Below are 144,179 nucleotides of genomic sequence, written 5' to 3'. Positions count from 1 at the left end.
GTCAGAGATAGAGCTCTGGCCTAGGGTGTGGCTTAGGAACTCTATAGCGCCACCTAGCGTGTTGTCTTTTGTGGTTGACACATACATTCAGGAAAATTGACCAAATTTGGTGGGCATGTGTGTTGCTCATGCACATGCCCACCAACACGCACATGTTGCTTTGTTAGATTCCGAAATGTCACATGTCTCCGCACCGCAGGTGCTCGGGCCCGCCATCGCCGCTTGCGGCTATATTTAGGGCCCGAGCACCGAGGTGCGGCCACTGAAAGTGGCTGCACCGTAGGTGCAAGGCCCTATTGTTTTTGCTCAGATTATTAGGGCCCGAGCACCGAGGTGCGGCCACTGAAAGTGGCTGCACCGTAGGTGCAAGGCCCTATTGTTTTTGCTCAGATTATTATTATTCTTATTCTTATTATAGTATTTTCCTCTTACCGGACATGTTTTGCCCTTTTCACCAACTTGGCATGCTCTAAAACTCTTGAAATTTTGCAGCCACCTGTGGAATTGATGCCTCTACTGAGAGACAGACCTCTGGCCTAGGGTGTGGCTCAGGGACTCTATAGCGCCACCTAGCGCGCTGTCTGTTGTGGTTGACACATACATTCACGGAAATGAACCAAATTTGGTGGACATGTGTGTTGTATGAATCTGAACAAGTTTTACATTTGAACTATATAGTGAATCTTAAAAGAATTTGAGTTATGATTATGATTATGATTTTTGCACATCACGTACTTTGAAACACTTCTCCTAGACGGTTTATCGAAATTATGTCATATAAGCACTAAAATGATCTTGAGGGGTTGCCCGAGAGGAATTGCGACCAGATTTTTGAATTTCAAAAGTATATCGAAATGGCGAAGGTTTGAATTATGGCGTTTTATTAAGAAACAGGAAGTTGATGTTATAGGCAGAAAAAAGGTTATGAATTGGATGTAATTTGGCAGCTACATGTGGAATTGCTTCTGCTAGTCAGAGACAGAGCTCTGGCCTAAGGTGTGGCTTTGGGACTCTATAGCGCCACCTAGCAGCACGTTATCTTTTGTGGTTGACACGTACATTCACCAAAATGAACCAAATTTGGTGGACTTGTGTGTTATTGCTATGGCTAGTCAGAGACAGAGCTTTGGCAGAGGGTGTGGCGTAGGGACTCTATAGCGCCACCTAGTGCGTTGTCTGTTGTGGTTGACACAAACATTCACGAAAATTAACCAAATTTGCTGGGCTTGTGTGTTATTGCTATCGGTAGTCAAAGACAGAGCTCTGGCCTAGAGTGTGGCTTAAGGGCTCTACAGCGCCACCTAATGCATTGTCTGTTGTGGTTGACACGTACATTCACCAAAATGAACCAAATTTTGTGGGCATGTGTGTTATTGCTATAGTTATTCAGAGACAGAGCTCTGGCCTCGGGTGTGGCTTAAGGACTCTATAGCGCCACCTAGTGCATTGTCTGTTGTGGTTGACACATACATTCACAAAAATGAACCAAATTTGGTTGGCATATGTGTTATTGCTATAGCTATTCAGAGACAGCACTCTGGCCAAGGGTGTCTGCGGGACTGTATAACGCCACCTATCGCATTGTCTGTTGTGGTTGACACACACATTTACGAAAATTAACCAAATTTGGTGGGCTTGTGCGTTATTGCTATCGATAGTCAGAGATAGAGCTCTGCCCTAGGGTGTGGCTTAGGGACTCTATAGCGCCACCTAGCGCATTGTCTGTTTTGGTTGACCAAACATTCACCCAAATTAACCAAATTTGGTGGGCATGTGTGTTATTGCTATAGATATTCAGAGACAGAGCTCTGGCCTCGGGTGTGGCTTAGGGACTCTATAGCGCCACCTAGTGCATTGTCTGTTGTGGTTGACACATACATTCACAAAAATGAACCAAATTTGGTTAGCATATGTGTTATTGCTATAGCTATTCAGAGACAGCGCTCTTGTCAAGGGTGTCTTAGGGACTGTATAACGCCACCTAGTGCATTGTCTGTTGTGGTTGACACACACATTCACGAAAATGAACCAAATTTGGTGGGCTTGTGCGTTATTGCTATCGATAGTCAGAGATAGAGCTCTGGCCTGGGGTGTGGCTTAGGGACTCTATAGCGCCACCTAGCGTGTTGTCTGTTGTGGTTGACACATACATTCAGGAAAATTGACCAAATTTGGTGGGCATGTGTGTTGCTCATGCACATGCCCACCAACACGCACATGTTGCTTTGTTAGATTCCGAAATGTCACAGGTCTCCGCACCGCAGGTGCTCGGGCCCGCCATCGCCGCTTGCGGCTATATTTTTTATTAGGGTCCGAGCACCGAGGTGCGGCCACTGAAAGTGGCTGCACCGTAGGTGCAAGGCCCTATTGTTTTTGCTCAGATTATTCTTATTATTATTATTATAGTATAATTATCTTACCAGTAACATTTTTCACCAACTTGGCATGCTCTAAAACTCTTGCAATTTAGCTGGCATATGTAGAATTGCATTTGATACTCAGACACAGAGCTGTGGCCTAGGGTGTGGCTCAGGGACTCTACAGCGCCACCTAGCGCGCCGTCTACTGTGGTTGACACATACATTCACGGAAATGAACCAAATTTGGTGGACATGTGTGTTGTATTATTCTGAACAAGTTTTACATTCAAACTATATAGTGAATCTTAGAAGAATATGAATTATGTGAGATTTTCTGATTTTTGCACATCATGTATTTTGAAATACTTCTCCTAGACGGTTTATCGAAATTATGTCATTTAAGCACTAAAATGATCTTGAGGGGTTGCCCGAGAGGAATTGCGACCAGATTTTTGAATTTCAAAAGTATATTGAAATGGCGAAGGTTTGAATCTAGGTGTCTTATAAAAGAAACAAAAAGTTGGTGTTATAGGCAGAAAACAGTGACTAATTTGGATGAAATTTGATGGAGTATTAGTTAGTGTGTTTGTAGTGACAGTCATATACAAAGTTTTGAATTTGGTGTTGTTTGTGTTTTTTAAAAGCGCATTAATGATTGTGGTGGACACAGTTTTAGCTAAAATATTTTGAAGCGAGTTGATGAATAATTATAATCATATCAACCTATGCTGCAATTTTGATTTTAACCATGTTAACAGAAAGTGAGATATTTAGGTTTATTAGGTTTTTATAGGTCTGTGTGCCTAGCGGCGCACGGTCTGGCTCCCTCACTGTTTCCCTCCCCCCACAGTTCTTTCCACCCCTCCCCTCTCTCCCAGCTGGATGTCTCTCTAACCTCCCCCGCTTTCCACATAGAGACTCAGACACAGACACAGACACACACACACAGACACACACACACACACACACACACACACACACACACACACACACACACACACAGACACACACACACAGGTTTGAACCTAGGTGTCTTATAAAAGGAACAATAAGTTGGTGTTATAGGCAGAAAGCAGTGACTAATTTGGATGAAATTTAATGGAGTATTAGATAGTGTGGTTGTAGTGACAGTCACATTCAAGTTTTGATGTTGTTTGGTGTGGTTGTGATTTTGTCACTTATAATAGCATATTAATGATTGTTGACACATAGTTTTACCTAAAGTATTATGAGATGAGTTCACAAATACTAATAGTCATATTAACCTATGCTGCAATTTTGACTTTAAACACATTAACAGAAAGTGAGTTATTTAGGGTTATTTGTTTGATGCCCTAGGGAATGAAACTCAATTGTCTGTAAAAGTCTCTCACTCATTTGACATTCTGTGGTCGAGAGCACTGTCCCCGCCCACTACACCATGTGATTTGTTAGTCAGTGCAGATCCAGGCGACCCCATAGAAGTCTCAGTCAATGTAGCTCTATACTGAGTGTTTTCGTGGATTTATATCGTGGAAACAGTGCAATCATTTTGACTTTTTGTCTACGGAGTTATTCTTGAAAGTAAGGTAACCGTTTTGTTGAAACGCAACTTTGCAAGCTATTTGATGCGGTTCAATAAGTTGTCTAAAGCGCTCGTTTCCTCCATCTAGCTAACTCCAAGTGATGCATGTTAGTGATATGGTGTTTACTAGCTAGTTTATCTCAGCTTACAAATAGAGCCTTAATAGCCTAGGTGACAGCCTAACTAGGCCTACTGAAACATAATCCAAACTTTTGACAGTTGTAAAATGTAACGTGAAGTTCAAATGTGTCACTGTTTGGGAGTAGCCTGCCGTTTGGGAGCTAACGTTATAGCAAGGCAGGTTTTTGTCACGTTCGGTAATTAACAAGTCCCAGTGCGATAACGAACGTCAAATAGCCTACTGTAGTTGGTCTTGTTTGAAAAGGTCTAGCGGAAAACACAACAGGCACCTAGGCCTAGGGCCAGCCGTAGTAAATTCGACCTGGTTTTAAATCTTGGCCTAAGCTAGCTAGCTAAGCTAGCTCGCTAAGCTAGCTCGCTAACTCCAATTGATGCACGTTAGCGATATGGTGTTTACTAGTTTATTTTAGCTTACAAATAGAGCATTGATAGCCTAGGTGTCAGTTTAACTCCTGAAACATAATCCAAACTTTTGACAGATGTAAAACGTAATGAGAAGTTCAAATGTGTCACATTTTGGGAGTAGCCTACCGTTTGTGAGTGGAAGCTAGCTAATGCCTTTATTAGTGGAGGACGTAAGTTTGAAACCACAACGAACTTACTCTGCCTAACTGAAGGAGGACGTTTCTCCATGGACATCTAGAAAGCAGGAGAGAAGATGACAGAACTAGAACTGGCCGTCTGCTTAGCTTTCAATCAAGGTAAGAACATTTCCCTGCAGTGCAAGGCAGGTTAATGTTATTCAGTTGTGGTGATTAATTGCCTTTAAATTGAGTGAACCATCTATCTATTCAAAATAATCTAAACGTTTCCCCTATCTGGAAATACGTTAGTTTGGTGCCACCGATTCATATGAGCAGTCGTGCAATGTGTGTGTGATCCAAGTGAAACCATACGAGGCTAGAAACAACCATATTTTTCAAACGATTGATTCCTGCAACTAATACATGCAAACAGCATAGGCAGACTGCCTAATCTTAGTTTTTGAAACGATTGAAGATGGTATGAACATAGTTTATCCCTTTGCATGCGTTTGCAAACATGCTCTGGGTAGACTTCAAAACGTTTTTTTTATTATTTGATCTGCCATCACTAAGCCTAGTTAAATTAGGCTATAGGCCTATGCATTAATAACCTTGCCTATGATGGACTGAGAAATTTGCTGTCGACGTTAGGCATGAAACGGTAGGCTCAAATTATTTATTTAAAGACGTAATTTATGAAGTTGTTGTTGGCTTTGCCACGCGTTCGCATCCAGTTTGACGTGTCCGGATTTTCCGATAATGACAGCAATCTCGTGATGGCAATATTGACTTTTAATTTCTGCGCGTGTAAACTAGTCTAGGCTACAGTGCCTGAAGTTAGCTGTGACAGACTAGCCTACTGGTTTTCAGTTTTAGCCACAAAGCCTGTCTACCCTAGGTCAACTCAATTGTTTAGTTATCACCTTGGCATTTCGCGTTTTTCCAGCCTTATCTCCGTGCGCCCCATGTCATTCAAGACGTCATTCAAAACATATTTCGGGATAGCCATCTCACTATGAGAAAACGTATGACGACAGTGCTAAGAGATTAACACATTGGCATGCTTGGTAAACTTGTCTTGCACATAATATTGAGCTGATTTTTTTAGTGAAAATGGCCTGTAGCATTGTGCTGATAGATGAAAAAAGTCGCCTATTTAAAGGCACAGTTTGAATTTTAATCCTAGCTCTCCATTTAGTGTGTGCACTTGAACAAATGATGTAGCTTATAACAGTAGGGCCAGACATTTGTTTTTAGGAGGAAAGGTGATGGACATATTACTTTGGATAGGGAGTGGTGCAATTTGATTTTCTTTGGAACTTAAATATCATCAAGCAACCTCTTCAAACAGCATCAATATATCAATAGGCCTATTCACTATTATATTGTACAGGACTAGAGCTAGAGGACTAAGGGGGTAGGCTATATGTTATCAAGTAGGTCTATATTAAAACATGTAGTCAACATTATAACTTTATGTTGGTTTAAGTGAAAACAAAGCATGTCATGAACTAGGAAAATCCATGGTTCTACATCATTGTTGGCAAAATGATCATGATAGCTGCCCTACATATTTCAGCCATATCTGGTTTAGTCTTGAGTAGGCCTAGGCTACTTTGCTATAAATTAGTCGTAGACTTATTACAATATAGTCTATGTATATCTATATATATCGAGGGCTGAGAACCACAGGGGCGTAAGTGACATTTCACCAACTTTACAATAGAGCCAAAACAAATCTAACTGCTTATGTTCACAGTTAAAGACCTTTGGTTTTTGTTTTAGTCAATCATTTAATATTTATAAATATTTTACTTCTATAATTGTGTCAGCTAAAAAGAGCTCATCAAGAGCTTTCAGGTGATGTATATAACTCAATTTTGACCAAAATGTCACTTACGCAACTGCCCCTTTGGTTCTCAGCCCTCGATATATGTTATAATGTTTATATGTATCACAGTTTATAAACAGTTCTCATAAAAGTCATCTGATGTTATCATTTAAGGGGTCATTTTTGAAAACTTTCTCCTGAGGGTGCTGGGTATATTTTCCTCTTTTTTGTCCTTTGCCAATCACACCCCTGAAATATGGTGTGAATCAATCTCATCGAGTGCTGTCATTAAGAAAAAGAACAAGGAAACTTGATATGACAGGGCAGCAAACACTCATTTTCTATGCCCCATTCAGTTAACCTAATGATAGTTGCTGGTTCAGTATTCGGCTAAGGTTGTATCAAATTTCCTGGTTCTTTATCCTACAGTGACCTCAAACAACAGGGCTTTGAATTTGTTCACACACAATTTCAATACTGGAAAACTGGTCTTGAAAGTCCTTAAAAAGTGCTTGAATTTGGCCATGACAATGGTGTACAAAACCTGTGCATGTAAATTTAACGGTCTATCGTAGCAATAACAGCAACATTTTCTTTTATTTGGACTTCGAAAAGACTTTTTATGAGGAACATTTAAAACCCTTGAACTAATAAAGTAAATTAAGTGAGAGGAAGTGTGTGGACCTTTCACTCTTTTTTTGAACATTTAAAACCCTACAATTTATCTTCGTGGCAGAAGGCGTACTTTAGAAATTTCACAGACAAAATTGTTTTTGCTACCCCTAGTCAGAGACAAAGCTCTGGTCTAGGGTGTGGCTTAGGGACTCTATAGTGCCACCTAGCAGATTGTGTTGTGGTTGACGTGTACATTCACGAAAATGAAGCAAATTTGGTGGTTTTACGTGTTATTGGTGTCGCTACTGAAAGATAGAGCTCTGGCCTAGGGTGTGGCTTAAGGACTAAGCGCCACCTAGTTTGTTGTCTGTTGTGGTTGACGTGTACATTCATGAAAATGAACCAAATTTATTGGACTTCTTTCGTATTGCTATCGCTAGTCAGAAAAGGAGCTCAGGCCTAGGGTGTGGCTTAGGGACTCTATAGCGCCACCTAGCGTGTTGTCTGTTGTGGTTGACACATATATTCACGAAAATTAGTCACATTTGGTGGGCATGTGTGTTATTGCTACAGCTAGTCAAGGACAGAGCTCTGGCCTAGGGTTTGGCATAGGGACTCTATAGTGCCACCTAGCACGTTGTCTTTTATGGTTGACACATACATTGACACAATTAGGTAGGCTTGTGTGTTATTGCTACCGCTAGTCAGGGACAGAGCTCTGGCCTAGGGTGTCGCTTAGGTACTCTATAGTGCCACCTAGCATGTTGTCTTTTGTGGTTGACACATATATTCACAAAAATGAACCAAATTTAGTGGGCATGTATGTTGCTCATGCACAGGCACACCAACCCACACATGTTGCTTTGTTAGATTCCGAAATGTCACAGGTCTCCGCACCGCAGGTGCTCGGGCCCGCCATCGCCGCTTGCGGCTATATTTATTATTATTATAGTATAATTATCTTACCAGTAACATTTTTCACCAACTTGGCATGCTCTAAAACTCTTGCAATTTAGCTGGCATATGTAGAATTGCATTTGATACTCAGACACAGAGCTGTGGCCTAGGGTGTGGCTCAGGGACTCTATAGCGCCACCTAACGCGCCGTCTACTGTGGTTGACACATACATTCACGGAAATGAACCAAATTTGGTGGACATGTGTGTTGTATTATTCTGAACAAGTTTTACATTCAAACTATATAGTGAATCTTAGAAGAATTTGAATTATGTGAGATTTTCTGATTTTTGCACATCATGTATTTTGAAATACTTCTCCTAGACGGTTTATCGAAATTATGTCATTTAAGCACTAAAATGATCTTGAGGGGTTGCCTGAGAGGAATTGCGACCAGATTTTTGAATTTCAAAAGTATATTGAAATGGCGAAGGTTTGAATCTAGGTGTCTTATAAAAGAAACAAAAAGTTGGTGTTATAGGCAGAAAACAGTGACTAATTTCGATGAAATTTGATGGAGTATTAGTTAGTGTGTTTGTAGTGACAGTCATATACAAAGTTTTGAATTTGGTGTTGTTTGTGATTTTTAAAAGCGCATTAATGATTGTGGTGGACACAGTTTTAGCTAAAATATTCTGAAGCGAGTTGATGAATGATAATAATCATATCAACCTATGCTGCAATTTTGATTTTAACCATGTTAACAGAAAGTGAGTTATTTTAATTTTATATTTGCCCACAGCCCCTCCTTTCTCTCCTTCTCTGTCTCTCTCTCTGTTGCAACTAACAGACACACGCACGCACTCTGTCACCCCCCTTCTCGGGTCCCCCTTAACTAACACACACACATTGACACACGCGCGGCTTTCTAGAGACACAGAGACAGACACACACACACACACACACACACACACACACACACACACACACACACACACACACACACACACACTCTGTCACCCCCCTTCTCGGGTCCCCACTAACTAACACACACACATTGACACACGCGCGGCTTTCTAGAAACACAGACACAGAGAGACACACACACACACACACACACACGCACACACACACAGCTTTCTAGAGACACAAAGACACACACACACACACACACACACACACACACACACACACACACACACACACACACACTCTGTCACCCCCCTTCTCGGGTCCCCACTAACTAACACACACACATTGACACACGCGCGGCTTTCTAGAAACACAGACACAGAGAGACACACACACACACACACACACGCACACACACACAGCTTTCTAGAGACACAAAGACACACACACACGCACACACTCTGTCACCCCCCTTCTCGGGTCCCCCCTAACTAACACACACACATTGACACACGCACGGCTTTCTAGAGACACAGACACACACACACACACAGACACACACACACACACACACACACACACACACACACACACACACACACACACACACACACACACACACACACACACACACACACACACACACACACACACACACACACACACACACACACACACACACACACACACACACACACCCCTTGGGGCAGCCGTGGCCTACTGGTTAGGGCTTGGCGCTTGTAACTGGAGGATTGCCGGTTCGATCCCCGATCAGTCCATAGCTGAAGTGCCCTTGAGCAAGGCACCTAACCCCTCACTGATCCCTGAGCGCCGCTGGTTGGGCAGGCAGCTCACTGCTCTGAGTTAATGTGTGATTCACATGGAGTATTAGTAAGTATGTTTGTAGTGACATGCACATACATTTTTTTATGTTGTTTGATTTGATGTTGATTGTGTGTCTCAATAGCACATTAATGATAGTGGTTGACACATAGTTTTACCTAAAATATTATGAGATGAGTTTACAAATATTAATACTTATATGAAACTACGCTGAATTTTGACTTTAACCACATTAACAGAAAGTGAGTTATTTAGGTTTTCATATGAGGATGTCTCACTCTCTGATCCTTCTTGCCCACGCGTTCCTTTCGCCTGTTACACACAGATCTACATTCAAACACACACACATTACGCGCGAGCTTCCCAGAGAGACACGCACACACATCCTCACCCTTCCCCCTTTTGCCTCTGCCCTGCCTCTCTCTCTCTCCGTCTCCCTATCTTAGCCCCATGACCCCCCTCTTTCGCATGCCCCCCCACACACATACACACTTTCTCACTCCCTTCCCATCCCCCATGTCTCTGTATCCCAACCCCTTTCTCTCCCTTCCTGATATGAGTAAAAATCATGAAAATAAATGGCCAGAGTTGAAATGAGTCATGAATGACAGTGTGATGCAAAGTGAAAGGTAAAGAAAAGATCATGTTTATAATGATTTTATTTGGGTTATATATTGTATGCATGTTGTGCAGTGGAGGTAAGGAGACCAACAGAATAACTCAATTTGAGGATGAGTGAAGGCACCACAATCCTGCATCTTAATTGCAATGTGTGTGCATGACAACACCTTGGTTAATCGATCTGAAACTATCCTTAATATGAGATAATGATTAACGAAGGCTTAAGAATGCTCTGTCTTGTTGTCTGTTGTGGTTGACACATTCATTCACAAAAATTAACTACATTTGGTGGGCTTGTGTGTTATTGCTACTGTTAGTCAGAGACAGAGCTCTGGACTGGGGTGTGGCTTTGGGACTCTATAGCGCCACCTAGCACATTGTCTGTTGTGGTTGACATGTACATTCACAAAAATGACCAAAATTTGGTGGGCACGTATGTTATTGCATCTGCTAGTCAGGGATAAAGCTCTGGCCTAGGGTGTGGCTTAGGGACTCTATAGCGTCACCAAGCACATGGTCTGTTTTGGTTGACACACATTCACGAAAATGAACCACATTTGGTGGGCTTGTGCATCATTGTTATCGATAGTCAGAGACAAAGCTCTGGCCTAGGGTGTAGTTTGGGGACTCTATAGCGCCACCCAGCGTGTTGTCTTTTGTGTTTGACACATACATTCATGAAAATTAACCAAATTTGGTGGCCATGTGTGTTGCTCATGCACATGCCCACCAACACACATATGTTGCTTTGTTAGATTCCGCCAACACCCACATGTTGCTTTGTTAGATTACGAAATGTCACAGGTCTGAACATGTCACAGGTCCGCACCGCAGGTGCTCGGGCCCGCCATCGCCGCTTGCGGCTATATTTAGGGCCCGAGCACCGAGGTGCGGCCGCTGTAGCAGCGGCTGCACCGTAGGTGCAAGGCCCTATTGTTTTTGCTCAGATTATTATTATTATTATTATTATTATTATTATTATAGTTTTTTCCTCCTTACCTGTCCCACGGCCTTTTGGCCCTTTTTCACCGACTTGGCATGCTCTAAAACTCTTGAAATTTGGCAGATACGTGTGGAATTGGTAAAACTACTCAGAGACTGAGCTCTGGCCTAGGGTGTGGCTCAGGGACTCTATAGCGCCACCTATCGCGCTGTCTGTTGTGGTTGATACACGCATTCACGAAAATGGCCCAGATTTGGTGGGCATGTGTGTTCTATTAATCTGAACAACTTTTACATTTATACTCTATAGTAAATATTAGAAGGATTTGAGTTATGATTATGATTATGATTTTTGCACATCATGTATTTTGAAACACTCCTCCTAGACAGTATATCGAAATCATGTCATTTCAGCAGTAAAATGATCTTGAGGGGTTGCCCAAGAGAAATTGCGACCAGATTTTTGAATTTCAAAAGTATATTGAAATGGCGAAGGTTTGAATTATGGCGTCTTATTAAAGAAACAGGAAGTTGGTGTTATAGGCAGAAAACAGTGACTAATTTGGTTGTAATTTGGCAGCTACATGTGGAATTGCTACTGCTACTCTGAGACAGAGCGCTGGCCTAAGGTGTGGCTTAAGGACTCTATAGCGCCACCTAGCAGCGCGTTGTCTGTTGTGGTTGACACATACATTCACGAAAATGAACCAAATTTGGTGGACTTGTGTGTTATTGCCACTGCCAGTCAGACAGAGCTTTGGCCTAGGGTGTGGCTTAGGGACTCTATAGTGCCACCTAGCACATTGTTTGTTGTGGTTGACACATACAGTACATTGAAGAAAATGAACCAAATTTGGTGGGCTTGTGTGTTATTGCTATCACTAGTCAGAGACAGAGCTCTGGCCTAGGGTGTGGCTTAGGGATTCTATAGCGCCACCTAGTGTATAGTTTGTTGAGGTTGACACATATATTCACGAAAATGAACCAAATTTAGTGGACTTTTTTCGTATTGCTATCGCTAGTCAGAGACGGAGCTCAGGCCTAGGGTGTGGCTTAGGGACTCTATAGCGCCACCTAGCGTGTTGTCTGTTGTGGTTGACACATACATTCACGAAAATTAACCACATTTAGTGGGCATGTGTGTTGCTCATGCACATGCACACCAACCCACACATGTTGCTTTAATAGATTCCGAAATGTCACGGGTCCGCACCGCTGGTGCTCGGGCCCGCCATCGCCGCTTGCGGCTATATTTATTATTATTATTATACTTCTATTCCTCTTACTCTTAACTTTTTCGCCCTTTTTCACCAACTTGACATGCACTAAAACTCTTGTAATTTGGCATCTAGATGTGGAATTGTTAACTGTACTTAGAGACAAAGGTTTGGCCAAGGGTGTGGCTCAGGGACTGTATAGCGCCACCTAGCGCGCCGTCTACTGTGGTTGACGCATACATTCACGGAAATGAACCAAATTTGGTGGACATGTGTGTTGTATTATTCTGAACAAGTTTTACATTTAAACTATATAGTGAATATTAAAAGAATTTGAATTATGTGAGATTTTCTGATTTTTGCACATCATGTATTTTGAAATACTTCTCCTAGACGGTTTATCGAAACTATGTCATTTCAGCAGTAAAATGATCTTGAGGGGTTGCCCAAGAGAAATTGCGACCAGATTTTTGAATTTCAAAAGTATATTGAAATGGCGAAGGTTTGAATCCAGGCGTCTTGTAAAAGAAACAGGAAGTTGGCGTTATAGGCAGAAAACAGTGACTAATTTGGATCAAATTAAGTGGAGTATTAGTTAGTGTGTTTGTAGTCACAGTCATATACAAGTTTTGATGTGGCATTAATTCTGTCACTCAATAGTGTATTAATGATCGTGGTTGACACATAGTTTTACCTAAAATATTATGAAGTGAGTTTACAAATATTAATACTCATATGAACCTATGCTGAAATTTTGGCGTTAGCCACATTAACAGAAAGTGAGTTATTCAGGTTTTCATATGACTATGGTCTCTCCTATCCGCTCCTTTCTGCCCGCGCGTGTTACACACAGAACTACTGTCTTAGCCCCATGACCCCCCTCTCTCCCAGCTGGATGTCTCTCTAACCTCCCCCGCTTGCTACACAGAGACTCAGACACAGACACAGACACACACACACACACACACACACACACACACACACACACAGAGTCAAGAATGACAGTGTGATGCAAAGTAAAAGGTAAAGAAAAGATCATGTGTATGAAGATTTTACTCAGGTTAAGTCATTTTTGTGATTGAATTGGGGAGTGACTAAGTCAGACCCAAGTTCTAATCCTCGTAAAAATGCTTGGTTGGAATGGCATGTAATAACCAGAATACAGTAAAGTCATGTATTTTGAAACACTTAGACGGTTTATCGAATCAAACCAAGGGTTTATCGAATCATATCATATCAGCAGTAAAATGATCTTGAGGGGTTGCCCAAGAGGAATTGTGAAGTATATTGAAATGGTGAATGTTTGAATTGGGGTGTCTTTTAAGACACAAAAAGGCCGCAAGGGGCATTGATGGGCCCAAGCACCTGCGGTCCGTGACCCAAATGGGACTCCTGGTCACTCAATCACTCACTCACACACACACACACTCTCACTCACACACACACACTCTCCTCACTCACTCACTCACACACACACACACACACACAAACACACACACACACACACACACACACACACACACACACACACACACACACACAACCTCTCACTCCTCTCCCAGCACCGCTGGTCAGTGTGTGATTCACCTCACTGTGTGCTGTGTGTGTTCACTAATTCGGTTAAATTGGGTTACATGCAGAGAAATTAATTTCTCTCACGGGATCAAAAAAGTGTATATTCTATTGATCCATTTGTCTCTACCCCCTCTGTCTCTCTCTCTCTCTCTCTCTCTCTCTCTCTCTCTCTCTCTCTCTCTCTCTCTCTCAGCTGCATTGTTCCCCCTCCCCCGTTCTTTCCACACAGACACACACACACACACACACACATATACACACACACTCTCTCTCCCTTCCTTGATCCACATGAAAATGAATGGCCAGATTTGCCATGAGTCGGTCAAGAATGACAGTGTGATGTAAAGTAAAAGGTAAAGAAAAAGTCATGTGTATGATGATTTTATTCAGGTTAAGTCATTTTTAGTGATTGAATTGGGGACTGACCAAGCCAGACCCAAGTTCTTATCCTCACAAAAATGCTTGGTTGGAATAGCATGTAATAACCAGAATACAGAAAAGTCAAACAATCATGACTTAGTTATGTTTTGTTTACATCAAGACACACACACACATTAAATACAGCAACAGGTTTTATGAATTCAATGATCTGAAGCAAAGATATTGATGTAAGCCTTACAGATGCATGATTTACAGTACACCAATCAACACACTGGTTATCTGGTGTTAGTGCTACCACTAGTCAGAGACAGAGCTCTGGCTTAGAGTGTGGCTTAGGGACTCTAGAGCCCACCTAGCGCATTGTCTGTTGTGGTTGACACATACATTCACGAAAATGAACCAAATTTGGTGGGCATGTGTGTTATTGCTATAGCTATTCAGAGACAGCGATCTGGCCAAGGGTGTCTTAGGGACTGTATAACGCCACCTAGCGCATTGTCTGTTGTGTTTGACACACATTCACGAAAATGAACCAAATTTGGTGGGCTTGTGCGTAATTGCTATCGATAGTCAGAGATAGAGCTCTGGCCTGGGGTGTGGCTTAGGGACTCTATAGCGCCACCTAGCGTGTTGTCTGTTGTGGTTGACACATACATTCAGGAAAATTGACCAAATTTGGTGGGCATGTGTGTTGCTCATGCACATGCCCACCAACACGCACATGTTGCTTTGTTAGATTCCGAAATGTCACATGTCTCCGCACCGCAGGTGCTCGGGCCCGCCATCGCCGCTTGCGGCTATATTTAGGGCCCGAGCACCGAGGTGCGGCCACTGAAAGTGGCTGCACCGTAGGTGCAAGGCCCTATTGTTTTTGCTCAGATTATTATTATTATTATTATAGTTTTTTCCTCCTTACCTGTTTGGCCTTTTTTCACCAACTTGGCATGCTCTAAAACTCTTGTAATTTGGCAGTTACTTGTAGAATCGCAATCGAAACTCAGAGACAGAATTTTGGTCTAGGGTGTGGCTCAGGGACTCTATAGCGCCACCTAGCGCGGTTTCTGTTGTGTTTGACACATACATGCACGAAAATGAACCAAATATGGTGGGCATATGTGTTGTCTTAATCTGAACAACTTTTACATTTAAACAATATAGTAAATCTTAGAAGAATTTGAGTTATGATTATGATTATGATTTTTGTACATCACGTATTTTGAAACACTTCTCCTAGACGGTTTATCGAAATCATGTCATATAAGCACTAAAATGATCTTGAGGGGTTGCCCGAGAGGAATTGCGACCAGATTTTTGAATTTCAAAAGTATATCGAAATGGCGAAGGTTTGAATTATGGCGTTTTATTAAGAAACAGGAAGTTGGTGTTATGGGCAGAAAAAAGGTTGCGAATTGGATGTAATTTGGCAGCTACATGTGGAATTGCTTCTGCTAGTCAGAGACAGAGCTCTGGCCTAAGGTGTGGCTTTGGGACTCTATAGCGCCACCTAGCAGCACGTTATCTGTTGTGGTTGACACAAACATTCACTAAAATGAACCAAATTTGGTGGACTTGTGTGTTATTGCTATGGCTAGTCAGAGACAGAGCTTTGGCATAGGGTGTGGCGTAGGGACTCTATAGCGCCACCTAGTGCTTTGTCTGTTGTGGTTGACACAAACATTCACGAAAATGAACCAAATTTGGTGGGCATGTGTGTTATTGCTATTGCTAGTCAAAGACAGAGCTCTAGCCAAGGGTGTGGCTTAGGGACTCTATAGCGCCACCTAGCAGCACGTTATCTGTTGTGGTTGACACAAACATTCACGAAAATGAACCAAATTTGGTGGGCATGTGTGTTATTGGTATTGCTAGTCAGAGACAGAGCTCTAGCCAAGGGTGTGGCTTAGGGACTCTATAGTGTCACCTAGCAACCCATTATCTGTTGTGGTTGACACAAACATTCACGAAAATGAACCAAATTTGGTGGGCTTGTGTGTTATTGCTATTGCTAGTCAGAGACAGAGCTCTAGCCAAGGGTGTGGCTTAGGGACTCTATAGCGCCACCTAGCATATAGGCTGTTGTAGTTGTCACATACATTCACGAAAATTAATCAAATGTGGTGGGCTTGTGTGTTATTGCTACCGCTAGTCAGAGACAGAGCTCTGGCCTCAGGTGTGGCTCAGGGACTCTATAGCGCCACCTAACGCATTGTCTGTTGTGGTTGATACATTCACGAAAATGAACCACATTTGGTGGGCATGTGTGTTAATGCTACTGCTAGTCAGGGATAGACCTCTGGCCTAGGGTGTGGCTTAGGGACTCTATAGCGCCACCTAGCACATTGTCTATTATGGTTGACACATTCACGAAAATGAACCACATTTGGTGGGCATGTGTGTTATTGCTACCGCTAGTCAGGGATAGAGCTCTGGCTTAGGGTGTGGCTTAAGGACTCTATAGCGCCACCTAGGGTGTTGTCTGTTGTGGTTGACACATACATTCAGGAAAATTTACTAAATTAGGTAGGCATGTGTGTTGCTCATGCACATGCCCACCAACACGCACATGTTGCTTTGTTAGATTCCGAAATGTCACAGGTCTCCGCACCGCAGGTGCTCGGGCCCGCCATCGCCGCTTGCGGCTATATTTAGGGCCCGAGCACCGAGGTGCGGCCGCTGTAGCAGCGGCTGCACCGTAGGTGCAAGGCCCTATTGTTTTTGTACAGATTATTAGGGCCCGAGCACCGAGGTGCGGCCACTGAAAGTGGCTGCACCGGAGGTGCAAGGCCCTATTGTTTTTGCTCAGATTATTAGGGCCCGAGCACCGAGGTGCGGCCGCTGTAGCAGCGGCTGCACCGTAGGTGCAAGGCCCTATTGTTTTTGCTCAGATTATTCCTATTCTTATTATTCTCTTTTCCTCTTAGCCCGTGCGGCCCTTTTTCACCAACTTGGCATGCTCCAAAACTCTTGTAATTTGGCAGCTACATGTGAAATTACAGTCGCTACTCAGAGACAGAGCTCTGGCCTAGGGTGTGGCCCAGGGACTCTATAGCGCCACCTACTGCGCTGTCTGTTGTGGTTGACACATACATGCACGAAAATGAACCAAATTTGGTGGGCATGTGTGTTCTATTAATCTGCACAACTTTTACATTGAGACTACATAGTGAATCTTAAACTAATTTGAGTTATGATTATCATTATGAATTTTGCAGATCATGTATTTTGAAACACTTCTCCTAGACGGTTTATCGAAATCATGTCATATCAGCACTAAAATGATCTTGAGGGGTTGCCCGAGAGGAATTGCGAACAGATTTTTGAATTTTTGAAGTATATTGAAATGGCGAAGGTTTGAATTATGGCGTTTTATTAAGAAACAGGAAGTTGGTGTTATAGGTAGAAAAAAGGTTATGAATTGGATGTAATTTGGCAGCTACATGTGGAATTGCTTCTGCTAGTCAGAGACAGAGCTCTGGCCTAAGGTGTGGCTTCGGGACTCTATAGCGCCACCTAGCAGCATGTTATCTGTTGTGGTTGACACATACATTGATGAAAATGAACCAAATTTGGTGTGCTTGTGTGTTATTGTTATCACTAGTCAGAGACAGAGCTCTGGCCTAGGGTGAGGCTTCGGGACTCTATAGCGCCACCTAGCAGCATGTTGTCTGTTGTGGTTGACACAAACATTCACGAAAATTAACCAAATTTGGTAGACTTGTGTGTTATTGCTATGGCTAGTCAGAGACAGAGCTTGGCCTAGGGTGTGGCGTAGGGACTCTATAGCGCCACCTAGCGCATTGTCTGTTGTGGTTTACACATACATTCACGAAAAATGAACCAAATTTGGCGGGCTTGTGTGTTATTGCAATCGCAAGTCAGAGACAGAGCTCTGGCCTAGGGTGTGGCTTAAGGACTCTATAGCGCCACCTAGCCCATTGTCTGTCATGGTTGACACATACATTCACGAAAATTAACCAAATTTGGTGTGCTTGTGTGTTATTGCTATCGCTAGTCAGAGACAGAGCTCTGGCCTAGGGTGAGGCTTCGGGACTCTATAGCGCCACCTAGCAGCATGTTATCTGTTGTGGTTGACACAAACATTCACGTGTTGTGTGTTATTGCAATCGCAAGTCAGAGACAGAGCTCTGGCCTAGGGTGTGGCTTAAGGACTCTATAGCGCCACCTAGCCCATTGTTTGTCGTGGTTGACACAAACATTCACGAAAATTAACCAAATTTGGTGGACTTGTGTGATATTGCTATGGCTAGTCAGAGACAGAGCTCTGGCCTAGGGTGTGGCGTAGGGACTCTATAGCGCCACCTAGCGCATTGTCTGTCATGGTTGACACATACATTCACGAAAATTAACCAAATTTGGCGGGATTGTGTGTTATTGCTATCGCAAGTCAGAGACAGAGCTCTGGCCTCGGGTGTGGCTTAGGGACTCTATAGCGCCACCTAGTGCATTGTCTGTTGTGGTTGACACATACATTCACGAAAATGAACCAAATTTGATTAGCATATGTGTTATTGCTATAGCTATTCAGAGACACGATCTGGCCAAGGGTGTCTTATGGACTGTATAGCGCCACCTAGCGCATTGTCTGTTGTGGTTGACACACACATTCAAGAAAATGAACCAAATTTGGTGTGATGGTGCGTTATTGCTATAGATAGTCAGAGATAGAGCTCTAGCCTAGGGTGTGGCTTAGGGACTCTATAGCGCCACCTAGCGTGTTCACGTATACAGTATTCACGAAAATTGACCAAATTTGGTGGGCATGTGTGTTGCTCATGCACATGCCCACCAACACGCACATGTTGCTTTCTTAGATTCCGAAATGTCACAGGTCTCCGCACCGCAGGTGCTCGGGCCCGCCATCGCCGCTTGCGGCTATATTTCTTCTTATTATTATTATAGTATAATTATCTTACCAGTAGCATTTTTCACCAACTTGGCATGCTCTAAAACTCTTGCAATTTAGCTGGCATATGTAGAATTGCATTTGATACTCAGACACAGAGCTGTGGCCTAGGGTGTGGCTCAGGGACTCTATAGCGCCACCTAGCGCGCCGTCTACTGTGGTTGACACATACATTCACGGAAATGAACCAAATTTGGTGGACATGTGTGTTGTATTATTCTGAACAAGTTTTACATTTAAACTATATAGTGAATCTTAGAGGAATTTGAGTTATGATTATGATTATGATTTTTGCACATCATGTATTTTGAAATACTTCTCCTAGACGGTTTATCGAAATCATGTCATATCAGCACTAAAATGATCTTGAGGGGTTGCCCGAGAGGAATTGCGACCAGATTTTTGAATTTTTGAAGCATATTGAAATGGCGAAGGTTTGAATTATGGCGTTTTATTAAGAAACAGGAAGTTGGTGTTATAGGCAGAAAAAAGGTTAGGAATTGGATGTAATTTGGCAGCTACATGTGGAATTGCTTCTGCTAGTCAGAGACAGAGCTCTGGCCTAAGGTGTGGCTTTGGGACTCTATAGCGCCACCTAGCAGCATGTTATCTGTTGTGGTTGACACAAACATTCACGAAAATGAACCAAATTTGGTGGACTTGTGTGTTATTGCTACTACTAGTCAGAGACAGAGCTTTGGCCTAGGGTGTGGCTTAGGAACTCTATAGCGCCACCTAGCACATAGTCTGTTGTGGTTGACACATACATTGATGAAAATGAACCAAATTTGGTTTGCTTGTGTGTTATTGCTATCGCTAGTCAGAGACAGAGCTCTGGCCTAAGGTGTGGCTTCGGGACTCTATAGCGCCACCTAGCAGCATGTTATCTGTTGTGGTTGACACAAACATTCACGAAAATGAACCAAATTTGGTGGACTTGTGTCTTATTGCTATGGCTAGTCAGAGACAGAGCTTTGGCCTAGGGTGTGGCATAGGGACTATATAGCGCCACCTAGTGCGTTGTCTGTTGTGGTTGACACATACATTCATGAAAATGAACCAAATTTGGTGGACTTGTGTGTTATTGCTATCGGTAGTCAGAGACAGAGCTTTGGCCTAGGGTGTGGCTTAAGGACTCTATAGTGCCACCTAGCGCATTGTCTGTTGTGGTTGACACAAACATTCACGAAAATGAACCAAATTTGGTGGACTTGTGTCTTATTGCTATGGCTAGTCAGAGACAGAGCTTTGGCCTAGGGTGTGGCATAGGGACTATATAGCGCCACCTAGTGCGTTGTCTGTTGTTGTTGACACATACATTCACGAAAATGAACCAAATTTGGTGGACTTGTGTGTTATTGCTATCGGTAGTCAGAGACAGAGCTTTGGCCTAGGGTGTGGCTTAAGGACTCTATAGCGCCACCTAGCGCATTGTCTGTTGTGGTTGACACAAACATTCACGAAAATGAACCAAATTTGGTGGGCATGTGTTTTGTTATAGCTATTCAGAGACAGAGCTCTGGCCGAGGGTGTGGCTTAGGGACTCTATAGCGCCACCTAGTGTGTTACCTGTTGTGGTTGACATACATTCACGAAAATGAATCAAATTTGGTGAGCTTGTTTGTTATTACTGCCGCTAGTCAGAAACAGAGCTCTGGCCTAGGGTGTGGCTTAGGGACTATTCACCCCTTGCTGAAACGTCACAAAGTGACGTGACAGCGCCGGACGGCACCATGACGGACGGCAGAAAGATAGGAGATGTACGGCAAATGACATTATGAAGAAGTGAACACCTTCACTTTAACATCTTTTGTAGTTCAATGTATTACTTTGGTAAGCGTCTGGTAGTCAAATAAACATGCCAGATGTGTTGTAAGGTGAAATGGGTTGTGATCGCAAATTTACATAGTTATTAAACTAGTGATAACAGCACTAACATAGGGCTGCTAGATCGTAGTCTACTGCTAATATTAGCCTACTGTATATTAACACCCATATTAAGTATTTCTGGGCTAAAATATTTCAAACCGATTTGGCCACTTTATTTGTAATGCTCTTAACAGATGAAACATAGTCAAAACATAACATATCAGTATATGAAATAACGTTAGCGGTCATTGAACACTATTATTAGCTAACCTAGCTTACGTTTATCCTAGCACTGAACTCGTTAAACGTGCCGTCCCATTCAGAGTTTATGGTTGCTATAACAACCCTTGCTGAGCTAAGTAGACGGACCAGATGACAGTGCAATCGTGGTTGAAATACTCCCGAAACACTCAAGAAAACAAAGCAAAATATATCTGTTTCAAGTAATCGGATGTTGATTCATTACAGACAATATGCTAACAGTGGTGGAAGGACATTATGAAGGTACAATTTCAATATAATCTTTGAGCTAGCGCTATACGTCCCATCAGAACCCATTGATTCGACTCGTCTTCTTGCCGTCCAGTTAGCTATTTCGCTGTGGCGCGAACTTTTATGACATCATTGGCAAGGGGTGAATAGCGCCACCTAGCAGATTGTGTGTTGTTGTTGACGCATACATTCAGGAAAATGAACCAAATTTGGTGGGCATGTGTGTTATTGCTATAGCTATTCAGAGACAGCGCTTTGGCCAAGGGTGTCTTAGAGACATTCACGAAAATGAACCAAATTTGGTGGGCTTGTGCGTTATTGCTATCGATAGTCACAGATAGAGCTCTGGCCTAGGGTGTGGCTTAGGGACTCTATAGCGCCACCTAGCGTGTTGTCTGTTGTGGTTGACACATACATTCAGGAAAATTGACCAAATTTGGTGGGCATGTGCGTTGCTCATGCACATGCCCACCAACACGCACGTGTTGCTTTGTTAGATTCCGAAATTTCACAGGTCTCCGCACCGCAGGTGCTCGGGCCCGCCATCGCCGCTTGCGGCTATATTTAGGGCCCGAGCACCGAGGTGCGGCCACTGAAAGTGGCTGCACCGTAGGTGCAAGGCCCTATTGTTTCTGCTCAGATTATTATTATTATTCTTTTTCCGTCTTACCTGTTTTTTTTTTTTCACCAACTTGGCATGCTCTAAAACTCTTGTAATTTGGCAGCCATTTGTAGAATTGCAATCGAAACTCAGAGACAGAGCTTTGGCCTAGGGCGTGGCTCAGGGACTCTATAGCGCCACCTATCACGCTGTCTGTTGTGGTTGACACATGCATTCACGAAAATGGCCCAGATTTGGTGGGCATGTGTGTTGTATTAATCTAAACAATTTTTACATTTACACTCTATAGCAAATATTCGAAGAATTTGAGTTATGGTTATGATTATGAATTTTGCACATCATGTATTTTGAAACACTTCTCCTAGACGGTTTATCGAAATCATGTCATATAAGCACTAAAATGATCTTGAGGGGTTGCCCGAGAGGAATTGCGACCAGATTTTTGAATTTCAAAAGTATATCGAAATGGCGAAGGTTTGAATTATTGTGTTTTATTGAGAAACAGGAAGTTGGTGTTATAGGCAGAAAAAAGATTATGAATTGGATGTAATTTGGCAGCTACATGTGGAATTGCTTCAGCTAGTCAGAGACAGAGCTCTGGCCTAAGGTGTGGCTTTGGGACTCTATAGCGCCACCTAGCAGCACATTATATTTTGTGGTTGACACGTACATTCACCAAAATGAACCAAATTTGGTGGACTTGTGTGTTATTGCTATGGCTAGTCAGAGACAGAGCTTTGGCAGAGGGTGTGGCGTAGGGACTCTATAGCGCCACCTAGTGCGTTGTCTGTTGTGGTTGACACAAACATTCACCAAAATTAACCAAATTTGGTGGGCTTGTGTGTTATTGCTATCGGTAGTCAGAGACAGAGCTCTGGCCTAGAGTGTGGCTTAGGGACTCTAGAGCGCCACCTAATGCATTGTCTGTTGTGGTTGACACACACATTCACGAAAATGAACCAAATTTGGTGGGCTTGTGCGTTATTGCTATCGATAGTCAGAGATAGAGCTCTGCCCTAGGGTGTGGCTTAGGGACTCTATAGCGCCACCTAGCGTGTTGTCTTTTGTGGTTGACACATACATTCAGGAAAATTGACCAAATTTGGTGGGCATGTGTGTTGCTCATGCACATGCCCACTAACACGCACATGTTACTTTGTTAGATTCCGAAATGTCACATGTCTCCGCACCGCAGGTGCTCGGGCCCGCCATCGCCGCTTGCGGCTATATTTATTATTATTATTCTCTCTTCGTCTTAGCCCGTTTGGCCGTTTCACCAACTTGGCATGCTCCAAAACTCTTGTAATTTGGCAGGCATATGTAGAATTGCATTTGATACTGAGAGACAGAGCCCTGGCCTAGGGTGTGGCTCAGGGGGTCTATAGCGCCACCTATCGCGCTGTCTGTTGTGGTTGACATGTGCATGCACGAAAATGAACCAAATTTGGTAGGCAGATGTGTTGTATAAATCTGAACAACTTTTACATTTACACTACATAGTGAATCTTAAACAAATTTGAGTTATGATTATGATTATGATTTTTGCACATCATGTATTTTGAAACACTTCTCCTAGACGGTTTATCGAAATCATGTCATATGAGCAGTAAAAGGATCTTGAGGGGTTGCCCGAGAGGAATTGCCAACAGATTTTTGAATTTTCGAAGCATATCGAAATGGCGAAGGTTTGAATTATGGCGTCTTATTACGAAACAGGAAGTTGGTGTTATAAGCAGAAAAAAGGTTATAAATTGGATGTAATTTGGCAGCTACATGTGGAATTGCTTCTGCTAGTCAGGGACAGAGCTCTGGCCTAAGGTGTGGCTTCGGGACTCTATAGCGCCACCTAGTAGCACGTTATCTGTTGTGGTTGACACAAACATTCACGAAAATGAACCAAATTTGGTGGACTTATGTGTTATTGCTATCGCTAGTCAGAGACAGAGCTCTGGCCTAGGGTGTGGCTTAGGGACTCTATAGTGCCACCTAGTAGCACGTTATCTGTTGTGGTTGACACAAACATTCACGAAAATGAACCAAATTTGGTGGACTTGTGTGTTATTGCTATGGCTAGTCAGAGACAGAGCTTTGGCCTAGGGTGTGGCATAGGGACTCTATAGCGCCACCTAGTGCGTTGTCTGTTGTGGTTGACACATACATTCACGAAAATGAACCAAATTTGGTGGACTTGTGTGTTATTGCTATCGGTAGTCAGAGACAGAGCTTTGGCCTAGGGTGTGGCTTAAGGACTCTATAGCGCCACCTAGCGCATTGTCTGTTGTGGTTGACACAAACATTCACAAAAATTAACCAAATTTGGTGGGCTCGTGTGTTATTGTTTTTGCTAGTCAAAGACAGAGCTCTGGCCGAGGGTGTGGCTTAAGGACTTAATAACGCCATCTAGCGCATTGTTTGTTGTGGTTGGCACGTACAGTACATTCACAAAAATGAACCAAATTTGGTGGGCATGTGTTTTGTTATAGCTATTCAGAGACAGAGCTCTGGCCGAGAATGTGGCTTAGGGACTCTATAGCGCCACCTAGTGTGTTACCTGTTGTGGTTGACATACATTCACGAAAATGAATCAAATTTGGTGAGCTTGTTTGTTATTACTGCCGCTAGTCAGAAACAGAGCTCTGGCCTAGGGTGTGGCTTAAGGACTCTATAGCGCCACCTAGCAGATTGTGTGTTGTGGTTGACGTATACATTCAGGAAAATGAACCAAATTTGGTGGGCATGTGTGTTATTGCTATAGCTATTCAGAGACAGCGCTCTGGCCAAGGGTGTCTTAGGGACTGTATAGCGCCACCTAGCGCATTGTCTGTTGTGGTTGACACACACATTCACGAAAATGAACCAAATTTGGTGGGCTTGTGCGTTATTGCTATTGATAGTCAAAGATAGAGCTCCGGCCTAGGGTGTGGCTTAGGGACTCTATAGCGCCACCTAGCGTGTTGTCTGTTGTGGTTGACACATACATTCAGGAAAATTGACCAAACTTGGTGGGCATGTGTGTTGCTCATGCACATGCCCACCAACACGCACGTGTTACATTCCGAAATGTCACAGGTCTCCGCACCGCAGGTGCTCGGGCCCGCCATCGCCGCTTGCGGCTATATTTAGGGCCCGAGCACCGAGGTGCGGCCACTGAAAGTGGCTGCACCGTAGGTGCAAGGCCCTATTGTTTCTGCTCAGATTATTATTATTATTATTCTTTTTCCGTCTTACCTGTTTTTTTTTTTTCACCAACTTGGCATGCTCTAAAACTCTTGTAATTTGGCAGCCATTTGTAGAATTGCAATCGAAACTCAGAGACAGAGCTTTGGCCTAGGGCGTGGCTCAGGGACTCTATAGCGCCACCTATCACGCTGTCTGTTGTGGTTGACACATGCATTCACGAAAATGGCCCAGATTTGGTGGGCATGTGTGTTGTATTAATCTAAACTATTTTTACATTTACACTCTATAGCAAATATTCGAAGAATTTGAGTTATGGTTATGATTATGAATTTTGCACATCATGTATTTTGAAACACTTCTCCTAGACGGTTTATCGAAATCATGTCATATAAGCACTAAAATGATCTTGAGGGGTTGCCTGAGAGGAATTGCGACCAGATTTTTGAATTTCAAAAGTATATCGAAATGGCGAAGGTTTGAATTATGGTGTTTTATTGAGAAACAGGAAGTTGGTGTTATAGGCAGAAAAAAGATTAAGAATTGGATGTAATTTGGCAGCTACATGTGGAATTGCTTCAGCTAGTCAGAGACAGAGCTCTGGCCTAAGGTGTGGCTTTGGGACTCTATAGCACCACCTAGCAGCACATTATATTTTGTGGTTGACACGTACATTCACCAAAATGAACCAAATTTGGTGGACTTGTGTGTTATTGCTATAGCTAGTCAGAGACAGAGCTTTGGCAGAGGGTGTGGCGTAGGGACTCTATAGCGCCACCTAGTGCGTTGTCTGTTGTGGTTGACACAAACATTCACCAAAATTAACCAAATTTGGTGGGCTTGTGTGTTATTGCTATCGGTAGTCAGAGACAGAGCTCTGGCCTAGAGTGTGGCTTAGGGACTCTAGAGCGCCACCTAATGCATTGTCTGTTGTAGTTGACACGTACATTCACCAAAATGAACCAAATTTTATGGGCATGTGTGTTATTGCTATAGTTATTCAGAGACAGAGCTCTGGCCTCGGGTGTGGCTTAAGGACTCTATAGCGCCACCTAGTGCATTGTCTGTTGTGGTTGACACATACATTCACAAAAATGAACCAAATTTGGTTGGCATATGTGTTATTGCTATAGCTATTCAGAGACAGCACTCTGGCCAAGGGTGTCTTCGGGACTGTATAACGCCACCTAGCGCATTGTCTGTTGTGGTTGACACACACATTCACGAAAATGAACCAAATTTGGTTGGCTTTTGCGTTATTGCTATCGATAGTCAGAGATAGAGCTCTGCCCTAGGGTGTGGCTTAGGGACTCTATAGCGCCACCTAGCGCATTGTCTGTGTACGTTCACCCAAATTAACCAAATTTGGTGGGCATGTGTGTTATTGCTATAGTTATTCAGAGACAGAGCTCTGGCCTCGGGTGTGGCTTAGGGACTCTATAGCGCCACCTAGTGCATTGTCTGTTGTGGTTGACACATACATTCACAAAAATGAACCAAATTTGGTTGGCATGTGTTATTGCTATAGCTATTCAGAGACAGCACTCTGGCAAAGGGTGTCTTCGGGACTGTATAACACCACCTAGCGCATTGTCTGTTGTGGTTGACACACACATTCACGAAAATGAACCAAATTTGGTGGGCTTGTGCGTTATTGCTATCGATAGTCAGAGATAGAGCTCTGGCCTAGGGTGTGGCTTAGGAACTCTATAGCGCCACCTAGCGTGTTGTCTTTTGTGGTTGACACATACATTCAGGAAAATTGACCAAATTTGGTGGCATGTGTTATTGCTATAGCTATTCAGAGACAGCACTCTGGCAAAGGGTGTCTTCGGGACTGTATAACACCACCTAGCGCATTGTCTGTTGTGGTTGACACACACATTCACGAAAATGAACCAAATTTGGTGGGCTTGTGCGTTATTGCTATCGATAGTCAGAGATAGAGCTCTGGCCTAGGGTGTGGCTTAGGAACTCTATAGCGCCACCTAGCGTGTTGTCTTTTGTGGTTGACACATACATTCAGGAAAATTGACCAAATTTGGTGGGCATGTGTGTTGCTCATGCACATGCCCACCAACACGCACATGTTGCTTTGTTAGATTCCGAAATGTCACATGTCTCCGCACCGCAGGTGCTCGGGCCCGCCATCGCCGCTTGCGGCTATATTTAGGGCCCGAGCACCGAGGTGCGGCCACTGAAAGTGGCTGCACCGTAGGTGCAAGGCCCTATTGTTTTCGCTCAGATTATTATTATTCTTTTTTCCGTCTTACCTGTTTTTTTTTTTTCACCAACTTGGCATGCTCTAAAACTCTTGTAATTTGGCAGCCATTTGTAGAATTGCAATCGAAACTCAGAGACAGAGCTTTGGCCTAGGGTGTGGTTCAGGGACTCTATAGCGCCATCTAGCGCGCTGTCTGTTGTGGTTGACACATACATTCACGGAAATGAACCAAATTTGGTGGACATGTGTGTTGTATGAATCTGAACAAGTTTTACATTTGAACTACGTAGTGAATCTTACAAAAATTTGAGTTATGATTATGATTATGATTTTTGCACATCATGTATTTTGAAACACTTCTCCTAGACGGTTTATCGAAATCATGTCATATCAGCACTAACATGATCTTGAGGGGTTGTCCGAGAGGAATTGCGACCAGATTTTTGAATTTCCGAAGTATATTGAAATGGCGAAGGTTTGAATTATGGCGTCTTATTACAAAACAGGAAGTTGGTGTTATAGGCAGAAAAAATGTTATGAATTGGATGTAATTTGGTAGCTACATGTGGAATTGCTTCTGCTAGTCAGAGACAGAGCTCTGGCCTAAGGTGTGGCTTTGGGACTCTATAGCGCCACCTAGCAGCATGTTATCTGTTGTGGTTGACACAAACATTCACGAAAATGAACCAAATTTGGTGGACTTGTGTGTTATTGCTAAAGTTATTCAGAGACAGAGCTCTGGCCTCGGGTGTGGCTTAGGGACTCTATAGCGCCACCTAGTGCATTGTCTGTTGTGGTTGACACATACATTCACGAAAATGAACCAAATTTGGTGGACTTGTGTATTATTGCTATGGCTAGTCAGAGACAGAGCTTTGGCATAGGGTGTGGCGTATGGACTCTATAGCGCCACCTAGTGCGTTGTCTGTTGTGGTTGACACAAACATTCACAAAAATTAACCAAATTTGGTGGGCTTGTGTGTTATTGCTATCGGTAGTCAGAGACAGAGCTCTGGCCTAGAGTATGGTTTAAGGACTCTAGAGCGCCACCTAATGCATTGTCTGTTGTGGTTGACACGTACATTCACCAAAATGAACCAAATTTGGTGGGCATGTGTGTTATTGCTAAAGTTATTCAGAGACAGAGCTCTGGCCTCGGGTGTGGCTTAGGGACTCTATAGCGCCATCTAGTGCATTGTCTGTTGTGGTTGACACATACTTTCACGAAAATTAACGACATTTTCTTGGCATATGTGTTATTGCTATAGCTATTCAGAGACAGCGCTCTGGCCAAGGGTGTCTTATGGACTGTATAGCGCCACCTAGCGCATTGTCTGTTGTGGTTGACACACACATTCACGAAAATGAACCACATTTGCTGGGCTTGTGCGTTATTGCTTTTGATAGTCAGAGATAGAGCTCTGGCCTAGGGTGTGGCTTAGGGACTCTATAGCGCCACCTAGCATGTGGTCTGTTGTGGTTGACACATACATTCAGGAAAATTGACCAAATTTGGTAGGCATGTGTGTTGCTCATGCACATGCCCCCCAACACGCACATGTTGCTTTGTTAGATTCCGAAATGTCACAGGTCTCCGCACCGCAGGTGCTCGGGCCCGCCATCGCCGCTTGCGGCTATATTTATTATTATGTCTGTGGAATCTTCTTACAGGTCATGTTTGGCCTTTTTTCACCAACTTGGCATGCTCTAAAACTCTTGAAATTTGGCAGTAGGATGTGGAATTGGTAACGCTACTCAGACACAGAGCTCTGGCCAAGGGTGTGGCTCAGGGACTCTATAGCGCCACCTACCGCGCTGTCTGTTGTGGTTGACACATGCATGCACGAAAATGAACCAAATTTGGTAGGCAGATGTGTTGCATGAATCTGAACAACTTCCACATTTACACTACATAGTGAATCTTAAACAAATTTGAGTTATGATTATGATTATGATTTTTGCACATCATGTACTTTGAAACACTTCTCCTAGACGGTTTATCGAAATCATGTCATATCAGCACTAAAATGATCTTGAGGGGTTGCCCGAGAGGAATTGCGAACAGATTTTTGAATTTCAAAAGTATATCGGAATGGCGAAGGTTTGAATTATGGCGTTTTATTAAGAAACAGGAAGTTGGTGTTATAGGCAGAAAAAAGGCTATGAATTGGATGTAATTTGGCAGCTACATGTGGAATTGCTTCTGCTAGTCAGAGACAGAGCTCTGGCCTAAGGTGTGGTGTTGGGACTCTATAGCGCCACCTAGCAGCACGTTATCTGTTATGGTTGACACAAACATTCACGAAAATTAACCAAATTTGGTGGACTTGTGTGTTATTGCTGTGGCTAGTCAGAGACAGAGCTTTGGCCTAGGGTGTGGCATAGGGCCTCTATAGCGCCACCTAGCAGCACGTAATCTGTTGTGGTTGACACAAACATTCACGAAAATGAACTAAATTTGGTGGGCATGTGTGTTATTGCTATTGCTAGTCAGAGACAGAGCTCTAGCCAAGGGTGTGGCTTAAGGACTCTATAGCGCCACCTAGCGCATTGTCTGTTGTGGTTGACACATACATTCACGAAAATGAACCAAATTTGGTGGGCATGTGTGTTATTGCTATTGCTAGTCAGAGACAGAGCTCTAGCCAAGGATGTGGCTTAGGGACTCTATAGCGCCACCTAGCATATAGGCTGTTGTAGTTGTCACATACATTCACGAAAATTAATCAAATGTGGTGGGCTTGTGTGTTATTGCTACCACTAGTCAGAGACAGAGCTCTTGCCTAGAGTGTGGCTTAGGGACTCTAGAGCGCCACCTAGCAGCACATTATATTTTGTGGTTGACACGTACATTCACCAAAATGAACCAAATTTGGTGGACTTGTGTGTTATTGCTATGGCTAGTCAGAGACAGAGCTTTGGCAGAGGGTGTGGCGTAGGGACTCTATAGCGCCACCTAGTGCGTTGTCTGTTGTGGTTGACACAAACATTCACCAAAATGAACCAAATTTTATGGGCATGTGTGTTATTGCTATAGTTATTCAGAGACAGAGCTCTGGCCTCGGGTGTGGCTTAAGGACTCTATAGCGCCACCTAGTGCATTGTCTGTTGTGGTTGACACATACATTCACAAAAATGAACCAAATTTGGTTGGCATATGTGTTATTGCTATAGCTATTCAGAGACAGCACTCTGGCCAAGGGTGTCTTCGGGACTGTATAACGCCACCTAGCGCATTGTTTGTTGTGGTTGACACACACATTCACGAAAATGAACCAAATTTGGTGGGCTTGTGCGTTATTGCTATCGATAGTCAGAGATAGAGCTCTGCCCTAGGGTGTGGCTTAGGGACTCTATAGCGCCACCTAGCGCATCGTCTGTGTACGTTCACCCAAATTAACCAAATTTGGTGGGCATGTGTGTTATTGCTATAGTTATTCAGAGACAGAGCTCTGGCCTCGGTGGTGGCTTAGGGACTCTATAGCGCCACCTAGTGCATTGTCTGTTGTGGTTGACACATACATTCACAAAAATGAACCAAATTTGGTTGGCATGTGTTATTGCTATAGCTATTCAGAGACAGCACTCTGGCCAAGGGTGTCTTCGGGACTGTATAACACCACCTAGCGCATTGTCTGTTGTGGTTGACACACACATTCACGAAAATGAACCAAATTTGGTGGGCTTGTGCGTTATTGCTATCGATAGTCAGAGATAGAGCTCTGGCCTAGGGTGTGGCTTAGGAACTCTATAGCGCCACCTAGCGTGTTGTCTTTTGTGGTTGACACATACATTCAGGAAAATTGACCAAATGTGGTGGGCATGTGTGTTGCTCATGCACATGCCCACCAACACGCACATGTTGCTTTGGTAGATTCCGAAATGTCACATGTCTCCGCACCGCAGGTGCTCGGGCCCGCCATCGCCGCTTGCGGCTATATTTAGGGCCCGAGCACCGAGGTGCGGCCGCTGTAGCAGCGGCTGCACCGTAGGTGCAAGGCCCTATTGTTTTTGCTCAGATTATTCTTATTATTATTAGGGCCCGAGCACCGAGGTGCGGCCGCTGTAGCAGCGGCTGCACCGTAGGTGCAAGGCCCTATTGTTTTTGTACAGATTATTATTATTATTATTCTCTCTTCGTCTTAGCCCGTTTGGCCGTTTCACCAACTTGGCATGCTCCAAAACTCTTGTAATTTGGCAGGCATATGTAGAATTGCATTTGATACTGAGAGACAGAGCCCTGGCCTAGGGTGTGGCTCAGGGGGTCTATAGCGCCACCTATCGCGCTGTCTGTTGTGGTTGACATGTGCATGCACGAAAATGAACCAAATTTGGTAGGCAGATGTGTTGTATAAATCTGAACAACTTTTACATTTACACTACATAGTGAATCTTAAACAAATTTGAGTTATGATTATGATTATGATTTTTGCACATCATGTATTTTGAAACACTTCTCCTAGACGGTTTATCGAAATCATGTCATATGAGCAGTAAAAGGATCTTGAGGGGTTGCCCGAGAGGAATTGCCAACAGATTTTTGAATTTTCGAAGCATATCGAAATGGCGAAGGTTTGAATTATGGCGTCTTATTACGAAACAGGAAGTTGGTGTTATAAGCAGAAAAAAGGTTATAAATTGGATGTAATTTGGCAGCTACATGTGGAATTGCTTCTGCTAGTCAGGGACAGAGCTCTGGCCTAAGGTGTGGCTTCGGGACTCTATAGCGCCACCTAGTAGCACGTTATCTGTTGTGGTTGACACAAACATTCACGAAAATGAACCAAATTTGGTGGACTTATGTGTTATTGCTATCGCTAGTCAGAGACAGAGCTCTGGCCTAGGGTGTGGCTTAGGGACTCTATAGTGCCACCTAGTAGCACGTTATCTGTTGTGGTTGACACAAACATTCACGAAAATGAACCAAATTTGGTGGACTTGTGTGTTATTGCTATGGCTAGTCAGAGACAGAGCTTTGGCCTAGGGTGTGGCATAGGGACTCTATAGCGCCACCTAGTGCGTTGTCTGTTGTGGTTGACACATACATTCACGAAAATGAACCAAATTTGGTGGACTTGTGTGTTATTGCTATCGGTAGTCAGAGACAGAGCTTTGGCCTAGGGTGTGGCTTAAGGACTCTATAGCGCCACCTAGCGCATTGTCTGTTGTGGTTGACACAAACATTCACGAAAATTAACCAAATTTGGTGGGCTCGTGTGTTATTGTTTTTGCTAGTCAAAGACAGAGCTCTGGCCGAGGGTGTGGCTTAAGGACTTAATAACGCCATCTAGCGCATTGTTTGTTGTGGTTGGCACGTACAGTACATTCACAAAAATGAACCAAATTTGGTGGGCATGTGTTTTGTTATAGCTATTCAGAGACAGAGCTCTGGCCGAGAATGTGGCTTAGGGACTCTATAGCGCCACCTAGTGTGTTACCTGTTGTGGTTGACATACATTCACGAAAATGAATCAAATTTGGTGAGCTTGTTTGTTATTACTGCCGCTAGTCAGAAACAGAGCTCTGGCCTAGGGTGTGGCTTAAGGACTCTATAGCGCCACCTAGCAGATTGTGTGTTGTGGTTGACGTATACATTCAGGAAAATGAACCAAATTTGGTGGGCATGTGTGTTATTGCTATAGCTATTCAGAGACAGCGCTCTGGCCAAGGGTGTCTTAGGGACTGTATAGCGCCACCTAGCGCATTGTCTGTTGTGGTTGACACACACATTCACGAAAATGAACCAAATTTGGTGGGCTTGTGCGTTATTGCTATTGATAGTCAAAGATAGAGCTCCGGCCTAGGGTGTGGCTTAGGGACTCTATAGCGCCACCTAGCGTGTTGTCTGTTGTGGTTGACACATACATTCAGGAAAATTGACCAAACTTGGTGGGCATGTGTGTTGCTCATGCACATGCCCACCAACACGCACGTGTTACATTCCGAAATGTCACAGGTCTCCGCACCGCAGGTGCTCGGGCCCGCCATCGCCGCTTGCGGCTATATTTAGGGCCCGAGCACCGAGGTGCGGCCGCTGTAGCAGCGGCTGCACCGTAGGTGCAAGGCCCTATTGTTTTTGTACAGATTATTATTATTATTATTCTCTCTTCGTCTTAGCCCGTTTGGCCGTTTCACCAACTTGGCATGCTCCAAAACTCTTGTAATTTGGCAGGCATATGTAGAATTGCATTTGATACTGAGAGACAGAGCCCTGGCCTAGGGTGTGGCTCAGGGGGTCTATAGCGCCACCTATCGCGCTGTCTGTTGTGGTTGACATGTGCATGCACGAAAATGAACCAAATTTGGTAGGCAGATGTGTTGTATAAATCTGAACAACTTTTACATTTACACTACATAGTGAATCTTAAACAAATTTGAGTTATGATTATGATTATGATTTTTGCACATCATGTATTTTGAAACACTTCTCCTAGACGGTTTATCGAAATCATGTCATATGAGCAGTAAAAGGATCTTGAGGGGTTGCCCGAGAGGAATTGCCAACAGATTTTTGAATTTTCGAAGCATATCGAAATGGCGAAGGTTTGAATTATGGCGTCTTATTACGAAACAGGAAGTTGGTGTTATAAGCAGAAAAAAGGTTATAAATTGGATGTAATTTGGCAGCTACATGTGGAATTGCTTCTGCTAGTCAGGGACAGAGCTCTGGCCTAAGGTGTGGCTTCGGGACTCTATAGCGCCACCTAGTAGCACGTTATCTGTTGTGGTTGACACAAACATTCACGAAAATGAACCAAATTTGGTGGACTTATGTGTTATTGCTATCGCTAGTCAGAGACAGAGCTCTGGCCTAGGGTGTGGCTTAGGGACTCTATAGTGCCACCTAGTAGCACGTTATCTGTTGTGGTTGACACAAACATTCACGAAAATGAACCAAATTTGGTGGACTTGTGTGTTATTGCTATGGCTAGTCAGAGACAGAGCTTTGGCCTAGGGTGTGGCATAGGGACTCTATAGCGCCACCTAGTGCGTTGTCTGTTGTGGTTGACACATACATTCACGAAAATGAACCAAATTTGGTGGACTTGTGTGTTATTGCTATCGGTAGTCAGAGACAGAGCTTTGGCCTAGGGTGTGGCTTAAGGACTCTATAGCGCCACCTAGCGCATTGTCTGTTGTGGTTGACACAAACATTCACGAAAATTAACCAAATTTGGTGGGCTCGTGTGTTATTGTTTTTGCTAGTCAAAGACAGAGCTCTGGCCGAGGGTGTGGCTTAAGGACTTAATAACGCCATCTAGCGCATTGTTTGTTGTGGTTGGCACGTACAGTACATTCACAAAAATGAACCAAATTTGGTGGGCATGTGTTTTGTTATAGCTATTCAGAGACAGAGCTCTGGCCGAGAATGTGGCTTAGGGACTCTATAGCGCCACCTAGTGTGTTACCTGTTGTGGTTGACATACATTCACGAAAATGAATCAAATTTGGTGAGCTTGTTTGTTATTACTGCCGCTAGTCAGAAACAGAGCTCTGGCCTAGGGTGTGGCTTAAGGACTCTATAGCGCCACCTAGCAGATTGTGTGTTGTGGTTGACGTATACATTCAGGAAAATGAACCAAATTTGGTGGGCATGTGTGTTATTGCTATAGCTATTCAGAGACAGCGCTCTGGCCAAGGGTGTCTTAGGGACTGTATAGCGCCACCTAGCGCATTGTCTGTTGTGGTTGACACACACATTCACGAAAATGAACCAAATTTGGTGGGCTTGTGCGTTATTGCTATTGATAGTCAAAGATAGAGCTCCGGCCTAGGGTGTGGCTTAGGGACTCTATAGCGCCACCTAGCGTGTTGTCTGTTGTGGTTGACACATACATTCAGGAAAATTGACCAAACTTGGTGGGCATGTGTGTTGCTCATGCACATGCCCACCAACACGCACGTGTTACATTCCGAAATGTCACAGGTCTCCGCACCGCAGGTGCTCGGGCCCGCCATCGCCGCTTGCGGCTATATTTAGGGCCCGAGCACCGAGGTGCGGCCGCTGTAGCAGCGGCTGCACCGTAGGTGCAAGGCCCTATTGTTTTTGTACAGATTATTATTATTATTATTCTCTCTTCGTCTTAGCCCGTTTGGCCGTTTCACCAACTTGGCATGCTCCAAAACTCTTGTAATTTGGCAGGCATATGTAGAATTGCATTTGATACTGAGAGACAGAGCCCTGGCCTAGGGTGTGGCTCAGGGGGTCTATAGCGCCACCTATCGCGCTGTCTGTTGTGGTTGACATGTGCATGCACGAAAATGAACCAAATTTGGTAGGCAGATGTGTTGTATAAATCTGAACAACTTTTACATTTACACTACATAGTGAATCTTAAACAAATTTGAGTTATGATTATGATTATGATTTTTGCACATCATGTATTTTGAAACACTTCTCCTAGACGGTTTATCGAAATCATGTCATATGAGCAGTAAAAGGATCTTGAGGGGTTGCCCGAGAGGAATTGCCAACAGATTTTTGAATTTTCGAAGCATATCGAAATGGCGAAGGTTTGAATTATGGCGTCTTATTACGAAACAGGAAGTTGGTGTTATAAGCAGAAAAAAGGTTATAAATTGGATGTAATTTGGCAGCTACATGTGGAATTGCTTCTGCTAGTCAGGGACAGAGCTCTGGCCTAAGGTGTGGCTTCGGGACTCTATAGCGCCACCTAGTAGCACGTTATCTGTTGTGGTTGACACAAACATTCACGAAAATGAACCAAATTTGGTGGACTTATGTGTTATTGCTATCGCTAGTCAGAGACAGAGCTCTGGCCTAGGGTGTGGCTTAGGGACTCTATAGTGCCACCTAGTAGCACGTTATCTGTTGTGGTTGACACAAACATTCACGAAAATGAACCAAATTTGGTGGACTTGTGTGTTATTGCTATGGCTAGTCAGAGACAGAGCTTTGGCCTAGGGTGTGGCATAGGGACTCTATAGCGCCACCTAGTGCGTTGTCTGTTGTGGTTGACACATACATTCACGAAAATGAACCAAATTTGGTGGACTTGTGTGTTATTGCTATCGGTAGTCAGAGACAGAGCTTTGGCCTAGGGTGTGGCTTAAGGACTCTATAGCGCCACCTAGCGCATTGTCTGTTGTGGTTGACACAAACATTCACGAAAATTAACCAAATTTGGTGGGCTCGTGTGTTATTGTTTTTGCTAGTCAAAGACAGAGCTCTGGCCGAGGGTGTGGCTTAAGGACTTAATAACGCCATCTAGCGCATTGTTTGTTGTGGTTGGCACGTACAGTACATTCACAAAAATGAACCAAATTTGGTGGGCATGTGTTTTGTTATAGCTATTCAGAGACAGAGCTCTGGCCGAGAATGTGGCTTAGGGACTCTATAGCGCCACCTAGTGTGTTACCTGTTGTGGTTGACATACATTCACGAAAATGAATCAAATTTGGTGAGCTTGTTTGTTATTACTGCCGCTAGTCAGAAACAGAGCTCTGGCCTAGGGTGTGGCTTAAGGACTCTATAGCGCCACCTAGCAGATTGTGTGTTGTGGTTGACGTATACATTCAGGAAAATGAACCAAATTTGGTGGGCATGTGTGTTATTGCTATAGCTATTCAGAGACAGCGCTCTGGCCAAGGGTGTCTTAGGGACTGTATAGCGCCACCTAGCGCATTGTCTGTTGTGGTTGACACACACATTCACGAAAATGAACCAAATTTGGTGGGCTTGTGCGTTATTGCTATTGATAGTCAAAGATAGAGCTCCGGCCTAGGGTGTGGCTTAGGGACTCTATAGCGCCACCTAGCGTGTTGTCTGTTGTGGTTGACACATACATTCAGGAAAATTGACCAAACTTGGTGGGCATGTGTGTTGCTCATGCACATGCCCACCAACACGCACGTGTTACATTCCGAAATGTCACAGGTCTCCGCACCGCAGGTGCTCGGGCCCGCCATCGCCGCTTGCGGCTATATTTATTCTTATTATTCTCTTTTCCTCTTTGCCCGTGCGGCCCTTTTCACCAACTTGGCATGCTCCAAAACTCTTGTAATTTGGCAGCTACATGTGAAATTACAGTCGCTACTCAGAGACAGAGCTCTGGCCTAGGGTGTGGCTCAGGGACTCTATAGCGCCACCTACCGAGCTGTCTGTTGTGGTTGACACATACATGCACGAAAATGAACCAAATTTGGTGGGCATGTGTGTTCTATTAATCTGAACAACTTTTACATTGAGACTACATAGTGAATCTTAGACGAATTTGAGTTATGATTATCATTATGAATTTTGCACATCATGTATTTTGAAACACTTCTCCTAGACGGTTTATCGAAATCATGTCATATAAGCACTAAAATTATCTTGAGGGGTTGCCCGAGAGGAATTGCGAACAGATTTTTGAATTTTTGAAGTATATTGAAATGGCGAAGGTTTGAAATATGGCGTTTTATTAAGAAACAGGAAGTTGGTGTTATAGGTAGAAAAAAGGTTATGAATTGGATGTAATTTGGCAGCTACATGTGGAATTGCTTCTGCTAGTCAGAGACAGAGCTCTGGCCTAAGCAGTGGCTTCGGGACTCTATAGCGCCACCTAGCAGCATGTTATCTGTTGTGGTTGACATAAACATTCACGAAAATGAACCAAATTTGGTGGACTTGTGTGTTATTGCTACTACTAGTCAGAGACAGAGCTTTGGCCTAGGGTGTGGCTTAGGAACTCTATAGCGCCACTTAGCACATTGTCTGTTGTGGTTGACACATACATTGATGAAAATGAACCAAATTTGGTGTGCTTGTGTGTTATTGCTATCGCGAGTCAGAGACAGAGCTCTGGCCTAGGGTGAGGCTTCGGGACTCTATAGCGCCACCTAGCAGCATGTTATCTGTTGTGGTTGACAAAAACATTCACGAAAATGAACCAAATTTGGTGGACTTCTGTGTTATTGCTATGGCTAGTCAGAGACAGAGCTTGGCCTGGGGTGTGGCGTAGGGACTCTATAGCGCCACCTAGCGCCATGTCTGTTGTGGCTTACACATACATTCACGAAAAATGAACCAAATTTGGCGGGCTTGTGTGTTATTGCAATCCCAAGTCAGAGACAAAGCTCTGGTCTAGGGTGTGGCTTAAGGACTCTATAGCGCCACCTAGCGCATTGTCTGTCGTGGTTGACACATACACTCACGAAAATTAACCAAATTTGGTGGGATTGTGTGTTATTGCTATCGCTAGTCAGAGACAGAGCTCTGGCCTAGGGTGTGGCTTAAGGACTCTATAGCGCCACCTAGCGCATTGTCTGTTGTGGTTGACACAAACATTCACGAAAATTAACCAAATTTGGTGGGCTCGTGTGTCATTGTTTTTGCTTGTCAAAGACAGAGCTCTGGCTGAGGGTGTGGCTTAAAGACTCAATAACGCCATCTAGCGCATTGTCTGTTGTGGTTGACACGTACAGTACATTCACAAAAATGAGCCAAATTTGGTGGGCATGTGTTTTGTTATAGCTATTCAGAGACAGAGCTCTGGCCGAGGGTGTGGCTTAGGGACTCTATAGCGCCACCTAGTGTGTTACCTGTTGTGGTTGACATACATTCACCAAAATGAATCAAATTTGGTGAGCTTGTTTGTTATTACTGCCGCTAGTCAGAAACAGAGCTCTGGCCTAGGGACTCTATAGCGCCACCTAGCAGATTTTGTGTTGTTGTTGACGCATACATTCAGGAAAATGAACCAAATTTGGTGGGCATGTGTGTTATTGCTATAGCTATTCAAAGACAGCGCTCTAACCAAGGGTGTCTTAGGGACTGTATAGCGCCACCTAGCGCATTGTCTGTTGTGGTTGACACACACATTCACGAAAACGAACCAAATTTGGTAGGCTTGTGCGTTATTGCTATCGATAGTCAGAGATAGAGCTCTGGCCTAGGGTGTGGCTTAGGGACTCTATAGCGCCACCTAGCGTGTTGTTTGTTGTGGTTGACACATACACTCAGGAAAATTGACCAAATTTGGTGGGCATATGTGTTGCTCATGCACATGCCCACCAACACGCACATGTTGCTTTGTTAGATTCCGAAATGTCACAGGTCTCCGCACCGCAGGTGCTCGGGCCCGCCATCGCCGCTTGCGGCTATATTTCTTATTATTCTCTTTTCCTCTTTGCCCGTGCGGCCCTTTTCACCAACTTGGCATGCTCCAAAACTCTTGTAATTTGGCAGCTACATGTGAAATTACAGTCGCTACTCAGAGACAGAGCTCTGGCCTAGGGTGTGGCTCAGGGACTCTATAGCGCCACCTACCGAGCTGTCTGTTGTGGTTGACACATACATGCACGAAAATGAACCAAATTTGGTGGGCATGTGTGTTCTATTAATCTGAACAACTTTTACCTTGAGACTACATAGTGAATCTTAGACAAATTTGAGTTATGATTATCATTATGAATTTTGCACATCATGTATTTTGAAACACTTCTCCTAGACGGTTTATCGAAATCATGTCATATAAGCACTAAAATGATCTTGAGGGGTTGCCCGAGAGGAATTGCGAACAGATTTTTTAATTTTTGAAGTATATTGAAATGGCGAAGGTTTGAAATATGGCGTTTATTAAGAAACAGGAAGTTGGTGTTATAGGTGGAAAAAAGGTTATGAATTGGATGTAATTTGGCAGCTACATATGGAATTGCTTCTGCTAGTCAGAGACAGAGCTCTGGCCTAGGCAGTGGCTTCGGGACTCTATAGCGCCACCTAGTAGCATGTTATCTGTTGTGGTTGACACAAACATTCACGAAAATGAACCAAATTTGGTGGACTTGTGTGTTATTGCTATTGCTAGTCAGAGACAGCGCTTTGGCCTAGGGTGTGGCTTAGGAACTCTATAGCGCCACCTAGCACATTGTCTGTTGTGGTTGACACATACATTGATGAAAATGAACCAAATTTGGTGTGCTTGTGTGATATTGCTATCGCTACTCAGAGACAGAGCTCTGGCCTAAGGTGTGGCTTCGGGACTCTATAGCGCCACCTAGCAGCATGTTATCTGTTGTGGTTGACACAAACATTCACGAAAATGAACCAAATTTGGTGGACTTGTGTGTTATTGCTATGGCTAGTCAGAGACAGAGCTTGGCCTTGTCTGTGGCGTAGGGACTCTATAGCGCCACCTAGCGCATTGTCTGTTATGGTTTACACGTACATTCACGAAAAATTAACCAAATTTGGTGGGCTTGTGTGTTATTGCTATCGCAAGTCAGAGACAGAGCTCTGGCCTAGGGTGTGGCTTAAGGACTCTATAGTGCCACCTAGCGCATTGTCTGTCATGGTTGACACATACACTCACGAAAATTAACCAAATTTGGTGGGATTGTGTGTTAATGCTATCGCAAGTCAGAGACAGAGCTCTGGCCTAGGGTGTGGCTTACGGACTCTATAGCGCCACCTAGCGCATTGTCTGTCATGGTTGACACAAACATTCACGAAAATTAACCAAATTTGGTGGGCTTGTGTGTTATTGCAATCGCAAGTCAGAGACAGAGCTCTGGCCTAGGGTGTTGCTTAAGGACTCTATAGCGTCACCTAGCACATTGTCTATTGTGGTTAACACATACATTCACGAAAATTAACCAAATTTGGCGGGATTGTGTGTTATTGCTATCGCTAGTCAGAGACAGAGCTCTGGCCTAGGGTGTGGCTTAAAGACTCTATCGCCACCTAGCGCATTGTCTGTTGTGGTTTACACATACATTCACGAAAATTAACCAAATTTAGTGGGCCTGTGTGTTGCTCATGCACATGCACACCAACCAACACATGTTGCTTTGTTAGATTCCGAAATGTCACGGGTCCGCACCGCTGGTGCTCGGGCCCGCCATTGCCGCTTGCGGCTATATTTAGGGTCCGAGCACCGAGGTGCGGCCACTGAAAGTGGCTGCACCGTAGGTGCAAGGCCCTATTGTTTTTGCTCAGATTATTAGGGCCCGAGCACCGAGGTGCGGCCACTGAAAGTGGCTGCACCGTAGGTGCAAGGCCCTATTGTTTTTGCTCAGATTATTATTATTATTATTATAGTGGAATTCTTACGCTCCATGTTTGCCCTTTTTTCACCAACTTGGCATGCTTTAAAACTCTTGAAATTTGGCAGGTACGTGTGGAATTGGTAACGCTACTCAGAACTAGAGCTCTGGCCTAGGGTGTGGCTCAAGGACAGTATAGCGCCACCTAGCACATTGTCTGTTGTGGTTGACACATACATACACGAAAATGAACTAAATTTGGTAGACATGTGTGTTGTACTAATCTGAACAACTTTTACATTGAAACTACATAGTGAATCTTAAAAGAATTTGAGTTATGATTATGATTATGAATTTTGCACATCACGTATTTTGAAACACTTCTCCTAGACCGTTTATCGAAATCATGTCATATAAGCACTAAAATGATCTTGAGGGGTTGCCCGAGAGGAATTGCGACCAGATTTTTTAATTTCAAAGGTATATCGAAATGGCGAAGGTTTGAATTATGGCGTTTTATTAAGAAACAGGAAGTTGGTGTTATAGGCAGAAAAAAGGGTTTGAATTGGATGTAATTTGGCAGCTATATGTGGAATTGCTTCTGCTAGTCAGAGACAGAGCTCTGGCCTAGGGTGTGGCTTTGGGACTCTATAGCGCCACCTAGCAGCACGTTATCTGTTGTGGTTGACACAAACATTCACGAAAATGAACCAAATTTGGTGGGCATGTGTGTTATTGCTATTGCTAGTCAGAGACAGAGCTCTAGCCAAGGATGTGGCTTAGGGACTCTATAGCGCCACCTAGCAGCACGTTATCTGTTGTGGTTGACACAAACATTCACGAAAATGAACCAAATTTGGTGGGCATGTGTGTTATTGGTATTGCTAGTCAGAGACAGAGCTCTAGCCAAGGGTGTGGCTTAGGGACTCTATAGCGCCACCTAGCAACCCATTATCTGTTGTGGTTGACACAAACATTCACGAAAATGAACCAAATTTGGTGGGCTTGTGTGTCATTGCTATTGCTAGTCAGAGACAGAGCTCTAGCCAAGGGTGTGGCTTAGGGACTCTATAGCGCCACCTAGCATATAGGCTGTTGTAGTTGTCACATACATTCACGAAAATTAATCAAATGTGGTGGGCTTGTGTGTTATTGTTACCGCTAGTCAGAGACAGAGCTCTGGCCTCAGGTGTGGCTCAGGGACTCTATAGCGCCACCTAACGCATTGTCTGTTATGGTTGATACATTCACGAAAATGAACCACATTTGGTGGGCATGTGTGTTAATGCTACTGCTTGTCAGGGATAGAGCTCTGGCCTAGGGTGTGGCTTAGGGACTCTATAGCGCCACCTAGCACATTGTCTATTATGGTTGACACGTTCACGAAAATGAACCACATTTGGTGGGCATGTGTGCTATTGCTACTGCCTGTCAGGGATAGAGCTCTGGCCTAGGGTGAGGCTTAGGGACTCTATAGCGCCACCTAGCACATTGTCTATTATTGTTGACACATACATACACGACAATTAGGTACGCTTGTGTGTTATTGCTGCCACTAGTCAGGGACAGAGCTCTGGCCTTGGGTGTGGCTTTGGGACTCTATAGCGCCACCTAGCTTGTTGTCTGTTCTGGTTGACACATACTTTGATGAAAATTAACCAAATTTGGTGGGAATGTGTGTTGCTCATGCACATGCCCACCAACAAGTACGTGTTGCTCTGTTAGATTCCGCACGTCACGGGTCCGCACCGCAGGTGCTCGGGCCCGCCATCGCCGCTTGCGGCTATATTTCTTATTATTATTATTATTATAGTATAATTATCTTACCAGTAACATTTTTCACCAACTTGGCATGCTCTAAAACTCTTGCAATTTAGCTGGCATATGTAGAATTGCATTTGATACTCAGACACAGAGCTGTGGCCTAGGGTGTGGCTCAGGGACTCTACAGCGCCACCTAGCGCGCCGTCTACTGTGGTTGACACATACATTCACGGAAATGAACCAAATTTGGTGGACATGTGTGTTGTATTATTCTGAACAAGTTTTACATTCAAACTATATAGTGAATCTTAGAAGAATATGAATTATGTGAGATTTTCTGATTTTTGCACATCATGTATTTTGAAATACTTCTCCTAGACGGTTTATCGAAATTATGTCATTTAAGCACTAAAATGATCTTGAGGGGTTGCCCGAGAGGAATTGCGACCAGATTTTTGAATTTCAAAAGTATATTGAAATGGCGAAGGTTTGAATCTAGGTGTCTTATAAAAGAAACAAAAAGTTGGTGTTATAGGCAGAAAACAGTGACTAATTTGGATGAAATTTGATGGAGTATTAGTTAGTGTGTTTGTAGTGACAGTCATATACAAAGTTTTGAATTTGGTGTTGTTTGTGTTTTTTAAAAGCGCATTAATGATTGTGGTGGACACAGTTTTAGCTAAAATATTTTGAAGCGAGTTGATGAATAATTATAATCATATCAACCTATGCTGCAATTTTGATTTTAACCATGTTAACAGAAAGTGAGATATTTAGGTTTATTAGGTTTTTATAGGTCTGTGTGCCTAGCGGCGCACGGTCTGGCTCCCTCACTGTGGCTCACCCACTCTCCCCCCACAGTTCTTCCCACCCCTCCCCTCTCTCCCAGCTGGATGTCTTTCTAACCTCCCCCGCTTTCCACATAGAGACTCAGACACAGACAGACACACACACACACACACACACAGGTTTGAACCTAGGTGTCTTATAAAAGGAACAATAAGTTGGTGTTATAGGCAGAAAGCAGTGACTAATTTGGATGAAATTGAATGGAGTATTAGATAGTGTGGTTGTAGTGACAGTCACATTCAAGTTTTGATGTTGTTTGGTGTGGTTGTGATTTTGTCACTTATAATAGCATATTAATGATTGACACATAGTTTTACCTAAAGTATTATGAGATGAGTTTACAAATACTAATAGTCATATTAACCTATGCTGCAATTTTGACTTTAAACACATTAACAGAAAGTGAGTTATTTAGGGTTATTTGTTTGATGCCCTAGGGAATGAAACTCAATTGTCTGTAAAAGTCTCTCACTCATTTGACATTCTGTGGTCGAGAGCACTGTCCCGCCCACTACATCATGTGATTTGTTAGTCAGTGCAGATCCAGGCGACCCCATAGAAGACTCATAGCATAGCTCTACACTGAGTGTTTTCGTGGATTTATATTGTGGAAACAGTGCAATCATTTTGACTTTTTGTCTACGGAGTTATTCTTGAAAGTAAGGTAACAGTTTTGTTGAAACGCAACTTTGCAAGCTATTTGATGCGGTTCAATAAGTTGGCTAAAGCGCTCGTTTCCTCCATCTAGCTAACTCCAAGTGATGGACGTTAGTGATATGGTGTTTACTAGCTAGTTTATCTTAGCTTACAAATAGAGCCTTGATAGCCTAGGTGACAGCCTAACTAGGCCTACCGAAACACAATCCAAACTTTTGACAGTTGTAAAATGTAACGTGAAGTTCAAATGTGTCACTGTTTGGGAGTAGCCTGCCGTTTGGGAGTAGCCTGCCTTTTGGGAGCTAACGTTATAGCAAGGCAGGTTTTTGTCACGTTCGGTAATTAACAAGTCCCAGTGCGATAACGAACGTCAAATAGCCTAGCTGCTACTGTAGTTGGTCTTGTTTGAAAAGGTCTAGCGGAAAACACAACAGGCACCTAGGGCCAGCCGTAGTAAATTCGACCTGGTTTTAAATCTTGGCCTAAGCTAGCTAGCTAGCTAGCTAACTCCAAGTGATGCACGTTAGCGATATGGTGCTTACTAGTTTATTTTAGCTTACAAATAGAGCATTGATAGCCTAGGTGTCAGTTTAACTCCTGAAACATAATCCAAACCTTTGACAGTTGTAAAACGTAACGAGAAGTTCAAATGTGTCACATTTTGGGAGTAGCCTACCGTTTGTGAGTGGAAGCTAGCTAATGCTAGCTATTAGTGGAGGACGTAAGTTTGAAACCACAACGAACTTACTCTGCCTAACTGAAGGAGGACGTTTCTCCATGGACATCTAGAAAGCAGGAGAGAAGATGACAGAACTAGAACTGGCCGTCTGCTTCACTGGTTAGCTTTCAATCAAGGTAAGAACATTTCCCTCCAGTGCAAGGCAGGTTAATGTTAATCAGTTGTGGTGATTAATTGCCTTTAAATGGAGTGAACCATCTATCTATTCAAAATAATCTAAACGTTTCCACTGTCTGGAAATACGTTAGTTTGGTGCCACCGATTCATATGAGCAGTCGTGCAATGTGTGTGTGATCCAAGTGAAACCATACGAGGCTAGAAACAACGATATTTTTCAAACGATTGATTCCTGCAACTATACATTGAAACAGCATAGGCAGACTGCCTAATCCTAGTTTTTGAAACGATTGAAGATGGTATGAACATAGTTTATCCCTTTGCATGCGTTTGCAAACATGCTCTGGGTAGACTTCAAAACGTTTTTTTATTATTTGATCTGCCATCACTAAGCCTAGTTTAATTAGGCTATAGGCCTATGCATTAATAACCTTGCCTATGATGGGCTGAGAAATCTGCTGTCGACGTTAGGCATGAAACGGTAGGCTCAAATTATTTATTTAAAAGACATCATTTATGAAGTTGTTGTTGGCTTTGCCACGCGTTCGCATCCAGTTTGACGTGTCTGGATTTTCCGATAATGACAGCAATCTCGTGATGGCAATATTGACTTTTAATTTCTGCGCGTGTAAACTAGTCTAGGCTACAGTGCCTGAAGTTAGCTGTGACAGACTAGCCTACTGGTTTTCATAGTTTTAGCCACAAAGCCTGTCTACCCTAGGTCAACTAAATTGTTTAGTTATCACCTTGTCATGTCGCGTTTTTCCAGCCTTATCTCCGTGCGCCCCATGTCATTCAAAACGTCATTCAAAACATATTTCGGGATAGCCATCTCACTATGAGAAAACGTATGACGACAGTGCTAAGAGATTAACACATTGGCATGCTTGGTAAACTTGTCTTGCACATAATATTGAGCTGATTTTTTTAGTGAAAATGGCCTGTAGCATTGTGCTGATAGATGAAAAAAGTCGCCTATTTAAAGGCACAGTTTGAATTTTAATCCTAGCTCTCCATTTAGTGTGTGCACTTGAACAAGTGATGTAGCTTATAACAGTAGGGCCAGACATCTGTAAAGAGGAAAGGTGTAGGACATGTTACTTTGGAAGGAGAGGGAGTGGTGCAATTTGATTTTCTTTGGAACTTAAATATCATCAAGCAACCTCTTCAAACAGCATCAATATATCAATAAGCCTATTCACTATTATATTATATTGTACAGGACTAGAGCTAGAGGACTAAGGGGGCAGGCTATATGTTATCAAGTAGGCCTATATTAAAACATGTAGTCAACATTATAACTTTATGTTGGTTTAAGTGAAAACAAAGCATGTCATGAACTAGGAAAATCCATGGTACTACATCATTGTTGGCAAAATGATCATGATAGCCTACATATTTCATCCATATCTGGTTTAGTCTTGAGCAGGCCTAGGCTACTTTGCTATAAATTAGTCGTAGACTTATTACAATATAGTCTATGTATATCTATATATATCGAGGGCTGAGAACCACAGGGGCGTAAGTGACATTTCACCAACTTTACAAGAGAGCCAAAACAAATCTAACTGCTTATGTTCACAGTTAAAGACCTTTGGTTTTTGGTTTTGTCAATCATTTTATATTTATAAATATTTTACTTCTATAATTGTGTCAGCTTAAAAGAGCTCAAGAGCTTTCAGGTGATATATATAACTCAATTTTGACCAAAATGTCACTTACGCAACTGCCCCTTTGGTTCTCAGCCCTCGATATATGTTATAATGTTTATATGTATCACAGTTTATCAACAGTTCTCATAAAAGTCATCTGATGTTATCATTTAAGGGGTCATTTTTGAAAACTTTCTCCTGAGGGTGCTGGGTATATTTTCCTCTTTTTTGTCCTTTGCCAATCACACCCCTGAAATATGGTGTGAATTAGGGATGTAACGATTACCGGTGTGACGGTAAACCATGATAAAAATGTTGATGATAACAATTACCGCGTTCATTTCGAATATCATTATTATCACGGTTGATACTACGGTGTGGTAACCGCGTGTTTAATTCCTCCCAGCTTCATCCGATCCTGCTTTTGACACAAGCTGGAAGGCTACTATGAAACAAAACTTTACCTTACTAATTCTGTTTTCTAATTGATGGATTTAACCATGATTCGGATAAGGCTACACCTGCTTTTAAAGGGCGCAACATTTTCACCCCAAAACGTGCGCTGTATCATGTAGCCACTCTGCGTCTTTTTATGTAGGCCTACACGTTCACATTAAATCTAGGCTATTCCATTAACGTTATCAGGAGAATGCCGTAAAGTTTTATGTTGAGCGCTGGGTGTCACTCGTTGGATATAACAGAGATATACCAAACTCCAAATCATAAGCTATAAGCAGCCAACATTTCCAACCAAGGAAAAAGTGAGCACAATGCCACGGTAACCTACCTACAGTGGGCTATGGAATTTAGTTCATTTAGGTCTACTGTAGTGTTTAATTCAATTTCCGAAAAAAGCTACACAGCCTATTGGCAATCTTTTCCATCAAGGTAACTATCCCGTTAGCTCACGCGTCATGTCTATCATTAGGCTAATGTACAGTAGCCTAGTGCTCACCAAAATCGTAGAAGTTAACATTGCAAGACACTTATCTTTTCTATGATCCCAGCGATATTTTCTTTGACTTGTTAATTTTTTGAACATTCACTTTATTCAATGAAAACGGATATCCTTGAACTATGTGTGACTACTTTCCTCAAGAATGAAGGTTAATATAATTAGGCTACTTCACGTATCTCTTAAAGTGACAGGCTCTCAATTAGACCTACACAACACCCCTGTAATGTCATTAAAGACAAGTGTAATAGTTTAAAAATCAATATGAAGTATTCAAATTACTGAATATTTTTAGCTATACGTAATTATGCAGATCCTAACATATTCTAAACTATTAGCAAAATATATATAGTTGATGAATTCAAAATATGCACTAGAAACAAGACAAGCCATTTTCTGTGTGTGTTGAGGGTTGAGCAGAGACTAGGATTGCCACTGCTGTGAATGATCAGTATCCTGCTGAAGGCAATAAGGGTTTGCCTATATTTTTAATGTAAGAAACACTTTTTTAAACTAAATATTTCAGCTTGTCTACACCCATCAGCGCTTTCTTAACATATTGTACACACAATTTTTAAAATACCGGGATAATACCGAAAACCGTGATAATTTTGGTCACTATAACCGTGGGGTTAAATTTTCATACCGTTACATCCCTAGTGTGAATCAATCCATGCTGTTCAACATCATCGAGTGCTGTCAGTAAGAAAAAGAACAAGGAAACTTGATAACACAGCAGCAAACACTAATTTTCTATGCCCCATTCAGTTAACCTAATGATAGTTGCTGGTTCAGTATTCGGCTAAGGTTGTATCAAATTTCCTGGTTCTTTATCCTACAGTGACCTCAAACAACAGGGCTTTGAATTTGTTCACTCACAATTTCAATACTGGAAAACTGGTCTTGAAAGTCCTTAACCCTCCTGTTGTGTTCATTTCATGTTAATCAGTTTTGTGTTCCCGGTCAAAAATGACCGACCCCAGTATAGTTGATTGTAAATCCATAATTATACATATGTATTCACCTAATGTTGCTATGTATCTTTTAATTAGCTCAAGTCCTTGTGAACATTACATGTTTTAAAGTTCTATTTGCTATTTCTGGCCTGTAGGCCTCATTGACCTGAGCTCATACAAGTCGTTTTTTAGTAAAAATAGCATAATATATGCATTATTTTGGCTCTAATCAACATTAAAATAAATATATTGTGCTATTTATCATGGAATACTTCATGTTCAAATTTAAAAAGAACCTTTGTTCTGAAACTATTTCAAATTTCTAACAGTGGCACAAAATCACATCTTTTGTGTTCCCGGTCAAAAATGACCGACCCTATTTTAGTTGATTGTAAATCCATAATAAGACATATATTTATCTTATGTTGTTATGCATCTTTTAAGTAGCTTAAGTTCTTGTGAACATTACATGTTTTAAAGTTCTATTTGCTATTTATGGCCTGTAGGCCTCATTGACCTGAACTCATACAAGTCGTTTTTTAATAACATTTGCATAACATATGCATTATTTTGGCTCTAATAAACATTCAGATAAAAATATTGGGTTATTATATCACAGAGTGCATTATGTCCAAGTTTTGAAATAATATTTGTTTTGAAACCATTTCAATTTGTTCACAGTTGCACAAAATCATGCCTTTTCTGTTCCCGGTCAAAACTGACCGGTATGATTTTATTTGTAAAGAATGACCATTACTAGTCAATAGCCTGCCTTTTCTGAGCCACAACTGACAACAATCTCTTGAGTAGTTCTTTGATAAGCTGGCACAGGTCTCCTGAGGTATTTTGACCCATTATTTCATTGTGAATCGTTCCATCTGCATAGTTTCCGCACATGGACATTCACTTTGAGCACCCGACACAGATTCTCAATTGGATTGAGGTTTGGGCTCTGTGTGGGCCACTCCAGGACCTGGGTTCTGGTATCCTTGAGCAACTGTTGGACCAATTTTGATGTATGCTTTGGATAATTATCTTGTTGGAAGACCCTGCAATGACCTACAGCTAGTCTAAGAGCCAATTTCTGCATATTATACTTCAAAATTTTAATTTTCTTTTTTCATAATGCCATGCACCTGAGCAAGGTTCCCTGTGCCTGAGGCTGCGAAACAGCCCCACAGCATGATGCTCCCACCACCATGTTGAACTGTGGGGTTCAACTTAGGGTTGAAAGCATCTCCCTTTCTTCGCCAAACATAAACAACATCCAAGTGCCCAAACAGTTCCAGATTAGTCTCATAAGACCAAAGCACAGACTTCCAGAACTCATTTTTTTATCTCTCAAATGCTCACGTGCAAATCTCAGTCTGATAGATAGATAGATAGATAGATAGATAGATAGATAGATAGATACTTTCTAGATCCCCAAGGGGAAATTCAAAGTTGTGATGTGCCACTCTCTGAGTAAAGGGGTTCTTCTGAGACGATGGCCCTGAAGCCCACCATGATGAAAGTCCCCCAACTTTGTTACTTGAAATATAAACTCCAGAAGAGGCCAGGTCAGCAACAATCATCTTGGCAGATGTCCGGCCTTCTTGCTGACATCTCTGACTATTTTCCTCTCCAGAGTTCTTGAAATTTTGTGCTTACATTACAACCACGCCCAGGTTTGCTTTGTAGAATTTGTCTCCTTGTACTTGACAATGATGCAACGTACAGCAGTTCTAGACACTGTGAAATGCTTGCAAATGGCAGTATAACCTTCCCCCTTATGATCTTCCACTATCTTCTTTCTGAGCTCAAGACTGATTTCCTTTGTCTTTGACATGGTCAGTAAGATTAGTCCCTCGATAATGTGTACAAGTGCCTTGTGCCTTGAGTCCTTCTATGCTGATTGAATGCTCGGGTATTGTTCTGAAGCCAATTAACTGTACAGGAGTGGTTTGAAAGCTGATTGGTTAATTAGGTGTGTTTTGATAACAAACAAATCACATGGGCAGTAATATTATTGACCATCCCATCATGGGGGCTAATATTTTTTACCACTATATTTGATGTAAAGTAAAACTAAAAATGTATTTTATTCCAAAATGTACACCAAAAGCCACTAAATATCCATTTTTGTGTGTGCTCAGCAACACATGCATGTGTGGTTGTAGGACAGAAGTCACTCAACTTAATTTTATACACTTTTTGTAGTCACACCCATTCATTTCTAATGACCGGTCATTTTTGACCGGGAACACCACAGGTGTACACAAGTTGAATAAAACACACAAAATTGCATCAAAGTTATCAAAAATTATTTTGTGTGTTCAGATGCCCTATGTGAACAAAGTCATGAAACCTCATGACAATCAGATTAAGTTAACTATATTTTTCAGAGACAAAATGTGCAAAATCGGACAGATTTGACCGTAACACAACAGGAGGGTTAAAAAGTGCTTGAATTTGGCCATGATAATGGTGTACAAACCCTGTGCATGTAAATTTAACGGTCTATCGTAGCAATAACAGCAACATTTTCTTTTATTTGGACTTCGGATAGACTTTTTATGAGGAACATTTAAAACCCTTGAACTAATAAAGTAAATTAAGTGAGAGGAAGTGTGCGGACCTTTTACTCTTTTTTTGAACATTTAAAACCCTACAACTTATCTTCGTGGCAGAAGGCGTACTTTAGAAATTTCACAGACAAAATTGTTTTTGCTACCCCTAGTCAGAGACAGAGCTCTGGTCTAGGGTGTGGCTTAGGGACTCTATAGTGCGTGCCACCTAGCAGATTGTGTTGTGGTGACGTGTACATTCACGAAAATGAAGCAAATTTGGTGGTTTTGTGTGTTGTTGCTGCCGCTACTGAAAGATAGAGCTCTGACACATACATTGACACAATTAGGTAGGCTTGTGTGTTATTGCTACCGCTAGTCAGGGACAGAGCTCTGGCCTAGGGTGTCGCTTAGGTACTCTATAGTGCCACCTAGCATGTTGTCTTTTGTGGTTGACACATGTATTCACAAAAATGAACCAAATTTAGTGGGCATGTATGTTGCTCATGCACAGGCACACCAACCCACACATGTTGCTTTGTTAGATTCCGAAATGTCACAGGTCTCCGCACCGCAGGTGCTCGGGCCCGCCATCGCCGCTTGCGGCTATATTTAGGGCCCGAGCACCGAGGTGCGGCCGCTGTAGCAGCGGCTGCACCGTAGGTGCAAGGCCCTATTGTTTCTGCTCAGATTATTATTATTATTATTATTATTATTATTATTATTATTCTTTTTCCGTCTTACCTGTTTTTTTTTTTTCACCAACTTGGCATGCTCTAAAACTCTTGTAATTTGGCAGCCATTTGTAGAATTGCAATCAAAACTCAGTGACAGAGCTTTGGCCTAGGGTGTGGCTCAGGGACTCTATAGCGCCACCTAACGCGGTTTCTGTTGTGTTTGACACATACTTGCACGAAAATGTACCAAATTTGGTGGGCATATGTGTTGTACTAATCTGAACAACTTTTACATTTAAATGATATAGTAAATCTTAGAGGAATTTGAGTTATGATTATGATTATGATTTTTGCACATCACATATTTTGAAACACTTCTCCTAGACGGTTTATCGAAATCATGTCCTTTCAGCAGTAAAATGATCTTGAGGGGTTGCCCGAGAGGAATTGCGACCAGATTTTTGAATTTCAAAAGTATATTGAAATGGCGAAGGTTTGAATTAAGGCGACTTATTACGAAACAGGAAGTTGGTGTAATAAGCAGAAAAAAGGTTATAAATTGGATGTAATTTGGAAGCTACATGTGGAATTGCTTTTGCTAGTCAGGGACAGAGCTCTGGCCTAAGGTGTGGCTTCGGGACTCTACAGCGCCACCTAGTAGCACGTTATCCGTTGTGGTTGACACAAACATTCACGAAAATGAACCAAATTTGTTGGGCTTGTGTGTTATTGCTATGGCTTGTCAGAGGCAGAGCTTTGGCCTAGGGTGTGGCATAGGGACTCTATAGCGCCACCTAGCACATTGTCTGTTGTGGTTGACACATACATTCACGAAAAATTAACCAAATTTGGTGGGCTTGTGTGTTATTGCTATCGCAAGTCAGAGACAGAGCTCTGGCCTAGGGTGTGGCTTAGGGACTCTATAGCGCCACCTAGTGTGTTACCTGTTGTGGTTGACATATACATTCACGAAAATGAATCAAATTTGGTGAGCTTGTGTGTTATTGCTATCGCAAGTCAGAGACAGAGCTCTGGCCTAGGGTGTGGCTTAAGGACTCTATAGCGCCACCTAGCGTGTTGTCTGTTGTGGTTGACACATACATTCAGGAAAATTGACCACATTTGGTGGGCATGTGTGTTGCTCATGCACATGCCCACCAACACGCACATGTTGCTTTGTTAGATTCCGAAATTTCACAGGTCTCCGCACCGCAGGTGCTCGGGCCCGCCATCGCCGCTTGCGGCTATATTTCTTATTATTATTATTATAGTATAATTATCTTACCAGTAACATTTTTCACCAACTTGGCATGCTCTCAAACTCTTGCAATTTAGCTGCCATATGTAGAATTGCATTTGATACTCAGACACAGAGCTGTGGCCTAGGGTGTGGCTCAGGGACTCTATAGCGCCACCTAGCGCGCCGTCTACTGTGGTTGACACATACATTCACGGAAATGAACCAAATTTGGTGGACATGTGTGTTGTATTATTCTGAACAACTTTTACTTTTAAACTATATAGTGAATCTTAGAGGAATTTGAGTTATGATTATGATTATGATTTTTGTACATCACGTATTTTGAAATACTTCTCCTAGACGGTTTATCGAAATCATGTCATATCAGCACTAAAATGATCTTGAGGGGTTGCCCGAGAGGAATTGCGACCAGATTTTTGAATTTTTGAAGTATATGGAAATGGCGAAGGTTTGAATTATGGCGTTTTATTAAGAAACAGGAAGTTGGTGTTATAGGCAGAAAAAAGGTTAGGAATTGGATGTAATTTGGCAGCTACATGTGGAATTGCTTCTGCTAGTCAGAGACAGAGCTCTGGCCTAAGGTGTGGCTTTGGGACTCTATAGCGCCACCTAGCAGCATGTTATCTGTTGTGGTTGACACAAACATTCACGAAAATGAACCAAATTTGGTGGACTTGTGTGTTATTGCTACTACTAGTCAGAGACAGAGCTTTGGCCTAGGGTGTGGCTTAGGAACTCTATAGCGCCACCTAGCACATAGTCTGTTGTGGTTGACACATACATTGATGAAAATGAACCAAATTTGGTGTGCTTGTGTGTTATTGCTATCGCTAGTCAGAGACAGAGCTCTGGCCTAAGGTGTGGCTTCGGGACTCTATAGCGCCACCTAGCAGCATGTTATCTGTTGTGGTTGACACAAACATTCACGAAAATGAACCAAATTTGGTGGACTTGTGTCTTATTGCTATGGCTAGTCAGAGACAGAGCTTTGGCCTAGGGTGTGGCATAGGGACTATATAGCGCCACCTAGTGCATTGTCTGTTGTGGTTGACACATACATTCACGAAAATGAACCAAATTTGGTGGACTTGTGTGTTATTGCTATCGGTAGTCAGAGACAGAGCTTTGGCCTAGGGTGTGGCTTAAGGACTCTATAGCGCCACCTAGCGCATTGTCTGTTGTGGTTGACACAAACATTCACGAAAATTAACCAAATTTGGTGGGCTCGTGTGTTATTGTTTTTGCTAGTTAGAGACAGAGCTCTGGACTAGGGTGTGGCTTAAGGACTCTATAGCGCCACCTAGCACATTGTCTGTTGTGGTTGACACAAACATTCACAAAAATGAACCAAATTTGGTGGGCTATGTTTTGTTATAGCTATTCAGAGACAGAGCTCTGGCCGAGGGTGTGGCTTAGGGACTCTATAGCGCCACCTAGTGTGTTACCTGTTGTGGTTGACATACATTCACGAAAATGAATCAAATTTGGTGAGCTTGTTTGTTATTACTGTCGCAAGTCAGAAACAGAGCTCTGGCCTAGAGTGTGGCTTAGGGACTATAGCGCCACCTAGCAGATTGTGTGTTGTGGTTGACACATACATTCAGGAAAATTGACCAAATTTGATGGGCATGTGTGTTGCTCATGCACATGCCCACCACCACGCACATGTTGCTTTGTTAGATTCCGAAATTTCACAGGTCTCCGCACCGCAGGTGCTCGGGCCCGCCATCGCCGCTTGCGGCTATATTTATTATTATTCTTTCATCGTCTTACCCCGTGCGCCCTTTTTTCACCAATTTAGCATGCTCCAAAACTCTTGTATTTTGGCAGCTACATGTGGAGTTACTGTGGCTACTCAGTGACAGAGCTCTGGCCTAGGGTGTGGCTCAGTGACTCTATAGCGCCACTTAGCGCGCTGTCTGTTGTGGTTGACACATACATTCACGGAAATGAACCAAATTTGGTGGACATGTGTGTTCTATTAATCTGAACAACTTTTACATTTACTCTCTATAGTAAATATTAGAAGAATTTGAGTTATGATTATGATTATGATTTTTGCACATCATGTATTTTGAAACACTTCTCCTAGACGGTTTATCGAAATCATGTCATTTCAGCAGTAAAATGATCTTGAGGGGTTGCCCAAGAGAAATTGCGAACAGATTTTTGAATTTCAAAAGTATATTGAAATGGCAAAGGTTTGAATTATGGCAACTTATTAAAGAAACAGGAAGTTTGTGTTATAGGCAGAAAAAAGGTAATAATTTGGATGTAATTTCGCAGTTAAATGTGAAATTGCTACTGCTAGTCAGAGACAGGGCTTTGACCCTAAGGTGTGGCTTCGGGACTCTATAGCGCCACCTAGCAGCGAGTTGTCCGTCTTGGTTGACACAAACATTCACGAAAATGAACCAAATTTGGTGGGCTTGTGTGTTATTGCTATTGCTAGTCAGAGACAGAGCTCTGGCCTAGGGTGTGGCTTAGGGACTCTATAGCGCCACCTAGCAGATTGTGTGTTGTGGTTGACGGTTACATTCACGAAAATGAACCAAATTGTGTGGTTTTGTGTGTTATTGCTGCCGCTACTGAAAGATAGAGCTCTGGCCTAGGGTGTGGCTTAAGGACTCTATAGCGCCACCTAGCAGCGCGTTGTCTGTTGTGGTTGACACATACATTCACGAAAATGAACCAAATTTGGTGGGCTTCTGTGTTATTGCAACCGCTAGTCAAAGACAGAGCTCTGGCCTCGGGTGTGGCTTAGGGACTCTATAGCGCCACCTAGCTTATTGTCTGTTGTGGTTGACACATACATTCACGAAAATGAACCAAATTTGGTGGGCATGTGCATTATTGCTACCGCTAGTCAGGGATAGAGCTCTGGCCTTGGGTGTGGCTTAGGGACTCTATAGCGCCACCTAGCGCATTGTCTGTTGTGGTTGACACACACATTCATGAAAATGAGCCAAATTTGGTGGGCTTCTGTGTTATTGCTACCGCTAGTCAAAGACAGAGCTCTGGCCTCGGGTGTGGCTTAGGGACTCTATAGCGCCACCTAGCGCATTGTCTGTTGTGGTTGACACAAACATTCACGAAAATTAACCAAATTTGGTGGGCTCGTGTGTTATTGTTTTTGCTAGTTAGAGACAGAGCTCTGGACTAGGGTGTGGCTTAAGGACTCTATAGCGCCACCTAGCACATTGTCTGTTGTGGTTGACACAAACATTCACAAAAATGAACCAAATTTGGTGGGCATGTGTTTTGTTATAGCTATTCAGAGACAGAGCTCTGGCCGAGGGTGTGGCTTAGGGACTCTATAGCGCCACCTAGTGTGTTACCTGTTGTGGTTGACATACATTCACGAAAATGAATCAAATTTGGTGAGCTTGTTTGTTATTACTGCCGCTAGTCAGAAACAGAGCTCTGGCCTAGGGTGTGGCTTAGGGACTATAGCGCCACCTAGCAGATTGTGTGTTGTTGTTGACGCATACATTTAGGAAAATGAACCAAATTTGGTGGGCATGTGTGTTATTGCTATAGCTATTCAGAGACAGCGCTTTGGCCAAGGGTGTCTTAGAGACTGTATAGCGCCACCTAGCGCATTGTCTGTTGTGGTTGACACACTCATTCACGAAAATGAACCAAATTTGGTGGGCTTGTGCGTTATTGCTATCGATAATCACAGATAGAGCTCTGGCCTAGGGTGTGGCTTAGGGACTCTATAGCCCCACCTAGCGTGTTGTCTGTTGTGGTTGACACATACATTCAGGAAAATTGACCAAATTTGGTGGGCATGTGTGTTGCTCATGCACATGCCCACCAACACGCACATGTTGCTTTGTTAGATTCCGAAATTTCACAGGTTTCCGCACCGCAGGTGCTCGGGCCCGCCATCGCCGCTTGCGGCTATATTTAAATAGTTGTGTTTACACTGAATTATTATAAAAAGTAATTTCATTACATCCACTTTACTCTCATATAATTATTTTGGAGGATCTCTTGAATATAACCATATGTGCCACTTTTGCATAGATGTTTTTAGCTAGATGAAAAACTTCTCAAGGTATAGCTAGCTGCCTCAAAGTGTTAACATTTGTATTTATTAATTTAGCAGACACTTTTATCCAAAGTGACTTACATATGTCAATTATATAACAAAGATCATTGTCCCTGGAGCAATTTGAGGTTAAGTGCCTTGCTCAAGTGCATAACGGTGGTTTAAATGTCTGGGTAGGCGGCCTACATACTCTATTGTTCACATATGCCACCAATACCATCACAACCTCACATTTGCCACTAACACCGATCAAGTGCACCTTCCTTCCTCCCTTATTTTTATAACCACCAGCCGCCACTGGTTATTACACATATCTTCAAAATGCTGTAGCTCTGTTCACTTGAATGGGCCTTCCAAATATTTGGAGGTCAGATAATTGTGTATAACAGACCTCTGATGTATGACAGACTTCTGGCACAAAATGGGTTTTGTATATATTTAAAAAATATTTGACATATATGATATTTTCACTAGCATTTTATTGGAAAGCTCATTTAATCTAAATTTGATCATACAAAATGAGCACATGACAACGGTCATGTTCATTTAAAAAGTAGAAGATTACAAAACACACAATAATATTAAGATAAATGGATGTATATGTCTCGTCTACACTGCGGTCACGGTAGAGCAGTGGTAACGTCAACAATCGATTTGATTCCCGCCACTTTTCTTGTTACATATGACACATGACAACAACACACCCTAGAAACGGGAAGAACCAGATTCCTAACAGATTGGTGATGTGGAAATCACCACATCTTCAAAATGTATTTAATACTTGAATGGTAGTTCTACCAAGAAAACTGAAATACTGCATACAAATTTACATTTTAAGCAAAATATACATATTTAAGTTCTAGAATCAAAATACATACAGAAGTTTAAGATAAGTTACTGGATGTTTAAAACTATTTCCATGTTCCGTTTCATCAGGAATGGCATGAACTAAAACTTTCTATATCTCTTTTTTCTTGAGAGTCTGCAATTGTGCTTGTCTATAGTGGACCACTCAGATGTTTGAGCACAAGTCGGGGGGCAAAGCCTCTGCATATTTGAGAGTTGGTAGTGAAAGGACTGGGAGGGCATGTTTGTAACTGATGCATCCAGCAGGCTCGTTTTTTTCATGCAAAGCTGGAGTGGCATTCTCTTGAGTAGGCCAGATTGTCACCAGCTCTGATGTAGGCACACCAGACCTTCTCAGCCTCCTCAAACAGTACAGTTTAGATTAATTTAATCATGTATCAGGTCTTTTTGATAATCAATTCAACGTGATCTCCCCATTGCATCAACATCTCAAGAGCATTAATTGTATTACACAGTGGTAGTTGTTGACTAGATAGTCCATTGTGATTGGGTAACAACCCCCTGAAATCATGTGTTGAGGAACTTGCCAATGCAAGTTGGAGGTTTTATTGATCACTTCCTCTGTCATAGATCTGAAGATATACAGTATATAACTGCCTGGAACTAAATGGTGTCATGCAAAACTGGATTAAAGGTGAGTTGTACTAATTTTTCACTTTCAATATCTAGATCATCTATCCATCAAGCCTTTTGACATTTTTGATTAGTGAAGGAAATGCATCAATTCGCTAACTCTCACCATGTTGTAAATGCTTTACTATTACATTTTGAATTGATATTGTACAATATAATGTTCTAATGTCTTCTTCACTAGGATTCATCAAAAAATGGTGGAAAGAATTATGTTTGGTTGTTTTGGTCATCTTTTTCTTGATCCTCGCCATTGCAGGATGGGTCATGTTCACTTGTAAGTGCTTCCCTTTTGAGCGGACCTTACTGACTTGAACTTGCACTAAACTCACCAAATCTAATTTAATCTAATCTAAAATAATCTAACCTAACCTATAATCTAACGCAGCGTTTAAATGTGTCCCTATTTGTCCCTTCTCCTTCACAGACTGTGATAAAGACTATAAAGGAATAGAGATGAGGATTAGAGAAGAAGAGGAGAAGAAGGCGTTGGCGAGAGAGAACCATCTACGGGAGGAAGCTCGTAGAAACCTCACCAAGACCATACAAGACATGACAGCTGAGGCAGAGAAAAATATATCAGATTTCAAGAGAGAGTCTGCAGCAAGAGAGATACAGATTAGAGAGGAAGAGCAGAAGAAGGCCTTGGAGAGAGAGAACCAACTCAAAGAGCAGTCTGAGAAAAACTTAAAGGCAACAGTAGAACGAATGAAAGAAGAAAAAGCAAGAATGTTGAAGGAGGTAAAATTAGAGGAGGAACAAAAGAGACTCAACCTTGAAAACAAGATCAGAGAAGAAGAGGAAAAGAGACAGAATTTACAGAAGGAGATAGAGAGCCAAAAAAAGGTGATACAAGAGTTAAAGGAAAGGAAGCCTCATTGTAACACGGGTCACATGACTACAACTAGTATGCCCACTGCACTTGGAATCTGTCTGGTAATATATTTGGTCATTTCCCAACAGATAAGAGCCTAAGTTATTTGATTTATTTTCGTTTGATTTTGAATCTTCTCTGATTTTATCTCATTTATCAAACATGTTGAATGGCCCTAGTGTTAGAAAGGCACTTATGAAATAAAGTTACCTTGCCTAAGCTAGGGTCTACAGTATGTACAATAACATGAACCTATAGGTGTATTCACAGTTGTGTTACACCTGCATTCTTGCCTTCAGAAATACAGCACACTTACTTCATAATGCCCTGATGAAGGCCAATATGGCCGTAACGCGTAGGCCCATGTGCTTTTAAATTATCCTTGCCATGAACTATTAAAGGCTTTTTATATTTATAAAAATCTCGGAGTGCCTCTGCTAACCCTTTTTTCCTTTGGATTCTAACCTCACCCGTAGCAGAAGAGCACCTGAGTAGATTTATAGACTCCTGAGCGCCCTAAGCCCTTTTGTGTCTTCACAGCACACTTACTTTTTAGAAGTGCACAATATTATTGAGGACAATAGGGTTGTACTTATTTTTTATTTAGTCATTAACTCATTCATGAAATGTCTTTTTAATGTACTGTATCTGTCTGTTTTAACAATGTTGTATTGTGTCCACTGCATATTTGGTTATTCTGACCCCTGGTGGTAGTTAAATGTTATTGGTGAAAGATAATATATCATTCCTCTGTGCTGTCCTCTCTATCCTCTATCTGATTCAACAACAACAATAAACAACATAAATGTATGCTATTTATAAGGATCTTCTTTGTTGTAGTTCATGCTGTAATACACATGTGATATTTCTAACACTACCGTTTCTGTATTATTCATTAACACATATACTTAAAACATATGAACATATTTTTCTCCTTAATGTATGCCATACAAACTAAAATTATGGACAATGAGGGTATACTCTTCTTGCAACAGTAATTTGCATGTAAAAAGAGATATCTTCACTCTTTTAGCTGGTATGGGAAAGTGGTGGTTTGAGGTTGAGGTTGTAGAATTCCATGATACCATAGAGGTCAATGCTCATTGTTTTCTGTTAGAGGCAAATACATGTTATTTTCCCTGCCTCTGGCCTACAGCTGAACAACAGCTTTTATGTGGGTATACAGTATCCTTTACCAACCCCAGTCTCACTTGTGCCATATTGCTTCATCAGACAAATAGACAAACTCAACTGAGCCAATAAAAAGATGGCTTACTTCATTCATTTCCAAAGGAAAAGGATAGTGCTACACCAGTCATGAATATAAATCATACATACCCTGTCAAATGTTACTTGGGAAAAAGTGTAGTTGGTCAGATGCAAACACAGCTAGCCTAGCTTGCAGGTGCCTCGAAGTGGCTAGTTGCAATAGCCTACATCTCCCAATTACATGCTGTGATTTTAATAGTTACAACATGTGCAAATAATAATGTCAAATGAGACAGACATTTTCTAAGGAACTATGTTGTCATTTAGGCACTGCTACGTGGGCAGAGTGATTTGCAGGCTGCGGCTCCAGTGATACTTCTTCATTCAAACCCCAAGGAGCAGTGCCTTGCCTGATATGAATGAAAACATACAGTATATCACTCAGCATTATTCTGGAATCAGTTGGATTTGTGTGAGATGTTGTTGTTTCTTATTTTCCTGTCTCATATGTTGTGTGCTCCCTACTATCTAATCTATAGATGCACCATGTGCTGTTTCTTTAAGTGAAAAGTTTCAGGACTGAGAGATGGACTTTAGAGGTGTGTGAAGTAATCTAAGCTGTAAACTCTATCATAACAGCTTCTTGCAGGGACACAAAGTTCACTCTGAAACAGGTGTCAGCCAGTACAGGTCGCGTGTTGAAAAGATCTCAACGTGAGTGCCTTTTTATTATATGTTTATATGGTTTGAGGGTGGAATGAAATAACGCATGTAGACAAATGTTCTACACAATAGTGTACATGCTTGTTGAGAAAATTGTCCAGACAGGTTTATCTTAAACATGACATACTAAACAAGCTGAATTAAAACACTTAAATCTTTTGATTAAACATTCTATCAAATTCAAAGAAAAATACATTTTAAGTTGAAACAGTTATTCTTTAAAGTTTAAGTAATAAATACCGTTTTTTAATCCCACTGCAAAATCACACTTCTTATTGTAAGTAAAGCTACATTATTATTTAAGCAAAATCACTAGGGCTGTCAAAATAACTGATTAATTTAGATTAATTAATTTGAGACAAAATAACTGATTAAAAAAATTAACACAGATTAATCGATGACCTTTGACCTAGAGCCATTCTAGTCAGTAACCATTAGACTGTAAAATGGGGAGACGAGAATGTGCTGCCTGGATCATTGATTGGAACATTTACTGAAAAAAAACCAGCCTGACGATGTTAAAAAGAAAGTGTTGATTAAAACAAAGTCCTCTGCAATGTCTGCAGCACAGAATTTGCATATCACCGGAGTTTGTCAACTCTGAAGTATCACATTACTGCAAAGAAATAGTTTTGACATTGCGATTTTGCGATTACATTTTATATGCGATTAATTTAGATTAATTAATCACAGAGTATGTAATTAATTAGATTACAATTTTTAATCGATTGACAGCCCTAAAAATCACACTTTAAAAATCTGAGTAAATATTCTTTTCATATAAGTTTATCTATCATTGCTGCATTTGCACAATTATAGCAAACCTTCTAGCAAACCTTATGGGTACAATCATACTTTTCCACGGTTTCACTTTCGACCACCTTCTACAATACAGTGGGATAAACCTTTAACAAGGTTGTAGCAGCACAGCTGTTACATGTACACAGAAGACAAAAGGCCTTAACTGGAGCTAAGAATGATTTGTATATCAAATCTATCATGAGGTACACTGTAACAGTGACACATTACCATAAAGGGTAACACTTTAGCTTGGGGTGTCGCTGTTACAGTGTACCTACCTAATTAGGTGCAGTGGTACAACCTGTGTAACAACACGTACTATCAGGTACTACCATTGTACTTGCATTATGTATTTGTGGGTACCTACATATAGGCTCCATTCGAATCGGGTAAAACTGCTGCCTTCTAAGATATCTAACTAGAGAGCAAGGCAGCGAAGGCCGTTCGAAACCGATAAAACGATTTTCGCTGCCTTCTAAGATATCTTAGAATTCCCGAATAACGGTCATTTTTGAAGGCAGCATCGATGTACACTACAAGCTCCCTTCTACCCACAATCCTTTGCATCCAGGTCTGAATCTCGGTGAAAACAAAACAAACATGGCTGCCGATATCGGTAAATGACTGCTGAGTCTGTTGAAATGTCATTTGTGTGACGTTATTTAGCTTGGATTTGTGGAAAGTAGATTGAAAATAAACAATTTACTACCTGGTTATACCATTGTTGTACTCACTAATAACGCCTGGTCTGAGATATTAGCTGTCAGTGAAACTACTTTATACCGTTAGCCTGCTAGCTTACGTAGGCTAATTTAGTTTAACGTCAGGCTTTTGCTAACGTCATACCGTAGTGTTAACCAAAGATTCTAGAGTGCTACGCTCATTTTTAAACGACGCGTTTAAACTAAAGTCATGTCTAGTTAGAGAGCTCTCTATTTAGGGAGGGAGGCAGTAGGCAGCTGCCTTCCGATTCGAACGGACCCATAGTTGTTACATTGTAATACTGAGTGCTTTACAAAACTTTGCCAATTTGCCTACATTTTTCATCAGAAGCACAGGGCTGACCTGAGACCTGCTGGATGGGGTAAATCTGGTCATGAAAGATTTGATATACAAATCATTCTTAGCTCCAGTCAAGGGGTCATTGTCTTCAGTGTACATGTAACAGCTGTGCTGCTACAACCATTTAACGGGTTTATGTCACTGTATCAAAGAGTAATAAGTGTGTACCAGTTAGAACATTGTGCAAGATATATCCTTTCTCAGTTTCCTCCCTTTCTGCTGCTGTTTCTCCTCTTTCTGCTGCTGCTTCTGCTGATGTTGCTGCTGTTTCTGCTGCGGTTTCTCCTCTCTCTGCTGCTGCTTCTGCTGATGTTGCTGCTGTTTCTGCTGCGGTTTCTCCTCTCTCTGCTGCTGCTTCTGCTGATGTTCCTGCTGTTTCTGCTGCGGTTTCTCCTCTCTCTGCTGCTGCTTCTGCTGATGTTGCTGCTGTTTCTGCTGCTGTTTCTCCTCTTTCTGCTGCAGTTTCTTCTTTCTCTGCCGCAGTTTCTCCTCTTCATGTTGCTGTTTCTCCTCTTTCTGTCGCTGTATCTGTCTCCTTTTCTCCTCTTTCTGTCGCTGTTTCTCTCTCTGTCTCCGTTCCTCTGCTATCTGCCGCAAAAAATAATTGCCACCATTCCTGCTGCTGCTAAGAGAACACACACATACACACACACACACACACACACACAAGTAAAACAAGTGTTAATTAATTTTCAGATAGAAAAGTAAACAATCAAGTAAACTATACTTTACTTTACTGTACTGTATAGTTTAACCTTACTTTACCTGTTACTTAACTACGGAGCCCGCTGGGGGACACAGGGGGAAAAAAAACATGGGTAAAAAAAAAGGAAAAGTTATGGGGAAAGAAAAAAATATGAAGAAGACTGTCAACGACTATGTACTTTTACTTTTTCGACATATCCGCACTCCGACATTGATGTCCAATTGTCGTAGTGGAGGCATGTCTCTTTATGGAAAAGGTCCCACCACTCCAACATTTTCTGTTTTCATGGTCGCAGTGGCGGTATTTAACTTTTTTTTCAAACAACGTGCCATTCCGACATGAGGCCATTAATAGGCTATTAATGTCATAACTATTAGGCTATCATTAGGCTTACTAGGCATGGCTGTAGGCAGCTATGAGGCCACTGAGATCTGGACCTCATCAGTTTTGAGAGCTGGAAATACATGTGTTTGCTAAATATCGGTATATTGTTGTGCATGTTGCGTGCGCGACTCGGGGAAGTGAAAGCAGTTCTGTATAGACATTGCAAGTTTTCATGGTGATCATCGGCGCAGCTGTAGCTGATTGTGAAAGCCGATTGAAAATACATAAGTTTAGAGCGAACGTTTTAACTATGTTTGCCATGGTGGACAAAAAACATTGAAATAAAATAATAGCCTAAATAACTGTAGTGCGTAATGGACACGGCTCTATCCTAAATAATTTTCGAGGTTCGCCATTTGGTAATATGACATATCCTTACTGACAATAATTAGATTAAGCACAACTATAGTTGCACGAAGGCAAAATACAGTCCTAAGCCTATTATATATAGCCTGGCCAATAGCCTATTGTAGATGTGCAAAACCAGCATTCGCGTGCGTGCTTGCTGGTGAGGTGTAACCTACAAAAATGAGCATAACATCTGATTATTAAAGTATGGCTATAGGCTATAGGCTACTGGTAAGAGAAGAGCTGGTTTAAAATTCAAGTAAGGTGCGCTATTTAACCCCTCCAGACCGACTGTATTGCAGTCTGCCGACACAGCCAGGCGACACTCCCAACCCATTCATTCGTTTTGGGCACGAATGAATGGGTTTGCCCTTAGTTTAAATGGAGGTGCGGGGAGAGCGCGCTGCAGCTATTGTCATGTATGGAGCCAGCTTTTGTGTGTTAGAGATTCCTGCATGCTGCACTACCGTGACCCTTACCTTGTGGATGATCTTTTCTCATTGGAATACAGCAGGACCGGATGCCTTTAATCTAACAAACACGAAAGCTGAGATAGTTGGAAGGACTACTCAACAAACTTGTTTTTCGTTTCTGGGAGATCTCGTTATCGTTTTGGACTGTCAGATTCTTATGCTTATTGTTTGGACTTATGGACAATGAACTTTGGGGGTTGGTTGTTAGTGCTTTACACAGGGGCGGAGTGGGACACTAAAATTCACTGGAAATATTCTGACCACACCGGCCCCACCCACCCATGCCTTGAGCACGACCAACTTCCGTACATTATAAACACAAACAAAATGTTGGCTAAATGTAATAGTCTATCTATTTTTTAAATCTAGATGAAGGTCCAGGTCCAGAATTTCATGTTTCAGTTTTACGGGCATTTGCATGCAAAACATGCATTACACCATTTGTACACTAAATTTCTTGGTTGGGAACTGTACATCTACATACTGTAATGTTCACATTCAAAAGCATTCCAGTAAAAATATTATTTTCCCTTTACTGTTTACTACAGGAGGTACAGTAGAAATACTGTTTACAGTATAGGCCTAATAGAACGGTAAAAGTTTTACAGTATTGCTTACAGTGAACAAAATATCCATGAAACACACAAGAGCATTCTGAACAAAAAGAACAACAGCAAAAAGCCCAGATAAAAAGGGGGAACTAAACCACCATTCTTACATCTCTACCTTTCCCTCTCCTTGGGCCTGATCCTCTCACTGCTCCTGCACCTCCTCCTGCATCTCTCACTGCTTCTCTCACTGGGTGTGCTCTTCTCCCTGGGCCCCTTGTTCTTACTCTTCCTCATCCAGACATTACAGTATTTGTCTTTTTCTGTTTCTGTTTCCAAAAACATCACCTCCTCCTTTAAGTGTCAATGTAATAGAGAGAAATAACCCCTGCCACTGAGTCTAAGACAGACTGGGATCAGCTGTGGTTGGCCTCATACCCAACATAAATTATCTGTGTGCCAATTATTCAATTGTTTGTTTATTATCAGCTGAGATATGTTGATTTTGAACTTATACCATTGCAGAAGCAGAGGTTACTAAGATTTGGAATATTGTTTTAACTATTATGGGATGTTGTGTGTTACAGTAACATCTGTAATAGAAAAACGATTCATAATTCAGGTAGCCTATAGATAAGTAGACCTTCTGTAAACTAATTATAATAGCCTACTTTTTTTTAAAGTAAAACACAATACTGTGATATCCTGTTAATTGTGTGTGATGTGTTACCTGTTACCTTGAGTTGAGTTCATGAAATTGTTGTGCCCCTTTAAGGGGAACTGAGGGGGGGGGGTGTGTCTGTGTGTGTCTGTGTGTGCTAGCCTAGAAATCTAGTCGCACCCTAGCGGGCAAAAATATTTTTGCCTAGCGGGATGGTCTAGGGTCGCACCGTTGAGGACAAGCCTGCGCTAGCCTCGAGTTCAGCCTAGCCAATCAGAACGCTCTATCTGTGTACGGAGTCCTTGAGCCAGCCTTAGCTCACCTTCGGCTTCCGATAAGACACCAGGGGGCTGGACCATGCGTCCTCGTTCGACGAGTTGGGTTTGAGACCATATCGCACAATCATAGAGAAAAACAAAAGATGGATGAGGCTAACGAAGCGCGCTCGTTTGAATCGGCTTTGGAAGAGTTAGACTTGGGCTTTTCTTTGAAGCTTGAGCAGAAAGAAGCACTCAAGTCATTCGTTTTAAAGAAGGATGTATTTGCCGTTTTGCCGACCGGCTACGATTGGTCACAAATGCTGGCCTATTACATGCAGAGGCAGTTTGAAAGACGACTGTTCATCCCACCCACAGGCTTCAACGCTGTGAATGGTCCTACCCCAGACTATACATTTCTGTGTAGTTTGGCTTGCCAGGCTATGTGTGTGTGGCTCTGAGAGTGAAGTTAGACATAGATTTAGGTGCGGTGAATTACTCTATTATAAGCGTGAGTTGTGGCTGTAACAGCAACTCGGTTGCTATTTGTTTAATAAATAAAGCTCGGAAGTTTCCCTCAAGTGTCTGGAGTGTATCATTCAGAACATTGGAAGCCTTGACTATTAGAAAACATCTCTCTTGTTTCTGTAGCTGCTATATGTTTTGCATTGAGGTGATACTTAAGGCTTGATGTGCTGCGGTGATATGCAAATTCCTTGTTGCATAGCTTGCACACAATCATGCTCTTATCGACGTTTGTTTTTTGTAACAAAATTTCCCATCCACGGGGCCAACCAGCGCGGTCACAGCAGCCCACTGTGGTTTGTTGTCGTCTGAAGCGAACTCATGCGCATTAGTTGGTGCTCCAGTATAATCGGTCCGTCTGAAACTCATCCAGTGAGAAACGTTCCGCGGTGCAAAAATAAATACAATTAAAATGTGTAAATTCTTTTAACAAGTAGATTTTCGTGTAATTAATTACTAATGATGAACAAACCATTAACTAATAGTTAACAAATGCTTAATAGATGGTGAATTGTGTGTAGTTATTATAATTATAAAGTGTTATCAAATCAGCTTTTTTATATGAATCTTTGACACAGATATGTACTTTTCCACCTCTGGAAAAGCTGGACTTTTCCACTTCTGCCATTGGTCAGCAAAAATAGTAGCCTACATAACAAAACAACATCCACATGCATGCAATAATAGAACAACAACAACATCGAACAGTGACCTGCTCATTTGGACAGCGTTACACAGCTCTATAAAGGCTAAGGTACCTTATAATAATTTGTAATAATAATAATTTGGATTCATACAGCGCCTTTCATAGTACCCAAGGTCGCTTAACAAATGGGAGGGGGGGGGGGGGTCAAAGGACTTTGTGAAAAGAAATGTTTTGAGGTGCTTTTTGAAAATGAGTGATAGGTTATTACAGAGTGTGGGAGCATTGCCAGAAAAAGCCCTGTCCCCAAAAGCCCGCAACCTGGTGCGGGGAATGGCCAGGTCCTTGTCAGAGGACTGCAGGGAGCGTGCCTGAGTGTAGGGGTGGAGGAGATCAGTGAGGTATAGTGGTGAGAGTCCATGGAGAGATTTGTAGGTGAGCAGGAGGATCTTGTAGGCGATGCGTGACTTGACTGGCAACCAATAAAGCTGTTGGAAAACGGGAGTGATATGCTGCAGGGCTTTGTGTGGGTTAGAACTAGGGCTGAGCAATTCTGAAAAATAATCAAATTGCGATTTTTCTTGGCAATATTGCGATTGCGATGCAATATGCCATTATTTTTTAAGGCTGAATTATTCAACAAAAACAAGCAGTAAATCATATAGTATGGGCAATACTATATTAGATTAAAAATAAACTGTTATTTCCTGAAAGTCATACCTCTGTTATGATGACAGGTGATGCATGAATTAATGAATGACATTTTTGTTTAACTAGCGACTTCAATCTGTCACGGCCCCATGTCGCTGTGGGGTGCAGGGTATCCTTTATCCTTAGTAGATCTACAACGTTATATTCTATTATTGTAAATAAATTATTCCTTTGTTATATTGCGAGCCTCTCGTGTGTCTCCCATCTTTGTCACAGTTTGTGAGCCAGACTGTGACAAATGGGGGCTCTTGGTTTAGAATCCGGTCGGTAACCTGTTTGTTAACTCGAATTTATGAATGAAGTAGGCTATACGTTGCGTGACGTCAGCGCGTAGTAAATCTGGTTTGTAGTAGCGTTGGTTTGTGAACATGCTTGCTGCTTACGGCTAGTTGTTGGGAGACGTTACCGAGGGGTAAGTGTTGCTTTGTTTGATATAATTGTTGTGCAGTATGTTTGTATGCTACTTATTGCGGGGATTGGTTGTCCCGAGTAGTCTTTGAATGTATGTAATCTAGGCGAGGATTCTAGTAACCGAGTTCCGGAGGTTGTTGCACGGTCTACTGTCTATTGCTGTGTGAATGGGAATGAGGTGCAGAGATTGCAGCTAGAGGAGAAGGTGTGCCGTCTAGCTATTGATGGTGCTGGTCAGGTGCCTGCACGTCCCTTTGATGTTTCTGGTAATTTGAAGTTAGTTCCTCGGTTTTCAGAACGTGACCCAGACAGTTTTTTCTCTCTGTTTGAGCGTGTTGCAGAGTGTAGGCATTGGTCTGATGTTGAACGCAGATTGTTAATTCAATGCACACTGACTGGGAGAGCCCAGGAAGTGTATTCTGCACTCACGGTGGCAGAGAGTAGGGTTTATACATATGTTAAAATGGCTGTGTTAAAAGCTTATGAATTGGTCCCTGAAGCTTACCGTTTGAAATGAAGGACTTGGGAGCAGTCTGGTAAGCAGACTCATATGGAATTTGCCAGAGATATCACAACTCACTTTAACAGGTGGTGTTCTTCGCTTGAGGTTCATACTTATGATGCACTGTGCGATTTGGTTGTGTTGGAGCAATTCAAAAACTCTGTTCCTAGTCGTATAGCTACCTACATAAATGAACATCAGGTGAAAACTGCCCTTGAAGCTGCTAAGTTGGCGGACGAATATGCTTTGTTGCATCGTGAGCGTGAGTACAGAACCCGTGGTGAGTATAGAGGGGATTCCAGACAGTCCGTCCCTATTAGTAGACGTGGTGATTATGGATGGGATTCCAGTCAGTCCTACCCTGCAAATAAACGAGGAGAGGAAGTAACACAGTCTCATCCTGGTAAGCATAGCGACCACAGGGCTGGTCAAAGCTATTATGATCATAATAAAATATGTAACTACTGTAAGCAGAGAGGGCATTTCAAGGGCGAGTGTCCTAATAGATCTAAGGGAAGAGTGGGAGCGTTTGGCCATGCAAAACCTGTTATGGCTGCTGCATCTGTTGAAGCACCAGTAGATAACCCAGTTAAAGTTGAAGTTTCTTGTGTACAGCCAGTTTCTTCCTGTACTTGTCCCTGTGCTTCTGGTTGTGCCTCTCCCTGTGTTTCTCCTTGTCAGCAGGTGGCGGATGAAGTCAGTCCAGAACGCCCAGATTTTTCAGCTTTTGTCTCTGATGGCTATGTATCGCTAGTGGGAGGTGATACAAGAGTCCCAGTAAAAATCCTTTGATTCTTTTGTGATAGGTTCAGTGTTACCATTCTCACAGCATTCAGATACTGGGGATAAGATACTTATGTGTGGTATGGGATTGAGTGTTTTACCTGTGCCTATGCACAAGTTGATTCTGGACTGTGGGTTTGCTAAAGGGGAAGTCAGTATGGGTGTTCGTCCTGCACTGCCGATTCAGGGTGTTCATATTATGTTGGGTAACCAGTTAGCTGGTAGCCGTGTGTTTGCTAATTAACCATCTTTAGTAGTAACTGCTACCCCTGTTTCTAACATGCCTGATGATAATGCTCAGTGTTTTCCAGATGTGTTGTCTGCGTGTGCTGTTACTCGTGCCATGAGTAAGGCTCAGCCTGACCTAGAGATTGACATCGATGTTACCAAGTCGAATGTGGGTTCTCTTGTGCCTGTTCCTAGCTATTTATTTGTCTCCCGCAGTGATCTAGCAGCTGAACAGCGAGCTGATCCAACGCTTGGGGAGTATTTTGATCAGGTACTGTCAGAGGTTGATGGTGAGAGTGTTCTGAGGGGGTATCTGTTACAGGATGGACTGTTGATAAGGAAATGGGTGTCACATGGGCACGACTTTCTTGGTGATCCTATGTTTCAGATTGTGGTTCCTGAAAAGTTTCGGCAGGAAGTTCTGAAAACTTCACATGATCAGTCTGGCCATCTTGGGGTCCGGAAAACATATGAGAGCATACTGCGGTATTTCTTTTGGCCCCGTCTAAAACGGGATGTGGCGGTGTACATTAAGACCTGTCACACCTGCCAGATGACAGGGAAACCCAATCAGACTATTAGTCCGGCTCCGCTTTCGCCTATTCCAGCTATGGCCCAGCCGTTTGAGCACCTGATAGTAGATTGTGTTGGCCCTTTGCCTAGTTCTAAGTCAGGCAGTAAGTATTTGCTGACAGTGATGTGTCAGAGTACGAGGTATCCTGCTGCTTATCCCTTGCGAGTCATTAAGACCAAGTCTGCGGTTAAGGCCCTTACCCAATTTATGTCCATATTTGGTATTCCAAGGGTAGTACAGAATGACCGCGGCTCAAACTTCTCCTCCAAGATGTTTGTGCAGGTGTTGCAACAGCTGCGGGTCCAACAGAGTCAATCCTCTGCGTATCACTGTGATTCTCTAATGCTCCCTGAGCCTCCTCAGAATATCCTTGACTATGTTAATGGTTTCCGGCATCGGTTGTACTTGGCTGGAGAGAAGGCTAGACAACTGCTGACATCCTCTCAGGTCAAGATGAAACGGCTATATGACTGAAAAGCTGAGGTCCGTCAATTTCGCCATGGTGATCAGGTTCTTGCGCTGCTTCCTGTTTTTAGTTCCCCGTTTCAAGCTAAGTTTCTTGGCCTGTTTACGGTGCTCTGTAAGCTTTCTGATTTGAACTATTTGATTGAGACTCCAAGCCGCAGACGGAAAACTCAAGTGTACAGCTAAATGCCATGTAAACCTGTTAAAACCCTATTTCTCCCGGGTTGCACATTCCTCTGTGGCAGGGGGGAGTGTGCAGCTAAGTACTAACCCTGCACTCATGGTGGATACTGTGAGAGGGTATTTGTCTGGTGATATGGTTGTACTGGATGATGATGGGGTGGTGGCTCCGGATGAGTGTAGATTGGAGGTCAGCTGAAGAACTCTGAAACTCTGTCCAATCTTGAGCCTGTGTGTGGGCACTTGTCTCCTGAGCGTTCTGCTGAACTGTCTGCTCTCATTAAAGAATACCTATGTCTGTTTAGTGATGTCCCTTCACGTACAACCCTTATAGAATATAACACTGACGTTGGGGAGGCTCAGCCTATCCAGCAACGGTTCTACCGAGTGTCCGAACAGAAGCGTCAAGTAATGGAGTCTGAGGTCCGTTACATGCTTGACAATGACATTGCCCAGCCTTCGTCATCTAGCTGGGCTTCGCCCTGTTTGATTGTGGATAAGGCTGACAACAGTCCCAGGTTCTGTACTGATTACTGAAAGGTTAACAGTGTAACGAAGCCGGATGCATACCCGTTGCCTCGGATTGAGGACTGTGTGGACCGTGTTGGCTCTGCCTGCTTCGTTAGTAAATTTGATTTACTAAAAGGCTACTGGCAGGTTCCCTTAACTCCACGTGCTAGAGATATTTCATCATTCATTACACCGTTTGGTCTGTTCTCTTACTCAGTTATGAGTTTTGGACTCCGCAACGCCCCCGCAACATTCCAGCGATTGATGAATACCATTGTGGGGGGCGTACAGGGCTGTGCGGTGTATCTGGACGATGTGGTAGTCCATAGTAACAGCTGGGGAGACCATATCGTCCAGATTCGGCAACTTTTTGAGCGTTTGCGTGACGCAAACTTGACAGTCAACTTGGTAAAGTGTGAGTTTGACAAGGCGACTGTCACCTACTTGGGCAAGCAAGTCGGCCAAGGCCAGGTTTGTCCGGTACAGGAGAAGGTTGCTGCGATAGAGTAATATCCTGTACCGGCAACCAAGAAGGATCTGATCCTCTGATCCTTTCTAGGTTTGGTAGGGTACTACCGGAGTTTTAGTAGGAACTTTTTGGCAGTAGTGGCACCCCTAACAGACCTACTAAAGGCCAAAGCAAAATATATCTGGTCAACTTCTTGCCAACAAGCGTTTAAGAATGTTAAAAGTCTCCTGTGTGCTGCTCCTGTTCTTGCAGCTCCCTGTTTGGAACGTCCCTTTGAATTGCAGGTGGATGCGAGTGACCGTGGAGCCGGTGCTGTATTAGTTCAATATGACGACAATGATGTTCAGCGTCCTGTGAGCTACTACTCAAGAAAATTCAGCACCTATCAATTAAACTACTCTGTAATTGAAAAGGAAACACTGGCCCTGGTGTGGGCATTACAACACTTCCCATCTTAATGCAGGTTTTGTGAAATACCCCTCTGGTGTGTCTAGTGATGTTGAACCCAATTATCAATTAAATATGAGTCCTTATCCTTACCAGACGCTGAAAAATTAATTCACGCTTTTGTCACTTGTAGGCTAGACTATTGTAATGCACTATACGCCGGCTGCAATAATACCTGTCTAAAAAGCTTACAGCTTATACAAAACGCAGCTGCTCGCACTCACTAGGACCAAAAAATATGAACATATTTCCCCCATCCTAGCATCTCTACATTGGCTACCTGTTAAAAGTCGCATTGACTTCAAAATTCTACTTCTTACATACAATGCCATAAATGACAGGGCACCCGAATATATTAAAGATCTTCTAGTCCCATATAATCCACCTAGACCCTTACGATCACAAAATACTGGACTTCTTGTAACTCCAAGAATTTCAAAAACTACAGTAGGAGGCAGAGCTTTTTGTTACCGCGCACCTCTCCTCTGGAATAATCTTCCTCCCTCAATCCGTTTAGCAGACACCCTCCCTATTTTTAAGTCTAGACAAAACATATCTCTTTAGTGCTTCCTATAGTTAGGTATGGTGCAGTGTGGAACTGCAACCACTTCAGGGTTTCATTGGAACGGACCACCTCTGCTGTGGGCTTGTGTGACTGGTGCTCCAGTCATGCATCCCATGGTGGCTACTGACCACACCTGTGCTGGTGCTGACTACCCTCCACCATGCCTTAGTTATGCTGCTATAGCGTAGCACTGTCATGGACTTCTCATGTGTCATGCCGTACAACTCTCTCCCCTCTCCCTCTGTCTCTCTCAACTCTCCCTCCTCCCTCTCTCTCTGTCCTGTCATTCAACTCCCTCTCCCCCTCTGCCTTTTCCCTCTATAGCATAATAATCTATATCCCCATTGATATACTTATTAATACCAACCAGGGATGGAAATTAGCCACCCGCCACCCGCCAAATGCGGGTAGTTTTGCGCGCTGGCGGGTGAAATATGTCCACACACCCGCCACTGTGGCGGGTAAGCAACTACTTCTACTACAAGTTGTTTATTTCATCAGAATATTAGCAGTCGCCGCAGAGATAAGAACACACGCCTTGTATCAATTATCCTCAACATCGATGGACATGACGATCACAACAAACATTCTGGAACGGAGCGCTTTTAGAATGAACACGAAACCCGCCACAACTGCCCCGACATTATGCCTTGCATCACCCGCTAATGTAATAAAGCCATATTTAGCGCACGGCCTACTCAATATTCCTTCGCGTCCTACCAAGACTCCATACATGGTTATTCCTTACTTTTCTACATATGCATTTCAACATTTCATTTCATTTTATCTCCTGTATGCGTGTAGGCCTACTGTGTAATGTCTGTGTTCAAGCGCAAACTCCGTTCTCATTGTTCTTACTGGCGGGAATGCGCCCGCTTGCGTGACAGGCGACAAAGTGCGTCTTTGATAATTAATGTTGTCTCTCATCATTGCGTCAACCTAGCCTACTCTTCCAGTTAACGTGGCAGCTAGATAGCCTACAACCATTGACTGTATACATTTACAACGAGGCTACCAGTTAATACGTTTAGGTAGGAAATACATTGGTATATATTACAGATATACCAAACTCCGAGTCATGGTAGTAGCCTAAGTTAAGCACCCAGCCAATTAAACATGACCAAGGAAAGGGACAACTCAAAATGCCATAGGCTACAATGGTAACCTACCTAAATCATAGAAGTTAACATTGCAAGACACTTATCTTTTCTATGACGCCAGAAATATTTTCCTTACCTTCTTAGTTTTTTTTAACATTCACGTTATTTAATGAAAACATGTATCCTTGAACTATGCTGATTTTCCTAAAAACCGAATGAAACCTAATTCACGTACTTCTTAAAGTGACACTCAATTAGACCTACACACCACCCCTGTAATATCATTAAAGACAAGTGTAATCAATATGAAGTATTCAAATTACTGAATATTTTGAGTAATTATGCATATGCTATGAATTGATGACAACACATATAAAGTGTATTAATTCAAATATGAAATAGAAACAAGACAAGCCATTTTCTGAGCAGGGTTGAGCAGAGACTAGGATTGCCACTGCTCTGAATGATCTGTATCCAGACAATAAGGTTTTGCCTATATTTTTGTAATGTAATAGACATAGTCACACTTTTCAAAAACTATTTCAGCTTGTGTAGGCCTATCAGTGCTTTCTTATTGAACACAATACCGCGATAATACCGAAAACCATGATAATTTTGGTCACTATAACCGTGAGGTTAAATTTTCATACCGTTACATCCCTACTTGGCAGTATAATGTATGGAACGGTTGAATATATATTGGCTGGTAAAAATGTTGAGTGGCTGGTAGATTTTAAAATCTACCTGCCACAGTGGCAGGTGGACAAAAAAGTTAATTTCCATCCCTGATACCAACCATCATGACTTTTAGTAATACTAAGACACTTTATTTCTCTTCCCTTTCCCCTATACCTCACTTGTGAGGTGAACCATTACCAGTCATCAGCCATCTTTGTGCCTGGCCCTAATCACACCTGAAGTCCCATCCCCCTGAGTGCCATTGCCATCATCATCCCTATGACTGCCCTACCGTTACCTGCTGTGGTTCCCTGCCAGGACCCCCTGCCCACGCATCCCAGCGACCCATTACCCTCCAAAATTACTAATGGATTACTGATGGACTATTTATTCCCTATACTGGACTGTTTGAACCTTCTGATACTACAAATGACTTTACTCTACTTAACTGACCCTAGGCAGATGGGTTGGGCCCTTGAGTCGTGGATCTGTCTGAGGTTTCTTCCTATATGTATCTCCAACTCTAGGGACTTTGTCCTTGCCCCTGTTGCTCATGGGCTCTCTTTGAAGGTTTAACACTCTGTAAAGCGTCATGAGACATGTGTAATGTGTTGGCGCTCTATAAATAAAATTGAATTGAATTGAATTGAATTAATTGGTTAACCCTTTCATGCGCAACTTCCACATGCGTGGACAGTAACTTTAACTCTGTTTTCTACTTATTTATCATGTTGATATACACCAATCCACTTCTGGGCAGTTTTAGCACAGTAGGCGTTACTTGAGAATGGCCATTTCACTCACGCTTTGCCTGATTCACGTTCGGCGTGAAATGTATTACAGCTGCATTACAACTTACCTCCACTAGGTGGCAGTACAGTCCGCTGTAGCATTGCTGCGGTGTGATTGATACTGTAGCCCAGTTCTACTCATTCAATAGGCGGCCAGGAAGCAATCTCTAGTGGCCCAGCCCATATATAGTATATTTCGGAAATGCCAACAGAAATCCCTAGCAGCCTAGTCACCTACAGACTGCAACACTACAACTCTTTTATTGTTTTGTTTTTTCGGGTGTTTGTCAATTCAGTCTGGCACTTCGAAAAAGACGAGCATGAACTAACAAACTATTTGTCATAGTTCAAAATTGCCATTAACACAAGCAGCAGATTGAAATAACACTTTATGTTTCATTCGAGAGTTTGACTGCGTCTCTATAATAGTTCCGTAATCTGACGTAGGCTATTTCCTCATGAATCTAACTCTGTAATTTCTCTTTGGATAGCTATCTATCTATCCAAGGGCATCAGTTTAGTTTTCAGGGGACAAAAACGCTTGGTTTGATAAGTGCTGGGGACATACATTTTATATGATCTTAACGATGTTGAGGACTTGTTGCGTTTCTGACTCTGCTGCGCCGTTGCCGCCAGAACCAGTTTTAAACGCACGCCTAGGCTTAGGTTACTTTATCAGCTTCGTACTTAAATTGCTCATTCCGAGGAGAATGAAGGCTAGTTCGCTGGCTTCTATCATGTCCTCAGGACTCGGCTCGCGCAAAAAAAACCGAAACCAGAGCCAGAGTGATGCTGAAACCGGTCTGTGTCCTAGTTCATTCTAACTCCACGAAAATTACCACCGCTGGTTAGTCTTGCTTTACTTTGTGGAGTAATCCATATGGATTGGTGAATATGTAGGCTTTAGACCTACTTTCTCGGGGGGCAGAGACATTTTTCAAGGTGGTGTAGGCCCTGAAATACAGTAGCCAAAGCATAAATATTTTAATCGTAGTTGGGCTATTCGAAATTGCACTCTGATCAGCGGAGGACGGGAGCAGTGAATATAAATAGCCTAGGCTATTGGTCGTTTATTGAAGAACAGTAGCCTACCATGCCTTACTATTATCTTTGATATTTCATGTGCATGGTTTTGAATATTTTAACAGTTGCCAAAAAATATAAGGGATTCAGTCAGTCGAGTATATTTGATATTCGCGGCATAGGCCTACACTTGAAACGCACGATCAAAACGTGTTGTTTCTACGTAGACAGACAGACCCTCGGCTACACTTGACATGCAGTTGTGTTCTGTTCTCAGAGCATATGCTTTCTCTGTCTATGATCTGCAGCTTTTTTCACGAACTGCTGACCTCCTCGACACTCGACAGAAAATTCGGCCACTGAGCAGCGAAGTTGCCGATGCCATGCGTGCTTCTCAAGTCTGATAATTTGCAGCACGATCGAATGGTATTATGGAATCATGGACTGAAAGAAAAATAAACAAGCTAAAGGTTTCTCCAATCAGGAAATACATCTTAATTTACATTTAAATTCTTTAATTTAAATAGCCTAGGCTACTTAATTTAAATTCTTCTTAATTTAATCCCACTGTCAACTCAAATTGGTGAGGGTTCTGTTACATCTGCGATCAAGTGATTTGAAACATAGAAAATATTATAACGATTAGTCTAGTCTAGTCTTTGACTTGAGTCGTTTTCCAAGCATCTGACTGAGGCATTCCATTCAAATAGTAGCCTATACACAAAGCGAGCCATCAAGTGTTGGAAGCTAACTGTACCATCCCCCCTCTGTGAGCTAACTGCTGACTGAGCAGTTCACACATCATTAGCAATCTTATGTTGAGTGTGCGTCTGCAACAGGGAGCTTTTTCGGCTTTCGGAAACAGCAGCGTAATTTTTTTGGCCGGGGACCAGGTAGGCTACATGTCTCCACCACTTTTTTATGACGAACGATTTTGTCCCCACCACTTTTTAAATGTTTATCAATTCATCAAAAAAAGTTGGTGCCCACTGCCCAGGGCTACAGATATGAGTAGCAATTTCTGGAGGGTTTTAAGTATATGGCTGTTCATAGTTCCACATACTTATCACATATACAAAGTATGAGCCGATTTGGCCGACCCCCTTCTTCCCACCTCTGCCTGGTTTTCTCATGCAATGACTCTTAATCATTACAATGAAGGTGATGACTGACGAAATTATTCAAACGACGTTTCAATGAACCATTGTTGAAATGAATGAAAATGGTTATAGAAAATCGCCTACAGCCTAACGCCGACACAGCTGATTCTTTAATTGATTCTAAGCTGTTTTGATGTAGGGGATGGGTAAACTGGCGCGCTACAAACATGTTACCAATCAAATGTAATATTAGTAGGACTAGCCTACTTAGACACTTTAGTCATAGGCAACGTTGCCATGTTAATTTGGGCTAGAAGTGCTTGCTTGTGGTGGCGCTCCTGTCCGCTGCTTCTCCCGAATTGTGTGGCAAATTTGTCAGCAATCAGCTTAAATGTCAAATCATATTTATTTATCTTTGTCGCCATGGTATTGGGGGAAACGCGGAGAAACGAGACGGTCAGTCCTCGTATTTTTTCTTCGCGTTTCGTTAAAAGAAATATATAGCCTAGGTAATAGTTCGTCTTCTTCCGTATTGAACAGATAGGCTACGGGACGCTCTTTGTTCCGTATTTTAAGGAACTACTCAATGCACACACACTGAAAAACACACAAAGAAATAGCTAAACATATAGCCTACAACCAAATTACACTTTAATGCAGCGTTTCTGTCCATAGCTCAGTGACAGGTGTTAATAGCCTTGCCATAAGCACTGCTGTGGAATGCAGGTGCTTCTTTTATTATGCGGTTAGAGCATAAGCGCTTACTCATATAGACCAGGGGTCTTCAACCTTTTTCAGCCCAAAGACCCCTTGGCTGTGAGAGAGACTGAGCACGGACCCCCACACCTGGCACACCTCAAATCATGCCTATCATTTGAACCGTCAGTCATTAGTGCCTATGCATGCACGTACGCGCACGCACACACACGAACGCACACATTCTAAACATAAGTTATTATTAACAGGGGGGTAACTGCTTTATACAACTCGTTTCTGATAATTCTTTACATAGTGTTGCATAAACACGCCCTATAATAGAATGAATGTCACAAGGGTCAACTAAGGTGGATATGTAAGGGATAATCAACGACGCACCGTGCGTTTCTAGGAAAATAATGCACGTTTTAAGTGTTAATAAGGTCCCGACGCCGCAGGCATTATTGCAGTGCATTATTTTCCTATAAACGCACGGCGCGGAGTTGATTATCCCGTTTATACCACTGCTACTATCATTTTCGTTTATATTGCCGCTGTCTTAGATACAACGTTGCTGTGTTTACCGTTACATTCATATTGGCGAATTAATATTCAAGTGTGAGAAGCTCCGCTTTAACCCTCTCTGGTGGTATAAATTCAGCTAAATTCAGGCAAAGCTTCATTTGCTCAACCTGATAAAGACAGAGAGCCTCTGCATCTTGTGTAAATATAACTTGTCTTACACAAGGAAACACAAACACACAAGATTATCGTTATCGTTTCATTTTGATGGTATGACATCGCGGAGAACGTTGGATTAATGAATTCACGCAGAACGCCTTGACCCCCGGTTGAAGACCCATGATATAGACTATAACTCAGGGACAGGTGCAAAACCACCAACTGGGATGGATCGAAGGGCAAGCAAGCACTGCCACACAACGTGAAGGCCTTTGTGTTGTCAACACTAAACAGAAAGTTTCCTACGATGGGGAGAAGTGGCCGCAAGGACTGCATCGATAAGATCAACGAATGCCTTCGCAAGCCCCGAAACCCCGGTGATACATTTTCTTTCCTTTAATTCAATAAAAAAATGTTTATCTGAAGAACTTTTCCGAGGTTGTCTTGTCTACCAAATCCTAAACTTAAATAGCGTAAACATTTTATCTTATGAAAAAACTCTTAGGGGGAACAGTTAGGCAGCCCTTCCTCCATATCGTAGTAGGCCTATAGGCAATTTATTAGAGGGGTCAAAAAAACTCATAAAGTAGGCTAGCCTGCTACTTTTTCCAGACTAAATGTGTCACTTTAGTGATTGTCTCTTTCAAATGCAAATGAGGTGGATGGGCTTTTGAATGGGCCTGCTGCAGGTGAGAGGACAAATCCTAAGAATTTGTTGTTTTTACAAAGTGCCATTATCATTGGCATATTCTCTTAAAACAATACATAAGTTTAGAGCGAACGTTTCAACTATGTTTGCAATGGTAGACAAAAACACTCAAATAAAACAATAGCCTAAAAAATAATTGTAGTGCGTAATGGACACGGCTCTATATCCTAAATAATTTTCGAGGTTCGCCATTTGGTAAAAAGCCAGGTCTATATATATAGAGAAAGAGAGAGAAAGAAAGAGAGAGAGATTCATGCATTCTGCATTACCGTGACCCTATACCTTGGATGTTTTTTTTTCTCATTGGAATACAGCAGGACAGGATGCCTTTTATCTATCAAACGCAAAAGCTGAGATTGTTGGAAGGACTAGGCTACTCAACAAACTTGTTTTTCGTTTCTGGGAGATCTCGTTATCGTTTTGGATTGTCGGATTTTATACTTATTGTATATATAGGATGAACAAAGTCCCATGGATTTGCTATATTAAATCCAGTAGCCTAATAATTAGGCTATGTGCCACGTCCGATTTCGCAAGTGGTGTAGTAGGCCTAGGCTACATTTAAAAATCGACAGCCGTATGTGAGATCCATTTCATGAAGAGCAATTGTCTTGTGCGATCATGCCCCCTCCCCCACACTCGTCTAACCAGTTCACTACATTATAGCCTACCTATATGTGGCACTGAGGACGACTGCCTCTCCCTCTTCTCTCTCGACAGACACCTGAGCCCGACACTATGTCAATGCAAAAATGTGCGTTAGTGTGCGCTGAACCACGAATTCACATAGGCTATTAACTTTTCTTTTCAGCAGACATCGCAAACATAAAAAAAATCGCAAAACAGAAAATCTTTCATTTTTTAATAAAACGACAACTTTTGTCTTGATGAGTTCCGGAGAGGTTCTTCGAGTGGGTTTCGAACCCCGGTCGCTGGCGTATCTTGCACATGCTCCAACCAGTTGCGCCACAGCTCGATAATTATCACCGTTATGCTTTATTCGCGGAATGGACTTGAAACGCCGATCAAAAGTTCTGACATGTTAAACTGACGTTAGTTATTAATTCACCACATGATAAAATGCTGTCATATAGCTTGACGCCCAGCAGCCTATGGTAGTCTATGCCTATCTCTGAATCAACATGAACATGCATACGATACATACGTTGCTAGAAACTTATATTGCGGAGCTAGGCCTCCTAGTCAATGGTTACAATGAATCACCCTCACTGCCCTATCGCATATCTGACCATCCATTGTTACAATGTTACAAAATGCGCGATCTTCTCCATGCATGTAGCCTACGGTTATAAGTAAAGTGACAAGCATAGGCATGTATTAAAGAGATTTCTGTTAAATACATTTTATTTTCAGTCGTCAAAAGTGGTGGGGACAAAATCTGTGATAACAAGTGCTGGGTACATGTAGGCTACCCAGCATCGCCGGTTAAAATGAACATGCCTCCGTTTTAAAATAGCCTATACACTGTATTCCTAGCATGTAAATGTAGCCAAAATGTCCATCTCTTTCGTCTTCGCCTTGACAATAATAGCCTATTCACGGAAATGCGGTCTTGTAACCGTAGCCTAATGAATTCATGAATTAATCTAAGGTTGCCTTTCGAGTAGCCTATTTCAGGTTGAATTGAAGGCTATTTCCTTCTGATAGGCCTATAGGTTTCTAAAACCATTTTCATTCATTTCAACAATGGTTTATTGAAACGTCGTTTGATTAATTTCGCCAGTCATCACTTTCATTTTAATGATTAAATGAGACGGATATGCGGAGCATTTCTCTCCCTCTCCATTGACCAAAACGTTGCTCTGGCTTCTCTGCTGGACTGACTGAGTTATAGTTATATGCTAAGACTGGAAAAGCCATTTAGAAATGTTTCATGACCATGGTATCAACACTGCATACGACCGAGTAGCCTACTTGACATTCCAGCACAGTTTGGAAATGCAGTTGTGAGTTAGCCTGGCTAGCTCCTACCACTTCTCAATGGGACGTGGTCTGGCAACCAGACGTTCATTTTCTTGTATTTGAAAAAATGCCCAGATCCGTTCATTGGGCGCCACAGATCTCTATCAAATATGTCTGTGCATAGCTCATTATGGTCTTGCTTTCCCCCTGTTCTGTGATTGGTCCCCTATCTCAGTCAAAAATTAGGGCGGTAGTTTCCAGACTGCCTTAGCAGCGTGAATGAAATCACTGCCCAAGGTAGGATGGGAACAGCCAGACTAGTTGTGAGTAGGTACCTTGAAGAAGTTTGTCCCCCCATTCTCAGAAAAGGCCTCTTCCTCGACAGCTGCAATAGATAACATTGACCATAACCCATCATTGACAACTGTAACTACTGCCTTCCAAGGTACACGTATCTCTCTTTCTAACATCAGAAATCCAAGGTGAAGGAGCCCTACTAGAGCCCTACAGAATGACCTCCAGCAGGCCACTGGTGTGAATGTCTTGGACCACACTTTCAGAAACAGATTTCATGAGGGTGACCTGAGGGCCCGATGGCCTCTAGAGGGACCTGTGCTCACTGCCCATCTCCACATACAGATGGTACGGGTTGAGAATGCTCCTTTCATTCCCGCACATCGGGACTCCCGAAGCATCGGGAAAACTGCAACCGCAAGGGGGCAACATAGACCGCCCGAGTTTTCGAATGTTTACAGCCTACCTCACAGCTCTCTCACTCGACGTAGCCTATAACTCAGTCAGTCCAGCAGAGATGCCAGAGCAACGTTTTGGTCAACGGAGAGGGAGAGAAATGCTCCGCATATCCGTCTCATTTAATCATTAAAATGAAAGTGATTGGCGAAATTAATCAAACGACGTTTCAATAAACCATTGTTGAAATGAATGAAAATGGTTTTAGAAACCTATAGGCCTATCAGAAGGACTATTTCCTTCAATTCAACCTGAAATAGGCTACTCGAAAGGCAACCTTAGATTAATTCATGAATTCATTACGGTTACACGACCGCATTTCCGTGAATAGGCTATTATTGTCAACGTCAAGGCGAAGACGAAAGAGATGGACAAGATGGACATTTTGGCAACATTTACATGCTAGGAATACTTAGAAATGTGTAAGCTATTTTAAAACGGAGGCTTGTTCATTTTAACCGGCGACGTTTCAAGTACATTTCCCGAATAAAGCCTATTGAAGTTCACATCCAGCTGTGGCGCAAGTGGTTGATGCATAGGTATCGTATGCCAGCGACCGGGGTTCGAATCCTAGTCGAAGAACTTCTCCGGAACCCATCAAAAGAAAATGCATCGATTTATTAAAAGAAACGAAAGATTTCCTGTTTTGAGATTCTTTTTATGTTTGCGATGTCTGCTGAAAAGAAAAGTTAATACGTTAATTCGTGGTTCAGCGCGCACTCACACACATTTTTACATTGACATAGTGTCGGGCTCAAGTGTCGTCCTCAGTGCCGCATAGGCTATAGGCTATAATGTAGTGAACTGGTTAGACGAGTGTGGGGGAGGGGGAATGATCGCACAAGACAATAATGCTCTTCATGAAATGGATCTCACAGGCGGCTGTCTGTTTTTAAATGTAGCCTACTACACCACTTGCGATAGACTTTGTTCATCCTATATCCTTGGCGGAGATAATAATTAGGCATATCAAATTAAAAGCACACTACGACAGGTATACTTGTGTGATCACGCAACACAAGAGAGCATTTAGCGATGGGACAGTTGTGAATGAGTGCTTAACACCCTGGAGTCTAAATACCCCCGGGGGATTTGAAAAACTGTTCCAAACACACATCTCAATCTCTGCTTTTATCATATTATAGAGACACCATTAGAAGCCTTTAATCAACTCGTTTTCAAATATATAGCCTATGTTTTAAGAGAATATGGCAATGATAATGGCACTTTCTAAAAACAATAAATTCGTAGGATTTGTCCTCTCACCTGCAGCAGGCCCATTCAAAAGCCCATCCACCTAATTTGCATTTGAAAGAGCCAATCACTAAAGTGACACATTTAGTCTAGCCTACTTTATTAGTTTTTTTTGACCCCTCTAATAAATTGCCTATAGTCCTACTACGATAATGGAGGAAGGGCTGCCTAACTGTTCCCCCTAAGAGTTTTTTCATAAGATAAAATGTTTACTCTATTTAAGTTTAGGATTTGGTAGACAAGACAACCTCGGAAAAGTTCTTCAGATAAACAATGTTTTATTGAATTAAAGGAAAGAAAATGTATCGCCAGGGTTTCGGGGCTTGCGAAGGCATTCGTTGATCTTATCGATGCAGTCCTTGCGGCCACTTCTCCCCATCGTAGGAAACTTTCTGCTTAGTGTTGACAAAGGTCTTGACGTTGTGTGGCAGTGCTTGCTTGCCCTTCGATCCATCCCAGTTGGTGGTTTTGCACCAGGCTCTAGTGCTCCTTTGTGGTGATGGCTCTGAAGAGCAGGCATCCGTATCTACCAGTGATGCGCGGGCTGATCCAAATCGAGCGGGCGACCGCGGTCACCCGCGGTTATGGGTCAAGAAAAAATATTTTTAATGATATGCGGGTCATGTTTGGTCGGGTCGGTAAAAAAAATAAATTGTCATTTATATCGTACATAATTGTCTTTAGAAGAAAAAGACATAAGTTGCAGCATTCCCACTGAAACGCGATTCTATCCCCCACATTTTGTCACGAACATGTAGAAATGCACTTGTTGTTTCTGCGTAGACAGACCCTCGGCTACACTTGACATGCAGTTGTGTTCTGTTCTCAGAGCATATGCTTTCTCTGTCTATGATCTGCAGCTTTTATCTCGAACTGCTGGCCTCTACAGAAAGTGGCAGAATCGTCTACTGAGCAGCGAAGTTGCCGATGCAATGCGTGTTTCTCAAGTCTGATAATTTCCAGCAAGATCGAATGGTATTATGGAAAGAAAAATAAACTAAAAGTTTCCCAAATCAGGAAATATTTCTTAATTTAAAGTCATCAAGGCATATAGCCTACAATTGGTATGAGCATGCAATATGTGCGTCCTTGCGCAACTTATAGGCCTAGTGGCTCGTTGGAAAGCCCCACGTCTGCTCTTCCCCACGTCGTGCAATAAAGGTTTCATCTCGCTGCAATTTATAATCGCGGAGCAATGGACTTTTGGTCCATTGATGAAGACGTTAATAAAGAGTTTCTTAATAATATTCTATGCCTGCATTTCATGCTTGGGAGAGCTTCAAGGCATTCATGTGAGGAACGGCTGAAATAGAATTTGTATAGGAAAATCCTAGGCTAATTATGTTCAATGTTGAGTCAAACAGCCACATTTTTGGATGAATGCTGACACGGAACAAAAAAAAGGTAGACTAAATGCATGTTTCCCAAATTCTGAGCAATTATAGGCTATATATAATCAGGCAATATAGGCTATATTATTGTTTTACATGCATATGAGATACCAATTTTGCATAGCTCAATGACGCTACGACTAAGTTAGACTAGGCTACTTTTTACAATAAGCGGGTCGGGAAGCGGGTCGGGTCCTGTATTTCAATATTTTTTTTTTGCGGTCCGAGTTGCGGTCGGGTTAGTTGTAAACGGCGGGGCGGGGCGGGGCGTTCAGACACGTACCCGCGCATCACTGGTATCTACCAACGTTGCCGCGACTCTGTTGGTGAATTCGAGCATGTTGTTCTAATCTGGGCCAACAGCAAGCAAAGTCACATCATCGTGCTGAGAAGGAACTTGAATGCTGTTGTCGAATGTGGCAGAGAATACAGAAGAAGACTTTAACTATTACTTATATATTCTTATGACGAAACGCAAAGAAAAAATACGAGGACTGACCATCTCGCCTCTCCGCGTTTCCCCCAATAGGCCTACCATGGCGACAAAGAAATAAATATGATTTGACATTTTAATGTTTGTAGCGCGCCAGTTTACCCAGTGTGTGTGCATTGAGTAGTTCCTTAAAATACGGAACAAAGAGCGTCCCGTAGGCTATCTGTTCAATACAGAAGAAGACTTTAACTATTACTTATATATTTCTTATAACGAAACGCGAAGAAAAAATACGAGGACTGACCATCTCGCCTCTCCGCGTTTCCCCCAATATCATGGCGACAAAGAGAAATACATATGATTTGACATTTTAATGTTTGTAGCGCGCCAGTTTACCCAGTGTGTGTGCATTGAGTAGTTCCTTAAAATACGGAACAAAGAGCGTCCCGTAGGCTATCTGTTTAATACAGAAGAAGACTTTAACTATTACTTATATATTTCTTATAACGAAACGCGAAGAAAAAATACGAGGACTGACCATCTCGCCTCTCCGCGTTTCCCCCAATATCATGGCGACAAAGAGAAATAAATATGATTTGACATTTTAATGTTTGTAGCGCGCCAGTTTACCCAGTGTGTGTGAATTGAGCAGTTCCTTAAAATACGGAACAAAGAGCGTCCCGTAGGCTATCTGTTTAATACAGAAGAAGACTTTAACTATTACTTATATATTTCTTATAACGAAACGCGAAGAACAAATACGAGGACTGACCATCTCGCCTCTCCGCGTTTCCCCCAATATCATGGCGACAAAGAGAAATAAATATGATTTGACATTTTAATGTTTGTAGCGCGCCAGTTTACCCAGTGTGTGTGCATTGAGTAGTTCCTTAAAATAGACTACGGAACAAAGAGCGTCCCGTAGGCTATCTGTTTAATACGGAAGAAGACTTTAACTATTACTTATATATTTCTTATAACGCTGGCTGTAGGCGATTTCTATAACCATTTTCATTCATTTCAACAATGGTTCATTGAAGTGTCGTTTGAATAATTTCGCCAGTCATCACCTTCATTTTAATGATTCAGTGAGATTAAGGAGTCGACTATTGACGGATATGCGGTCTTCATCATTAAATGCAGTTGAAACTTTCTGCCACCTGGTGGTTGTTTGGGTACATTGCCTTAGCCTCGAAAAAAATCGGCTTGACGCACTGCGGGATCTCTTCGGGAGTCCCGCGGGAGAAGGTGCATTCTCAACCCGTACCCACTGTAGAGATGGCTGCGTTGAAATCTATTGGTACCTTGCTCCAAAACAGTGGGTTGACAGGTGCTCTTGTGGAGGCTGGTGTGGGTTCTTCTGGAATAGCAGAATCATTTATTTTATAGGTGTGACAAGAACACCGGGTCACAGCATGCTGCCTCTGCATGCTCCAGAAGGAAGCTTATGAATACTACTCTAGAGAAGAAAACAATCAAGACCATACTTCTTGAAGTTGGGAAGACTGGTGTGAGAAGAGGCAGATGAAGAGTCCACAGTTTAAATTTTGGGAGCTTGTGATGTCAATGTAATTGGTGATGTTCTTGTTGACCAGGTCTTTCAGAGAAGCAAAGTTCACATTGTATTGTCAATCATTGACCATGCCCATGAACAGGCCAATGCAATTGTCAAAGAAGATGGTGGTGCCATTGGAATAACGAAGAACCCATCAGCCCTAAAGCGATGGATGGTAATCTGGACCAGAGATTAGTCATTTGGTTTCTCAGTACGAGTCTGCATCTCAGGCCAAAGTAGCCAGTGAAGATATATCCAACACCATGAACAGACTAGCCAGTCTCAGAAATCCTTCATAGACCAGGTCCAGAAGTTGTTTGATGTGATGAAGGACCTGGCCAACCCTTCTCAGAAGGAGTCCAGAGATCTTCTCATGTTAGACTCAAAAGCCATTGCACACCCTAGTGCCACTGAGCTTGTTGGCTCTTATCTTGAGAAATGTAAGGTTTCTTTCAAAGAGTTTTTCAATGGTTTGGGTAATGAAGCTTCCTGCTACAAACCAATTAAAAAGAAGACAGACTTATTTTGCCAAGAGTCAGACTTAGGTACAGGTAACTGCCGCATCTTCTCACAGCTCTTCATATCTTGTCAACCATGGGAATGTCAAAGCCTCTAGAGGGACCTGTGCTCACTGCCCAACACCATGGAGCTCAATTGGAATTTACCATAGCATACAAAAATGGCAGGTGCCTAGTGCTTTTCACAGATGAAAGCAGGTTCACCCTGAGCACATGTGACAGACATGAAAGGGATGTCGTGGAGAACGTAATGCTGCCTGCAACATCATTCAGCATGACTGGTTTGGTGGTGGGTCAGTTATGGTATGGGTAGGCATACCCTTGGAGGGATGCACAGAACAGGGCAGTGAGAACAGGTCCCGCTGGAGGCCATTGGTTCCTCAGGTCACCCTCATAAAGTCTGTTTCTGACAGTGTGGTCTGAGACATTCACACCAGCGGCATGTTGGAGGTCTTTCTGTAAGGCTCCAGCTGGGCTCCTATTCCTCCTTGCAAAAAGGAGCAGACACTGGTCCTGCTACTGGGTTAAGGACTTTTTACCACCCACCCTGCCCTGCTCTCCTAGAGCAACTGCCTGTCTCCTAGAATCTCTTCCATGCTCTTGAGACTGCAGTGGGAGACACAGCAATCTTTCTGGCAATGGAAAGTATGTGTGCCATTCTGGAGGAGTTGCTCTACCCGTGCAACCTCTGTAGGTTCCACCAGAGCGGTAGATAAAACAGAGTGGTGACACTCCCATAGACCTCCATAGGAAAAAATGGCAGCGCTTTTCCAGGCTATATCCGCGTTATGGGACTTTTGGAACTATTAACAACCAATCTCTTGGTCAGTAGTCAATGAGTTAATTGATTACACCCTCCAGCATCCAGAAGTACATCCCACCCTCCTACGATTCAGCCATTCAGCGCAGGTTTTTTGGAACTTTTGATCGTGTGGCGGCAACATCAAAGAGTGTCGCAACTCTCTTTCTATGGCTCTGGGCTCCACATACTGGTTTATGCTACCAGTAGTAACACTGACCCAAACCAAATGCAAAGCTAGTGAAAATCTGTCAAGAAGGATAAAGATGGAAAAAATACCAGTTGCCACTAGCTGTAAAGTCATTCCTGTTTTGATGGTCGTCTCATAGTTGGCGTAGTACATTTTGTTGACATCAAAGCAGGTGAACCTGATTCACAAACACCTGTTACATAACTAGCCAGATCAATATCCCACAGGTGTGACTGACCTTACCAAATTTGTTTTATTAACAAAAAATGAAAAAAGAAAAAGAAAAAACTAAAATTAGCACTAAAATGAGCTATTTTCGCCATTAATTATGTTTATCTTCACAATTTAACACATTTCTTTACAATTCATCGTATAATTAGAAAGTCCAGACCCTTTAACCTATACTTAGATGTCAAGATCATCAAAATGTGATTATCCAAACCCAATCCAGGTCAAAAAACAAGTATAATGGCTTTCAATGGCGGCCATCTTGGAAAATGGCAGCCATATTGGATTTTTTGTGTGGCTAATGTGCTTTTTGGATAAAGTGGGTCCCAAAGAATATTTGTGCAAAATTTGATGCTTGTACCACAAAGTGAACGATAGTTTCACTAATCTGCCGCACTAGGTGGGTGGGTTAGTAGTAGAGGGGTGGGTAGTATGGATGTAGTAGAGGGGTGGTTGGGTAGTGGTGGTAGTAGAGGGGTGGGTAATATGGGGCTACCCTTTGTTGCGCACTGTCCACATACGCGGACAGTAACATAACTTCTATATAAAACCATATTTTAAAAAAAATCCAATTGATTTTCAATATTGGGCTCATATAGAGTAATAAAATCAATACTAAAAAAATCTAGACATTTTTTTTCATAATGCGTGCATGAAAGGGTTAATTGAGTAACTAAAGGGACAGTTTTTTTTTCACATAGGGCCAGGTAGGTTCAATAGCTTTTCTTCCCTCAAGAAATTAAATCGTTTAAAAAATGTAATTTCGCCTTTACTCGGGTTATCTTTGTCTAGTATTAAAATTAGTTTGATAATCTGAAACATTTTAGTGTGACCTGCTTTTTAACAGCACTGTATTTACACATACTTTCAAAAATCCAGAACTATAAGTCAGATTCCACTGGCACCTGCATGTGTACAACTACATGTGACGTGCACCTGTGTGTGACACTTGCAGGTCTGCATGTTATGGTTTTATTGTGTTATCTGCTGCGTTATTCAGTCTTCTAGTTGTAATTAGGCTACATGTGCATGAAGATATGTGGGATCAATTCTTTATGTTTCCTATTTTGCACAAAATGTAATGCACACAAACACAGGTAGACAGATAGTCTGAGATAGAAAGCAAAATGGAGAATTACCCAAGTCTATATCCTTGTGATGGACATCTAGTGGTATTGTCGCTTTGTTTCATGGAGTTATCATCCCGTCGACTGACAATTAAAAAAAGAAAAACAGAATGAGTATACACACACACACACACACATACACACACACACACACACACACACACACACACACAATGAGAGAGAAAACAAAATGGGGAATTACCCAAGTCCTTGTGGTGGAATTCTAGTGGCATTGTGGTTTTGTTCCGTGAATTCATCACTGCTAACCAATTTAGCATCCTCCCTCCTGAATTAAACAACAGTGAGTTAGCAATGGGCTGCCTGTAAAGGTAGGCCCCCGTACAGTGAGTATAACACATATTCACCCTTTAATTGCTTTAATAAATGGAATCTTTGCCAATTTAGTTTGCCCTTTTTACAATAATTTACAAAAAATCTCTCTTTAATGCCTGTGGGATGATTAATTTGGGTGATTCCGTTTCAAATCAGGATGCTTTCGGACCTCATCAGAACGGATTTTAACGAAACTTGGTATGCTGATTTAGTCATATGAGACATAAGAAAGTTTGCATATATTCGGGTGGGGACTGACTATACCTTTGACTTATTGTATCTCCTTTACTGTAAGTCACACAGAAATGGTTCGTATGTTGCTTGAAAGCTCTTTCCAGCTCTATATTTTACATAAATAGCAAACAATACCCAAAATGAAAGGTAGCCGAGTTATCAGAGATTATAATATTAAAAATTGAATAGCAAAAAAACCTATATTTTACATTTCTTACTTTTCCCCCTAAAGCTAGCCTGTAATGTCATTGACATCTCCTGAAAATTTGGTCTGTGGTTTTTGAGGTATTGCAGAGATATTGTGACCTATAAGGTGGCATCACATAGGTTCCAGTCACTAATGGGCCACTTTGACATGAAACTGTAATGCAAACACAGGTGTAACTAATTCAGTTAATTAAGTATTAGTGTTGGTATCAACTGGCGACATTATCATTTGAGCAATTTACGGTGTTGCGAAGGACTGCTGTTTCAGCCACAACGCTGTTCACGTGCGCAGCTGGCTGTCACCGCTGGGTCATGCTCGCAGTGCGTGCACCCCTTCTGACTCCACTTGTTCGACCAATCAGAGTGTGAGTCTAGGGATGCGTGCGCTGAGGGTGCTCAGTGGCGCGAATAGTTCGTTTAGAGTGATAGCATTACAGAGTGTATTGTGTAGGATTGGACATCGTTTTTGTATTGATACATTGTGTGCGTTCGAAGACCTGTAAGTACTGCAACATGTTTGCATCTGTTTGTTATGTATATTGTAATATTTGTGCCGAGATCGCTAGTGTTATGTTGTGTGGTAAATGTGTTATTAGAAGACAAGTGTTTGTTATACGGTCGCGGTATGAACGTGAATGCGAGTGATTTAATTATTTATTATATGTCCGCGGTTACTATATACTTTGCTAGTGTGCTAGTAAAACGTTTTGTATAGTGCCTTTTTCCCTCGGAATGCTCTTGTGCAGCATGCTTGGACTGTAATTATTATGCTACTTTGTCACAGAATGAGGTGCACTAGGCTACACACTTTAGGAGGATATTTGCTGCTAGCTTATATCAGATAATTGCTATAGGCTCATGTGTATTGCTATTAGCCTTAGGCATTATGATGTGGATGTTACAATTAATGTGTATAGTAAGTATTCCTGTATTTGTCTTCTTTCCAGAACCACACACCTTCATATGTATAATAATAGTGTCAACAACTCCATTCCTACCTGCAATAAATACAACTATTGAGTGTACATCATCTCCGGCATTTTAATCCGATGCACCACAGCGGCTGCTAATTATTACTAACTAGTGACAGCCACTCTCCATAACATACGGTGTTACTACCACATTACTTGTGGCACCAAATTATAACATTGTCTGTGCACCATTACTGTGACACTACAAATTTCAACAGTCTGGCAACTTTGCTGCAGTGACTGACTTCATGTATCTCCCTCTATTTTAGTCACAAAGAAATGGCTTTCATAGTTTTAAAGCTCTTTGCCAGTGCTATGAAAATGGATCGTTTATGTTATGCACGATTATAATATTCAAATTTGACGAGCAAAGAAACCTATGTTTTAAAATGTGTACATGGGACATGACTTGTGACATATTGTTGACCAAAAATTGCCTATGGGTAACCCTGTGTTTCACATCACAACATTATGAATGGTTAATGATCCCCTTGGGTTAAGTCTGCATGCATAATACCAATTTATGGAATGGGTGAGCCCTTACACACTTTACAATGTCACTATAGGACCACCCTAAGCTATCACAGAGTTAGCAGGAACAAGCATCAAATTCTGAGAGAGGGGCATTGAGATTCAGTCACAGTGTATAAGCAAATCATTTAAATGGGGATCATGGACGTTGGGAACAAAGGGCCCTGGGAACATAAGACCCACACAGTGCAGGTTTCTGGAGGGCACAGCGAAAAAAAAAAAAAAAAAAAATCAACATCATGCGCTTTTTGTGTTCATAGTAATATGTCTGGCCTCAAATCGCCAGTGGCCCACTGGGAATTCTCCCGATTACCACTCTGCTATTGAACAATGAAATAGAAATCCATTATTTTATCGAATTAATAAAATAGTTGCTTAGTATGAAAAATAAAACAGCATGAATAGCATCAGTGTTACTAAAGCCCAATAAAACATCCTGAAATATCTTGTTTTGTCAGAAAAGAATTACCTGTCCACATTTCCTTCAGTTGAATTGTGAAACCATGGAATGGAATCATCATCATCATCAACAATAATACTCTTCCCACTGATGAGCAAAGACACACACACACACACACACATAAACAAAGAGTAAGATAAACAACCAGAAAGCTGAAAGAAACAAATAGTCAAATACAGCAGAAAGTAATGATGAAGGGCACCATTGGTTCCACAACCTGTGATATTACTGACACAATCAGCGTCATAGTCACCTGGGGGTGGATTCACAAAACTGACGAAAACAATAGTGTATCTCGAGTTGCTAGTTTCAACAGCTAAAGCAGCCAGGTGGATTTTCCAATACTCTTCTTTACACTATATTTAAACTTAACAATGTCAATTAATGACATCCCAGCTAACAATTTCTGGTTAAGAGAGTTTTTAGAACGTTTTTTTCTTGGTTAGGGGAACGTTGCCTGAAAGTTGCGAATGTTGCCCCATAGTTCCTCAGGAAAGTTTTCCTAACGGAAATACAACGTTTTTTTCTGGTTATTTATTTTGGTTAGCAGAACGTTCTCCTAGCCTTTAGGGAACGTTACAATATTTGGTTGCATTAACATTCCTCAAACCTCACAGCAACAACGTTGAAAGGGGGGAAAAAATGTGTAGATTTATCGTGACATCCAGATTGGCTCCGCTTATTTACACTTGCCGTCTGCAACGATATGTGTGGACATAGTGGGCGAACGAACGGCATTCATGATATGGCAATTCACTACACATACATTTTTTTTACCTACCATTAGCTGCTTGCAGAACTGCAACGAATACGGCCAGTTACCTAGTGCTTGTGTCAGCTAAGCTTTTAAATGCGGGTTAGGTCTAATACTTTCTTGTCTACGGTGTCTTTTTCCCCATAATAAACGATTAAGTCGGTTGTTCAAAACATCGGCAGAGCAGGCTAGCCTAAGCTGAATGTCCCAACCACATTGTTTCAAAATTCAAAACTGGCTGCTTTTATTGCATCGTATTCCATTAAAAGTCCTCGGTTCAGAACTATGATGGATTTTGGTTTAATTTGTTTTCAATTGGGACTGGGAATTGTGGGATAGGCTAAGTGAAAACAGTAAACAACAACCTTTGAGAAAGAAAGGCCATTCGTTGGAGTCCTCATCATCATATTTTCATAACAAATAAAGCTTTAAAAACATGAATGCATCATTTTCAGGTGCCACTCTAATCGCTAACTGTAGCCTACATGGATTAATGCAACACAACTCTGTCAGATTTTCAGTTAGCATGAGATTGTGTTTGCCTGACTCTCCCACCCGGTTTACCCTTAGCAGAGTTGTTTTTTGTCTGACTTAATGGAACAAGTGCATGGAAAATGATGTGAAGAACGTTATTCGATACCATATCCAGTAGCCTACGTGAGTAACTTTCTCTGTGTTATCCAAATGTCTTAAAGTTAGCTATGTAGGTACAGAGTCTGCTAACACACCAACACACCAGAGCTGGCTGTTTTTTTTTTCACGGACCCGAGATGATGGAAGTAGCCTCTCTCAACCTCGCGCTAGTTGCCCCTTCATATCAATCCAACAGGGGGGAAGAAAAGAATAGGCTATTATAAATTGCAGTGTGGCTGCTGGCCGTGTTCAATTGGAAACTCATAGAAACTCTGGGGCGATTTTCATCAACAATAAACCCCAAGCATATAACCAGAAAATAGCGTTCTATGGTTATACAAATAAGATACCAAAAAAACAACTAAGTAGCAACGTTGTGTGAAAAGAGAAATGCAATCAGAATATAACGTTTCTTTTTTTTAGTTGTAAAAACGTTCGGGGAACTTTGATAACCTGGAGCTTAATGTTCTCTCCAGGGTATTAGAAGATTACTAAAAAACTAACCACAGGATAACCAACGGCTAACGTTATTTGCTTGCTGGGATTCACCCATAATATAATGTTTCTTTTTTTAGTTAGGGGAACGTTAGGGGAACGTTAATTTTTTTGACAACCTGGAGATAATGTTCTCTAAAAGTTATTAGTAGGTTACTGAAAAACTAACCACAGGGGAACCAAAAGCTAACATTACTTAAAGTTAGCAGAAAGTTATTTGCTTGCTGGGATATCTATTTTCTGTTTACAAAAAAACATAACAGCTGCATGCATTTTAGGAAATGCGAAGCAATGATCCGAACCCAATTATTGACCTACTCACTGTGACGTGTAGGCTAAGAAAACTATTTGGTAACGCTTTAGAATAACATGTGCTTATTAGCTATTAACAGTGCATAATAAACAGTTAACAATTAGTTATTAACTTACTAACAGTTACTTAACTGCTGTTATCCTTTAATAACATTAACTAACTGTTAACATACAGCTTGTAAGTGTTAATAAGCAGCATTTAAAGGTGCTTACAAGCATATTTGTTAACAGTTATCGTGCAGCTTGTAAGTGTTAACAAGCAGCTTGTTAATGGTGAAAAAAGACATTTCTTACCTACTTGTAGTAAATTCTGCAGCCCCCCAATCTAAAGCGAGAACTATGTAACTAACAGTTAACAAGCCACTTCTTACCTGCTTGTAGTAAATTCTGCAGCCCCCCAATCTAAAGCGTGAACTATGTAACTAACAGTTAACAAGCCTAACGTTCTATCTTTAAATTGGTTAACCTGTGAGACATGCACCTTCAAAATTGCTGCCAATGGTGGGATGCGAACCTATATATAAGCAAAATCACACATATTTAATGAGATAATGCCTAATTTGCATAATTAAACATACACTTTTTTCTCATACTTGTGTAAGTAATCAACTGATTAAGTTTTATGGTGATACCTATTATTTAAAAAATTTAACCTATTCACGTTAGGCCTGTTTACGTCAGAGAAGGCCTTGTACCTCGGAACATCAGTGATAACATGGGCCGAGGGCCGGAGCCATTGTGTCTGGGTTTGCCATCTGGTCAGAGCTGTTTTTTTCCACTTGTTGCCACGTTTACGTGGGTATGATTCCTGTTAGAATGTTTCAGTATAACTAACTTTGCTTAAGGATTTGACTCTGAGACGGATCGAGAAGCCAAGCGTGCAGCATCTTCCGCGGAGATTCTGTGCGCCACGCTTTTGATAGCAATCACAAGGAGTAAGACTCTGTTGAGTTTTACTGTCTGAGACTTAGCCTGTGTTCTGTTATACACCGATTGTACTAACTACAATGAATCATCATTCAATCGCCGATCCTGATCCAGCCGTCAAGCTTTATTGAACAACTTCAATTCAGACATTAGAACATCAAAACTAAAACACAACGCAAACCACTAGAGAATCCAACACTGCGTATAACATAACTGATTACCCAGACACATTCAAACACACAAGACTCCATTTGACAAAAGACTTAAGAAAAAAAACAAATGAAGAATTACTTGTATGGTGGATCTGGATCCCCAGAGAAATTTAAGTATCGTTGGATGGAGTCTTCACTGCACAGGGAGTTACCCTGCAGACTAAAATAAAAGGCACAGAACACCTACGTTTGAGCACACACAACCATTGAGTCAGAGAGAGAGAGAAAGAGGTAGAGAGATGTGTATTACCATAAATGAATGAATTTGCCCAAATTCTTTTCTGTCTTCCAAACTTCGTCCATTATCCTAAGAGCTTCCACATCACTGACAATGAAAGAAAACTTTCTGAACCATTATGGGAATTAGACAAACTGTTTCAAACAAGTCTATTTCACATAAGAACTCCATTACAATGTCAAATTACAAACAATCTTGAATCACTTGTCATGTTTACATGGACAGTTTTTCTTGTCATTCCAATTCAATTATTCCAATTTAAAAATGTGTGCCATCTGTTTATATGTTATACTCTGATCAGGTGCTTTCAAGCGCTTTAGAATATTTGATCGGAATAGTCCTGTGTCACCTATTTTTCCTTGAAAAGATACAGTAGTCAATCCGAATGGACATGTACATGGGTGGCATTGCATTAGTTGAGCTGTGCTTTAGAACGCAGCTGAGGTCTAAGTTGAACGTGATTTCTTTGTAAGGAGTTACCCAGTATCAGCTGATTCATAAAGTAAAATACTGCCAAATATTTGCTTTTGAAAGCCCAACATGGAACAATTATGCAATCAACATAACATAAATGGCAGATAGGTGGAGGGCAGAATTCGCCTAGAAATGCGCGTAGTTGCATGTTTTTTTTGGACTTACGCACCCTTACACGCATGGGAGAATTCCCCCCTTTGTGCACAGCGGCGTGTTAAAACTTAAAACAGCGCAGCTCACAATGCTAATTGATAGTTTCCAGTAGTAATAGGATTACACCCCGAACAAATTTGTAACAAGTTTAATTTTTCAGGATATGTTCAGAATACCTTTAGGAACGACATACTAAAAGTCCCTGTGAATCCCCCTTGTGCTCTCTGAGATATTCGAGATGGCGTCCAAAATGTTTTTTTCTGTATCTCAGGCTTAAAACCTAATACAAATGCAATTAAAAGATCAAAATATGTTTTTTTTCAGGGTAAGTAAGTCAATTTCATAATTATTTTGACACATTTATATTGACAAATTTATATTGACACATTTAAGCATCATCGCACAAGTGGGAGTGGTGTTGTTGGCCTATATCGCCACGGCTGTGGTTTGCCGTAGGTACAAAGCTGAAGGCTGTATGAGAAAACATATATGAGAAAACAAATATTTTAACATGTTTATTGCATTTGTATTTTGCTTTAAGCTTGAAATATGGAAAAATCTCCAAATAGCGGCAATTTTTGACGCCATCTTGAATATCTCAGAAAGCACAAGAGGGATTTCACGGGATTCAATTTTGAGCTCTTTGACTATAGAGGAATTATCCCCATGTGACTTCTTATGTCACCGGTGAGTGTAAAATCATGTTAAAAGTGGCTATGCTAGCGACAGAAAGCAATTGCCTCATTATATTTTACAGTGTACTAGGTGAACAGCGGATAGATTACTGGGCTGACTTTGCCAGATAAATAACATTGGTTCCCATTTCCAAATAAAAGTGAGTGAGTACCTGTCAACTTGTCCTGTCAATTTGTAAGACAGTTAATTTTCAGTGATGATGTGATGTCACATGGAGACATGGAGGATGTGTATGGAGTTGAGAAGGGGAAAATATACCATTATTAGTAACAAGGCTTCAATAAAATACTTGAGATTCACACACAATATGGAATAAAATGTACATAAGTTAATTGAAGTTTATTACCTCTTGAAAATAAAGCCATGTAAATCATCACCATAGCAAATGCTCGATGGGAGTTTCCCATGGTGTTGTAGATTGCCTTTATAAAATTGACTGTCGGCTTTCTAAAAATAAGAAAAAACACAAAAAAATTGCATTAGCTATCTATTATCTGTATACAGTTTAAAATGCCTGCAGTACTATTATTGTTTAGGTTCACAACAAAGCAAAACAGAAAAATAGGTAAAGGATAATGTAAAATGACTTTAAGATCATATGAACAGTATGTGACTTGCTCTACAACCCAGAGGAAGACTACCTTAGGTCTCTGCTACGGCTCAGTAAATGGGGCCTATAGATCCATGGCTATGCCGCCCCTCGGTGCCTCCTACCACAATAGTATTTATTTGATGCCTGTATACAAGCCTGCTTTCAGACGCCTTGAGCGCGAGAAGAAAACTATAAAACTCTGGACAGAAGACAGTATTTCCTCTCTACAGGGGTGTCTGGAATGTACAGACTGGAATTGTTTTTATGATACTTGTAGTGACATTAACAAGCTTACAGAAACAATGTCTGCATATGTCAAATACTGGGCCCTATCATGCCAACCGGGCAATGAGCTTTCGCCACTGGCGCAACCTTTAATTACTATTCTCTGCCAGCGCATCCTTCATTTTTCCAGCGCAAATGTACGTTCTCTAAATGGGAGATGATATTGCGCCCTAACGGGCGTGTCAGTGAAGAGAAGAGGTGTGGTCCGGCGCAAAGCTCGCCAGTCGCTAATATATGGATGAAGAAAGTAAGTGCGCCACTGACCAGGAAAAACCTAGTCGGAAATCACTCGCGCATAGCTGAAAGGCTATTATATGAGCGCATGAGGCTTGGGGATATGGAAGAGTGCACAGTGCGCACTTCTTTCATCAGCAGGAGCGCGCAGCCCGAATATAATTAAATAATATTTGTCCGTTTCTCGGTTTTAGGTTCGTGTATTGGTCAGCATAAAGTAGCATACATAGCATAACAACATCCACATGCAATAATACAACAATAACGTCTAACAGTGACCTGCTCATTTAGACAACATTACACAGCCCTATGGCTAAGTTACCTTCAGTTAGTTTTGTTCTAGCATACCTTTAACGTCTGGCATTAAACAGCTGTAGTGTTCTGGCAACTGTCTACCTTGTTATTGCTCATCTGGAATAACTTCTCTAGCTGCCTCCATCCTCCATCCTTTCTGTTTTGTTTGTTTAAAGAACTTGCGATATCCATGATGAGTAGGCTATTGAGTTAGTGAATTAGCTTCACATTGTGTGCTGATAGCGGAGTAAAAGAAAACAACACGTAGCCTAGTTGCGCGCCTGCGTGCGTAATCTCTCCTGTTCAGACGAAATGTGTGCGCGTGGATATAGCTCTATAGCGCATTAAGTTAATTTTGATAACGTGTTGACTGACTTTTTCTTAAAATTGAAGATTGTAAATAGCCTTATGGCAGGCAGCTAATGGGATGCTGTGCATATTGGGTGGGTACGGCATGGCATGCCAATTTGGTGTGAATACACACACACACACACAAGGGAAATGTAATAATGATAATGATCAATAGTGAGAACTAGCTTCTCACTACTGCTGCGGCTGCTGCGTTCATTCTGAAATAATCTATTTAAGTCATAAGCCCCGAGAGACCGTAAGCAAGTGCCTAAAACCCCCCTTAGCTGTTCTAAAATCAGTGTAGCCTAAACTATGGACTAGAGTGACTTATTGCTTTTCTAAAACGGTAACTATACATCGATGTATTCATAGATAATCATTCTTCCGCCAATAAATATTTCTTCCATAGGAATGGTTGCCATGCAACATCGACACGCAGCCACTTTAACTTTTGTGCAAGTTGTGGTAGTGCATTAACGAAATGCGGTCAAGGTGTATGTTTGTGTTGGATTTTATAACAGCATCGAACGCGATTCAGCCAATCATCATCAAGGACCGGAACTATCCGTGTTAGAAAATAATATTCACACATCATGTACATTATTTTCACAATTTCCCAGCATAAAAGTTGGGAAGGCTTAGGAAGGCTCCATTACGCGCCGCCCATGCCTCACGCACGAGCAAGTCGGTCTCTTCTGGAGTAGACGCCCAGGTAACTCCGCCATGATAATACCAACAGACCATTGAACAATGCGCCAGGCTTTTAAAGGGAATGAGAGTGTGAAATCTAATTGGTTTATAGCATGCTACGCCCAAAAGACACCCACGACTAATTAACTAAATTAAGACAACCCCTTTTCACTTTGCGCTGAGCGCAATGTTCACTTTTCAAGCTGTCATTATAGCCTTTTGCGCTAGGACCGCCCCCAAAGAAACTAGCGCGAGTGACTTGCGACAATGCCCAGTTGATCCTGATAATAGAGCCCTCTGTGTTGATGTGGCTATTCCATCTAAAAATGTGATTATTTACCCTAATAATAAGCCATGGATAACGTAAGAACTAAAAAGTGTTATCAACCGGAAAAAAAAAAGACATTCTATTCAGGGGACCTGTAGAGAACAAAGATGCCTCAAGAGAAGTCAAAAATGAAATAAGGAAAGCAAAAATCCAGTATAGGAATAAGATTGAAAAGCGATATAACAGTGGGGATCTAAAGGCAGCTTGGCAAGGTATTAAAACTATGACAGCCATTAATCAACCTGTAAGCAGAACAGGGCAACCTATAATATTAAATGGTATAGACAATGGCGATTTACCAGATACTTTTAATACATTTTTCTGCAGGTTTGAAAGGTCTTTTTTCCAGACAGCATAGGCACACTAAGAGAGATGTTAACGCCCCAGAGAGAGATAGAAATTCAACAGACAAAAGTCACAACACTACTTAAAAACACAAAAATAGGAAAGGCTGCTGGCCCTGACACAATCTGTAGCCGTACACTGCGTTATTGCGCCGAGCAGCTTAGTGAGGCCTTCACATTTATCTTTCAAAAATGTGCTGACAGTGGGGATATACCTGATCTATGGAAAACATCAACAGTAATACCCATTCCCAAAATAAAATCTCCCAAAGACCTCAATGATTTCAGACCAATAGCATTAACCTCCCTGGTAATGAAATGCTTTGAAAAGATCCTCAAAGATACAATCATCTCCCTAACTGTAGGCAAACTAGATCCACTACAATTTGCATATCAAGCGGGCAAGGGTGTAGAGGATGCAAAGCTCTTCATTCTTGACAAGGTGTTTAAACATCTGGAGACACCTGCATCACATGCAAGACTTTTATTTGCTGACTTCAGTTCAGCTTTTAACAAGATGCAGCCCCACATTCTAATTGAACGGCTAGCCTCCTATTTTAAGCTACCCGAGCAGATCCTACTACTAGTTTTCAACTTTTTAACAAACAGAAAATAGTAAATGGAAACACATCCTCTGTCTTGGTATCGAACACAGGCTCTCCCCAGGGCTGTGAGCTATCCCCCCTGCTTTTCATACTATACACTGATAACTGCAGGTCATCTTGGGAGAACAGCTTCTTGGTGAAGTTTTCAGATGACTCGGCCCTGTTGTCTCTTCTCCAGGTTGGTCAATCTGACCATGGCAGAGCTCTCACAGAGTTTGTTACATGGTGCGATGACAGCTTCCTTGACCTAAATGTGTCTAAAACTAAAGAGCTCATCATAGACTTTAGGAAGTGCAGGGAGGATCCAAAACCGAGCGTGATTCATAATAAGGCTGTTCAGATAGTCCAAACATATAAGTACTTAGGTACAGTGTTTGACCCACAACTTAAATTCAGTGAGAATACAGATAGCATAATTAAGCGAGCAAACCTAAAACCTAAAAATTCTATCAAGCCTTCATTGAGAGTCTACTAACATTTTCTTTCATTTGCTGGTTTAATGGACTATCAGTGAAAGACAAAAAGAGCTTGAGCGACATCGTGAAGGTATGCTCAAAAATCACTGGCTCCCAGCTAAACAATCTCTGCTCTCTCTGGAAAACAAGGGTGGTGCAGAAAGCAGAGAGGATAGTGTGCCAACCAAATCATGTATTAAGCCATGGACTGGTTATCATGCAGTAGGTTTCATGTGCCAGTACGTAAAACCAACCGCTATGCAAACACCTTCATGCCCTCTGCCATTAGACTGTTAAATGAACATCATGCTAGACTGTTAAAGAATACACATAATACAGCAATACTGGTTTTTGCACCCTGCTGCTCTGTTCTGTCACTGGTGAATGAAGTGTGTGTGTGTGTGTGTGTGTGTGTGTGTGTGTGTGTGTGTGTGTGTGTGTGTGTGTGTGTGTGTGTGTGTGTGTGTGTGTGTGTGTGTGGACAGGAGATGTATGACTGCTGTGGCACTTACTTACTTGTTTATTTGTCTATTTATTATCATTTTTAACATTGCATACATTCTAGTGAATGCCAATGCGCTTTCAAACTTTTAACCCCTTAATGGATGGGTTGGCTGTAAACTGAATTGCCCCTTGGGGATTAGTAAAGTTTTCTGAATCTGAATAGAACGCCGGTCATTATCGGAAAAAAATTCCCGACAGGATGAACTGCTTTGCTTCGTCCTGAAGGGAATTATTTTCCGATAATGACCGGCGTTCTATACATTATCGCGCTTATTATACAGCTACTTGCCAAAACGAGAAAAAGAAACTCATCTCAATGTGTCTTTAGCAATGACTTGGCTACCGTTTCGTGGCTTCCGCAACAACTAGCGGAGTGAACCCGTTGCCATTGGCAGCGATCATTATACCTTCGGAGCGGTCATTATGCAAAAATAACTGACCGTAGAACGTTGGGGAGGTCCATTCAAAGTGAATGGGAGCTCCCTCAACATTCTAGAGAGCCGTATAATAATTGTGTCCATTTTTCTGTTTTGCTTTGTTGTTCTAAACACACTTATTATACGGCTCTCTAGAATTATTTTTTGCTAATAGTTTTTAATAACAAATTATCTGAAATAAACGGATGAATCACAATACTGTTTACCATTAACGAAAAATAATTTCGCCAGCCAATAATTTTCTAAGCCAAATTGAGCCGCCATCTGACAAACTTTGGCTAAGCCAGTTAGACTTTTTGCATCTAAAAAATAATTATATCATAGAGACACACACGAAAAATAAAGGATAGCCTAGAAACTGGGCCTACATGAGATTTTCCCACTGGATTCACCACATCAGTATTGTGCTCGTTGCTACAATACACAGGACTCACAGTGAGTTGATGACCAATTGAGAATCTGTGATGTTTCTCACGCTGAGATGATATGGGGGAAAGAAAGGTAGCCCAATTTTGATCTTGCTTTGTATACTTTCCTAATTCCTACGTAGGGCTACTCAGACTTCTGTTAAATCTTCAGGGCCCAGTTGCACAAACACCAAAACCAAAGATTGATGATTGAACCAAATATTCTGGAACAGACGGATTTACAGCATTGAACGCGATATTAGGCTAGGCCTACTGCGACTTCCACCGTTTCCAGAGATTGCTGCGCTGTTCACAACGCACGCAGCTAACAATTTCTGGTTAGGAGAACGTTTTTTTCTTGGTTAGGGGAACATTGCCTGAAAGTTGCGAAAGTTGCCCTATGGTTCCCCACGAAAGTTTTCCTGACGAAAATACAACGTTTTTTTCTGGTTATTTATTTTGGTTAGCAGAACGTTCTCCTACCCTTTAGGGAACGTTACAATATTTGGTTGCATTAACGTTCCCCTAACCTCCCAGCAACAATGAACGTTTAGGGGGGAAAAATATTAGATTTATCGTGACATGCGATTTGTTTCATTATTCATAGGCTACTAGCCGTCTGCGACGAAGTGTGTGGACATAGAGGGAGCGTACGTCATTGATGAGAAAGGCAATGTCAATTTACTATATTCAACACTTACCGTGAGCTGCTTGCTGAACTGCGAAGAATACGGCCGGCTACTCTTATGTGTCAGCTAAACATCTAAATGCGGGTTAGGTCTAATACTTTCTTGTCTATGGTGTCTTTTTCCCCATAGGCTAACTATTAAGTCAGATCGGTTGTTCAAAACATCAGCAGAGCAGGCTAGCCTAAGATGAAATGTCCCAACCACGTTTCAAAATTCAAATCTGTCTGCTTTTATTGCATCGTATTCCATTAAAAGTCTATGAGAACTATGATGAATTTTTGGTTTAATTTGTTTTAAATTGGGACAGGGAATTGTGGGATAGGCTAAGTGAAAACAGTAAACAACAAAACAGTAATCGTAGGCTATAACTTGGACAGCCAATTGTTTTTGTAAGCAAACTGGCTGGTGGAGATTAACCAAGATTATAACTTGGGTTGATTGCTCAGCCCAACTGTTGACATTCTGTGCGTGTCTGAAAGACTGTATTTCACAAATGAAACCAGTGCGAGTCGAGAGTTGACTGCAGGGCAGAATTTGTTTGCCTATAGAATATGGCTAGCTAGCTCTTCCGCCAGCCGGTTTACCCTGTAGCAGTGTTTTTTTTTTTTACCGTATTGGATTTAATGGCTCAAAGTGCATGGAAAATGATATGGAGATTCGATACCATACAGCCAGTACGTCAGTAACATTATCTCTGTTATCCAAATGTCTTAAAGTTAGCGTGGTACAGAGTCTGCTAACACAACACACCAGAGCTGGCTGTTTTTTTTTCACGGACCCGAGATGATGGAAGTAGCTCCTGTCAACCTTTCGCACTAGCTGCCCCTTTCTTGCTACTTAGACGGGCTATATAGGCTCTGGTAGGCATATCAATCCAACAGAGGGGGGAAGAATAGAATAGGCTTATACTGATGTCGAATTTGCAACTAATTATTCCGACTAATTTGCAGTGTGGCTGCTGGCCGTGTTCAATTAGAAACTCGATAGAAAATTTTCATCAACAATAACCCAAGCGCAGGACCAGAAAATTGCGTTCTATATGGTTATACAAATAAGATACCAAAAAACAGCTAAGTAGCAACGTTGTGTGAAAAGAGAAATGCAACCAGAATATAACGTTTCTTTTTTTAGTTGCAAAAACGTCCAGGGAACTTTGATAACCTGGAGCTAACGTTCTCTTCAGGGTATTGGAAAGTTACTGAAAAACTAACCACAGGAGAACCAACGGCTAACGTTTTTGCTTGCTGGGATTCAACCATAATATAACGTGTCTTTTTTTAGTTGTAAAAACATTAGGGGAACGTTAATTTTTTGACAACCTGGAGTTGTTAGTAAACCTAAAAGTTGTTAGTAGGTTGCTGAAAAACTAACCACAGGGGAACCAAAAGCTAACATTACTTAAAGTTAGCAGAACGTTATTTGCTTGCTGGGCATGCAGTCTACATTGAAGTGAAACGTGCAGAACTTTGTCCAAAACAATAGGGAAGAACCGGCACAATCGTAACACTTTTTTATTTTCTCAGTTCAAACTAGCTTTACACAAAGACGATAGACTTGAGACCTCTGAAACTTCACCAGAACAGAGTCATACATCTATACCCTATGAAAGTTTAAACAGAATTTAAAAAATATTTTATAGTTTGTTTATAATTTAACTGAACAGTGACATGTACCTTTGTTACAACCTAGACGCAGCCTTAAAAAGTGCGGTACAGTTGTAACGGTATAGAGTCCAGTGCGGCCCTCTGTAAATTAGTGACCTACTCTCTAGTTCTGGGTAGGAAAGGCCCAGCAGGAGACATGACGATAGATGTGTTCCAGTCTGGGGTCACATGACACGGGGTTACAGCCAATCAGCACAAGGACAGCATTCTACATTCAACATTTATGTCAAAAGACACTGAAATACTGATTATTGTCCCTGTCTACCAGATGTGAACATGTAAAGGATCGTTACTAAAGGATTTGTGATGATGTTCGTAATATGGCCTCGTTCAAAGACCACAAGACTGCATTGTACTCCTACGTGTACAGACATAGATGCCAACAAGTCTAGATGCTTCCGTGTAGAGCATTTATTTTACAGCGCAGATCAATAATGTGTCGGCCAATCTTTTGGTCGTCCCTTACATCACATACATTTCTATTTAGCCACAAATCAAGTTAATGCACTTACCTAAAGATCACTTTAACCACCTACTGTATATTCCACCGATACTGTCTGATGACTGTTTCAGAGGGAACTTTATGTTCCTGTTATAAAATATTTTACAGCTAACACCAGGACTAAAGTCCATCATTCACTCACTCACTCACTCACTTGATCACTCACTCACTCACTTGATCACTCACTCACTTACTCACTCACTCACTCACTCACTCACTCGATCACTCACTCACTCACTCACTCGATCACTCACTCACTCGATCACTCACTCACTCACTCACTCACTCACTCACTCACTCACTCGCTCCGTCTCTCACTCCCTCACTCGCTCGCTCACTCACTCCCTCACTCGCTCAGTCTCTCACACGCTCGCTCACTCACTCAGTCTCTCACTCCCTCACCCCCTCACTCACTCACTCACTCACTCGCCCCCTCGCCCACTCACTCACTCACTCTCTCACTCTCTCACTCTCTCACTCTCTCCCTCACTCACTCACATATTTACTGAAATAAATGTTAATTGTTTTTTACCTACTGTACACACTCACTCACTCACTCACTCACTTGGATTCAGAGTGTGGTGGTTCACTGCTGAAGTCTGGACGTTTAGGCCGGGACATATCACTCTTCACAGACACACAGCTGGGAGATGGAGGTCTGTGTGTCTCTGATCTGGAAACACAAAGACACAATAAATGAACACAACATTTAGATTCAGTTACACTGCTTTTTAAAGACTGCTATAGTATAGACACACACACACACACACACACACACACACACACACACACTCACTCACTCGGATTCAGAGTGTGGTGGCTCACTGCTGAAGTCTGGACCTTTAGGGAGGGACATATCACTATTCATGGACACACAGCTGGGCACTGGAGATGGAGGTATGTGTGTCTCTGATCTGGACACAATCAATCAACAAAACATTTCGATTAATTTACACTGCTTTTTAAAGACTGCTATAGTAAAGGCACACACACACACGCACACACACGCACATACACTCACACACTCACTTGGGTTCAGAGTGTGGTGGGTCACTGCTGAAGTCTGGACGTTTAGGGAGGGACATATCACTATTCATGGACACACAGCTGGGCACTGGAGATCGAGGTCTGTGTGTCTCTGATCTGGTAACACAACAACACAATAAATCAACACACCCTTTAGATTCAGCTACACTGCTATTTATAGACTGCTAATAGGCACGCACACACACACTCACACAAAAGCAATAAACAGAACAGTATGTATGAGAATGAGTGGAGCAAGTAGGTCTGAGATCAGGAAACTCACCCTCCACCAGAGTGTGTTGGTGACCCAGGATCAGCCGTGTCTTCAGCATTCTTCATGGTCCTAAAGCCATGTGCTGCAGACTCTGGTCTGAGTGTCTCACTGGGACCTGCAGCCTCCTCTCTCTCCTGAGAGTCACTCATCCCAGCAGCAGTGGGAGAGTCTTTCTAGACCTGAAGAGGAAATATAGCTTTACAAGTCAGATGCAGTGTTCCCCAGCAACAGTGGGGTAATCCTTATTATTATTACTCATAGAATAATTGTTAAACAGGCAGTCCGTGGACCAATGCTGTCCAGTGAGCAACAAAATTTGGCCCACCAGATTATTCTGGTGATCCGATTTGTTTTTTAGCATATTCACCACTCGGACCACTGCTGCTTTGGCCCAAAGTCCTCCTGGCCTTACACTTGTCTACCCTGCTGTAGTGGTCACTTCCCTTCATATACCAGAGACATCAGGGAGTGTGATGCTCCAGTGCACAGCTGAGCAATTACAACACTGGGCATTCAGAAAACATTTTCAATTCATTCAGAATTGTGAGCTGAGGGCACGTGAACAAAAGAGCTGAATGTTTCTGTTAATTTCTCCTTTGTCATGTAGGCGACATCTCGTTTGTCACGTAACGCTGGCTGGGCTACTTCTAATAGACTAACCCAGAGATGACCGGAGCACTCAGATTCCTGTTCTCATTTGTCACGTAGAGGAACGCCGTGACGAATGAAATGGAGGACAAATAAAACATTGCGATTTTCTCCTAAGCCGTTCAAAACTGAAACGTCAATTTTTGTCACCACATACAGCACGCAAGACTTGCCAGACCCAGGAAAAATCGTGTTGATACGTCAAGCTGATCTGAGCTGATGTTAGACACGGGAAAGCATTTTGACGTGCGCTAAGTACATTTTCAGTTACGGCGATTTTTTTCAAATATCAAGTTGTATGTACGGCGTCATGTAATGCTATCACGTTCAAACAATAGATGAATTGGTAGTGTAACTTATCCTACTGTATGCAATGTCAAAGTTAGTTAGTTTAGGAGAAAAACGGGTTTTGCTGCGAGAAGTCACTGTTGGGACAAATGAAACATGACGTCGTCTTCCGGTTGACCTTGTATTTTTAAACAAATATGTTGGGCTGATCAGCTTGTCACTCAACATCACTTAAATCTGTGAAATAATAAAGTTAAATCAGTATAGTGTAGATATAGCTAGTACAGATATAGCTATGACTCCCACCGACCAATGTGCATTTGAATGTAGCAAATATTATTTGATAATTACTTAAATATTGCGAGAATTCTCCTAAAAATTGAACAGCACTTACACAAAATTTCTTTTGACAGATATATTACATGAAAATGTGAATAATGTTTACAGTTTCTTCATATTTTTTAATGTTTCATTTGTCCTACCCCAGCGTTTAAACTGTCCCTGCCACTTGGGACATTTGAAACAAATGACCACTTCCGTTCAAACTGAAATTACACCACAATCATTATGACCGCCGCTAGCATAGCTAGCGAAGCGGTCATATAGTTGTTGTCAAAGTTTTTCTTTTTTATTCTTTTTTCCCGTCATTTTTCGTCAACGATTCCCGGGACACCGTAACACCGGAGCACATGAAACTTGGTGGGCATGTAGCCCCAGTACACTTCTGTGGAAAATTTTCGTTTCGTCCCCGGGGGGTTTGATTGGTCGTGGATCCCAATCAAAAAGTGATCAATAGGCACACTAACTCAGAAACATGTCAAGCTGCATTTAGACATGTATCAAAGATCGGCAATACTATCATCTTTGTAAGACCGATAAGACGATCTCCTTTCATGTCGTGCACCTTTTCTTTCATTTTCGTCACTGAAAATTAAAGGAACCGTATGTAGGATTTTGGCCAAAACGAGTACTGCAATTACTTTCAAAATACTGTAGAGCGGTGTATCGCCTCCCCCTCCCCTCTGAGTCGCGGTTGCCAGCTAGCTGCAGCAGGAACGTAGGCTGCTAGCTTTCAATGGCAAGTGCTGTTTTCCTCAGCATAATGACAGAGAAACAAACTCTGATAATGCATTGCTAACGTTAGCAATGACTAGGCTATTTTTAGGGCTGACTGTTCACACTGCCTTTAGCAAGTGTCCAAATCGGATATGGCTCTGTTCAGACTGGGACACATTAGTAACAGATCTGACAGGTTGCTGTAGCAACGAAAACAAACATTTCTGCCATCAGGAGGAAATACTTGCTAATTTGGTGTGATTAAACATAGAACAATACAACTAGGTGAGTGTTCATTGAATGCATGCATACGTGTGCGTATTTGCGCGACAGAAACCGAAACTAATCAGTGGCAAGCTCCGCTTCAAACTGTTGGAAGGCTGTTTAATTATTTAATAGAACAATGTGGATTCTTGCAACTTCCCTGAAACAGAGCAGAGACTGTATAATGCTATATTTAGCATTGAGTATTGATAAGTCACGTTAAATATAACATGGTCAAAAGACATAGCCGTAACGTTGCTCCACAACTCGAAATAGGTGGGCGGTCATGCACGTAAAGTCACGTCATGGACAGTCAAATCTGATCTGAGTGTTGGGAGCTGTTCAGACTGAGACGCATCTGTCCATATCCGATACGAATGCGATATGAAACTACCTCCAGGATGTGATTTGGAAAATCGGATTTCATGTGACCTGTCACTGTTCAGACTACAAAAGTGACATCCGATTCAAATCAGAATGGGCTAAAAATCGGATTTTGGCTGGCAGTCTGAACGCAGCCTAAGTCTTCAAATTTTTCTCCATTTTCAGCCGTCTCAATCTCCTAAATCCTTGTTTTATTTAGACATATTTCGGATTCATAACAAGGTCTTTTAGGTTCCATAACGTTAGACATTTTTTATCTGACACGTTTGTAGCTGCAGCTGTCTATGGTGGTAACTAGCATAGCTGGCAACCCGGATGGCGAAATACTACTGACTTCGTGATTCGTAGATAAGTGTAGGGCAGCGCATCAAACCAAAACACAACATAACAACATCAACACACCATATTCTACTTCCGGCGCCGACGAGGGTGGCAGCAACCTAGTAGCTCCGTAGCGTTTTGTGTTTTTACGTGTTTTTTTGTTTACTTAAACATACTTTCTTACTTCGGATTACACACTCAAGGAGTATTTTTTTATTCTATCCTATGGATATGGATCAACAACACCGTTTCGGTGGCAGCAAATTTGTTTACACAAGGAAACAGCTGCTTGCACTACGCATACATGCCGGTGAGTCTAACGCTAACATCCCGGAGGAACTATGGTGCTTTCGGGGCTGCAGAGCTGGACTCAAAGTGAAGACGAGGCGACGGGAGATACGGGAGAAGAAGTGGAGATATAAGCCCGCAGTTCCATCAATGGTGATGGGAAACGTGAACTCACTGGCCAACAAAACTGACGAACTGGCTTCCCTGGTAAGAAATCAGAAACTATACAGGGAATGTAGTTTAATATGTCTCACGGAGACGTGGCTGACTAGCTCCATCCCTACTGCTAACGTTGAGCTACCTGGCTTTAGCGTGGCCCGTTTGGACAGAGACAATAAACTTTCTGGCAAGAAGAAGGGCGGTGGACTGGTGATTTACAGTAACGACAGATGGTGCAACCCCGGTCATGTTACAGTTAAAGAAACTGCATGTTGTAAGGATGTGGAGTTAATAGCAGTGAGCCTTCGACCGTATTACTTGCCGAGGGAATTCACGCATGCCATTGTTGTCTGTGTTTACGTTCCACCACGAGCCCTACCGGACGTAGCGTGTGACATCATTCACTCTACAATTGTAAGACTCCAAACTCAGCACACAGATGCTTTCTTTGCGATCTCTGGAGACTTTAACCACATAACACTGGATTCTACCCTCACAAATTTCTACCAGTTTGTTGATTGCCCGACTAGGAAAAACAGGACAATAGACCTCATGTATGCAAACGTGAGGGATGCATACAGCGCCACCCCCCTTCCCCCACTCGGAAAATCAGATCACAACCTTGTTCACCTGCAACCAATGTACATACCTAAAGTGCAGAGGCTACCATGCGACACACGCACTTTCAGGAAGTGGACACCAGGAGCAGATGAGGCTTTGAGAGACTGTTTTGAGTCCACTGACTGGAATGTACTACAGAATGGTGATTTGGAGGAGGCCACACATTGCATGACTGACTACCTGAACTTCTGTATGGATGTTGTTGTTCCTACAAGAACTGTGCGCTGCTTTCCAAACAACAAGCCTTGGATAACCAGCAATGTCAAGGCCCTTCTAAATAGGAAAAAGATGGCGTTCAAAGAGGGGAACCAGGCAGAGCTGAGGCAAGTGCAGGGGGAGCTCAAAGTCAGGCTGAAAGAGGCCAAGGAGGACTACAGGAAGAAGGTAGAACAGAAGCTGCAGGAGAACAACATGAAGGAGGTTTGGGATGGAATGAAGACCATCACTGGCCTAAGGAAAAGCAGCAGCTCTGTGGAGGGCGATCTGGACAGGGCGAACCAGCTAAACCAGTTCTACAACAGGTTTGATTGCCCTGCTTCAGTGGACAATGGTCGGCCACCATCACCATCACCAGAACCATCAACTGCTTCAGTGGACAATGGTCGCCCACCATCACCATCACCATCACCATCACCAGCACCATCAACTACGGACACTGCTCTTGCTGGTTTAACTGCCCAACTCACACCTCCCCCCTCACCCCCAGTGCAGCACGTCTCCTCCTCCCCTCCTCCCCAGGGTGACCATGACTATGGTAACCCCTCACCCCCTCCCCTCCCCTCCCCCCTCATCATAACGGCAGATCAAGTTAGGGGACAGCTGAAGAGACTCCATCCCAGGAAAGCAGCCGGGCCTGACGGACTGTGTCCAAGACTGCTCAAGGCCTGTGCTGCTGAACTGGGAGAGCCACTGGAGCACATCTTCAACCGAAGTCTACGTCTCGGGAGAGTCCCAACACTGTGGAAGACATCATGTCTTATCCCCGTCCCCAAGAAACCACATCCACGTGAGCTGAATGACTTCAGGCCAGTCGCTCTCACATCACACTTGATGAAGACCCTGGAGAGACTGGTTCTGGGGATACTTAGGCCACAGGTGCGCCATGCACTAGATCCGTTACAGTTTGCATACCAGGAGAAAGTGGGCGTCGACGATGCAATCTCATACCTCCTACACAGGACACACTCTCACCTGGACAAGGGGAAAAGTGCTGTGAGAATCATGTTCCTTGACTTCTCCAGTGCTTTTAACACCATCCAACCCCCCAGACTGAGTGACAAGCTCCTGCTGATGGGTGTGGATGCTCACCTGGTATCCTGGATTGCAGACTACCTGACAGAGAGGCCACAGTTTGTCAGACTGAAGGACTGCCTCTCCAATACTGTAATCAGCAGCACAGGTGCTCCACAGGGAACAGTGCTCTCTCCAGTCCTGTTCACCTTGTACACGTCCGACTTCTGCTACAACACGGAGTCATGCCACATGCAGAAGTTTTCAGACGATACTGCTATTGTGGGATGTATCAGGGATGGGCAGGAGGAGGAATACAGGAGCCTGGTGGAGGACTTTGTGCAATGGTGCAGACTAAACCACCTACAACTCAACACGGCCAAGACCAAGGAGATGGTGGTAGATTTCAGGAGGTCTAAGCCTGCTCTACTGCCAGTCACCATTGAGGAGGTCAATGTGGAGGTGGTGAACACATACAAGTACCTGGGCGTACATCTGGACGATAAACTGGACTGGTCAGTCAACACTGAAGCAATATACAAGAAAGGGCAGAGCAGGCTGTACTTCCTGAGGAGGCTGCGGTCCTTCAATGTCTGCAGCAAGCTCCTCTGGATGTTTTACCAGTCTGTTGTTGCCAGCGTCCTCTTCTATGCTATGGCATGCTGGGGAGGAAGCACTAGGAAGAGGGATGCTGGGCGACTAGACAGGCTGGTAAGGAAGGCTGGCTCTGTTGTGGGAGCTGATCTGGAGTGCATCACTTCAGTATCAGACAAAAGGACCCTGAACAAGCTACACAGCATCCTGGGCTATGACTGTCATCCACTCTACAGCACTATCATACAGCAGAAGAGCTTGATCAGCTGGAGACTACGCTCCATGACATGCACAACAGACAGACTGAGGAAGTCATTTGTACCCAGGGCCATACAACTGTACAATGCTTCACTGAAGGGAAAAGGAGAGTTGGACTTCTATGCATAGTATATCTGCACATCCACCCTCTTATACACTTACATGGCATGGCTTTGTCTACCCTCATGTCTAACTCTTATATTATTACTATGTTAAGTTTATTTTAATTGTCCATATATTATTATTACTATGCTTACATTTTGTACTGTACATATTTATTGCCGGTCACTAGAATTTAATCTTGCACTGTTGGACTTACTTGCACTACCAACTTGACACACACCTCAGACTGGATCACAGTATCACAGTATCACAGTACTAATCCACAGTACATTCATGCATACCTTATCTAGTATTTTACTGCTCCTTTAGTCATGTTGATTTGTTGATTTGCTTTTATTTTTCCTGTTTACATTGTTTACATTGTACTGTATGTTGTGTGTGGTGTCTTAAGCTGCTGGGACCTTGAATTTCCCCTTGGGGATCAATAAAGTATCTATCTATCTATCTATCTATCTATCAACATCAGTTGAGGGCTGCAACTCCACTTTTAAATGACAATATATTGGCCGGACTACTGTTGTCAGTGATATAAGTGTAGCAGGACGAATACTGCTTAGTTCCAAATGGGTAGCAATTACAGTAACTTGCTCTCCTTGCCCCGCCCCTGTGCTTAATTGCTTGCACCTGAAAAGGCCTTCAGATCCCTATAAAGGGGGTAGAAGAGAGGCCATGTTGGAAGGGGTCTGTTGAATGCGTGATCCCCGGATGGCTCTCACCCCAGCTCCATGGGCTCTGTCCCTATAGCATTTGGTCAGCTAGTACTATGGCTGTTTTGCAGCAAGCCAGCGATTGGATTCACTTGCCCTGTGCACTGGATCTGCTTTGGTCCGTCAAGGACCACTGGAAGCACCCTGCCCCGTGGTGCCTGCTCCCTTGTCATATATACTCCATGTTGACCAATGTGGTAGGTTCCTTTTAGTTTTATTTTATTATTTTGGTGACTGAGTGGCTCGTTATAATGATGTTCCCCACTCTTGTAGGCCTGAGCTTGGGTGGAAGCCGACAGATGAGGCTGCTCTGGCCCCAGTCGTGGCGCGACTGGCTGGGGCACCTGCACCGCACGCCGGCGACCCGGGTTCGATTCCCGCCCCGTGGTCCTTTCCGGATCCCACCCCTACTCTCTCTCCCACTCGCTTCCTGTCACTCTACACTGTCCTGTCACATTAAATGCATAAAAGCCCAAAAAAATATACTTAAAAAAAAAGCTGTTATGTAATAAAATAATAATGTCTAGCTGTTATGTAATAAAAATATGTGTAATGGGAAACCACGTCTCTGCCTCCTCACCAATGAAGCTGTGTGTCCTATTGGTTCTAAGGGATGTCCCTGGGTTCCCTCTAATACCTGGGGTGGCGTAGTCAATTCTCCGCAATGCCACATAAGTGTTTGAAATTAGCATGATTTCCAAATGTCTAGTGACATATCGGGGCCATTTTATGATTAATTGAAATACATTTCCTACATACGGTTCCTTTAAGGCTGGGATTATACTTGCCGTTAGACCATACATGGGCAACATCCGGCCCGCGGGCTTTCCCTGACCGGCCCGCGTGCGATATTACGAATCCTTCTATGGCCACGCCAAGTCCCGCCCTATGACGCGCTATGCCGCCCTCTGATTGGCGCCCTAACCCAAACCTTAACCCTATCCTAACCTTAACCCTATCCTAACCCAGCACAGCGTGAGTGTCATTGAGCTCAGCCGATCAGAGGGCGGCATAGCGCGTCATAGGGCGGGACTTGGCGTGGCCATAGTAGGATTCGTAATTTCGCGGCCCACGTAAGGTCCGTGAAAAAACAGCAGTCAAGCGCCTAGCATAGAGATAATGCACGCAAATCACCATCATTGCTTTTATTTTGAAAGTGACTGCTATTTTTACGCCCATACGTCTGTGCAGTGTTTCCCACCAGTGTTGGTAGTAACGGCGTTTAAGTATAACGCCGTTACTAACGGCGCTACTTTGTCAGTAACGAAGTAATCTAATTAATTACTTTTCTCATCGTTGCAACGCCGTTATCGTTACTGAGAATTTAAAGCGTCTCGTTACTACAATTTGGCTGAATGAAGCGAGTTCACTGGATAGGATCATATATGGAATACCCTCCCCTGAGCTATATAAATGTATATTAGCCTAATCACCCTTGGCCTTGACAGACTAGGCATAGCTACCAAGATACTGTACATCAGAGTGGAATATGGAAATAATTTCATTAAAGGCACACTTCCAACTTCAGGAGGGAAAAAAAGACTTGAATAGGCTACTCACCAAATCCAAGCCATTTCATTTGCACGTAGCGAACTTCCCACGATAGCTTATAGGCATAGTGACAAGCAGTGTTGGTAGTAACGGCGTTTAAGTATAACGCCGTTACTAACGGCGCTACTTTGTCAGTAACGAAGTAATCTAATTAATTACTTTTCTCATCGTTGCAACGCCGTTATCGTTACTGAGAATTTAAAGCGTCTCGTTACTACAATTTGGCTGAATGAAGCGAGTTCACTGGATAGGATCATATATGGAATACCCTCCCCTGAGCTATATAAATGTATATTAGCCTAATCACCCTTGGCCTTGACAGACTAGGCATAGCTACCAAGATACTGTACATCAGAGTGGAATATGGAAGTAATTTCATTAAAGGCACACTTCCAACTTCAGGAGGGGAAAAAAGACTTGAATAGGCTACTCACCAAATCCAAGCCATTTCATTTGCACGTAGCGAACTTCCCACGATAGCTTATAGGCATAGTGACAAGTAAATGTGCACTTTCTCTGTCTGTCGGATTTCTATAGTTTCTTGACAGGGCTACTTCACTGAAACTGAACGTTATCTTCAAAGGAGGACCCTATACATTTTAAAGATAGCCTATTTTATTTTTGAGGGCTTTTGATATCGGGGGTTACCTTACAGTAAAATTAATTATTAGCCTATTACACGTCTCTGCTGCATAGCCTACATTTCGTCAGGGCCGTTCAACTGGAGAAGGGGTTGTTAATTTACTCCTGTAGATTGCAAATATAGACTTGCTGCGACTTCCAAACAGTTTTGTGAGTGCTACTTTGTTAATATTTGGGAAACTGCGAGTAGCCTAAGGGGCGGCCGCGACCGCGCAGCCCTGGCTGCTGAAGTGCCACGAGAGCGCAACAAATCGGAAACAATATATTTAAGCTCACAATAATCAGACCGGCCCAAAACGTTAACGTCCCACCGGGAATCCTCCCGCATCTCCCGATAGCCACCCCGGGCCTGGGCTGGGTGGGCGGATGCCATGCGCACGTTCTGACTTCCACCCACTAATTGTACCGAATAATTGGTTTTATTCTTCAATCAGTTAGGCTATAATAAATATGTTTGACGTTAACGATGTTATAGAACATAAAAAATAACGTCAGTTACTTTGCTGAGTAACGAATTACTTTTACAGTGTGGTAACTGAGTTACTAACTCAATTACTTTTTGGCAGAAGTAATTTGTAACGGTAACTAATTACTTTTTAAAAGTAAGATGACCAACACTGTTTCCCACACATAGACTAATTTGTGGCGGTGCGCCACAGACTCAGCACCGGCCGCCACATATTGCGTTTCGTTATTCTTTTTTATTTATTTATTTATTTATTTATTTATTAACGCTATTGAAAAACACGCAGCATTCTTTAAACTGAATTTCCTTTCCCTGCTCTTCCTCTCTGTCAATCACGCATCTGTCTCTCATACACGCACATACACAGCCCCTCCCTTCCGTGCACACCTCGTCTGTCTCCATGAAAACCAACGATATCATCCCTGGAAGCGTGGTCGCACTGATGCACATGACGCTGCTCGGGTGAAGCATAAAGTTCTTCCGCAACCTTTGTAGACTATGCGTGCAACTTTTCCAAACAGTAGAAGTAAACTCATTTTCCTAGGCCCGTTCTCGTGCGCGCTCAATGACATGCCCTTGACATGCACATTTAATCTAGATAAAACATTCACCATCGTGAACGCAATGACGCACAGAAGACGACTGGCTGAATTACTGTTAGATCCGTTTAGCATCATCAGTAGGCTATGGTGCAGACATTTGATTAAAACTCTTGCATTCAAGTTGACTGACCATCTCAATACCAATGTTTTTCAACTCCAAGACCTAAAGGGGTCTGTCCCGAGGAGAAAAGTATTAGCTTACCTGAACAGAAACTCAGTCCAACCAGTAGAGTATGATAAACTTAGCCTGCTACTTTGTTTACAATATTTTGAGGCTTCAACCAGACAGCTGAATTTAAGAGGTGGAGTTATAATATGAATAGTAGGCCTAGGCCATACTCTGCATAAATATTGCTGTTATGAATATCAGAAATGTCAGTATATAGAATGTAGGCCTATAATAATAATTTTATTTCTCATTAGTGCTTAAATGATTGTTTTATTGATAATATTGCTATTCTCCCTTTTTTGTAATTGTTCACTGTTGATTTAATTTGTATTGTTATTTATTTGTATGTCGCTTTGGACAAAGGCGTCTGCTAAATAACCATAACCATAACCATAATAGAGTAATTATTCATAATTACATAATGTGTGTGTTTCAAATAAAGACAAGCTTTACATCTTGTTCAAAAAATCATTCACATTATATGACAGGAGAGGGATAAAAAGGCGATGCAATTAAAAATATGGGTGCACCTACATTTTGTGCCGGTACCCAACCCCCCCCCCCCCCCCCCCCCCCCCCAGACCAAGACATGGGGCGACCACTACACATTGCCTTCTAATCTGTGGGAAACACTGCTGTGCGTGCGTGGATGCATACGACGTAAACACCCTCACCGATGTGCTGGTGAATAAAGTTGTGCGTCGATAAATGCAGTTGCCTTTACATCGGCGCAAAAACCCTACGAGTTGTGTCTCCGGTGTCTGCGTCGCCGACCACCGCAACAGTAGTCAGAATGCTGCGGCTGATTGGTGGCGATAGGAAGTGTTGATTCCAAAATGGTACTGACAGATAGACAGTTTACAATCGGATAACAACGTCATTGTAACCAAAATATGTTTGAGTTTATCTGCAAAGCTTATGTCAGCGAATTAGTAGCCTACTGTACTACTGTATATAGCCTAGGCTACCCACAGGTTGCTTGAAGCAGCCGGCTGAACACACAGGGCGAGTTTGACCAATCACAGTCTTTTGTATAAAGTTAAAGCAAACATATAGCCTTAATTCTCAAAATTCGTTCGTGAATGTTGATTAACTAGCCTACTATTTTCTGTTCCACATTTTCATAGTCTAATTCTGTAGAGTTAATTTAAATTATGGTATTTGAAATATTGCTTGAAATAATGGTGGCACAGGGATAAGTTTGTAGGCTACTGACTCCATCACATTTTCATGGCCTAGCATTAGAAGCTTTTTTTTTACATTTGTATACTGAAAAACAACATGTCAATGTCAAACGATTACTTTATTTTAAATACTGGACATATAGGCTATGATTGCCGTTTTTACTTGGTCTCCCTCACATTTTCATCTCTACTCTTACTAGTGGGCCTAGTAACCAAAACCATACGATTTACTTAATGTTGTACAAGAACAGAATAGAATTGAACAGAATTGAGTTCAGACTTGAGTTTGGCGTTTTGGGTCCGGCCCTCCGCAACAGTCCCAGTGTCTCATGTGGCCCCTTGGGTAAATTAGTTGCCCACCCCTGCGTTAGACCAAGCGTAAGCGTATGCGCCTGTGTGCGACCTGCTGTGTCCTGTGTACAGACTTGCTGCAGCATTAATATGCACCCAACTGGAGGTCTTCATTAGGGGGAGACTATAGTACTGTAATATCAGACGTGGATGTGGCCTGATGTGCCATTGTTTACTCTCATGATTGCCCCCGTCGTTGATGTCGATAATGCATCTTGCGGTCACTTTTTTGGCAATGATCGCCCCCTACTATCTTGTCAGTATTGCATCTCGCGGACGCGTCATGTTCGCTTGCGACGACGTGCACGACCGACGCACCAAATGACCGCAAAATACGCGAGGCAACCATGATACGAACACGTACGCGTTGTCTGCAGCAAGTGGAACTTCACTCTAAGAGCGCTAGAAGTAGCCTAACCTATCCCTCTTCATTATCAGCCAATTTTACGGAGCAGAATAAACTAATGTAGGATATAAGCCTACTCACCACGACGCGTAGGTCTTTCTAAAATATAAATGTTTCAAAGTCCAACAAAGCCTGTCCATTACATCCGTGGAACACAATCCCTGAAATGGCGACAACATTACAACCTTTCACTTTCGATATCGGCGTTCTTCAAGCGTCACTTACACTGCTACTGTGTTCAGGATATCAGGGACTCATTCTGCAATTCGCTGATGACACCGGCGTAGTCTGGCTCACGTCCAGCATGGAGCTCAGCCAACAAAAAGGGTATGAATTATTTGCACGTTGTAGCCTTCTTCAGTTCAGTTAAAAAAAAAAAAAAATCAATCAGATTGTGGAATCATAGGAGGGTTGTCAAAAAAAGTAGAAACTGCACATTTTATCTGTAGTCTTTATATCAGGATTTCTTCCCCAAAACAGCAAAAATACAATATATGTTGGACTCCCTTCTAACAAAAAATATTTTTTTTGCAAATGTTCTTCACAAAATCACACGCTTTGCGCTTCCACACACTTTACTTCAGATCATGATATAGTCCATATACAATCATGTTGTGTATGTATTTTTGCTTCTGAGGGCTTCAGAGACAATATGAAGTAGGCTTCTGACCTGAGAGATAATTATGTGACTGATCATTACAACTGATTAAATGTGTATAGTGTACAGTTGTCTTTGAAACATTCAAAAATGACCTGGAAATAGAAACAGAGTGCAGGGGCGTAGCCAGAGGGGTGGCTCCGGGTGGCACAGGCCACCCTTGAGATTCAATTGGCCACCTCAAAATCCTAGTCTACGATTCGCCATTAACAGTCAAAGGCGAGACCTTTCTTGATGCACTTGCAGCACACTAGTTTGAAATATCAGGGTTCAGAAATATAAGCAATCTAGCAGCAAACATGCTTGCAGTTATAGGCTACATGGCTTATTGTTTTTAGCATGTGAGTTTACAATAGGCCTACAGGCTACTGCTTGTGCTAACATGAAAACATATATTTACCTATTGCATCTGCCAGTGCCCATTTATCTTCACACACACACAAAACCCAGTATTGCAACTGTGGAATCACGTCATGTAGGCAAATTTGTATATCTGCCTATTCTATCTACTCAGCCAAAACTGAGTATGTTGTATGTTGTATTGTAAATAGTCTACTGCCCTAATGTAGGCTACTTCTGTAATATTGCCATTGTGGAAAGTTTACATAGCTTAGGCCAGTGTTTCGTAACTGGTGGGTTGGAAACCCAAAAGTGGGTTGTGGTACTGATCTGAGAGATGGGTCATGGAGCTTGTGGCTAAAAAGAAATATTAAAAATCGCCAATTTAAAATGCTACCTGATCAGATCTAACATTGGCCTGTTATTTTGATAAACTTTACTCCACTTTGCATGTCTTATGTAGGCTACCTCACCATATTAGTTGGCCTGAACGCTAAATATATAGCCTACATATAGTTGGTCACAACTTTATGAACATATGAAATTATGGGTTTCAAAACCAGACCAGTTAAGAACCACTTATTTCACACATTTCACACTTCCACTTTTGCTCAAATGGCCTAATTCCTGAACAGGTTTTGTTCAGAGCTGAAAATGAGCTGAAAACTGTATTTGACATTTTATCCAATTACAAAGACATTTGATGTGAGAGTATGGTCTTTGTCCTTCTTTGTCCTTCAATTTATGATATGGTGCTTGGTGCATGGTTTTACTCATGCGTGTGTGCTCATTTAACAACTTGAGCCTGTTTCTGTTTATCTAGATGCCACCCTTGAATTAACCAGTGCCCCACTAGGGCCACCCTTGTTACACATCTCTAGAATCGCCACTGACAGAGTGTTAAGGAAGAACCGTTCTGTCGTGGTTCTGTAAATGGGACCAATGTGTGATTTGAGAACTACACACTGCACATTAGCAACCAACTCTCTGTGCCTTGTCTTGTCCCTGTTACTACTTATGTGTCGCAGAACAGGAACCTGCTGCGTATCACTGAGTCAGGCCCGTTTTAAACTGTAACTTTGTTACTTTTAATACTTTCCTGTATAATAAATATGAAATGAAATGAATATGAGTAGGAATCTGAAAGCAGACTGTTGTTGAAGGCTTCCAAATGGAGTCCAGTGGGGCCGGTTGCACAAAGCACCTTAAGTTAAGGTTTTCCCTTAAAATCTGACTTAAGGCCCCCTTAAGATAAGATCGGTTGCACAAACACCCTTAAGTATTTTCCTTAACATTTTCCCTTAAGTATTTAAGGTTTTCTACTTATCTTATAAGAAATCCCTTAAACCGTTGCACAAACGACCTTAGCAGCCTAAGTAAGGGGAAAAACCTAAGGGACCTCTGACCCTACCTTAAGCATATTATTATCTGAGTTAATGCTGATAATTTAAGTTAATTAACCACTTTTGGCAACTGAAAATAAAACTTAAGCTAATATCATTACTCTTCTATCAAATAGGCCGACCAGAATTCGTTGTGTAGCCTAGTTTATTTAGGCCTAGCGATGGTAACATAGGCTACTCAATTCACCCTAATTGAAGCTTACGATGGGCTTTGGTTCGGTGCCCCAGTCAACAACACGAAACAAATTTTTTTTTGTTTTGGTGCAGATGACAGAAAAATCATAGCGCACACACAGCGCAGGATAACTAGCTAGCTAGTATTGTTCAGTTCATGTCTATATCAGGATTTACTTGATGAATGGATAAATGTCACCGAATTATTACGGTAAGATTATAAGATCATTAGGCTATTGTGTTTGGTGGATTGCTGGCTAATAGCATAACTTACTAGCAAGCTAGTTACAACAAGTGTGCTGAACCGGCTCTGTGCTGAACCAGAGACACTTGGCTGAACGTAGGGTAGGCTACGTTATTTATTGCTAACGGTAGGTAGATACATCGATAACTTCGTGAATGTCACTGCTCTAAGGTGCGCCGTGTTTGGCCGTCACCTGTCAAACTGGTCAAAGTTAGTTACACTAGTTACACTCAGACTTGTAATGTGTTATTCGCGATCCCATAGACAAATGCACACAGCTTGATAATATTTTGGACAGTCCCGCATTTCACCCTCAGAAAAGAAAGCGCAAATTAGCAAACAAACAATCTCCGTGGAAACTGTAGAATTTTCGTGCCAGAAAACCGCTTTCAATGCAGTAAATCACTTAACGGAGTTCCTTACCTAAGGATACCATTTAAGAAATGTTGTGCAACGCCCTTAAATAAATTCCTTACCTAAGGAGAAATTAAGCTTTAAGGTTGATACTTAAGGAACAAAACTTAAGGTGCTTTGTGCAACCGGCCCCAGTGTTCCAGTGCAGTTTAGTAACTGATTAACAGTCTTGTTCATGCTGCTGCCTACATGCACCTGATCTCCTCCCTGAGGACTCTTATCATGATCTATAGAGTCCAGAGCGGCCCTCTGTAAATTAGCCATCAACTTTCCAGTTCCGGGTAGGAAAGGCCCAGCAGGAGACATGACGACAGATGTGTTCCAGTCTGGGGTCACATGACACGGGGTTACAGCCAATCAGCATAAGGACAACATTCAACATTCAACCATTTATGTCAAAAGACACTGAAATACTGAATCCTTTCCCCGACTACCAGATGTAAACATGTAAAGGATTGTTACTGAAGGATTTGTGAAAATGTTCGCAATATGGCCTCGTCCAAAGACCTCAAGACTCCATTGTACTCCTCCGTGTACAGACATCTATAGATGCCAACAAGTCTAGATGCTTCCGTGTAAAACATTTCTTTTACAGCGCAGATCAATAATGGGATGTTTGCCAATCTTTTGGTCGTCCCTTACACCATTTCTATTTAGCCACAAATCAAGTGAATGCACTTACCTAAAGATCACTTTAACCACCTTTATTCCACAGATACTGTCTGTTTCAGAGGGAACTTTATGTTCCTCTCATAACATATTTTACAGTTAACACCAGTACTAAAGTCCATCATTCAGCCTCGAGTCAATTCCCTTAAAGAGAGAGTAGCATGGTGTAGGTGCTGTATGTGTTTGGAACTGATTCCAAACACACACCTACATCTACACTTTTTCCTACTGGTTGGGGATCAAACCCTTTGGTTACAAGCCAGAAGCCCTAACCAGTAGCCCAGGACTGCCCCCAGAGCAGTGATCTGATATTTACATGACTTTTATAATTCTCCATTGCCCATCTCCCAGATCTCTGGGCACTCTCTTTGCCAACCGCGCAGACCAGTTCAGCAGGTTGTGAACACGGCAGTTGTTTGTAGAGTGTTTGTAGATAAACACAACGCTGCCCGTGGAATAGGTCTATACACAGTACAATCTCTACTGATGAAGAACAACACACACAGCAAACACATACATATTCACATGGGACATGATACAAACATACATTTATTAAAGCAACTTACGGTAGGTTATGTGTGGAGTGTCACTGGCTTGTGTTCCTGGAATCCATTTCCTTGAATCTCCGTCTCTCTCTGTAGAGAACTGGTTGGACTTCAGTCACAGTAGTTAGAGGTGTGTTGATATGATCATAGCCAAAACAACTTTTGTCATGAATATTTAACTCTTTCATGTCCACCCATCTATTTCCTAAACAGGCTCTCTCTGAGGCTTAGTTCACACTGGCAGTCGGAATCCGATTTTTTGCTTATCTGGATTGCATCTAGCTTGAATTTTGGGTAGTCTGAACGGCACAAAACCGCATGAAATGCGATTTTTCCAATGCTGATTCGCACCACATACGGAGGTGGTTTCAATATCACTTACTATCGGATATGACTCAATCTGAACAGTCGAACCACTTGAATAGGATTTCAACGTGCCCCTTTCGTCATTTGCACTGCAACAAACGATTGCAATGTAATTCTGAGTGACGAAAGTGATTGATTGATTGATTCAGCGCGTGCGCCAGGGCTACCAGCAAAACAAAAACCAACGTCAGACTCAAGTCATCATTTTATGGTGAAACATGGAAAACTGTAACGTTAAGGGTGACGAGGTATTTGCGCCACGGCTACGCATAATAAGTTGGAAAATATAAAAAATAAATCCACTTTCATCCATGACGACTTCGTTGTGTACAGTACAACTCTACCTAATGAATCCAGGTGTGTGTAATTTATATCGGATCTGAGCAATGCACGCCAAGATCAGATGTGATCGGATGTGATCACTTGCAATATGCAATGAGAACAGTCAGTCAGAAAGATCAGGTTCTGATCGGATATGCAAGACATCCGATTTCGACTGCCAGTGTGAACTAAGCCTAAGAAGGCCCCAAGCTGTTTTTAGCCCATATATGCATTTTAATAGATGTTCATGTTAATGAATGTGCAAGTATGGTTGTTTTTCTATAATTATTAATCCATGCTTTTATTTGTGTTTTTTTTTACTGTTTCAGAGGGAACTTTATGTTCCTGTTATAAAAGGTTTTACAGTTAACCCTCTAACCGCCCAGGTTTATTTTGATTTTTGCATAAAAATTTCAAAAGGCCATGGCTTGAAAGTGGTCAGAGATAAAGTCCTACTGTAAATGTGAAAATCATTGAGTATGAACTAAAGTTTATGAAGGGGGTAAATTTTCTCATCTAATTTGCATATTATGACGTCACAGATTGGCAATAGCGTCAAATTATGCACATTTCAGTAAATACTGATTGTTGAACACATTTGAGCAGTTTTACTTTGATTTTTGTAATTTCTCCGACATAACAAACAAACAGGACCACAGCCACATGTAAACCAACAATAGTGAACTATTAGTATTACCACAATCCCTATGTTACTATATAATAAAGTAGCCTGGTCAAATCAGTTCCTATCGCGGATGACTTTGTTGTTATTCAGAGCCCTATTTTTACTAGACCTGCTGTCTGTACCATGTCAATTACAGACACTATCATCATGATTATCACTGGCACCAAGCACACCATGCTTATTTGAACCCTTTGGTCAACATTGCTGCAGGTAAACATTGACGTACACACGCAAAGACCCACCTCCATTCACAGACGCATCTTGACTGTCACTGCCAATGAACGACCGATCATAATCTCCAAAAGGCAGATATTCTCCTTCAGAATCAGAGTAGATGAATGGCAGACCCAAGACTTCATAACACACGACTTTGTTTTTTTACATTTGCCGTTTTTCTGCTTCAATTTGTGCATAGTGATCGCGCATTTCACTTCCGCGTTATAAACAGGAAATGCGTCTTTTTTTTTTGTTTCTCGCGAGTAATACAGGCACTTCCATAGGGCACTTCCTGAAAACTTTTTTACTCGAATTTGGGCTTGAATCGAAGCTCTGGATGTCTGCCAACTAGTGGTGGAGAGTACAAAGGCGATTTGTCACCCTACTCGGATCTACCGTCTGTTTTAATCAGTGATGTTGCTTGTCGCCGTACGGCGCCTTGGGCGGTTAGAGGGTTAACACCAGGACTAAAGTCCATTTAGCCTTCAGTCATTTTCCTTAAAGAGACAGTAACATGGTGTAGGTGCTGTATGTGTTTGGAACTGACACACCATGCGTTTATAGGAAAATAATGCACTTATCGAAGTGTAAAGGCCTTATTACCAATAAGACCTTATTACAACTTCAAAAGTGCATTATTTTCCTATAAACGCACGGTGCATCGTTGATTATCCCTTACTTATGGGACTTGTGTTGTTAGAGGGAGGAGAGACCATCAAACAGCTGCAGGTGTGTGTGTTTGTGGGGGGGGGGGGGGGGGGGGTATGTTAGGGAGGAGAGACCATCAAACAGCTGCAGGTGTGTGTGTTTGTTAGAGTAACAAAATCATCAATCAACTACAGGTGTGTGTGTGTGTGTGGTAGAGGGAGGAGAGACCATCACAGCTGCAGGTGTGTGTGTGTGTGTGTGTGTGTTTGTTAGAGTAACTAAACCATCAATCAACTACAGGTGTGTGTGTGGGAGAGTAACATAGAAGCAAGGGAGGAGAGACCATCAAACGGCTGCAGGTGTGTGTGTGGTAGAGAGTAACATAGAGACCATCAAACAGCTGTGTGTGTGTGTGTGTGTGTGTGTGTGTGTGTGTGTTGGAGAGTAAACTGAATTTATGACCAAACGATTTAAGTAGATTTAGTACATAATACTCATATAACGTCAAAAAAAAAAAAAAACAGGACCACTGAGGGACTTATAGACTGGTGCCAAAATTGAAAAATGTGCTTATTTAAGAAGCCCGAGGCATTTTTGAGACAAAGTTGGCAACCAGTCTTATTTTGTCAATTTGGGTGTGCTGAATTCAAATCTGCAATATGCCAAGCTCTATCTGACCTCTGGTGACCTCTAGAGGTCATTGAACTTTGGGGCTGTAAGCGACCCAGCTGAACCCAGTTTCTCAGCTTCATAAGCTTACTGTGCATGAACCCCTTTGTGTAGAAGCATAATCTTGGTCTCAAATTAAAGGTAACACTCTGAGGTTTCTTGTAGACATTTTGGATTGTATGTCAGGTGTTCTGCTATAGAGTAACTACACAAAATATGGACGCACCTCCCACCTAAACTTAGCTTTCTAAGCTTCAGAAGCACTCAAATGCACTAAAATTATGAATTAAGTTAACAGATGGCCTTGTTTTTGGTAATGTTGGGGTGCTGAATTCAAATCCTTCATTTTAAAAACTCAATTTAACCTCTGGTGACCTCTAGAGGTCATTTAACTTAACAACCAAAAATCGCATGTTTTGCCTTTGCCATTTTGTGAATTTGGGGTGAATATTCAAATCTTTTCAACTGCAAACATCTATAAGACCTCTGGTGGCATCTGGAAGGAATAACGCTACAATTTTGTCTTTGTCGTTTGTCGTTTTTTGGGCTGAAATCTCCATTACGCTAAGGTCAGGCTAATTCCTGGCACTCCATGCTAACAGTTCACATTTGCACCGTTACGTGGTAGTAGCACTCAACATGTTGTTTTAAAATACCTAGGCTTGCCAAAATTGTTGTTGAAAAATAGTAAGACTGTGCATGTAGAACCCTGTAATGTGGCTTAGTTTGACCTAATTTTGAAGGTCCCAGAGAATGGATGAATTGAGTATTGCACTGTGTTCTCTGATGTTAAAATAGTATATATTCAACTTTGATTTAAAAAAATAAACTCAATTGCAATTTTACAAGACTAATTAAAACCATATATTTAGTGGTTGGTTGGAAATGGTCTGTTTGACTAAATGGCGCCCTCTTTGGCAACCCCAATTGAACTTAAATGGCTTTGCGAGGTCTGACATCACAAGCAAGCAGTTTTGCTGAATCGCCCGTTTTTTAGTGTCTATTTCTAAGTTCAAGATTTCCATATGAAGGAGGGCACAACCATGCCTCATGTTCATGATAGCTCTTTGTTTATGCACAACCTCTCATAATTCATGAAAACCAAGAAAAAAATTATTTCCATTCTCTGGGACCTTTAAGTTGATCTAGAAGGTGGGGCCAGTGCTATAATAGACTGCAGCAGAGAGACCACATGCATTCTCGAGGATACAGAGAAGATTGCTCTTGTGCCTTAACAGAGTTACTCATGTGAAATAGTGTTGTCATACATTGGCTTGTGATTGTCATGTTCCTCTAGAGACTACAAGAAGTAGTATCAGATTGATTAGATCACATTTACAATCTGCAGCTTTGAAAATGGATCCAATTTGTAATCTCAAAAGAGATCTGCCTGTATGCTTGGAGCTTTGTTTTCTTTGCCAAGTTGATAAAAAGGAAAAAACATATACACTGGGTGAAAGGGGAAAGTTGAAATTACAAGACACTATTGAAAAGCGGAGGAAATTGAGAGATCATGAAAACAGAGCTCTGATTGACCGTATTGATCCTATGTTAGCTGAAGAGACAGAACAAGACCTTGTCTACCATAAGTCATGCTATTCTACATTTACTAGCACAGAGCACATTTCACGGCTTGAAAAGCCACTAGCCTCTGCATCAGCTACCCCAAGCAAGGGAGCTTCTAGTTCTGGTCCAAGGGTTTTACTCAGAAGTTCAGTTAGCAACATGAATTGGGATGCTTGCATGTTCTGTCAGGACACAAGCATCAAGGAAAAGTTGATATCGATTACAACATTCAACAAGAGTGATTCCATTCTGACAGCATCAAAGAATGATCCCGTCATGCTTGTGCGCCTTTCAGGTGTGCCTGATCTTATGGCTGCTGAGGGCAAATATCACAACAATTGCTACCACAAATTCAGAAGAAAATCGCTTAAAATTCAAGAATGCCCTGGACTAGGATTTTCTGTTGCCTTGGAGTGGCTTCTGGCTGAACTTAAAGAATGTGCACGTAAATCACAGGTTTTACAACTCTCAGAGGTATGGGAGTATTATTGTGAGTTGGCAGAAACAGCACAAGAAGAAATACCCCAGTCATATTACAGCAGGAGGACGACCTTTAAAGATAAACTTGAGTCACTTGTTTCAGATTTCTATGTGTGTGTTTCTATGAGGGAGGCACAGCAGGTGGTACTTGTGCCAAAGGACTATGCAAATGTGCCTCTTTCACAGTTGGTGTCAGGAAATGAAGCACCAGGACATCATATTCCTAGATATAATGCTGGTGAAGACTTCCTTGAAATGGTTCATGTTGCACTTAAGCTGAGGTCAGAAGTTCTGTCACATCCTACATATGAAGGCTTTGTTGTTAATGAGGATAGTATGATTTCTTCTGTGCCAGAGACCCTGTACATCCTCAAGTTATTGTTCGGTGGTCAGAGTCTGCTAGAGGCTGACAGTGAGGAGAAGGATGCCAGTAGGGAAGAGAAGGAAGCAAAAATTCAAACCAGAATCCTCAGTGTTGCTCAGGATATTGTCTACAACATGTCAGGTGGCAAATGCTGGACTCCAAAACACCTGGGCCTTGGCAGTGCATTGCACCAAGCAACACGATCGAAAGAGCTTGTGAACTTGTTTCATAATGCTGGGCATATCATTAGTTATAAAAACATTCTTCAAGTTGATACTGCCCTGGCTGAAAGCTCACTGCAGTCAATGGACACTGAAACAGGAGCCGTTGTACCACCAAACTTTGTCAGTGGCCATTTCACACACTTCACTTGTGACAACATTGACATCAATGATTCCAGCTTTGATGGCAAAGGCAGTTTCCATGCTACACAAGTTGCAGCCTGGCAGAGAGGTCCTGCAAGTGGCATGGGGATGGAGCTGCTTAGGCCATCAAAGAACACAACCCTTGATGTTCCTGATGTCCTTGCAGATGTTGTCTCAGTGCTGGTTAGTGAGAAGAAAGCTGAGCCCACAACATTTGCAGACAAGGACTGGTTTGCAGACTCAGAATGTGATCAGGCAATTGAAGCTGTGGCCAAGGACACAGCTTTCTTCCTGAAATGACAGGGTAGTAAGGGAACTGCAGAAAAAGGGTGGACACATTTCAATCAGGTCAACAGTAAAGTTTCTCCAGAGGTGACAAGTATCGGATACATGCCAATTTTACAAGCACCAGGTCATGAATACGATACTCTCCACACTGTTGTTTTGAGGTGTAAATATGTGGCTAGACAGCTGGGTCAGCACTATGTTGTCCTAACAGTTGATGAAGCATTGTTCTGTAAACTAATGGAACTCAAATGGGCAAAACCAGAATACCAAGAATTCTTGGTTGTGCGTCTCGGTGGACTGCATACCTCTCTAAAGTTTTTATTTTATTTTTTATTTTATTTTATTTACTTTATTATTTATTTATTACCCTCTTCCTCCTCACCCACACACTGACACACACACACACACACACACACACACTCCTGACTGCCCTCCTACCCCACCTTAACCTACAGTAACTCCACACACTCACACTGGTCACTCCCCCCCCCTACACACACACACAGTCTGCCCCTTACCAGCTTCTTATTAGCCACATACACAACACACTGCTCCCCCCTCTGAACCATCAGCCACTACCCCACACACACAGCACACTGCGCCCCCCCCCCCCCCCCCCAGCACACACACACACACACTGCCCCTTACCAGCATCTTATGCCACATACATACATACAATACACTGCCCCCCCCCACAAATGCACATTTCCCCTACACATATACGCTGCCCCTTAACCCTCCAACCCCTACATACATACAGTACACCACTATTACCCCCCCCCCCCCCCCCCCTTTTACCCACTACCACTCCACCCAAGACATCACACATGCCTGCCCTTAGGATTCCCTTGCCCTCACATACTCACACACACACACACACACACACACTTACATGCTCCCTCTACTAGCACGACCCCAGGCAGTTGGGTTGGCCCCTTGGATCTGCCCAAGGTTTCTTCCTGAACAAGGGAGTTTTTCCTTGCCCCTGTTGCTCCCCAACCCCTCTTTGTTTAGTATCTATTTATTTATTTTTTCTTTCTAATTTATTTCTGGACACTTGAGCACAATGAATCTCATTACTTATAAATTATTTTGATGAGTACATGACGATTAACTTGAACTTGAACTAGAACTAGAACTTGAAAGATTGGACTATATGTTTCAATTAAATTTAATCAAAAATGCCCTCCTCCGCTTTTGGTGCCATGACATCTGGCTGCAGTGTAACTGCACTACAACAAGTAGATGCAACATATTGGGTACTGAAATATTCACAAGAATCCATAGAAATTGAATCTTCATGTTGTTTTATCCAATATTAGTTGTCCAGATGTATAGTCAAGCTTATATACAACCATTGAACCAACAAAGTAAATGCTTTTGTGTAATTAGTCCATGTTTTGTGTAGTTACTCTATAGCAGAACACCTGACATACAATCCAAAAAGTCTACAAGAAACCTCAGAGTGGGTTCAGCTTGGTCGCTTACAGCCCCAAAGTTCAATGACCTCTAGAGGTCACCAGAGGTCAGATAGAGCTTGGCATATTCCAGATTTGAATTCAGCACACCCAAATTGACAAAGTAAGACTGGTTGCCAACTTTGTCTCAAAAATGCCTAAGGGTGTCACAATTCTGGATTTTGGCACCAGTCTACCTGCTGTATCAAATTTGATACAAACATTTTCTGCTCGATTTTACATCAAACTACATTTAAAAATTGTAAGTCATTTTAAGTTTTTTGAACAAAGTAATATTTCATTTTAAAATATTGATACATATGTAAAGGTAAATCTCACCATAAAATCATCAAATTACCAATATCCTTGATCTTTGCAAAACCATCAGGGTGCTAATGAGATTCCGCCATTTTGAATTGCAACAAACCACTTGTCAGAATTGTTATAATGCAAAAGGTATCCGACTGGGGGCAAAAGACAAGTAACAGATTGTATACAACTGGGTTTTATGCAAAGTTTATATCTCATGGTGATGCAATGGGCCTCAGAAATGCATGTATCAAATATAATACCCACGGCATTATAGAGAGATAAAGCTAGTCTCCTTAGGCTTTCTCAGTAAGTAAACAATTAGCCATGTGGCCTGTGAAATCGGGCGTGTTCTTACCATTCAAAAGCCAATGACACCTTCAATTGCCTGTGAGCTTAGCATCTGAATGGTGATAGGCGTGTCTCCGTCCACAGAAATCCTGCCTGAACTGCTGAAAATGCTTTAATTTCTTTTTATTCTCCTTACTAATCACCATCAATAATAATAGTAATAACAAATATAGCCGCAAGCGGCGATGGCGGGCCCGAGCACCTGCAGTGCGGACCTGTGACATTTCGGAATCTAACAAAGCAACACGTGCATGTTGGGGGGCATGTACGTGAGTAACACACATGCCCACCAAATTTGGTCAATTTTTGTGAATGTATGTGTCAAACACAACAGACAAAACGCTAGGTGGCGCTATAGAGTCCCTAAGCCACACCCTAGGCCAGAGCTCTGTCTCTGAATAGCTATAGCAATAATACACATGCCCACCAAATTTGGTTCATTTTTGTGAATGTATGTGTCAACCACAACAGACAATGCACTAGGTGGCGCTATAGAGTCCCTAAGCCACACCCTAGGCCAGAGCTCTGTCTCTGAATAGCTATAGCAATAACACACAAGCCCACCACATTTGATTAATTTTCGTGAATGTATGTGTCAACCACAACAGACAACACGCTAGGTTCAAGCTCTAAGCCACACCCTAGGTTCAAGCTCTGTTTCTGACTAGCGATAGCAATAACACACAAGCCCACCAAATTTGGTTCATTTTCGTGAATGTTTGTGTCAACCACAATGAATAATGTGCTGCTAGGTGGCGCTATAGAGTCCCTAAGCCACACCCTAGGCCACACCTGTGTCTCTGACTAGCGATAGCAATAACACACAAGCCCACCACATTTGGTTCATTTTAGTGAATGTATGTGTCAACCACAACAGACAATGCGCTAGGTGGCGCTATAGAATCCCTAAGCCACACCCTAGGCCAGGGCTCTGTCTCTGACTAGAGGTAACACACAAGCCCACCAAATTTGGGTCACGGACCGCAGGTGCTTGGGCCTGTCAATGCCCCTTTCGGCCATTGTCTATCTTAAAACACACCTCAATTCAAACCTTCTCATTTCAAAATACTTCAAAAATTCAAAATCTGTTCACAATTCCTCTTGGGCAACCCCTCAAGAAAAAAAAAATGAACCACATTTGGTGGGCATGTGTGCTATTGCTACTGCTTGTCAGGGATAGAGCTCTGGCCTAGGGTGAGGCTTAGGGACTATATAGCGCCACCTAGCACATTGTATGTGTCAACAATAATAGACATACACGACAATTAGGTACGCTTGTGTGTTATTGCTGCCACTAGTCAGAGACAGAGCTCTGGCCTTGGGTGTGGCTTTGGGACTATATAGTGCCACCTAGCTTGTTGTCTGTTGTGGTTGACACATACATTGATGAAAATTAACCAAATATGGTGGGCATGTGTGTTGCTCATGCACATGCCCACCAACAAGTACGTGTTGCTTTGTTAGATTCCGCAAATGTCACAGGTCCGTACCGCAGGTGCTCGGGCCCGCCATCGCCGCTTGCTGCTATATTTATAGACAGGTAATTTGCTAGAAGTTTTGGGCCTAGTTTTTGGTCAAAGTTTTCTCAATGGATTCCTGGTCAGAACCCCTATTGGAACAGATTAAGACTTGAGGCATGTTCAATTTTGCCAAAAATTCAATATGGCCGCCGTATGGGCAATTCCATATCAGTTGGAACAGGTCCGACACCATGATCCTCAGTTTTTCCTGATTTTTGGTCCAAATGTTCCTCCATGTATCATTAGAAGAAAACAAAAATTTTAGCTTGGTATCTTGTTTAGTTTCTGAGATATGGCTCTTCAAATGTGGTTAGACGTATCCTAAAAAAGGCTGAAAATGCCTGTATTTAATGAGCACCACTTTTTTTAAACCCCTCTTAAGGCTACCATATTATTTTCTAAAAATTTGAACACTTGGGCAGTACCCTGTTTAGTTGTCCAATATCACAAAGGAATTACAGTCCTTCCCACCATTGAAGACTTATTCATCGAAACAAACTCATTTTTTAAAGCAATGAAAAACAAAAAACACTGTTGTTGTTCTCTTATGGTCTGAATGGATAGCACTCACATTTTTAAAACTTTACATATATATATAGTCCATGAGTAAGAGAACATGTTGAAAAAAAATTGAGATGATAAGTTTTCGTATTTCGAGGGTATGGGCCTTCAAAGATGGCCAAAATGGTGTTGTTTCCTAAAAATGCCAATTTTATTGCCTTTTTTCAAGGACAAGATGAAATGCAAATCCAACATTTCTTTTTTCCTGCAATAGTATGCCACTTTGTAGACCATGTGAATGTGGTAGATCCGACCTGTCCATTTCAATATCCCCTCAGTACATGTCTGAAATTAGAAAGAAAAAAAAAATTGTCTTGGCTGAAGGAGGTGTTGGTTTGATTTTTATGAACCTCCTAGAAGGACAATATGGGGTTTAAAACCATTTTTTTCTGTTTGAGGGAACGGATTGCCATCCTGTTAACAGGATAAAAATGTTATATCCCATTTTTACTCTTTATTGATCCCTTAGAATATGTCCAAAAGTTGTCAAAAATGACCAAGTGGATCAAGTCACACAAGGCTAAAAATGTAATATAAGACAGATGAGATACTGAGGGAGAACACTGTGAAATGTATAACCCCTGTTACGATGGCCTTTGAACCCACTGTGGCCCTAACTGAGGTTAAGGGCTAAAATCCACCAACCACCGACACGAGAGGGCTAAAATCCACCAACCACCGACACAAGACTTAAAACTCATATATGTTGTTCATTTCTTCAAGGCATTTTTTTGAGACCATCCATGACTTCCTGTCATAACCGGAAGTTGGTTTAAAACAGGAAGTAAACTTTAAAAAGGCTGTATCTCTGGGATACAGCCATTTTGGGATGACATCATTCAGCCCCATTCAGCGTCCAAATCTCCTCAAAATAGTTGGGATCGTTTGTGCTACGTGCGTGCTGATCCATTTCATTAAATGTTTGTGTTGCCTACTATGTAGAATTTAGCCAGAGGGGCTTGTCCAGCGGTTACATGCTGCCACTCAGACATGCCACCACTACGACATGCTTCCATTTAGACATGCCTCTATTTCGACATGCTGCTATTTAGACATGCTGCCAATCCGACACATTTTAGTACCCCCATTCCGACAGTTTACAAATCCTATTTTTTTCCAAGTCAATTTAACGAACCCTATGAGACCGACGGACGCAAAGTGCGTCAAAAAACACACCCATTCTTCTCTGTTACATTGCTCCGCGATTATTAGTCACAACGAGATGAGACCTATATTGCATGAAAGAGCAGAACCGGGCTTTCCAACGACACTAGACACGTGTCTGTACGATCAAGTATGAAAATAGAATAAAATCATGAATTTAAATCAAAGTATATCATATTTACAGTCTATATTGCTCTGCGTTCACCCACGCAGCCACGGCTCTAGCTTGAATTACTCCGGGACCAGGCATCGCACAGACATGACACGCATATCAAATGAAAGAGGAGAAACAGAGCTTTCCATTGATACCAAACACATCGATCCTTTTGTGTTATAAAAACAGACGAAGTGACAAACAAATAAGAATGTCATATACAGTAGCTTCAGCTACCGCTACTTTCGTTTGCTTTACTCGTGAAACTGTGGTCAAAAAGATATGGCTTGCATGTCAGATAAAAGAGGAGAGCTAGAGCTATCCACAAATACCAAATACAACCTTCTAGGCCATAAAACAGACGAAGTGACAGCAAAATAATGACTTAATTTAGCTCCACTTAGTCCGCGAATAATGAGAACTTGTACAGAACTCCTTTCACCTCCTCGAGTCGCGCACGCAACAGACACATAACCATATCAAGAAGTCTTCACAATGACATTTTAAATGTGAATCTTTATTATTTTACACAATTGGATATAGTTATGACATTAATAGCCTATTAATGACCTCATGTCGGAATGGCACGTTGTTTGAAAAAAAAGTTAAATACCGCCACTGCGACCATGAAAAAAAAAAATGTCGGAGTGGTGGGACTTTTTCCCATAAAGAGACATGCCTCCACTACGACAATTGGACGTCCATGTCGGAGTGCTGGTATGTCGGAATGAACGGCGGATACCTTGTCCAGCAGTTTTAGCTTATGCTAGCACCTGCACTACTGGAACTGAGCTGGCGTTTCTCCTCAGCTGCAGACTGATGGCCAGCAGTTAATTCTGGTTACAGCAATTCTGACGTTACGCACAAGCAACTGGTGTATAGAATTCTGGGCAGCAGAAACAGCCGCACCGTAAATCGATTAGGACATTGATGGGGCTGGGTGATGTCTAGCATAAGCTAAAACTGCTGGACAAGCCCCCCTGGCACCAAGTCTTCAATCAGTCAAAGAGAATCAGAATCAGAATCAGCTTTATTAGCCATTAGTTTGTGTGAATTTGACTCCGGTTAATCTTTGCAGTACAACACTCAACAATAACATAGAAAACAGTTAAAAAAAGGCAGTAAGCTATGTATAAGAATAAATAGATGCTATGGGTGGGATAGGTACGGGATAATGCATGACACGCCGTGCGGTTATTCAAAGTTAATGCACGTGCTAGACGGTGATACGGCCCGACGCGAAGCGGAGGAAAAGTAGAAAAGTGCATTAACTTTGAATAACCGCACGGCGTGAAGTCCATTATCCTGCTTATTCCACTGTTGCCACTTGCGTTGTGTTCGTTTCTGGTGCTAATTTAATTGTTTTAATCGCTAGAACGGTATTGTTTGTAGAACTACTTTTCCCAGACACATTTCAACTAATTTCTCAAACTGCGGTTACTAGTTCTAAATGGATGGTTGCTATGGCCAAAAGCCAGTCGTCAGTTCTAATCTCCCGTTGTTAAGCTGGCACATCCCAGGATTCTGATGAACGTTAACTTTGAAAGATTGCTATTTTTCTTAGCCTACTGCCACCTAACTAGCTAAATGACACCTCTGTCATATGCTAAACGTTACTATGATCTGAACATCTGTATTTTACAGCTTCTATGTAATGTGACAGTGCATTTAAACTTCACAACGAGTTTGGCGAATTAATATTCAAGTGTGATACGGTCAAAAACAATGGAACTACTTCATAGCCGTGCATATATCTAAAGTTAATGCACACCCTTATAGAACGCAGGACAATGGGAAACTCAACCGAGCAGTGGAATAAGCTAATATAATTGTATGTAGGGGGAGTGAACACATGTAACTCATTTCCTAGTTACACTGCTCTCCACAGGCTCCTTATAGTGGCCAGAATCTCTCACTCTGGCCTATTGGATCTGCTCTCTGCTATCTTAACTCACTGATTAAGATGTACATCACCAACCGCCCACTGCTTCTAATGGAAAATTGACAACAGGAGATAGCATAACATCTGAAACAGTAGTGCAAATTTGAATACAACATGACACATACCCTAACTGGGCTTGGAATTTGTCTGATGATTGTTTTTGAATTTGTAATTTTACATGAAGGATACGCCCTCTCACACACGCACAGAAACCTTTGAGTGTCATTCGTCAGGAATCCCACAGATCTTGTTTGTAGTTCCCCATTTCCTCCACCGGTAAGGTAGGAATCGAAACTTACTGAAGAGATAAAATGAACAACACAGAGTCTGAATCAGTAAGTTTGAGACACAGATGAGTAAGGTAAGCTAATATTCTAGGTTCGTCTTCATGTTTGTCAACAGCTTTTCTATATGAAGAGTTCTTTTCCAAAACGCTATATCCACCATTTTAACGAATTTTCATAAATATTTGGGTAACACTTTACATTACAGATCGGTAATAAGTGGGTAAGGTTATGGTAATATGTATGCAATTAAATGGTAATAATATTTGGTAACACTTTATTTGAAGGGGTCTACATAAGGGTGTCATGTAACCGTCATAAGAATGACATGACACATGTCATGCACATTAATGACACATTATTGATGTTTATGACTGTTGTCATAATGTGTCATTCGGTTTTTGTAATGTCAAGTTGACATTGTTTGAGCGTCATCACTATGACAACTTGACATTAGGCAAGATGACATTATTTGACGCCGTCTTTGTCATGACAACTTGACATAAGGCAAGAAAATGTAATCCGTTTACAATATTGTCATGACAACTTGACGTAAAACTGTGCTTGGCCTGACTTATCTTCTAGGTTTTTTAAGTGATGAGCCTGAACAATTGACTGTCATGAGTCATGACACCATTATAAATTGGTCATGAATACTTTTCTTGACCTCAACTACAGTGGTACAGTTTTGACTTGACATTAAGCTGTCACAAAGAACTATTACTGACCAAAATAGTTTTCTGACAGTGTCATGAATGCTTACCTTTGACCTCAAGTACAGTGAACCATCTGAGATGTTTCCTGAACATGTCATGAAGTGTCATCCCAGAGGAAAGAAATTCTTAGAATGAGATCTCTTTTGTTTCTCATTTGTTTCTCCTAGACAATAATGAGATCACAATGATACAAAAATGAGATTATTGCCTTTGTCTCACGCTTCTCAGGTTTGTCTCGGGAGCCAAAGAGTTATGTTAACTCAGTGTAGACTCCCTTTGATTTATAAATGAGATCTCAAATAGGTCTCAAATAATGCTCAGTTTTGTCCATGTTGTATGTCTCATATTTTACTCAGGCTGAGTCACCAGAGAGCTCTCCTTGTAAACTCAAGAAATTCTCATTTAAGTCTCTTTGGTAAATCTCGTGTTAGGCTCAGTGTAGACTCCCTTTAATCTACTAATGAGATCTCAGCTATGTTTTAAATAATGCTCAGTTTTGTCTCATTTATATGACTCATTCTTTACTCAGGCTGAGGCGCCAGAGAGGTCTCTTTGTAAACTCAAGCAATTCTCATCTATATCTATTTGGTAAATCTCAGATTTGGCTCAATCAGTTCCATAAAATATTCCTCAACACATTTCTTACCAAAAGATTTTTTTACCAGTGTTATTATACACTCTGTACATGTGTGTGTAGCTGTGCTGTGTGTGTCTATCCACGTGTGTGTGTTCGTGTGTAACTGTGCTGTGTGTGTCTGTCGACATAAGTATGTGTGTGTTTGTGTGCACTTTAAGAGTCACTGCACGAGAAAACCAGGCAAAACCAGCAGGAGGTAGGAAGATGGGGGTCGGCCAAATCGGCTCATACTTTGTATATGTGATAAGTATGAACAGCCATATACTTAAAACCCTCAAACTCTTTTTTGTTGTGGAGTTCTGGGGCCCCTCTCAGAGAACCTCAAAAATCCAACAATTCATGGCTGAAAATGACTGAAATTGCCATTTCTACCCTGATTATCCTGATAAAGATATGAACATGAGCTTTAAGTTTCCATAGAGCTTAGGTAGAATAGTTTTAAAGACCAAAAGGTGCACTAGGGGGTTATCTGCACCACTGAAAGCAGAATTTTCATCCCTCTAAAATTGGTCATTTTTAGGAGGCATTATCTCACATTTGCAGTGGCTTTGGTGGATGGTTTTACTGTTGCTGGACAGAGGAACATCTTCTGATTCAAAAACAATTGTCGTCTAATTGGGCCACACATAATGTGCGCCGTGACAGGAGGGTCTTTACAGGTTTTTTTTTCGGGTTTTGGAGTATAATAAACCAGGTAATAATATCTCAATATAGGGTAATTTATGGTCAATTTTTGTGTCACTGTATGACAAATTGTTAAAGAAAGCTTTAATTAACTAGAAAAGCACTCAAAGAGTGCAGACCTCTGCATGCATTGTTGTTCTTGGTTGTCATACATTTGAAACTAGACTATTCAGATCGCCACCGAGTGGCCATACCATGCCATTACATCGCAAACATCTGGCATTACATCTGTTTGTGATGTAATGCCATGGTATGGCCATGTGATGGCGATCTGAATATGGTTTATCATAGGCCAAAACACGACAAATCCTGCTAAAGACCCTCCTGGCACGGCACACATTATGTGTGGCCCAATTAGACGACAATTGTTTTTGAATCAGTAGATGTTCCTTTCTCCAGCAACAGTAAAACCATCCACCAAAGCCACTGCGAATACGAGATAATGCTTCTTAAAAATGACCGAAATTTAGAGGGAGGAAAATTCTGCTTTCAGTGGTGTAGATAACCCCTCGGTGCACCTTTTGGTCTTTAAAACTATGCTACCTAGGCTCTATGGAAATATAAAGCTTATGTTCTAGGGGTGTAAAAAATAACCGATACATATCGATATTCGTTTTTAACCTGTAAAAGACGACTACATCGATGCATCAAGCCTCGTTTCGAATTTTTCATGACATGAATCGGTTATTGTTTCGATTTAAAAGAAACAAATCGGTTCACATTCGCAAACGTTTCTGACTTGACCGTCTCTTATGAAATACTCGATTTCCTGGCCTGGTGCGTGGCTGTGTGCATCCCAATTTTGATTTGAGAACAATGACAGCCTCTCATTGGTCAAAGATGGCATAGCCTATCACGTTCTTCTATCCATTCCAACGAAACGTGCCCTGGACGTGCCTGAAGGAATGAGATGCTAGTCTTCCTCAGAAAAGATTTCTGACAACTTCGAACCTATATTCAACGCGCCGGCGAAACTTAAATCCAAAGTTTGGAAGTCGTTTGGCTTTTTCAAAAGAGAAGGTCTCTTTATATGGCTCTGGTTCTATCTCTCCCGTTGTCAAGCGGGCATATCCCAGGATTCTGATTAACTTTAACTTTGAAAGATCGCTACTTTTATAGCCTACATGGCATCCAACTAGCTACAATCCACCTCCGTCATATGCTACAATGTTACTATGGTTCTGCACGTCTGTATTTCAGCTTGGATGCAACGTGACAGTTCATTTAAACTTCGCAACGAGTTTGGCGAATTAATATTAAAGTGTGATACGGGAACTACTTCAAAGGTAGCAGGTTATACGAAGTTAATGGCCACCCCATCAGCCAATCAGAGAAGAGAATTCCATTGTTGAGGGAGATAAGCAGAGAATCATGTATTCTTTTACATGAGAAAAGGCCAAGGGCAAAGCACTGCTTTATTTTCTTTTGTAACGACACCTCTTTGGTCTTTAATTTTTTATGCAACATATACAGAGATATGTGTTTCTTCTGTTTATTTCTTTATGGTGTCCTCAGTGTGTGCCATTACTAAAATATTATATGAAAAACCTCACCTTTTCACAATAAAATGTTTTGTCATGTTCATACATCAAGTTGTTTGTCCTATTGATAACCATTAACTTGATCATGTAAAATGTGCACAATTGTAAAGTGAATGTGCACAATGAAAAATAACTTTCAGAATGCTTTCGATTATTGAACCGCATCGAATTGCATCGAATCGCATCGAATTGAATCGTACCGAATCGTTTGCTATTAACATGTATCTTTTTTTGAATCGTATCGTGACAATGTATCTAGATGCGAATCGTATCGTCTTTCACATGAGAGATTCACACCCCTATTATGTTCATATCTTTATCAGGATAATCAGGGTAGAAATGGCAATTTCAGTCATTTTCAGCCATAAATTGTTGGATTTTTGAGGGTCTCTGAGAGGGGTCCCAGAACTCCATAACAAAAAACAGCTGGAGGGTTTTAAGTATATGGCTGTTGATAGTTCCACATACTTATCACATATACAAAGTATGAGCCAATTTGGCCGACCCCCATCTTCCCACCTCTGCCTGGTTTTCTCATGCAATGACTCTTAAACATGTATTAGGCTACACAGTCCTAGATAGGTTAAATTAGCCAGAATAGATTGTCATGTTAACCCTTTCATGCGCAACGTCCACATGCGTGGACAGTAACTTTAACTCTGTTTTCTACTTATGTATCATGTTGATATACACCAATCCACTTCAGGGCAGTTTTAGTAGGTCCTTGGCAATATATTAACAATATGTATCATCTTATATTTGGAATATTGACTGCTTGATGACATCATCAATTCAACATGAGTGACAGTAATGGCCATATGCTGAATGCTCCAGGCATATCTGTAAAAAGCTAGTACTCAAGAAGGCAAAATCATGTAAAAAAAAATATTATGCTGTACAGGAGAGTGTGTTGAACAACTCTATGTTTTCAGAAATTAAATCGGATGTAAAATGGAGTTTGTAGACCCTAAAAAGCAACTGTCCACGTATGTGGACGTTGCGCAACAGAGGAGTTAAATGGCCAAAAATTAGATTTTGTAACTAGGACTTTTTTTTTCTTTTTTTTTTCAAATATGATTTTAATTGCTTTAAATTACAAAGAAACAAACATTTGGTAAACATATTTATAAATAATGACCTAATTACATGTGGTAATGCCAAGGTGGTATGGTAATATGGGGGTAGTAGAGGGGTGGGTGAGTAGTAGAGGGGTGGGTATGAGAGTACTAGAGGGGTGGGTGGATTAGTAGTAGAGGGGTGGGTAGTAGGGATGTAGTAGAGGCGTGGTTGGGTAGTGGTGGTAGTAGAGGTGGGTAATATGGGGGTAGTAGAGGGGTGGGTGAGGGTTGGTGAGCAATAATGGGGGCAGTAGA

The 144,179-nt window shown here is 42.0% G+C and overlaps 2 protein-coding genes across 7 annotated transcripts; one reads left to right on the top strand and one right to left on the bottom strand.

Moving 5' to 3' along the window:
* Window positions 1–59,382: 59,382 nt before the first annotated feature.
* On the top strand, window positions 59,383–60,848 carry LOC134066887 (golgin subfamily A member 6-like protein 25). Its single transcript, XM_062522037.1, has 3 exons — window positions 59,383–59,448; window positions 59,629–59,721; window positions 59,872–60,848. The coding sequence occupies exons 1-3, from the start codon at window positions 59,430–59,432 to the stop codon at window positions 60,417–60,419; spliced, it is 660 nt and encodes a 219-aa protein (XP_062378021.1). The 5' UTR covers window positions 59,383–59,429; the 3' UTR covers window positions 60,420–60,848.
* A 1,362-nt stretch (window positions 60,849–62,210) lies between these two features.
* On the bottom strand, window positions 62,211–125,638 carry LOC134083260 (activating signal cointegrator 1 complex subunit 2 homolog). Of its 6 annotated transcripts, none has more exons than XM_062539541.1 (14): window positions 125,540–125,638; window positions 108,770–108,939; window positions 108,490–108,603; window positions 108,261–108,374; window positions 108,026–108,133; window positions 99,426–99,526; window positions 99,231–99,243; window positions 97,769–97,843; window positions 97,598–97,678; window positions 94,195–94,272; window positions 91,652–91,735; window positions 91,462–91,533; window positions 64,879–64,901; window positions 64,601–64,735 (listed from the first exon to the last, which is right to left on the bottom strand). In XM_062539541.1, the coding sequence occupies exons 2-13, from the start codon at window positions 108,907–108,909 to the stop codon at window positions 64,886–64,888; spliced, it is 996 nt and encodes a 331-aa protein (XP_062395525.1). In that variant the 5' UTR covers window positions 108,910–108,939; window positions 125,540–125,638; the 3' UTR covers window positions 64,601–64,735; window positions 64,879–64,885. The 6 variants fall into 6 exon arrangements, with proteins under 6 accessions (XP_062395481.1, XP_062395509.1, XP_062395492.1 ...); XM_062539533.1 differs by having other exon boundaries at window positions 64,650–64,738; XM_062539497.1 differs by lacking the exon at window positions 64,879–64,901 and having other exon boundaries at window positions 62,211–64,738.
* Between the last annotated feature and the right edge of the window lie 18,541 nt (window positions 125,639–144,179).

This window comes from Sardina pilchardus, chromosome 1 (genome assembly GCF_963854185.1).
Source record: "Sardina pilchardus chromosome 1, fSarPil1.1, whole genome shotgun sequence".
In the NCBI taxonomy this organism is placed as follows: domain Eukaryota; kingdom Metazoa; phylum Chordata; class Actinopteri; order Clupeiformes; family Clupeidae; genus Sardina; species Sardina pilchardus.
The sequence above is the reverse complement of the archived record's forward strand: the minus strand, read 5'-3'. Positions and strand labels throughout refer to the sequence as shown.

What these genes read in the sequence shown, in the direction of transcription:
- LOC134066887 (XM_062522037.1), top strand. An exon ending in AGGATGGGTCATGTTCACTT is followed by an intron (nt 59,722 to 59,871) that starts GTAAGTGCTTCC and finishes TCTCCTTCACAG; the next exon opens with ACTGTGATAAAGACTATAAA.
- LOC134083260 (XM_062539497.1), bottom strand. Translation starts at nt 108,909, where the DNA reads ATGAGTGACTCTCAGGAGAGAGAGGAGGCTGCAGGTCCCAGTGAGACA. An exon ending in CCACCACACTCTGAACCCAA is followed by an intron (nt 108,375 to 108,489) that starts GTGAGTGTGTGA and finishes GATTGTGTCCAG; the next exon opens with ATCAGAGACACACATACCTC. An exon ending in CCACCACACTCTGAATCCGA is followed by an intron (nt 108,134 to 108,260) that starts GTGAGTGAGTGT and finishes TTGTGTTTCCAG; the next exon opens with ATCAGAGACACACAGACCTC.